General features: G+C 36.0%; 1 protein-coding gene across 1 annotated transcript; it reads left to right on the forward strand.

Moving 5' to 3' along the window:
- Positions 1 to 48160: 48160 nt before the first annotated feature.
- On the forward strand, positions 48161 to 119209 carry GPR149 (G protein-coupled receptor 149). Its single transcript, XM_073879969.1, has 4 exons — positions 48161 to 49278; positions 50219 to 50411; positions 55389 to 55846; positions 117308 to 119209. The coding sequence occupies exons 1-4, from the start codon at positions 48265 to 48267 to the stop codon at positions 117878 to 117880; spliced, it is 2238 nt and encodes a 745-aa protein (XP_073736070.1). The 5' UTR covers positions 48161 to 48264; the 3' UTR covers positions 117881 to 119209.
- The last annotated feature ends 2687 nt before the right edge of the window (positions 119210 to 121896 follow it).

The following is a 121896-nucleotide window of genomic DNA, read 5'->3' on the forward strand; positions in this document are numbered from 1 at the left end:
CCCTTCTAGAAACAGCTTGGCAAATTCCAAAAATAAAAAAAAAAAATTTAAAGTTTAAGTTTATAATCACAAGCTTTTCTAGTCCTAAGTGCTAATTTTGCCAGGCAAGATATTTTTTCTTTCTTTTTTTTTTTTTTTTAAAGATTTATCTATCTGACAGAGAGAGACACAGGGAGAGGGGGAACACAAGCAGGGGGAGCGGGAGAGGGAGAAGCAGGCTCTCCGTCGAGCAGGGAGTCCAATGCGGAGCCGGATGCGGAGCCCGATGCGGAGTCCCATGCGGAGTCCGATGTGGGGCTCGATCCCAGGACCCGGGGACCATGACCCGAGCCAAAGGCAGACACCCAACGGCTGAGCCACCCAAGCGCCCCTTATGTTTGTGACCCAAAATATCATCCCAGCAGAACTCAGTAAATAGTGATCAGTTCAGAATAGGCAATACATTTACTAAATTTGTAATTATTGGCATTAAAATTAAAGCTATTAATTTTACTCACCCACGAAAATTTTAGGTAAATCTGGAACTTAGGAATACACAAATGATATATGTAGGTAATATATTTACCTTGTTTTATTACATGGCATCATATAAACACAGGTGATGGAAGGGAGTTAATTCTGTACAGCATTAGAACATATTCAATGGAAAAAATAACTCAGAAGTTCTAGTTTTCCCATTACAAATGTACAGAGTGATCAGAGAGGCAGGAGTCTATTGCCAACATTCACTTAAGGAGAGGATTTAGTACAATGGCACCCCTAACAATGACAGAGAAAGAGCATTTTTGAGGTCTCAATAAGACCCAGGGCTACTTATTGGGGCCCTACAAAATGTCTGACCAAAGAGGTAAAGAACGCTAAAATCAATCCCGTGCTCTACTTGCCAAGCCCCATACCCTTGCTTGGGACTGCTTACCCAGTATGTGCTCTGATAGATAAGTCATGCCTCCAAGCGACAGCATCCTCAGAGGGGGATCTTTTCCTACTGCCACAAAGGTAATGTACCTCTGCCCTAGAACCACTGAATTAAAATATATAGCAATGGGGTTCTAGAGGGGAGGGGGTGGGGGATGGGTTAGCTTGGTGATGGGTATTAAAGAGGGCACGTACTGAATGGAGCACTGGGTGTTATATGCAAACAATGAATTATGGAACACTACATCAAAAACTAATGATGTAATGTATGGTGATTAACATAACATAATAAAATAAAAAAATAGATAGCAGTGGGCCCCCATCACTTTTTTTTAATTTAAAGTCAATTAGCCAACATACAGTACATCTTTAGTTTCAGATGTAGAGTTCAGTGATTCATCAGTGGCATATAACACCCAGTACTCATCATATCATGTGCCCTCCTTAATGCACGTCACCCAGTTAACCTCATGCCCTCCTTAATACCCATCACTCAGTTACCCCATCCTCCCACTCATCTCCCCTCCAGCAACCCACAGTTTGTTTCCTATAATCAAGAGTCTCTCATGGTTTGTCTCTCTCTCTGATTTCCTGAGTCTCTTCAAAAGCTCAGCTAGTAGAGCAGAGGACTGTAGGTGACTCCCCCATCACTTTTTATTTTTAAAATCTTCTGATGGGGGCACCTGGGTGTCTCAGTCACTTAAGCGACTGACTGTTAATGTCAGTTCAGGTCATGATCTCAGGGTTGTGAGATCAAGCCCCACATTGGGCTCCATGCTCAGCAAGGAGTCTGCTTGAATTTCTCTCCTTCTCCCTCTGCTCCTCCTCCCTCTCCCTCCCTCTCTCTCTCTATTTATTTATTTTATAAATAAATAAATATTAAATAAAATTTTAAAAATCTCCTAATGATTCCTAAGGACTTCCCATAGCTAAGAGAAATTTTAGAAATAGGACTACTTCTTATATCACATCTTTTCAATACATTGGAGTTAGTGCAGGGTGGAAACATAAATGAATGAATGAATATGTTCAGCTGAACCAGGAGTCTTGTATAAAGTGCTTTATTTTCATAATACATAGGTTAAATCTAGGCAGCACAAAATCAACCCAATGACAGTTTAAAAATTTAGTCACTCTACAACATGCTAGATATACATATTATTAAACAGATAAGTTGATTTTCCCTCCATGGATTACATACCAAATTGATCATTCTGACATTGTATACGAACAACTTTAATCACAACTTACAGAAATTATAACACTGAGAATAATATAATGTAAGAGAGGAAAAGGAAGACACATGAATTTTGAATACTCTTAAGCAGATGGACTTGGGGGAACATTTTATTTACATCGTCTCAAAACTGATATTGCTGGCTCGAGGAAGATAGACAAGGAAAGAAAAAAAAAATTAAGGCTCAGCTAATTTAATAAACTATGGCAAAATTAAGTAAGAGCATGAATGGATTTCTCCAGGGACCCATCAACAATGACCATAGTTAGGCTTGTGAATAAGCATATCCTACAAATGGTGGTAAAACAAGAGTCCTGAACAATAGCATGGAAAAATCAACAGTTTATAGTCAGACACTTTTTCAAAATTCCAGCTCCATCAGGTATACCTGTGTTACATTAATCTTATTAATTTCCTTCTTCAAGCTTCAGTTTACTCAACTATATGTCATAGGATTATGTGTGAAAGACACACAAAAAGTGCCTAATAGTACAGAGTACAGAACAAACACAAGGTAAATACTAACGCTAAGCAATTGTCTTACTAATTTGCAAGATTGCTACTCCATAACAGCATCAGTCTCAGGAATACTGAGAGGGAAGCCAACTTCCTCTCTTCAGGAAAATCAGAGGCAGAGAAGACAATGCATGGAGGGTTAGGCATGGAATCTTCAGAAGCAGGCAGTCAAGAAAAGAGGGCTTGATTTCAATGTCAAAATTTCAGTTGTAAGCTTACAAACCTCCCTAAAATATTCACTGCTTCTCACTCCTTTAAACTATAATTTCTGTTAGTGTATTTAAGAACATTTTTTTCATTCTCTCTCAAATCTACCTCCTCTCTCTCTAGTTTATTTACTGCAGCGTCCCTCACTCTACAAATTCATCCACCTTGTGGAAACCTCCTATCCACTGACTTTACCACTGATTATAATTCCTTTATGTTCTCACTTCTCTCTTTATCCAGCTGGGTACTGGGAATCCATCTCTGGTATCACTCTTTTATATAGGTCATTCATTTTCCTTGCTCCTCTCTCCCTTCACCCTTCTCTTCTGAAAATCCTAATTCTGTTTAATTCAACTCATGACTCCCTCTGCAGTGCTGGGAGTAAAGAGTTGGGTACTGTTTTGTTCTGTGCAGTTGAACAGAGCAGGTTAAAGACACACAATCGTGGTCTCCCTTGAAGTCTGAAAATACAAGTGGGCATTCAGCACTGCCCTGCGATCTAACTGCATTCTCTTAGTAAATTAACTTTCTTCTTCTCTTGGAAAACTAATTCACACCTTCCTTCCTATACTCAAATTTCCATTATCTCCTCCCTCCTTTACCACTTTCTCTTGATGAACTTGACATCTGTATCACTCAGAAAATTAGAAGCAATAGCACTAAGTCCTCTCCAGTGCCAAATATGCTCAACTCCCTACTTCTGTATCCATATACTCTGCCTTCCCTCCTGTTGCAATAGTATTCTTAACTGTATGTGTCCACGTATGCATGTGTTTGTGTGCCTGTGCATGCGTGTGTGCACACGTATATGCTGAGACCCTTTAGCAGTCTGGTGAAGCCTATGGATTCTTTTAAGAGTAATGTTCTCAAATGCATAAAACACAATGCTTCGGAATACAAAGGAAACAAATTACATTAAAATTCAACTATCAAAATGTTAAAAAACCTATGGTATTATAATACATGTGTTTCCTTATTAATGCATTATAAAAGATGATTTGGCAGGTACTCTAATAACTACCATATCTTAAGATAGTGAGGAGAAAAATATTGAAGATATTTCCAACAGTTTTGTGATTTGAAAATATCTATATTGGTAACCAACTCTGGCTTGTTGATTCATTATTAAAGGAAACATTACATTTCAGTTAGAGATCAATAAAAATAAAGATGTTGTTTTTTTGCCCATCTGAGCTCACAAACTTTCTGAATTCGTAACTGTGGGCTTCGTGGAAATCGGTGGATACCACATTTTAAATCCCAGACAAAGCCAACTATTCCACTTATACAAAAATTGACCATATATTGGGTGAAAAGCAAATTTCAAGGAATTAAAATCTGACCTTAGTGAAGCTAAATCATAGAAACCGATAATAAAAAGATAACTCCCAAATATCTATATATTTAGAAATTAAGAAATACTAAATAACTCTTGCGTCAAATAATGAATTAAAGTAAAAATTAGAAGAGTTTTAAATCTAAATTAAAATAAAATTATAACAAAAGATGAAATATCCAAATTTTTGTGATATAAATAAAGAAATGTTACAGGACATTTATAGCCTTTAAATTTAAATGCATAAATCAGAAAGGAAGGGTTGAAAATTAATGAACCAAGTATCCATCTCAAGAAGTAAGAAAAAAAACCCAAAATAAACTCAAAGAAAATGGAAAAATGATAAGAGCAGAAATTAATGAAATAAATAAATATACATTTAGAGGGAATCAACAAAGCCACAGACTGATTCTTTGAAAAGATTAACCCGTTGGTAAAACCCTTGGAAGAATAATGAAGAAAAACAAGAGACAACACATACCACCCAAAGAACATCACTATAGATCCTACAAACATTGAAAATATATATGAGCATGTTATAAGCAACTTTACACTGATAAAATATTGAAAATTTAAGTGGTATAACACAATTCTAATAAAGAACAATTACGAACAAAGAAGATATAAAAATGTGAATAGTCTTGTGATTATTGAGGAAATTAAGTCCATAATTAAAAACCTCTTAAAGAAAACTCCAGGCCAAGATGGCTTCCCTGGTTAATTTTTCCAAGCATTTAAGGAAGAGTTGTCCTCAATCTTACAAAAACCCTTAGAATATAAAGGGAAAAGTGAAAACTGTTTATCTTGTTTTGCTACCATAATCTTCATATCAAAATCTGACAAGGAAAGCACTAGGAAAGAAAATTAAGTCCAATCCCACCCATGTACATAGACACAAAAATCCTAAACAAGATGTTAGCTAATCATATTCAATAAATACAAAATAAATAAAATATAATAATCAAGATGATAATAATCAAGGTTGTTTTAATGCTTAAAAAATAATAATTCACATTAACAAAATGAAGAGAAAAAATGTGATCTCAGTAGATGCAGGAAAAAAGTTTCATAATATTTGACATCTATTTTAATAATTTAAAAATAGCAACTAGGAGCTTCTTTTATATGATTTTTAAAATGGACAACAAAAATATCTACAAAATATAAAATTTATCTAGGTTAATGAATATAAGATATTCATAAAAGAGCTTTTATTTTCAGAATACCAGCAAGAACAATGTAGAAAATAACCTGTACAAAATAGTATCACTCAAAATAGCATCAACACATACCAAATAGGCACCTTTGTTCCTATTTTCTGGGTGAGGGGAAGCCTAAAGTACGCAAGGAGAAATGAGTAGGAGCAGACGGAGGTGGAGTAGGGGTGGCATTTAAGGCAGGGGTGCAAGGGAGTTTGGAGGTCTTTGATAAGAAAGTGCCACAGACTGTTGAACCAAAATGAGGAGGGACAGCAGGTGCTGCAAAGATGGTGGCAGCTATGGCAGCGCTTCTATCGACATTTTATGTTACATTTCAAACACTGGAAATAAAATGGGTTCAAGTTTATGAAATCAATTTGCAGGATCAGAATTATACACAGCTGCATGTTCTACAAAATCTCCCAGATCAAAAGAAGCATTTTTTAAAATAAATGTCAGGTTTATTTAGCTACAACATAGATACGGTAAAATTGATTCCTTCCTTTGTATATGAGTTTTGACAAACATATTCAGTCATGTAACCAAGACTACAACCAAGACAGAGACTATGGCTGTCACCCTCAAATTTCTCTTGTGCCACTTTCTGGTTCAATCTCCTCCCCTTCTCCCTAGCCTTTGGCAAGGATTGGTATTTCATAGTTTTGTCTTTTACAAAGTGTCACATGCCTCTTTGCTTCCAGAAATATCTTTTAAAAGAATATAGGTACTGGGGCACCTGAGTGTCTCCATTGTTTAAGCATCCAGCTCTTGATTTCAGCTCACTTCATGATCTCAAGGTTGTGAGATCGAGTCTGGAGCCCACGCCGGGCATGGAGTCTGCTTAAGATTCTCTCTCTCTCTCCCACTCCCTCTGCCCCTCCTTCCACCCTCCCAGCTTCCACAAGTGCATGCATGGACTCTCTCTATAAATTAAAAAAAAATTTTTTTAAAGAATATAGCATTTAGGAGGGCACGTGATGTGATGAGTACTGGGTGCTATATGCAACTAATGAATCATTGAACACCACATCAAAAACTAATGATGTACTATAGGTTGGCTAATTGGATTAAAAAAAAAGAATATAGGTATTTCTAAAACACTTTGAAATTTTCTCACTACAACAGAATTTTACTATAGAAATTTCTGATAACTTCATGTTCTAAGCAAAATTTTAAGTAAAAATCCTATGTACAGTATAGTCATGTGTATTAAAACAGACAAAATATTAAATACAGATGAAAATACAGTAGTCCCCCCCTTATCTGTGGAGAATATGTTCCAAGACCCCCAGCAGATGCCTGAAACTGCAGATAGTACCAAAATATATATACTATGTTTTTTCCTATGCACAAATACCTATGACAAAGTTTAATTTATAAATTAGGCATAATGAGAGATGAACAGCAGTAACTACTGATAAAAATAGAACAATTATAACAGTATACTGTAATTAAAATTATGTGAATGTGGTCTCTCTCTCAAAATATCTTACAGTTCTGTACTCATGCTTCTTGTGATGATGCGAGCTGATAAAATGCTGATGTAATGAGATAAAGGGAGGTGAATGATGCAGGCAGTGTGATGTAGCGTTAGGTTACTATTGAACTTCCTGACTATTCAGTTCATCAGAAGGAGGATCATCTGCTTCCAGACCGTGACTGACTGCTGGTAACTGAAACTGCAGAAAACAAAACTGCAGATAAGTGGGGACTACTGTATATGAAAATAAGTTTAAGAGCATTTATATAGTCTCTTCTATGTGTCAGATACTTTCCTAAATACTTGAACACATATTAAACCATTTCATCCCCAACTACTTTTTAAAAAGATTTATTTATTTATTTTAGAGAGAGAGTGAGCAAGGGGTGGGGGAGGAGCAGAGGAAGAAGGAGAGAGAAAACCCCAAGCAGACTGCCGCTGAGCATGGAGCCTGAGGCAGGGCTCAACCTCAGGACCCTGAGATCATGACTTGAGCCAAAATCAAGAGTCAGTTGCTTAACTGACTGAACTACCCAGGTGCTCCCATCCCCAACTATTATAAGTATTTTTATACATAATAAGTCATTTAATCCAACAACGCTATAAGGAAGCTATTGTAATCCAAATTTTATGGATGAAGAAATTAGGGCTCAGACAAAGAAATTTGTCCAAGGCAAATTTACCAAATGACTGGTAAGGGGCAGAATCGCTGGCTTAGCAGACAAGTTGGTTCTATAGCTAGTTTCCAAAAACAAACAAACAAACAAACAAAAAAAACAAAACAGAAAAACCAAAAACTGAAGAAAAGAGAATATAAAGTTCAACTAAAATAGATTGGGTCATAACACCCCAGAGTTTGAAGATGACCTGGTCATGCATCTACACATATACACTAGCAAATTAGATTAATCAAATCAGCACACTGTGTATGGAAAGGAACTTGCAGCCATCACATCAAATTCCCTCATTTTATCACTGGAGAAACTGAGATCCAGAGACAAAAATTTGTCCAGTATTACTAGGCTAATTTATAGTTTATTTGGCAGTAAAATACAAGCATTCTCTACTACACTCTTTCAAAATATCCTTAAATCACTTTGAAGTAGATACTCCATGCTAGTTTCCTGTCATGTACAGAGTCCTTTTCTGAAAACCCTCAAGGGTCTTCATTCTCACAAAAACCTTCTGAATGAAGTTAGATGAGATGTGTTACACATAGGTGATTATGGCTTATTCCACATGGCCTTGCTAGTCCAGGATCTTTGCATCACCAAAGGGGCCTGTGAGGTGTTTATTACGAGAGCTGAGCCCTATAGGGTTACTCTCTACTGAAGACTGGAAAATCTCGGAGCGGGGTACTTTAAAAGAGAGAAACAGACATAGCTGACAGGTACAAATGCAGAGGCAAACAGAAAATGCAGAAGTTTGGAGGCACTAGATTCTCTTGAGTAAACCAAAGACTTGAGATCCAAATAAAAACTGGTATCAGAATAAAATGAAATAGGAATATGGAAGCAACATTGAAGGAACCAAGTCACTAGTCCTAGGCTGCCCTACAGTCAACATAGTGACTTTTATATTACTAGGCCAGGGTGCTTAAAGTGCAGACCCAGTCTAGCAGCATCAGAATCACTTGAGAACTGGTTAGAAATACATCAGGGCCCGCACAGATTTACTCAATCCAAAAAGGGGTGGGGTCCAGCAAACCGTGTTTTTAATAAGCACATCAGATGATTCTGATGTATCATAAAGTTCAAGAACCACAGCACTAGGTCAGTGACTATACCCTGAATAGTGGTCTGAATGACATTCCATTTCCTTACTTTCTTACTTCCCTAAATCCTTTAAAACAAAATCCTGTGTCCTGGAGTCACCCTGCAGTTTTTGTTCCTTGCAGCAATCTAATTAACACTCAGCTTCAAGTGTTGGAGAACTGTATATAATTAATTTTAATGAATTGTTTGAGCTTTAATTATTCAAATTATGCTACTCTTTTGCATATTAATTACTTCTTTTATTCATTAATTAATTCAGTAAATATTTATTGATTGCTTGCCATGCGGTAGACAGTACACAGCAGTGAATATACAAAAATTCCTGCCTTCATAGAACTTAGACTATGGGGAGAAGAAACAGAAAATAAACCAAATAGATCAGATAAGCTATGGAAAAAAATGAAACAGTGATAAGGAAAAGTGATAAGGAGTTTAGAGCAGGTTTTGTGATTTTAAAAATGTGGACAGAAGTTAGTAGGAAGGGATAAGTGAAGGGGGGGAAATCAGAGGGGGAGATGAACTATGAGAGACAATGAACTCAGAAACAAACTGAGGGTTCTAGAGGGGAGGGGGGTGGGGGGATGGGTTAGCCTGGGGATGGGTATTAAAGAGGGCACGTTCTGCGTGGAGCACTGGGTGTTATACGCAAACAATGAATCACGGAACACTACAAAAAAAAGAAATGTTACGGTTTTGTAATTTAAAAAAATAAAAAAATAAAAAGGGTGGACAGGAGGGCATCTCTAAGGTGACATTTGAGCAAACACCTGAGGGCTATATGGGAGTAAGCCTTGTGGGTAATTGAGGGAAGGGAGATTTTAGAGGCTTGTAGGAACAGCAAGGAGGCCAGCATGGCTGGAGCTAAAGGAGTGAAGAGAGGTGCAGCAGACAGAAAACCAGAGAGACTAACAGGCGGCTGGATGGTTTAAGAGTTTATAAGAGATTGTAAGGATTTGGGGGTCATTCATTAGTTTTATAAGGCATGGATATTTTATTTCTCTAGTCACATAAACTTTGGCGTTCTTTATTTGATAGGAATAAACTGCCTCGCTTGTTAACCAACATGTGAAGTATGTTGGTGTCATTTGGGAAGGCCAGATTGACCTACTAGCTTTACGATCATAATTCCTGGCTGGCTCTGGAGAGAGTAATACCAACAGAGGGGTCTAAACCACTCTAAAAAGGAGAATCAAAAAATAAATCTCTTCTGGTGGTCTGGAGATAGATGAATTCTGTGCAGCATTTTGAATAAAGTGACCTTTTCTGAGGTGAAAATGACTCCACAGGGAAAACAATTCTCTTTGGGATAGTTCATCTTTAGGTTGGGAGGATGCATGTGGTACTTTGTGAAACCTTTTGTTGCCAAGCACATAGAAAGTTACATGAAAATGTTCAGCTTCATATAGCTCTAAGATCTAAATCCATTTAAACAGATGTCCCTGGCGACAGGAGTGATTGTAAATAGCACATTCCTTCATTGTACATCTTCTGTATGTTGGGGGATCAGCAATGAACACAACAGACCGCACTTCTAGCCACATGGAGCTCACACTACAAGATAAGGAGGCAGAAAACAACACATAAACCGTAAGCAGGCAAATTTCGGGTAATTACAAGTGGTATGAAAAGGGAAGCAGGGCAAAGAGTGACTTGTAGAGGTTGTGGATTTCTACTTTAGATTAACTGGTCAGGGAAGCCCTTTCTGAAGAGATGACATTTAAGTTAAAGCCTAAAGGGTGAAACGGCAGCCTTGCAAAGGCTGGGGGCCAAGAACAGTTCAGATGGTTTATGACCCACAATAATCCTTAACATTGATATTGTGATCTGTGGCTCTTGCTTGTTTCACCTACACTGTTTTGATTTTTTTTATCCTCACAATATTACTGTAGACCATGTACAGTTGATATTATTTGCCCTATTTTGCAGATGAGAAACTAGGTTTCAGAGAGGTCTAAGGGCTTGCCAAAGACAGGATCAGTAGATGGGCCTTGGCAGGCATTCCTTCCTGACCCAGTTTGTTGCTACTGTGATTCCAAAGAAAATGAATATTCTCAAGTTGAGTGACACCACTGTCACATAGAGGACAGAAAACACGAACAAAATTACATTTAGGTGTCAGTTATTTGTAAAAGATAAAAGATAAGTAATTTTTTAACTATAGTTTTTAATTGCTCTTTATTTTTCATTTAAGAGTTTTAGTTTTGGTCATCTAGGTTTGAGGGGTGATAGTGTTCTCTTAAACTGCCTGAATTTGGGGGTGCCTGGGTGGCTCAGTCAGTTAAGCATCTGCCTTCAGCTCAGGTCACATTCCCAGGGTCCTGGGATCAAGCCCCATATTGGGCTTCCTGCTCAGTGGGGAGTCTGCTTCTCCCTCTCCCTCTAGGTGTGCTGTCTCTCTCTCTCTCACTCTCCTTAAATTAATAAATAAAATCTTTAAAAAAATAAATAAACTGCCTTAATTTGCATTTCCTCCTAATTTAAACAATAGATACTTGATATTATATACTGGATGCTGAAGGATTTAATAAGATTTAAAAAAACAAAGATACAACCAAACAAATTTCTGCTACATTTTGACCTTACATATTCCTTACATGCATGGATTTTCAGAATAAATCCATGTACAATTTCCAAATCTAGGGTTACCAGGGCAAGAATATATTTGACCAAAGGAGACCTTAAAGTTAAAAAGTTTTGAAAAATATAAACTATTATACTCTATTATTGATATTTGTATTAAGATCTATTCAATGGTAAGCTTTTCTTCAATTCCTAGAGGCCTGTATCACAGGGAAGACTATATTTTTCCGAAGAGTCTTTTGTTCCCTGGCATTCTGACATCAACAGTGTAAATAACAAGGAGATTTTTTTCTAGCTATTCTAGAAATGTGTAGTTCACTTTGTCATTTTACAATGATAAATTTCAGGGAATAAATTTAAGAAATATTCTTGTCATCTTTTCGTGAGATGAGAAAGCCTTTCTTTGTCTCATGGATTTTAGAGGACTACAATTGTAAGTTCAGCTACTACGCACCACAATTAAGTGAGAAGTATTTCTAAAATTCACTGAAACATAATATTTTGAAATTACAGGATAAAATGTGATCTCATTTAACATTAAAGCTGCTTTTACCACAGTGCTCTCTATCGGTACATAATAATAGACTGTTTGAAAGTTACAGCACATGGCAGGAAGACAGAGGGATAAAGACAAACATTGGTAGTACTGGAGTCAAACAGCAGATGCAAGTTGTGGTAACAGCAGTATTACAGTAAGAGAGACTATGTGCCAGCAGTAGCAGTATACCAGGTGCCAGGCTACGCACTCTACTCACTCTATCTTTTGTGATCCTAACAAACATTCTATCACATGGGGACTTACAGAATCACGGTATCAATTTTACATATGAAGAAACTGACTTGCAAAGATAAAGCAACTTGCCCAAGATCACATATTATTGACTCCCCCATGCAGGGGAGCCTGGATCTGAAGCTGTCCCCTATTGTAATTGTATAGTAATTCTGTGAAGCATATATGGCATATTTATATACTAGTGCAGCATTGGTAGTCTACAAAATACTAGTGAAAGTAAATGGTATTTCTTATTAAAAAGGTCCCATGGTCAAATGATCTTAAGAAACCCTGCATATTAAAATCTCTTCTTGCAGATTTACAATGCACATTATCAGATGGAGGCCCGAAGAATTCCTGCAGTGAATAATTCTGTTTAACCAGCATTTTCCAAATGTGTGTGAGAGCGTGTATGAGCGTGTGTGTGCGCGCGTGCACTGTAACACTTCATGGATTTCTAGTGGAATATAGTTTGGGAAACACAACACTCTTAGATTTTTTTTTTTTTGCCAATATTCCAGTACTTCAGATAGACTCAGGATAGGTATTAAAATCGAATTCGAAACTTGCCATTAAAAAAAAAAACCTATGGAAAATTTCCAACGGCTTTTCACCTATAGCTATTGTCCCTACATCCCCCACTTCCCATTCACGAGCATGCCAGACATATGAACGTATAATACTCTACAGGATGTCTGCAAAATTGGGAAACACAGGACAAACTTATTGTTAAACAATGTTAGTTTGATTTTCACATATATTTTGTTTTCAGATGTATACTTCTGAAATTAAAGATATGAGTCTAATTGTTCATCTAGTATTTACAGACTTTTGAATTCCCTATATTACTATTGTGTGTCAGATTACGCTAAACTGAGAATTACTGTTAATCAAGAAAACATGGAAAAATAGCTTTACCAAAGCAAAACTGCCGCCAGTATGTAAAATGAGTTGTTGTTTGTATTAGACAGCTACCCATTGTGGGAAGTAGTCAAAAAAAATGTTGACCCTCCTTGTTAGGCATGATATGGATATATGTACATCCTTCATCATCCCATACCTAACTTCACAGCACATCTTTGTGCCCCACTCCCTCCCTTTCCCATGCATCCACTCTGCATCTGCCAGGAGTATCTTCATAGAATATCACATTCATTATAAACTTTCAGGCTCTGTGTTACCAAATCAACATCTCTCAAAGTGAACTCCACAGAGTATAAGCTCCTCAAAATGCACTTGCTATTTTAACAAAGCAAAAGATTCCAGTCAAGAAAGAATTATCCTGGATTAAACAAAATTAAACTGGTTCCTTTACTGTAAAATCTGTGAATTATGAATCTATAAAAGGAGGACATATTGTGCAGAATTTCTGGAATTTGCCTGACCATGAAGACCAGTTATCAAAGAGCATCTCATAGTCCCAGAATTTTTTAGAAGTCATTTGAAGAACTGCTGACCTGAAATAAGAAAAGCAAGTTCTCTGGGGCACCTGGGTGGCTCAGTCATTAAGTGGCTGCCTTCGGCTCAGGGCATGGTCCCAGGGTCCTGGGATCGAGTCCCACATTGGGCTCCTTTCTCCGCGGGAAGCCTGCTTCTCCCTCTCCCACTTCCCCTGCTTGTGTTCCCTCTCTCACTGTCTCTCTCTCTCTCTCTCTCTCTCTCTCTCTCTCTCTCTCTGTGTCAAATAAATAAATAAAATCTTAAAAAGAAAAAAGAAAAGCAAGTTCTTGGGCCTGGTTTCAAGGTCATTATTATTTGGCTGCATCCTATTCTGTTCAACCTTATTTCCCAACACTCTCCTTAATAAATCCTTCATTAAGCTTCTCTCTTTACTCTATCCCAAATGTGCTACGCTTATTACTGCTTTATTCTTCACTAAATATTTATTGAACATCTATTATCTATTATGCACTATGAAATACAATCCCTGCCTTCCAGTGAGGGAGACAGACAAACAGGCAGGACTTGTGCATAAAAATGAGGGCTTTGCTGTTGGTGGCAAAGCAAACTGGTACAGCCACTCTGGAAAACAGTATGAGGTTCCTCAGAAAGTTAAAAATAGAACTACCCTATGATCTGGCAATTGTTACTACTAGGTGTTTATCCAAATGACCCAAAAGTGCTGATTTGGAGGGGCACATGCACCCCAATGTTTATAGCAGCACTATCAACAATAACCAAATTATGGAAAGAGCCCATATGTCCATCAACTGATGAATGGATAAAGAAGAAGATGTGTTGTGTAATATTACTCAGAAGCCATCAAAAAGTTTATTATAGTGTATTATGCTAAGCAAAGTAAGTCAGAGAAAGATAAATATATAATTTCGCTCATATGTGGAATTTAAGAAACAAAACAGATAAACATGGAGGGAAGGAAAAATAAAATAAGATAAAAACAGAGAGGGAAGCAAACCATAAGAGACTCTAGAGTTAAGAGAACAAACTGAGGGTTGCTGGAGGTGGGAGGGTTAGGGGGATGGGGTAATGGGTGATTAAAGAGGGCACTTGCTGGGATGAGCAGTGGGTGTTATATGTAAGTGATGAATTACCAAATTCTACTCCTGAAACCAATACTACACTATATGTTAACTAACTTGAATTTAAATTTTTTAAAAAAATGAGTGCTCTGATGGAGGGGAATACTGGATTCAAAAGCAAGCATAGGCAAACATCTAGCCCAGCCTTGAGAAAGCTTCTCAGAAGACGTATCATCAGAAATGAAGAAAGATGAGTGAGTGAGCAAGGTGGGGATAACAGGAAACATTGCAGGCAAAAAGCATATGCAGAGAAATGAGAAAGACCGTGTAGGATTGGGTACCATCATACGGCAGTAATGTACTCTAAGGGGGCGGAGTGCAGAGCACCAGGTTGGACAGATAGCCTGAAGGCAAATTTTACTAGTCCCAGCACACCTTCCTAAAGAATTTAGATTTTATCCTCCTGTATGGACAAAAGATTGGCAAAACGTTTTCTGTAAAGTATAAGAGCAAAAATTTTAGGTTTTGTGGGCCATATGTTCTCTCAACTATTTAATGCCACCATTGTAGTATAAATGCAGTCATAGACAATAGGTAAACAAATGGATGTGCCTGTGTTCCAATAAAACTTTATTAAAAAGCAGATGGTAGGCTAGATTTGGTTGATGGGCTATAGTCTGCCTCACCCCCACCCCTCTATACTGCACCTTTTTTTCTCAAAGTTTCATCTGAGATCCAGCAGCAGCAGCAGCAGCCGGAAACTTGTTAAAAATGCAGAATCTCAGACTCCACTGCACACCTACTGAATCATTTAATTGTACGTGCATGTTCAAGTTTAAGAAGCACATCTGGTAAACACTGAATGGTTTTAAGCATAAAAATGATATAATCAGCTTTGTTCCAGCTACAATGTGAATCTTTGGTTTGGTCAATGTGAATATTCTCCATCCAATATTTTCCATATCTGCAAACCCTCAATATTGTTCAAACCCCAGTGTGAATCTATCCCACCTATAAAACCATTTGCACCCAACCTGAAATGATCACTTCCTTCTCTGATATCTTAGAGCACAAAAATATGTTTTATCACTTCATTGTTTCTGTGAATTTTCATAGGTCATAATCTGTTCAAGAATAAGAACTATATCCATACATCTGTATTTCCCACAAAACCTAACAATAAAATTCATGGAGTAAAAAATGTATTCCAAAAGAATGTGCTAGTTTAGTAATTGGTGTTGATAATTTAGGGCTACAGAGCTGTTAACTGTGGCACTGGTATTGCCTTGGGGGGCATACTTTCATATTCCACAGAAACCAGCTATCACTGGGCTGGGAAATTCTCTAAAAGTATACCTCTAAGCCATGAGTACTCTTAGATGCAAGAGGGCTAGGTCAGAGGAACTGTATGATTCAGAACAAACTTATCAGAAGTTTTGGCAGGGGAAATCAACTCTGAACAAGGGCATCACCTGTGGATATTTCTTTAACTCTTAAAAGTCTGATCTTCAGAAATATCCATCAGAACTTTGTTTCACCATAGCAAGAGGCCTGTGCAATTCCAAATCAAGGCCCTAAAGTGTGGCTGTGTTCACTTGAGGCATTTATGGAATTTGTTATAATCTTGTAACCATCAATCGACGATATCCAGGATTCCAGCATTATCTCATTTTCTCCTGGTTGGTGAAGGTGTGTTGGTGGCTAAGTTGACCCTGAAGCCCTCATTCACACAACCTTGGGTCTCTCTACATAAAAATGAACATGAACTTTTAGTTCTTCAGGAAAATCTCTACACTGGAACACTCAAACTTAGGGCAATTGCTAACTCCCTATTTCTGGACAGGTAAGATTACCCTCTGGGATAATTTACCAGAACCAAGGTTCTGGGGGCCAGGACTAGGGATGGAGTAGAATAATGCTGGTCCATGGGCTGTAGAACATAGAACCCAAGAGGACAAACTAAAAGAGAGATTATCTAAAGGTAAAACCAGAATCAGAACGACTCTTCTGTCCAGTACAAAAAATCCAGATAGTTACAGAAGAATGTGGAACCATATAGCAGAGCAAACACATGACTAAGGGAAAGTGGAAGGCAGAGCCAGGAATGATTCCCAGAGGTATGAGAATATAACTATAAGACTTTATGGAGTGCCAGAAACCTTTTTTGTGAAAGAGAACTGTTACAAACAAGCAGCCTTTTGGAACAATAGGAGTTTGGTCTAAGTTGAATGTAGTTCATCTAGTTCTATAGATCAGAAGGTGGAGAAGAGGATAAAGTCACTCTACTTAACCCCATAGTTTCCTCTATATAATGAATATCACAATATTTTTTAAAACTTTTCATGAATGGTTTTGGGAAGATTTAGATTCATTAACTTTTAAAAGGAAACAGCTTTAAAATCCCTTTTCTGGCCCACTAAGACTTTCCTCATGCTCATCTAGAATGAAGATTGGCAAATAGAAAAATCCCATCAGAACTGAGATCTCACAGCCACAGTTCAATTTAATGACTAAATATTATCAGGTTTTCTTCAAAGAAATGCCATTAGGGAGACATTAGAAAAGCAATGGTTTAGCATTTCAGAAACTGTCTATAAAGATGGTACCACAAATTACAGTAATGAAATAAAAATTAACTTCGAGCACTTACAATATACTAAACCTCAGCACTCCATGCAGATGATATCATTGTTTTCTCACAGAACCCTTTTAAGTGACAATGTACTCCCCATTTTATAGATGAGGAAACTGAAGTACCAAGTGACAGGTTCACACAGAGCCAATCTGACCCTCTGCTTTTAGCCAACACATAGAATGGCACCCCACCATGCTGTGTACTCAACAGCCTATAGAATCCTGTCTTCTTAAGTGATCATTTGTTCAATGTAGAAGAACATCATCAACAGTACAAAAGATTATTTGAGACATTCCCATTTTATGAATAGTTTCACTGAAATAAAATACTTTTAGTTAAATTTACAAACTTTCCAAATATCAATGAGCTTTTTTTCTCACAAAATCAGCCTTAGTTCTGAAATTTATAAGTTGGTTTGTTTTTGTGTTTATAATGCAGATAGGCCTAAATGTTTCTCTAAATATAACATATTTTTATCAATTATCTTTAGATATCTTCCTGGAAAAAAGAAGCTAAAAGAGTCTAATAATACTGAATTTAATTAGAATGCAATGATTTACAGAACATTTCAGCATTTTAGTCCACAGTTTCTATGTGAATGTTTAAGACTGGAATATGACAAACCTCAATGAAAAATAAAAATGAATGTACTGAAAATACAGCAACTAAATGATATAGACATGGTAAATATTAACTAAAGAAGCTCATTTTGAACAAAATGAAAATGTTTTATTCCCTATAGAAATCTATAGGGAAAATGGTTGAGAAAATATTTTATTTATTATTTATTTATTTTTTAAGATTTTATTTATTTATTTGACAGAGAGAGACAGACAGCGACAGAGGGAACACAAGCAGGGGGAGTGGGAGAGGGAGAAGCAGGCTTCCCGCTGAGCAGGGAGCCTGATGTGGGGCTTGATCCCAGGACCCTGGGATCATGACCTGAGCTGAAGGCAGACGCTTAACCAACTGAGCCACCCAGGCTCCCCAAGAAAATATATTATTTATTAAAGAAAGTGACTATTTTTTTAAAGATTTTATTTATTTATTTGTGAGAGAGAGAATGAGAGAGAGCACGAGAGGGAAGAGGGTCAGAGGGAGAAGCAGACTCCCTGCCGAGCAGGGAGCCCGATGTGGGACTCGATCCCAGGACTCCAAGATCATGACCTGAGCTGAAGGCAGTCGCTTAACCAACTGAGCCACCCAGGCGCCCAAAGAAAGTGACTATTTTTAATCAATTTATTTTTTTAGACAGGGGGTGGGGTGGGCAAGAAGAAGAGAGAGAATCAAGGCAGCTCCATGCCCAACATGGAGCCTGACACAGGGTTCAATCTCACAACCCTGAAATCATGATCTGAGCCAAAATCAAGAGTCTGATGTTTAACCAACCCAGGCATCCCAGAAAGTGACTATTTTTAGCAGTATATATAAGTTTACTTAAGTTATCCTTAAGAAACATAGAAACTACAAAATTCTGTGTACCTATTCTGATTTATAGATCTTGCTTGGAATGAAAAAAAAAAACACCTACTTTAAAACAGCTCATTTTCTTATTCCTTTCAAATCACTCTCCTTAATTGTATAATCCATCTTTTACAAACTGTTTTACTTCCATAAACTCTGGATGTAAGAGAAATATGGATTACTTAATACTTTTACTGTAAGTATGTGTACAAAGACCTTGGAATATTTTGAGCTTTCAGGATGAATAACTAAGTTATTGAGTATAAATTATGTCATTGGTATTTGTTCTTTTACACACATTATCAAAAACTGTGTGATACATATTGCTATCTCCATTTTATAGATGAGAAAGCCAAGCGATTTACTCAAGGTCACACAGCTAGTAAGTAAAAGTCAAATTACCATTTGATTATTCTTCTTCATATCCCAAATATATCTGCATTCTCATTGACATCAAGAAGAAATCTTATATCAAATAGATCTAGAAGAATCTAGAGTAAAATGAGAATGAAGTCAGGAGAAACGGTAATGATTATAATTATGTTGATGCTATTTAAAAGGTTATTATATCCCAGTCATTGGGTTAAGCATTTTATATGCATCATTTCATTTAATCTTAAGAATATTATATGAAATAAGTAGTTTGACTATCTCCATTTTACAAATAACAGAGACAAAAACATTAAGAAACTTGTCTCACTCCAAAATTAAATATCTTAATCTCCCCAGAATCAGACATGAAAATGTACAGGAAGATTTGTCAAGTTAATTTTATATAGTATATTATAAACCTATTAAATTTATGGTTATGAAGCCTAATAATGGAAAATGCTTGTGATAGAGTTAAAAGTAGGGTATACATATCTAATTATACTACATTATTATAACTATATGAAAACAGACTTAATGAAGGACTAGAAGTAGAAAATATATATTGTTGGAAGAATTCTAAAATGATCTCCAATGACCCATGCCCTTGGTGAAACTATGAATACAACAGAATTTCACTCTTATGATTGTATTATGTTATATGACAAAGGGATTTTTAAAATGTAAATGTAATTGAGGTTACTAATCAGTTGAGTTCATCAAAAGGAATATTATTTGAATTTATTATAATCAGATGAGCTCTTAAAAGCGGGTCTAGAGACAGAAGAGATTCTCCTGATGGCCTGGAAAAAGCAAACATCTGTGTTGTGAACTGCCTGCGGAAGCCATGTGGCAAGAACTGTGGGCAGCCTCCAGTAGCTGAGAATGGTTTCTGGATAACAGGAATCTTCATCACAGAGCCACAGGGAACTGAATTCTGACAGCAACCCTAAAGAGCTTGGAAGAGGACCTTGAACCCAAAATTAGAATTGCAGCCTGGGACGAAAACCTTGATTATAGCCTTCTGAGACATGAACAGAGAGCAGCTAAATTGTCCCCAGACCCAAAACTGTACAGTTTTCTTCATCTGTAAATGGGGTTTAAAATAGTGTCCAACTCATAGTGTTATAAGAATTAATTAGTTGATTCATGTGAATTGCTTGAAATAATGGGTTTGAATTATATATTGTCATATAGCAAAATATACCCAAACTTAGTAGCTTAAAACAACCACTTTTTATCATCTCACAGTTTCCAGTGAGGAATCCATATGTAATTATCTAGATCCTTTAGCTCAGGGTCTGTTTAGAGACTGCAATCAAAGTGTTGGCCAGAACTGGAGTAAAGGCTTGACTAGGGAAGAATCAGCTGTCAAGTTCTTTCATGTGGTTATTGGCAAGATTCAGTTCCTCTCAGATTGTTGAACTGAAGAACTTAGTTCATTCTGGCTGTTGGCTGGAGGCTACCCATAGTTCCTTGTCACATGAGCCTTTCCACAGAGCAACTCACAACATGGCAGCTTGCTTCATCAGAGAGAAGAAGCAACAGAGTGTGAACACAATGGAAGTCACATTCTCTTTGTAACCTAATCTCAGAAGTGACAGCCAAACACATTTGCTGTATTCTATTCATTAGAAGTATGTTAAAATGTCTAACCCATAGTTAAAGAGGGGATTACACAGGACATGAATGCCAGCAGGCAGGAAACATTAAAAGGCATCTTGGAAGGCTGATGCCTGAAATAGTAGTTCTCAATAAATGGTAACTATTATTGGTATCATCAAGTGCTTTTTAAGAATAAGCTAAACACAAAATAATAATTGCAAGATAGCCTTAATGAATGTTTTTTGAGTACTGTATGATAAACACAATTTTAAAAAGTAAGATAGAAAGATGAAAGGGGCATGGACACTTTTCTTTCAGAGCTCACAGTCTAATGGGGGAGAAAAACTTCCATTTAATGTGATGGAAATAGGTATAAGATTCAGTGGGGTTACAAAGAAAAGAGTAAATGGTCATCTTAAGGAATAAAGTGATGCTTGACTTAAGTCTTGAACAATAAGTAAGTGTTGACAAAATTGGGAAAGAGCATTCTAAGCAAGACAGATATGGATAAAGACAAGAAGGGGCAAAAGAGCATGGCACATTTGGGGAAATACCAGTTGCCAATATGACTGGAGAGTACCAATAAGTAAGTCTACGAGGAAAACATAGATTTCCATATGACAATTCTTTCCAGATGAAAGAATTATGGTTTAGCTTTGAATGTGAAATATGAAGACTCAGAGGTGGGATGTCTAAGCATAGAAACTGAGGAGGCACTTACATACAGGTTTCTAGCTGAAGAGGGATATATCTGAGCTGGAGAGGTAGACTTCAGTATCATCAGAAAGTAGGTGTTAATTGAAATCCTATGAATAGATTAAGTCACCTGGAGAAAGTTTATAGCATAATTAAAGAGTAAGCCTAAGAGGAACCTTAGGAAATCAATATTTAAGATGGAGGATAAGAGCACAAGAAAGAAAAAGAGTAGTCAGAGGGGTAGAGAACAATAAGGAAAGCATGATGTCTTAGAAGTTAAGAAAGTAAATATATTCAAGAAATGGAAAGTGGTCAACAATGTCAAATGACACAGAGGGGTCAAATAAGAGTGACCAAGTAAAATGTGGATGGTCAAAAGAAATCCACTCAGTTGGCAAGAAGAAAAAGGTCAATTATCAATTCTTACACCCATCAACCCTCTATGATCACTTTTTTAAAAGACTTATTTATTTTAGAGAGAGAGCCTGTGAGTGGAGGGGAGGGGAGAGGGAAAGGAAGAAGAAGCAGACTCCCTGCTGAGCATGGAGCCTAACGCAAAGCTCTATCTCACGACCCTGAGAGCATGATCTGCCAAAATCAAGAGTCAGATGCTTAACCTACTGAGCCACCCAAGTGCCCCTATGATCACTATTTTCATCCTTAGTTTCCAAATGTATGCACTGAACTAGTAACTTGCCAAATATCACACAGCTAGTGGGTGGTGGAGCCAACACTTAATTCCACAGTTTACAGATCCCAAAGCCTGTTTTTGAACTCTAAACATAAAGTTTGGGTAAAGCTATTACAGTGGTGATGATGGCTCCCAAAATGATAGGTCTACATCCTCATCCTTGAAAACTGTGAATATTACCTTATTTGGAAAAAGCATCTTTGCAGATCTACTTAAGAATCTCAAAATGAGAACATTCTGGATTATCCAGTAGGCCTCAAATCCAATGACAACTGTTCTTAAAAGAAACACAAAGAGGAGAGAGACACAGGGAGAAGAGGCATCCATGTGAAGACAGAGGCAGAAGTTGGAGTGATGCAGTGACAAGACAAGGGATGCCTAGGGACACCGGTATCCAGAAGAGACAAGGAAAGATGCTCTCCTAGAACCTTTAGCAGGCAGCACAGTCCAGCCTACATTTTGATTTCATATTTCTAGCCTCCCGAACTATGAGAATAAATTTCTGTTGTCTTAAACCACCAAGTTTGTGGCAATTTGTTATCGCAGCCTTAGGAAACTAACATAGTTGGTATCTTAGCTTGGGCTGCTATAAAAAATACCAAAAACTAGGTGGTTTATCAAGAAGAGAAACTTACCTTCTCACAGTTCTGAAAGGTAGAAGTCTAAGATCATGGTGCCAGCATGGTCAGATTCTGGTGAGAGTCCTTTCTGAGGCAGTAGATAGCAAACCTCACCTTGTACCCTCACAGAAACAGTGTATCCTAGCAGAAACAGTAAAGAGCTCCTTTGAGGACTGTTTTACAAGGGCACTAATCCCATCAATCCAGCCTCTAATCTCATGATCTTATCACTTCCCAAGGCCCTACATCCTAATACTATCACACTTGGAGTAGGATTTCAACATATGTTTTTGTGAAGACATAAACATTCAGTTCAAAACAGTTGGTAATGGTGTTTTTTGTTTGGTTTTTGCTTCTGTGTTGTTTTGTTTTGGCCACATTTTAGAAGAAAGAATCATTCCCAGGAAAAAGAAATTCCACTAATCAAATGAACCATTTTAAAATAAAAACTTGATTATTGCTATTTAAAAGACCATTACTATGCACATTCTTTAGAGAATCAAAGGTGCTTTTATCATTTGAACTCAATATCTATCACTGGTGTAGCAAAACGTCCTAATAAATCATCAAAACAAAACAATAAGCTTTCAATTAAAGCTTTTGATTATAATAAATAACAAATGCTTCCAGAAAAGCAGAATATTTTTAAAAAATATTTTAGTACTTTACAGGAACAATCAACTGTGTCTTCTTAAATCAGATTTAATCAAAAATTTTCCAGAAAAAATATTTTATTCAACAATATTGAGATAGTCCAGCATCATGCAAAACTGACTTAGTTTGACTATTAGAAATGTTGGTGATCTAAGTTAAGAAGTAGTAAGTGGTGGTCCTCAACGAAAATTTTCCCAATGACTCAAACTCAAGATTTCTAGCATTTAATTTTTCAAGTTTATCACAACTTCTTTTTTCTGTGTCAATATATTTTCATTGATTGGGCACCAAAGATACTACATTATCTTCTCCAAAGGTATTTTAAGAGTACCTCATCAGTACTCTTTTCACCAGATTCATAAAAGATAAATGATTTTGCATTGTATATGTGGCTTCATTCCCTTTTGCTATTTGACATTATGACAGATCTTGATTTTAAATACTATAATGCACTCAACATAATTATTCCCTATTTTATAGTTTGCTACATTATATTTAAAAAGTACATTATTCACTGTAGTCTGAAAACTTTCATGGGATAAATGTGAATGTATTAATTTGGTTAACAATGCTTCAAGCAAAGTAAAGATAATATTAAAATTGATGTTTCCACTGACTGCTAGAACACACATATTATGGCAAACATAAATGAAATTAGTTATTCTGAAGTCATTACACTAATTTTATTAGTACATTATATTAACATACTATAGTATATTTGCATGTTATATTAATATACTATATTTATTAGTATATATACTAATTTTATTTAGTCATGTTATGCTAATATCCAACAAGTATGAGATAAATATCAGAAGTTAGATTTTACTTTATTGCAACATAAAGTAAAAAGGAATAGGAGATGGGGTTAGTGCATGAAAAATAAGTACATTTTTACCCTCTTAAGGCAATTTCAAAACAGTGTAGTGTAAATGGAAAGACTATGAACCTTTTATTCAAGCAACTATGATTTTCAATTTCTGTTCCATCACTTACTAGCTGAGTGATACAGCATTTGGTAATTAACCTCTGTGAGACTTTATTCTTATCTGCATAATGGGAGATTCCCTACTTTCTGGGCCACTGTGAAAATTAAATGCAGTAAATGAGTAAGGTATTAATAGTGACTGACAGATAGTAAATAATCACTACATGATTGATATTGTCATTGTTGTTGTTGAATCTACCTTTAAGATTTGAAGTGTTAAAAGCAGCAAATGCATGATTTATGAATCTTCCTAGATACGATATCATTTCGTTCCTTAACATCTCCTTTCAGATTCTGCTACCATTTCTTTGTAAATTCACCTCACTGCTTATATGTTCTACCACAGAGAATCACAACTTTGAGATATCTTATATAACTGACTGTATCATTATCATGCGGCTTCTTAATTTTTTTTTTTTGATGTAGTGTTGCATGATTCATTGTTTGCGGCTTCTTAATGTTTTTAGGCGACTAAGCTCACTGAGGAAACATGGAGTCCATAATGAATGAAGAATAACATACTTAGGAAATGCTTCCACAGATGTTTTCCTTTTACCTGATGTGAGGTAATAAGTTTTTTATACCTCCTTGTGTACAGTAAAGTATGCAAACATTGGAATACAATTCAAAGTCTCATTAGCAGAGTCTGATGTAGCACCTCTCCTTTAAAACAGATAAATAAGTTTGGAAGATTTCCTTCTATTTTCTATAGTAAAAATTATTCTTGGGATGCGGTGTCTCAGTTGGTTAAGTGTCCAACTCTTGGTTTCGGCTCATGATCTCAAGGTCGTGGGATGGAGCCCTGCATTGGGCTCTGCACTCAATGCGGAGTCTGCTTCAAATCCTCTCTCCCTCTCCCTCCTGCTCACTTTCTCTCTCTCTCTCTCTCTTAAATAAATTTTTAAAATCTTATATATATATTCTTTAAAAAAACTAATTACAAGCTTTTGGTACAAGGTAGTATCTTTCTTCTCTCACAAAAAATAACTGGCAAACTCATATAATATCATCTTTTCAGGTGCACTATCTATTGTCATATTATAAAGTTGACAAATATTCAAATTCCTCCATAAGTATAAGAGAGAACAGAAATCTACCTAGGCTGGGGTTCTGAGAGACCAGCTTAAATGAGGAATAAGGTGGGGCCAAGCCCACCTTGTGTAGCAAGGAGCCTAGGCAGAGGTGGAGGCAAGCTTCCAAGGAGGAGGGCAGCTCAAGAGCCAAATAAAATACCTACAGAGATAATCTATCCCAAAGGACCAAGGCAGAGAAATGAAAAAAAAAAAAAAAAGGTTTCAGGGTACTAGGTCTGTAGATAGAGCTAAATATATAAAGAGGACAGATAAGAAGATGAGCCTGATATATAGACCCAATAGGTAAAAAGAGGGACTTTTTTTTTTTCCAGTTATCTGTGGTCTTATCTGTTCACATGAGTGGAGCCATTAAAGGTGTCAAATCAGTCCAAAGAATACAACCAGAAATGACCATCACTCCCTCAAAAGCTCACTTCCCAAATGGTGGTTTATAAGGGGGCCTTCAGTTCTATCTTCACCAAATATTCTTTGAGCATTTGTATGGCAGGATCATCTATTAAGTGACTTTCATTAATCACTTCAAGTTGACAATAAAATTTTCCTTTACTAAAAATAATAGTAGGGGCGCCTAAGGCTCAGTCGTTAAGCGTCTGCCTTCGGCTCAGGTCATGGTCCCGGGGTCCTGGGATTGAGCCCCCATCGGGCTCCCTACTCAGCGGGAAGACTGCTTCTCCCTCTCCCACTCCCCCTGCTGGTGTTCCCTCTCTCGCTGTGTCTCTCTGTCATATAAATAAATAAAATCTTTAAAAAAATAAAAAATAAAAATAATAGTAATATTATTCATTGCTATATCTGGAGCAGAAAACATATAAATAAGCCTATAATATTACTTCTTATCCATATACCAATATGCTAGGAAACTATCAAAGACTACTGGAGTTGTGTGAAAAGGACTCAAGGGCCAACTTTAAGAGGCTCTCACTAGCCAAAGAAGAAAAATTTGAGTATCAATAAAGAAAATTATAATTGACAGAAAAAATTAAAAATTTTATATCCATAAGTTCATAATAATATTTTAAATATAATAACAACTGGTCACCTTTAGAGGATCTTAGGATATTAATTCATTATTTTGAAAATTGGTAAACAAAGGGAAAGAATCCAGAATTTTTTCTGCTGTTTTAAAACATTCTATACCCCAGGTTAACACAATAGTTGATGAGGGAGTTTCTGTTTATAATTATTACAGCTAATAAATGAAGATGAACTGACAGATTTTTGTAACCTCTAGTGAATTAATGGATCTGAGAAGTGAGCATCAGTGCTAATGGCATTACAAAAGAGACACATCCCAATACTATGCATCTCCTGGTGGAAATACACATCAGCTATGCAGTATTTAAAAAAAAAAAAAAAGGTGAACCTGAATCTTACCAAACCTCTAAATCTAACTATCAATTCACAGAGGACAGAAAAACTTGTTATTTGACAGCATATGAAGCAATCTGATATACAAATTTTAGACTATGAAGAAGATCTACAAGACAAAAGATGTGTTTCTTCAACAAATAGATTTCAAGGACAGAAAAAAAGATTGAGGGAGTATCTACCGATTAAGAGATATTTAAGAGACATAGCAACTAACCTAAATGCATAGATCTTATTTGGATCCTGATCAAACAATCTGTTAAAAAGAAAGAAAAAATGGGGAGGTGGGGAGAGAAAGTATTAGGCAATTGGAAAAATATAAATACAATCTATGTACTTGATATGATAAAATTTCTTGTTAATATTTTTTATTTTAGATGTGATAATAGTATTGGGATTATGTTTTAAAAGCAGTCTTTAGGGGCACTTGGGTGGTGCAGTCGGTTGGGCATCCGACTCTTGGTTTTGACTTGGGTCGTGATCTCAGAGTTGTGATCTCAGGGTCATGAGATCAAGCCCCGCTTTGGGGTCTGCACTCAGCTGAGTCTCCTTGAGATTCTCTCCCTCTCCCTCTGCCCCTCGCATTTGTGCTCTCTCTTACTCTTTCTCTCTCTAAAATAAACAAATAAATCTCTTTTTTTAAAAGCAGTCTTTATTCTTGAGAGTTACATATTGAAATATTTACAGTTTTGCAAATCAGAGTTGTCCAATAAATAGTGGTTATTACTATTATTTGACCAGGGAAACTTCCAAAATTAGTACTACAAAAAAGACAAAGCAGAATCTTCTTGGAAATGTGACAAATTGAGATTATACCAGAAGCATCATCACTGCACACAGTAGAGAAGTAATTCCCTCCAAAAGGAAAAATTGGGGCATTTCACCATAGGTAGGAGAACAATGCTGGGTAGCAAAAAAACAAACATCTACCATATGGAGAAAATAGGCAACTTTTGTGTTAAGCCTAGTATGTGACTATATAAAATAAGATTCAGATAGAGAAACATTGCCTTTTATAAATTTCAGTTACATCCTAAATCACAACTAAATTTCTACCCATGCCTTAGCAAAACATTAATCAGACACTCACGTACTTTGCCTTTTTATCTCCTGTATGCATATGTGTATGATTTGGTTAACAGTGTAAAATTTACCCCAAAAGGAACATTGAATCAGGTAATATCCTTTTAGCTTTGACAGTAAGCTTGTATATAAGGATTATTTATGTGTTGACAAAAATGAACATGTTGAGCTAACATTTTGATCTAAATATGATCCATGCATTTAAGAGAGAAATGTATCATTGTGTCACAAATTAACTTAAGTATTAATTTATTTAATGATCCTGAAGTATGGGAACCTAGATTTAGACTGACTCTGTGGCAGCTTAATAGCAAGAAACCAATGAATAAAGATTTTCAAAATAATGGTCTTTATAATGGCCACCATTTTGTTCTTGGCTTATTTTCTTGAGATTATTATAGTCAAAAGTGTCACTTGGTTTCACATCTTGGGAAAGGGCTTTCTTCACTCTCATTCTCCTTGAGGTATAATTCAGAGAAGAATGATAACCTATCTTTCTATATGGTTTTTATTATTATTCAACAATACAGAGGTTGCAACAAAGATCTAGTATAGTTACCTCTCTTTTAAGTGTTGAAATACTATAGAGAATAAGTCCCCCTTAGAAGTAGTTGAAAAGTTTATAATGATGAAACAAAATAATTAAAAAACCAAGAAGGAAGGAACCAAGAAAATTGGCTAGAATATGGAATTAGTAGTAGAAATACAGTGGACTACAAAAGAGTCATTGGATTTCATACTTCAAACAATTCAAACCTACACATATTTTTAGAAAGATTATTCTGGCAGCAATGAGGAAATGAATTGGAATGGGTAAGACTGAAAACAGGAACCCAGGAAGAAAGCTATTTTAAGAGGGGAGAATTAGACCACAGACAAGTGAACGGTGAGGAAAGCTGGACATGAGGATATTTAGAAAGTAGAATTCAGGAGACTTTGTGAGTGATCAGAAAGGAGGTTATGGAGTAAGAGAAGTGATTAGGCCAGTGGTTCTTAAAGCAGGGTACTTGGAACAGAAGCAAAGGCATCTCCTAGGAACTTTGTAGAAATATAAATTCTTTGACCTCACTCCAGACCTCCTAAATCAGAAACTCTGGATATGGGGCCCAGCAATCCATGTTTAACAAGCCCTCTAGGGGATTCCAATGCATGCTAAAGTTTGAAAAGCACTTGAAGCTATTGGTTCCCAAACATAACTGCATATTGGAATTGCCTGGGAAGCTTAGAAAAAGAAAATTCCCACCCCAGAGATTTTGGTTTAATTGGGCCAGACTCTCACCCACAATACACCAGGATTTTTAAAAGTTTCCCCCCAGGTGACTTCAATGAGTGCCCAGTTATATGGTAGACTCTTGGGTCTGGTTGGGGAGGCTGAGTGGATAGTGCTGATACTCACCAAGGAAAGGGGGAAGGTTTAAATGAAAATCTGATGCCATTTTCCCAGGCTGTTGTCTGTTGAATCTCAAAATAAGCACACCAGACCTTTATCTAACTAGCTTTTCTATAGTTTACTGTAGGCAAACAGACCAACATATCAAATCTTCAAAAGTTCTCATAGCACCCTCTTCATTTTCTGAATCTTTTCTTAAAACTAATTTCCAGAAACTCTAATGTCCTTCTGTTCTCCTCCCCTTTTTATTACAAAAAATGGAATTCATCAGTGCTCCCTCTTCATTTAGTCTACATCCTTAATGTAGTGGTTAAGCACACAGGCTACCTGGGTTCAAATCCTAATTTCACCACTTACTAGCTCTGTGGCCTTAGGCAATTTATTTAACTTCCCTGTGCCTGTTTCTTCATCTTTAAGTGGGAATAACCATAGAACCTACCTCTTAGGGTTGACTGAAGATTGAATGAATTATCAATTGTAAATTTCTTGGAATAGTGCCTGGCATATGGTGCTGTGTGTTCGTTAAGTATAAATTTTAAAAATTAGTATGGAACATTTGGTGTGAGCCATGAGGCATTCAAGGGCTCCCTAGAAGGAGGGAGGTAATTTGCATCAGGTGAGCCTCACCTGGGCCTCCAGGAGACACATACAACATTATAACCCCTGTAACTAGAATGCCAAGTCCTTGAAGGCATGCATCATGGATTACTCATTTTTGTAACCCTACTTCCTAGCACAATGTCTGGCCCACAGTAATTGCTCAATAAATATTTGTTGAATAAATAAACTAATGATGGATTATTCATTTCATTCATTGATTTTTACTCTATATAGAAAATAAGATCTCAAATGATATCTTCTAAGAATAATAAACAGTTTTGAGATGGCGGTTTAAGCCAAAGTGTCCCCAGCTGGAGGCAGAAGAAAAATAGGGCTGACTACATTACACATCTTACCTCATTCAGATCTAGTCAGAAAATCAGGTGGGTCTGGGCCTGCAGAAAAATTTATTAGAGATGCTGGGAGGGGCAGAGGCAGGGAAATGAAGTTGGATGGACACTAGGAATGGAAGAAGAAGAAAAAAAGACTTAGAGCACCAGACATTCATTTCTGAAGCAGTTTCAATTGGCCTAGCAGAAGAACTGGGAGATTGCATAATCTTAAAAATGCTGCCAAAGAAATTAAAGCATTATTTAATCCTTGATGGACTTAGAATCAGGGCCAGCTCTATCATTAGCTAGCTCCTGACCTTGGATGAGTCACTTGCCTCTCTGAGCCTCAGTTTCCAACTCTCCAAAATAAGGCATTGACTAATGATCCAAAAGGTCCTTTGCAGCTCTATAGTTCTTTGATTGTAACAGCAGATTGAGAATTTAAGTTCTTCCATGGAAAAATAAAATATTTTTCTTTTTAATTCATGAGGCTATTGCAGAGACCCTATACCTCTTTTCAGGGTATAATAATACTGTCTACTCTTAAAATCCATTCATTCTTTTGGGCTTTTATTTATAATGATATGGACTGACACCCAGTTTAGGATAATTACCCAAAAATAGAGCTTAATGCACTAGACCAAATTTATTTTTAACTTTGAGTCACCCATCACAACTCTGTAATAGCAAAATGCTATGAAAATCTTAAAAGTCTCTAAAGAGTCTTTGTAAAAACTAGCTTGAAAATATCATGATACCAGTTTAGTTCTTGAACAATTTAGTGGTAAAACTTAAAAGGCTGTACCCATCATCTGGGTTATAGCTGCTCTCTAGACTTACAAAAACCAATTCAACCACTAACTCTGGATAGGTAAGAAGAATGAGTCATGATTCTATGACTTTTATGCTTAGATGCAAATTGCACATAGCACATCTAGGGATTTGTGTCAAACTCAGGTTTAAATGGTGGAAACTGATTTATCTATTTACTTGGATTACAAAGTCTCAGTGCCTCTAGGCAATCAATCTTTTTGCAGAAAGACATCAGTTATTTGAGATTTTTACCACTAAACCTACTATGCCCCCAATGTGCTGTTCTGATTATTCTTAAATAAAATCTTGGTTGGCAAAAAAGTTCACCATACTAGGGATCTTGATAGCTTCAGAGAAGTACTTCATTAGATCCTAAAGCACTCAAGCCATACCTCCAAAGCACAGACAAACCTCCAGAGTCTCCTTCAGAAATTACTCACAAGCCAGCTACTACTGGGGCTATAAAACGTACAGCCTAAGAACCACAGAGTTAAGGAAGAAACCAGTTCTTTATTCTGCTAACTTCACAAGGAATATTTTCCATGTTATCAAGATCTCTAAAGCCTCATAAAATATCATGTTCCTGTCAACATCGACTTCAGATAAACACTCCAAACATGAAAGCAGTTCCCAGCAACTGAAAGTCAGTTCTTTCTTTGACACATAGCCAGGGCATGTCATTCCCAATGCAACATTCATCATGTTGAGTATTTCTAAGCTTCCAAAAGGTTCATGCCATGTATTAATTTATCAATAGTTTTGCCCAATTTGTGCATGACAAGTCTTTTGTGTAAGAGTGAGACATTTAGCTAGTGAGTAAATCTAGCTGAACACACAGCATCTCAAACTCTACAAATTTTATTGAAATCGATTTGTAATCACAGAAACATTGTTCTTTATTTAAAATGTTCTCTGAAAAAAAAAATGTTCTCTGAACGTGAAATGTTCATGATGGTGACTAACACGCAGAGAATCATTAGCTTCCCAAAAAAGAGATCATTCTTGACCAGAAAAAGAAAAAAAATCTATGAGGGAAATTATATGCCATAGTAATCTCTTATACACTGAAAATTTTGAAATGTAGCTACACATGCAAAAGGCAAAAGATAATGAACGCTTGTAAATATGTTAAATCAGCTATACTGCAGTAGGAGTAAAGATGATCACAATGTAGGTGAAATTGCTTAGTAAACTATAAATCATTTAACAAATAAAAATATTTAATGTAAAATACTAAGATGCATCATCATTTAAGGATGCTAGAGTATAATAAAAGATACAAAGTCCATTTCTGTAATCCTTCTGAGTTCTAATTATATTTTGCCTCTATGCCATTTCTGTTTCCACAAGTTCCTAAAAGGAAATTCTGTGTTTGGAAGAATTACATGAGAAACAAGAAGAGAGAAACAGAAACAGAGACTGAGCGAGGGGGAGGGAAGGAGAGAGAAAAAAATTTAAACTAAAGAGCTAGATTTATATTATTGCATGTATTTAATTGTGGGTAAGTGGAACTATAAAAAGAATATTTTATAGTCTCATAGCATGCTTGTTGTCTTTTCAATAAACTAACAGGAGTTGTATGTTGGTAATTGGCTATGTTAACAGTAGAGTAAAACTCTCTTCTGGGACTATGTTTTAGAGGCAAATGTGTTTTATTGGTTTTATTAATCAAATACTAACTAGCCTCCAATTTACTATTTTAATGTGTGTCCCAAAATCTTCTAGGATAAGTTTAAATTTGCTATAACTTCAACATTTCAGTATCAAAAGCTTGTATTTTTATTTCTAAAAATTCACTACTTACCTTGAAGAGATCCAAGAAATGGGTCCTAGAATCACAGATATTCGGAATTGGAATAGGCTTTCTAACCTTCAATTGGAATTATGAATTATTTCTAAAATGTCCCAGGCCAGTAAGGATCCAGGTGCTCTTTGGACACTTCCCATGATAGGGAATCTCACTTCTTTGGGAGATCTTCATTTCAGTTGCAAAGAGTTCTGATGGGTTCCTTTTAAAATTCATATATTCACTTTATATCTACCTCTAATTTCCACAGTGTGGTCCTAATTTCTTCAGATGGAAAATCAAAGAATAAATCTAATCTCATTTCCATATGAAAACCCTATAAAATGTTCAGTGATGGCTATCATAAGTAAAGCATTTGGAAGAGACTCTAGCATGTAACATCCATTCAGTAAATGCAAGGTATTATCACTTTTACCATCAAAACTGTTTCTTGCTCAGACTTTTCCATACCCAGTTTCTTCAAGAGCCTCTTATTTGGACTATTTTAAAGACTCCTCTCAAACTCAACTTCAAGCCATGTTCAGGACACCCAAATTTTTTTCAGAGGTTGAGAACCTGACCTAAAATGATAGGTTGCTATGACTCTACCTTCATCTTTATTTCTTCACCATTGTTTGTTTGTTTATAAAGGCAGTTTAGTTTGACTCAATAAAACAAATACTCAGTGCTTACTCTATGTGTGCCACAATACAATCTGAAATCTTCCTAGCAGGTGATTCTGAAAGAAGAGAAAATCATAATGCAGGGTTTTTTTTCTCTTTCATAATTATTATTTATATAACTGTTTGCCCATTACCAATACATATTAAAATCCATTTTTATTTATTTTTAAGATTTTATTTATTTGTCAGAGAGAGGGAGGGAGAAAGAGAGAGAGAGAGAAAGTGTGCAAGCAGGGGGAGCTGCTGGCAGGGGGAGAAACAGGCTCCCCGCTGAGCAAGGAGCCCGATGCAGGACTTGATCCCAAGAACTGAAGGCAGACACTTAACCGACTGAGCCACCCAGGCGTCCCTAAAATCCATTTTTATACTTAAGATTAATCAGTTTTCTCACCAACTGAGAGTATTCATTGGCTTTATTCAAGAAACTTGACTATAATATTTACATTAATATTATTGTAAATATTTTAAAATGCAAATGTTGGGTTTTTTAATTGGCCAAATCCCATTATAACCAAACTCTATAGAAATAAATAAATAAATAATAAATAAATAAGACATCAGGCTTCAATCTAACAATCCTCTAAGGAGATTCTAGGAATCAGAATCTTTAAGACAATAAAATTTTAGTATAAAGAGAGAATTGGAGGAGTACTGTGAAGTATTTTAAAGAATTTTTACCTTTGAACATGAGTGCAACATAGGCTCTCTGCTTTCACTTGAAGCAAATGAGTTCTTGAGTTCTATATGTTTAACTTGTGTTTCATTATCATTATTATCTTCAAATTTTACTTTAAAGTATTTATTAGGGGGATTTCCAATCAAAGATAATAGTGAAAAGGTTCTTCTACTCAACTCTCCCCTATAAAACTAACCAGCCCTCCCCCAAAAAGAGAGAATGACAAATAGAGAATAAAACTCCATCTTTAATGAAGGTGTCCAAATCAGTAAATTCCGTACTGAAGGTGGTGGGAAGAGGACAAGGCAAACACACGTTTCCATTACTAAATTAATTAAATGAGGAGGCCATTAGATGGAGGTGGCTCTAAAGCCATCATGGCCTACATAAGCAAACCAAAATCTAAACCTGTAAATAGCTCTAGGCTTGGAAATGGAAACCTAAGGACAACCAATTACAAACAGCCAGCTAGGCTTTAAGATCTAGTCAATGGATCATTTCCTTTCTTTGCTTCCACACCTTCTCCGTGTAAGTAGCTACCCTAGCTCCTCTCAGTGAAGCACTCTTAACCACTTCTGTTTTGCGGCTGCCCAACTCAAATCAATTTTTGCTAAAATAAAACTTCCTTTAAAAAAATTTATTATGCCTCAGTTTATCTTTTAACACTATAGTTCAGAGCAGTTATACAAAAGTCTATGAAATGCTGTATCTTAAAATAGAGACTATATCTTCTTTTTAAGTACCCAAGGATCTTTCATAAAAGTGAACTAAATATTATACAACCAAGAAAACCTAAATTCATTCCAAAATTAATAAATAATGTGGGTCATTTTCTCTCATCCAATATAATACTACTAGAAGTATGTACAAAACATTTTTAAAAATCCATCTGGAAATTAAAATGAAAACTCTTTCAAATAATTTTGGATCTAAATGAAAAACAGCCCAAATTGCATATAATTTGTAAAATGATGATAATGAAAGTAATATGAATCCCTACATTCTCCTTCATCTCCTCTCCTGTGTTGTTCATTCTATGCAAATCTGCTGCCCATTCTATTAGGAGGCGTTGAAGAAGACTCTAGTATTCACCACAGCCAGGGCAAAGCCCAAGGAAACAATCAAAAGCCAAAACAGAAAGCTATTCATTTTCAAGCAGCAGATAAATCTTATTGAGATTAGTAGGGTTTGTCATTGAAATTAGAATAATAAGAGTTTAATTTGGTAGTCATTCAATGAAATAAACATTTCCACAAGGTTGGAAATGAAGGAACAAGATTAATTTGAGCTCAAAAGAGAAAATGCTACTTTACTTCAGAATTATTCTTCCACAGACAGCAAAATATTCACAATTGGAAAATACCATCTGGTTCCAGCACATACAAATACTTCTGTTCTTACTCCAAATCAGAACCTATGAGATTTAGCTATAACAAAGTATAGATTTAAAAAAAATAATTTTATATATGTATATTTTTAAGCATTCACATTGCTAAGCAAAAGCACATGGAATTAACCAATTATTCAATCCAAGAAGTTAAAAAATACAAATAAAGTGACTTTAATTTAATGAGTAAAAGAAGAAAAACAGTAAATTAGTAAATAAATCCAGAAGCTGGTTCTTTAAATAAAGCAATAAAATAGATTACCCAGTACAATCTAATCAAGAAAATAAAGTGCCAAAATAAAAAATATTCAAAATGAAGCTTAGAAGGAGAAAAATAGTCAAGATATGGGAAAGTCATAAAAATCATTGGAGAATGATTTGCTCGACTCATGCAAATATATTTGAAAACCCAAATGAAATAAATTATTTTTCTTTTTGTCCTTTATCTCTATACCCCAATCCCACTTCCCTTACTCCTTAGGGATCCAATGTGTTTATTATTTACAATACTGTTAGCCATTTCGAAGAGATATCTGAACTTCCATGTTCATTGAAGCGACATTCACAACAGCCAAGATGTGGAAACAACCTAAATGTGCCTTGGTAGATGAATAAAGAAAATATGATCTAGGGCGTCTGGACGGTTCAGTCAGCTGATTGTCTGACTTTGGGTCAGATCAAGATGTCAGGGTCTTGGGATGAGCTCTGCAGCTGGCTCCTGGCTCAGTGGGGAGTCTGCTTGTCCCTCTGCCCCTCCCCTGCCCCCCCTCCCCGCTCCTGCTTTCTCTTTCTCTCTCTCTCACATAGGTAAATAAATTTAAAAAAAAATATATGATCTATCCATACAAGGGGATATTATTCAGCCTTAAAAAAAGAAGGAAATTCACCAATATGTGACAATATGAATGAAACTTAAGGACATTATGCTACATGAAATTAGCCACTTACAGATGAAGCTACTACTTTTAATAGACATTAATCATCTTTTGTTTCTCTTTGGTTTTAGCAATTATAAAAATATTCTTTCCTTTTGTAATCTCTCTACAAACCTTGTCCATGGTATTTGTTTTTTTAGCAGAAATACTTAATTCTTTTTTTAATGTAAAAAGCTTCATCAAAGTTTTCCCCTTTTGATTTGTATGTGTTCAATTTTAATTAGTAAGACCTTCACTGCTCTGGATTATAAGAGATCTTAATAGTTTGCCTTTTATATTGAACTCTTTCATTTATCCCAAGTGACCTTTAAATGTGGTACATGGTCAGGATCCTTTTTTATTTTTCTCCATAATGTAAGCCATCACTTATCTATAGCTCATCCTTCATGGGGACATATTTGTAATATATGTTGTCAGATATGCACAGGCCCACCTCTGAACTCCCTGTTCTGTTGCATTGGTAGTTCATGTGTTCTTGTACTAATATCACACCACCTTTAGAGCAATGGCTTCATTGTATGTATTATTTCTCTTTTATAACACTGACTTGGCTATTCATGGACCTCTATTCTTACAAATAAATTTTAAGTTATTTATTGAGTTCTTTAAAAAAATTCCACTACAATTTTGATTGGAAATGCATTGTACAGATAAATTTAGAAAGAATTTATATCGTTGTGATACTCTCTCACTTTACCCAGAATCGTGGGATATCTCCTCATTTATTTAAATCATCTTCTTTAGCCTGTTAAAGTTTTAAAGTTTTTCCTAAGTAGAGCTTGAGTTTTATGGTTAAATTTATTCCTCAGACATTTCATGATTTTTAGTGCTTCAAGGGCTGAAATTATGAAAATAAGTATTTTATTACATTTTCTAGTTGGTTAGTGCTACTATTCATTTTTAAAAATTGATCTTTTGCCCAACAGATGAATTTTCTTTTTGGTTGTAATAATTTGTCTGTAAGTTCTTGTGCTTGCTAGGTTTATGATATCATTTGCATATAATACTGATTTTCTTTCTTAACTTCCATCCCTTCCAAACTTGTTTGTATTCCTTTCCTCATAACATTGGTTAGGACCCCCAGAAATATGTTCAACAGTAATGGTAATAGTGAGCATACTTGTTCTGTTCTTATTGGGAGACAATTAACCATGCATATCTCATTTTTCCGAAGTCTTACAAGCAGAGAACTAACTGCCTTTCTATATTCTCTTTTCAGTGATGTTTGTATCTAAAGTAAAAGTCAGGTTTGTTTACAGCCTTGGAAGAAAAAATAGTGTCTCCCTCCAGATTGAAGGGCTTACTTACTGACTGTGATAAACTATTTGTATTTCCTAAGCTAGTTCAGGGTTTCTCCCCTGTAACACAATCTATCTCTATTGTGTGTGCACGTGGTCATTTGGCCTTCTACATGTTACTCTGTGGAAAGTTGGCCTTGGGAAGCTAATACAAGAAAATATTGATATTCTACTGCTATTGCTATATAATAAAGCTCTTTATTTCTAATCCAGGAATCCCCTGTATTTTGTCACGAAACTGTGGTAAGCTAACTTATTAGCTTGCAAGTAGGGTAAAATCTACAAGTATTTGTTTATAATAGCCCCAAACTGACAACAACACTAACGTCCATCTCTGGTGTAATTGATAAATTATGGGATATTCATAAATATGGAGTATTATACAAAAGAAAAAGAACCACTATATTAAAAAACATGGATAAATCTCACAAACATGATGTTGAGAAAATGCAGCTAGATACACAAGAGTGCATACTTTATCTTTCCAGGGAAAACTAATTTATGATTATAGATTAAAAGTCAGGACATTGGTGACTCTTGGGGTAGGGGAGAGTAGCAACTGGAAGGGACACAAGGGGGCTTCTGACATTTTGGTAATGTATTTCTTCACCTAGGTGCTATTTACACAGGTGAGCTTACTTTGTGAAAATTTATTGATTTGTACATTTTTTATTTGCATACTTTTCATATGCATGTTATACTCCAATGGAATTTATAAAAAATACTATTTCATTGGAAAGAAATCAACAGAAAATAATCTGTGAATAGAGAATTAGAGACATAATTCATATGGGAAATTATTATATCTGTGTATTAAAAGTGTTATATGGAATCAGTTGGGAAAAGATAGATTATCTGAAATTGTGTTAGAGCAACTGGATAGATACCCGTGAAATAAAAATCAAGCATAGTCCTTTTCTAAATCCTTGTACCAAATCAAATATATTCAATAAGTAAAAATATAAATGTAAAAAGTGCTTTCATAGTAGTACAAAAAAATGACAGTTATTTTATGCTTTTGATATGAAGTATTTTGCGTGACACAAATGAAAATATTAATAATTTGCCTTAAAAGTAAAAACTTCTTTAAAAAAACATAAATGGATTAACAAGTACCCTTAAGAGACTATTTCTTAGATCCTGCTTCTCCCCACTCATGAAGTCTTTGATTACCTCTAAGTTGTTCAGTGACAAAATTTATTTTGAACAAAAGGGGAGTTTGACAATGTTGAACTTTATTTGAGCCTTTTGCTCCAAGAAAACAGTAATGGTTGAGAGATTCCCACCCTTTATGTTCTGAAATAACTAAATACAATAGGCCACCATGTTCTGGCATTTTTCCAAATAAGACCACCGCCAACTTTATCAGTAGTTCCTTTGTTTACTTGCCTCTATACAACCTAGGCTCTCTTCTTTGAGTTGTTTCTCATTGATGAATGCTCTCCCAAGCTCAGTAGCCTAAATAAAATAATCTTTTTTAAAAAATAAAAATTAATCATCAATAAGATCAAAATGTAATTGAAAAATTCAGAACAAATATCTGAACATATAAACTTTTTATTTCCTTCATACACAACAGGCACTTATAAATCCGTATTTTTTAACCTAGTAGATTGACCAGAAAAAAAATTTTTTTTCATAATGCTCAGTACTGGTGAGAATGTGAGAAAAACAGGCAGTCTTAATAATATTTGGATTTATGCTACTGTTATTGGTGTAACTTCTTGGTAAGCAGATAGTCAAATCTGTCAAAATTTAAAGTGACTTCGGCCTAGAAATTCCAGTGTTATGAATTTACCTTGCATATGTACTTATAAAAAGATGCTTTGATATATGTACAAGGATGTTCATTCAATACTATTTTTAAAGCAAAACAATCAGAAAAAGAATTTATATGTTCTTTAATAAGGAACTAATTAATTATAGCTCATATAATCAAATACAAAACAGCTATGTATAGGAATGAAATGCTGGTATGACATGATCTCCAAGGTGGTTTGACCCATGACAAAAAAAAAAAGATGTAAGTATGATTACATATGTGTATAGATTCCATTTATGTGTACACATGAAACTGCTAATAGGAATTAACTTCTGAATAGTGAGAGCATAGTTTTCTTTTGTTTTATTCAGGGTTTTTCTGTCATCACTTTACAGTTATATCTAACCCATTTTCAAGCCTAACCTTGCTAGACTGGCCATATTCCTCCAACCCCAATACCTACCACCACCAGTACCACAATGTCTTGGCCCAGATACCTCAGGTCTACTCTAAACCCCATCCCCCCAACACACACTCCTTTTCTCTTCTCTTTCATTGCACATTTGAATTTGAGCATCAAAGGGGAAATGGTATAATGTGCACAGTGACTTTGTGGTTCTGATTATGAATCGGACATGGAAGGAAAGGAAGGAGATAAATGCTTCATCACAACTATTTCCCCTTCATTGTCTACCAGAGAACCCAGAGCTGGTGGTGTTTTGAAGATAACTTTCAGTTATGAAGATGAACATACCAGAAACTCATCAATATTTATTCTAAGCTCTTATGATGCTTTTCACCTGAACTTTTAAAGTTCTTCAGGATAGGTATTATTATCCTGTCTATGAAGATAGAGGAGCTGAGCCATAGACAAGATTAAGTGGCTTGTTGAAGGATTCAAAGCAAGCCTAATGAGAGTTAGAAATCACATCCAGGTTGTTGGATGTGGCCAACAGTGACCAGAGAATCAGTATCACTTTTCACCTCTTTAGGACTATTATTTCTAAGCCCATACCATGTCTCTCTTTCATTCAAGGTTTTATATGTTCTTTATAAATAAATAAACTTTCTATTCAAATACACCCAAAACATAGCTCAGAGACACCTCTGTCCTTGTGAGTAAATAACAAAAGAGGAAAAGAAAGAAGGTCGATTTTTACCTTAGTCACTGAATTATAGTATCATCTTGAATACATGATTTTGCTTGCATGCTCTAACTTCTCAGCTGTAGAGTTTGGATAAAATTTCACTACTCCTTAAGGAAGTAAGAGCTACTGAGATAATTTCTTTAAAACCCTTGGAGCTCTAGGATACTAAATGAAAAGAAACAACAGGCGGCCATCTGCATCATCCTATTTACTGAATTAGGACCTCAGAAAAGTGTGTTGCCCCAGGACATTCTCTTCTCCAGCAAACCCTCTGATCTACTGAAGCGCCCAGGATGTTTGCAAAGGCAAGAAATCTAGAGAATAGGTCAGGAAAATAAAGCACATACAGTCCTGCCTCTATAAGCGAGGGTTCTGTCTCTGGATTACCTGGATTCAAAAACTAACCCCCCTTCACTTACCAGCAGTGTGACTTTAGGTGGTTTATTTATTCTCAATGCCTCAGTTCCTTTCTTTGCCTGGAAAATGGGGCTAAAACTAATACATCATAGAATTGTGAAATTAATTAATACATGTAAATAACTTTGAAGAATGTCTAGCACATTATAAGAACTAAATAAATGTTAGCCATCATTATTGTTATTGATATTATTACTAATTACATATAATTATAAATATAAATATAATGTATAATTCATTATGTAATGTAATATATATTATTATATATCTTAGAATACATAAGATATGGATGTGCTCTCACAAATGACCCAAACATTTCACCAATTTGAGATTACTTTGCATTAAAATGCTCCTCTTTCAGATAAACCAAGGATTAACTTCTTTTTTCTGTAAAGGGCCAAATAATCCTTATTTTTGCTTTTGTGGTTTGCACAGTCTCTGTCACAATTACTCAGGGTTCAATTCTGTTGTTGTAGCTTAAGAGTAACCATAAAAAAAACTTAAATGAATGGGTGTTGTTACATTCCCTTAAAACTTTACTTATAAAGACAGACCATAGTTTGCCAACCACTAAAATAAACCAAGAAATCTTTCAAAGTCATTCACTTTACTTAATGAAGTAACCTAGGACCTCAATAAGGAAAGTACTCTTCTTGCCCGAAGATATGAGATAAAACATATTTCCCATTTCCATGCCATAGATACCATCTCAAGGCAAGACAATGACACTCCTATAGGGCGGAGTGCCCAGGTGAGAAAGTAAAGCCACAGCACCGGGGCACAGAGGAGCCAATCCTAGGGAAACAAGTGGCATTCATTTCACAAAGGACTGGAAAGAGCAACCGTCTTTGAGAACATGATCAATGAAGTTTAGGGACTTAAACCTTGAGCATTTATAGATGTAGAAACTGAAAAGTTCATCTGAAAATACTAAAAAAATCTTTACTTAAGGAAGCAATGTCCCAGCACACACTGGTGTGGAACAGGAATAATGGTGGGGAGAGAAAGGGGTTGTCACATAATAATTGAGGATCTGCATAACATTGACTAATTCAAGATGAAAAGAAATCTGAACCAGACCAGAACGAAGAACTAATCTCATAGCTACTTATGAGTTTTCATCAGCTCCCTAGTGACAAGAAACTAAAAATTAATATCAGATTCCTTTGTATATCACTTAGAGTGATAGTACTTAGCCCAGGATATTATTCCATCCTTGAAATACTAAATGTTGAAATAATTTCTTTGAAACCTTGTAGCTCAAATGGACCTTGGGAAAATAAGGTACAGGGGTCCCCCTGCATTACCCACTGCATTATCAATTTAAGGCTTGTTCAATTTGTTGTGCAGGAAGACATTCTAACTATAAGCATTAAATATTTATTGTATTGAATCTCTTGGAATGAAAGGTTAATCAGAGGGGAATTTAAGGAAAAAGATAATATGAAAAATGACTGGATCATAAGTTTCACAAGGGCAGAAAACATAACGCACACTATCTGACCTTTAGATATCAAATAGATGTTAAATGAATGAACGTTTATGTTCATATTATGTTAAGGGTAGCCAAATATTATTTGTATATATTTTTAAAGATTTATCTATTTATTTTAGAGAGAGAGTGTGCATGAATGATTGGGGGGAGGGCAGAGGGAAAGAATTTCAAGCAGACTCCTTGCTGAGTACAGAGCCCAAGGCAAGGCTGGGGCAGGGAGCCCAAATATCCCTACTCCTTATGATCCATGAGATCATGACCTGAGCCAAAACCAAGAGTTCAACGCTTAACTGACTGAGCCACCCAGGTGCCCCAGGATTTATATTTTTATGCTACAGAATGGGTTGTTATTCTCAATCCATTCAACAGCTTCACACAGTTTTACATAAAAACTCTCCTCCAAATATTATCTTTATTATATGGCTAGTGGACCTTACATAACTATCATAATCAAGGTCCTTGACTAAAATGAGTAAACACTGAGCAAGCAGCGACCCTTAATAACAAACCTTATTTCTTTCTGTAGCTAATCTACATTAGCATATTACATATAGTAACTTTCATCATTCATATACTAACATACATTAACATACATACTACCAAATTTTGTCTCATCCAGGGAATAGGTTTTAAAAAATCATGCAATTTTCCTTTTGAGAGACCTTTGAAACAATCCCCACAAATATCAAGGGGCATTTTTGGGTTGACAGTGTATTGAGCAGGTTTCTAAAGATTACATTCATGAAGTTAGTCTCTGACTTAGATCCACATTAAACTATGCCCTTACTTATAATTCTTAGATAATATTAAATATCGTAGGTTTCTGACAAGACATTGAAAAAGAAGAAAATAAATCATAGCATTTGGGCTCTCCTATGATGCCAAATTGCTAGTCACTTTTCTGGAAAACCATCAGCTAAAGCAGAATATGCATGTTTTTATAGAATTATATATACATATACACACAATAATATATATTATAAATTTATATATTTATTATATTTATAAAATTTAGATTTTATTTATATATTATATATGTGTATGCATATATATTGGGTACTTTATGAGATCTTTCATTTGAGTTTTGATGATAAGTTAGTAAGAGTTTAAAGCTGGGCCAGTCTTCTAAAATGTTTTGCCTGCATAACACTATATTTCTAGAAACAAAAATATATTATACCTTCATGATTAACTTTATGATACTTTTTTAATTTAATTAACTAAATGTTTCTATTTGGTCCTGTGGTTACTTTTTTATTCCTAAAGCCCCATGTAGTGAAGGATGTTACTCTGCCATATTCAACTAGAATTTGTTATGCTGTTTTCTACTCTTTCAGGATTTTCAGATACAAATAATGTGGACATTTAGAGAAATGAATTGCCTTCAGTGCTTTGCAAAGGTATAATTACATCAAGGACTTCATAAACTAAAAGCCTAATGAAATTATTGCCATGTAATTCTCTGTTGTTTTACAGGCTATAATGCTATATTTCGGTATATGTTTCAAAGTAATCAAAGCAGTAATGGGACTATAATAAATAAGTCTTCACTTCAACTGTTCTGGTATAATCATAATTTCTATTTAAATCAATATAAATTTACATTATTTAGTAATTTAAAGACAGAATTTAATTTACATTTAATTACATTATTAAGTAATATAAAGACATAAGGCTTTATTGTGAGACAGAGGAAGGAGGTTCACTCACAGGAACTGAGTAAATTTTTTTAAGGCACGAAGGAGCCTCTTAGAACTCTTTCTTCCTGGTCTACTAAAAGTTATACTGGTTATTTGAAAGTACTGAGTGACTTCCTAATTTTTTTTAAGCTCAAGAGAATATTGTAAAGAAAATGAGATTATGGCTAAGGGGAGGGCTTACAACTTTCAAAAAAGTCATATATATAATATATATGTATTATATGTGTAGATGCCTAACATATGCATATAAAATATATATGTATTATAAAATATAATGCCCTGGCAAAAGGTTGTTTATAAATTAACATTTTGAAAAATGAAACATTTCAAACATTCTGTAGTATATATATATACAATGGAATATTATGCAGCCATCAAAAAATGAAATCTTGCCATTTGCAACTACGTGGATGGAACTAGAGGGTATTATGCTAAGCAAAATAAGTCAGTCAGAGAAAGACAATTATCATATGATCTCACTGATAGGAGGAATTTGAAAAACAAGATAGAGGATCATAGGGGAAGGGAGGGGAAAATGAAACAAGATGTAACTAGAGAGGGAGGCAAACCATAAGAGACTCTTAATCTCAGGAAACAAACTGAGGGTTGCTGGAGTGGAGGGGGGTGGGAGGGATGGGGTGGCTGGGTGATGGACATTGGGGACGGTATGTGCTATGGTGAGCTCTGTGAATTGTGTAAGACTGATGAATCACAGACCTGTACCCCAGATACAAATAATATATTATATGTTAATTTAAAAAAATAAAAAAAAAACAACTCTATGATAATCAACATCCATTGGAAGTGTTCCCAAGCATGAGGTGCTGAAAGGGATAATTAGAAAATGTATGTCTGTTGTGATTTAGAATGCAGAGCCAGATTATGATTTTTAAATCTGGTTCCACCACTTACTGTGTGGGGGGCAATAGTATACCTAAACATATTAGGATGAGTGAGGTTACTACCCAGTAAAACTTAGCCCCCCCAAATCAGCTGACTTACACAATAACTTTTACTTCTCACTCATACAAAGCTTATATTGGTTCACTCAGATCTCCAGGGCAGACATGATCCTTCAGTTGGCCCAAATTCAAGGCTGCTGGAATCTTATACCATCTTCACATTTGTAAGGGCCTCCATCCCATCATAGCAGGGGCAGAGAAAGCATGGTAAATCCAGGCATCAGGTCTTACAGGCTTCCCTCTTTTATTTTATGACAATATTGATTATTGTGAAGTAGGCAGAAAAGAAAATTAAGATAAAGTTAACCTGATTTTAAAACTGCATCTAATTTTAGAACTTGAAAGGGTCTAAAAATACTCCCATCAAGCCCCCTTATTTTACAGATGTGGAAACATACACAGAAACAGAAGAAAAAGTATAATTTCTGCCTGAGATTTCAGAGCCAGCAATAGCAGGGTCTGAAGTTCACACTCAGAAATCCTTCCTAGCTCCCTACTGACTGCACTTCTACCACCAACCTTTGGAAGTGTGCTAACATTCTTGCCTCTTCTGTCATATCCTAGAGACCAGGGCAACAAAGTGGTTAGGTGTTTCTTTTCCAAATTTATACTGAATGGAAAACCCCAAACTGATGGTAATAATAGAGGAAATGTCTCCAGGCCTCAAATGGTATTGCAACAGCTATTATCAATTTCTACTAACTGTATTTTAACAGTGTCATCTTTATTGTCCAATTCCACTGAAAATCCAGGATTAAATAACATACTGAAAAGAATTTTTTTTTTTGCTTAGAGGAGGAAAGAATAGGTCTCAGAAAAGACACAGAAGAGCATACCACAGAACTTTGAAAATGATTTTAAAAAGAAAGTCCCGTTTATCATTTTGTGCTTTCTGAAGCAACATTATTTTAACATGAATTTATCCCCAGACTCTTCTAACCTACACTGCACTGCAAGGTCTATTACTATCAGTAGGGAGAACTGGAGTGCTGAGCTAGCTGGAACAGGTGGGTTTGGTTTCCATTTGCTGAGCAAAGGGGAAATAAAACAACATGTCAAGATAAGCAAAGTGCCTACTGTGTTTACTGATGGGTCTGGCTGGCAATGACTAATACAATCACTTTCCACATGAGCAGATTCAGGTTTAAAATGTAGCTTTAGTTACCTCTAAAATGAAAGGAATGATCAGAGTTCTATTACCACTTCCATTCACTTAGATCATTACCGTATCGATTTTCTCCTTTCCCTTCTCTGCTTTCCTTCAGACCCCAGCACAGTATGGGGAAAGGCACCCTCAGCTCATGAGGCTGAGTTGAGGATGAATGCTACCCTAAAGCATCCTGGGAAATGCCTGGCCAGAATGGAGACAGTTAGGGACCATGGGAACAAGCCCCAAGTGAAAAACATTATGCACTTGGGGCGCTTTCTGTTGGTTATTGTTACACTGTTTCTTTTACAGAGCAAAACTGGGATGCGCTCCATATACAAGCTGGATTTGAAACAGAGGACCCAGGCTCCTAAAAACACGGAAGGGCTGTTTGAGTAGCCTGCCAATATAACCAATCAGGATGAGTCTCCTCCAACCAATCAGGGAAGAGGCCCTTATTTTTATTTTTTATTTTTTCCTTTCCCTCATTAGTATATTGGTTCTGGGTGGGAACTTGAGAGGTACCTTTCTCTAAGCTGGGCCTCTCCTACGTTGGGGAGGCTAGAGTTAACTATTCTCTGTTGCGGGTGTGTCACCCCTCTGCTCAAGGCCCCAATAATGCCTTGCCTGTGCCTTTGATTTTGGGGTCTGGCCTTGCTTCTGTTGTCCGGCTCAAGTATCTGACTCTGGTAACAGAACAACTGTTGTCTGTTACTTCTTTGCTAAGTATCTCATCTTGCAAAACTGACATTTTTTTAATGAGTTCAGAGATTCAGTTATTGTATGCAACACCCCAAATACTCTGGTTAAAAATGTTTTTGTGGGGTAAGCTCCCTATAGACCCTACATAATGTCATCTGACTTTAACAACTAGGAAACATTATTTATTCAAGTGGCAGCTTGCTTACTGGACGACATTGATAGGAAATAGTTACATGCCTAAAGCTAGTATGGCTCTACTAAAAGATTCTGCAAAATTTTGTTTAGTGTAATGAAGACCATTATGACATTCTTATTAAGTACACTATATATTTAAAAAATAAACCTGGTACATCCTATTCTTTTAAAACTGGCACTGAGACTACTCTTCCTCTAAAGCATTGTGAATCAGAGAGGTCTAGATAAGAATAAAAGCAATCTCTTAATGGAATAGCTTAGACCTCTCAAAAATGGTATTGTCATTCACATCAAGTCTGAGCAAGTATCTGGGCTAGTTTATATGTTAAAGCCACAAAGGAAGGCTTAGCAAGGACATTGTTTCTTGCTTTGCATGAGGCAGGCTGAGAAGATGTACATCATTTTGCTCATACACTGAACTCCCCTCCCTTTTTGTTCCTGCTTCTCTCCTGCTTGGAGTTGACTCCTCCTTCCTGCAGCTCTGAGGATCACAGGCTGATTGAAGAATACAGCGGTTCGACGGGGAGCTGTGCTCAGTCTCTCTCTCTCTCTCTCTCTCTCTCTCTCTGTCTCTCTCTCCTTTTGGCTTGTGTGTGTCTCTCTCTGAACCCGCAAAGCTGAAACCTACCTGATAATCTTTCTGCCTTTGAATCCAGCTCTGGAACCAAATGCATCGCTTTACTGCTCTTAAAAAGTGAATAGAGTTTGATTATCTCAAGCTACAAGAAGGACATAAAAGGAGCCAGACATCATTGTTTTTCAATCTACCTGAGGAGCTTTTTTCTTTTACGCCAGAAACTTAATGGTTTCAGGAGGAAGTTTTTGGTTCGTTTTTAACTGGAATGTTGAAAAGTTTCTTATTGATGCTTTAAATGGAACCCAATTTTTAAATATGGGTTGAGTCAGATCTAAAGGAGACATGCTTGATCATTTTCTGCTGGACTGACGGGGGAACATCTAGAGGGAAACTTGGTGGGAGAGAATGAAATCTGATTTGCAACTAACAATCATGCTTTATTTTGAGAATATTTACAAACTCACTGAAAGGGAAATTAAATATTAACCAAAGACAATGCCTGGATTTTCCAGTAACTTATCAACAAATGACTCTAGCGTGTGGAAAGAAAATAATTCGACGAACCTTTTAAATCCGCCAAGAACTTCAAATATCTATCTTTTTTGCCTGACATGTTTAATGACTCTTACAGCCCTGGTGGGCAGCATTTATTCACTAGTCTCCCTGCTGAAAATGCAGAACAGAACCATTGTGTCCATGCTTGTGGCTTCCTGGTCTGGGGATGATCTCATGAGTGTCCTGTCGGTGACCATCTTCATGTTTTTGCAGTGGCCAAACGAGGACCCTGATTACTTCCAGTCTCTGTGTACCACCTCTGCCTTACTGTATTTATGCCAGGGCCTCTCAAGCAACTTGAAGGCGACTCTCCTAGTCTCCTACAACTTTTACTCGATGCACAGGGCTGTGGGGAGCCAGGCAGCCTCCAGAAGATCCGGCCAGGTGCTCGGCGTGGTGCTGACCGTGTGGGCAGTCAGTCTGCTGCTCTCCGCGCTCCCGCTGTGCGGCTGGGGCACCTTCGTGCGCACGCCTTGGGGTTGCCTGGCAGACTGCTCCAGCTCCTACGTGCTGCTCCTCTTCGTTGTGTACACTTCGGCTTTCGGACTCCTCGCTGGCCTCTCGGTTCCTCTCACTCATCAGTTATTGTGTTCGGTGGAGCCGCCGAGACTCCACGCCAACTACCAGGAAATTTCCCGCGGAGCTTCCACTCCTGGGACCCCTCCAAGCAGCGGGAGAGTGCTTTCCTTGTCCCCAGATGATGCTCCCGGCCCTGCGCTTCCGTGTTCTGGGGGATGCTCTCTGAGCTCCGACACTGTATTTGGACCGGGTCCACCAGTGAGGGCACGGCCCGAGCAGAGGCCGGAACACCAGGCTGCCGCTGTGGTTGGAGCCTGGAGGCGGGAGAACCGGGGGACTCTCTATGGCACCAGGAGCTTCACCGTGAGCGTAGCGCAGAAGCGCTTCTCTTTGATCCTAGCGCTGACAAAAGTCATCCTTTGGCTGCCCATGATGGTAAAAGTGCAGTTGCTCAAGCGCGCGGGTGTGTGTACCAGACAGTGTGAATGCGTGTTGGGACTAGCGTCCTTGGTTGGGAGAGTCCCCAAGAGACGCGCAGTTAAGTCCGTTTCCAACTGTGGCTCGCTCGGTTTTAGAGACGCACTTGGGAGGAAGGCAGCTCACGGGTAGAGCTGGCTGGCTGCGAAGCCTTTGCTACTAAGTGCTTCTCGTTTCAAAATTGGGGAGGGGGGCAGGGAGCGCTTTGGGGCGCGGAAGACGGTTTTCCTAGATCTATGGCGGCCAAGGGTGTTCTCGTCTCTTGTAGCAATATCTGGGAATATTCAGAAAAGAAGGGAGGTAGTAAAAGGGTTTCCTAACCACCCCCACCCCTCAATCCTCTGTCATCCCTTTCTCTCCACTCCATTTCTGCCGAGTAAGGTCTCCGCCTATCCTCAGCAGGGAGAGAGATTGGAGAGGCACGATCAGAAGTCGAAAGAGAAGATAGGGGGCCAAATAGGCTTTTTGTTCAAGCCTTCAAGAGGGAGGCCAGTTTTGACTTGGGAAGGTGGCGCCCTGCTGTGACAAGCAGGCTGGGGGCGGGGGGGGGGGGGTCCAGGGATGTGACAAAGGCCATCTGGAGTACCAGGTGCAGGTTTCCAGTTTGCCTGCCTGTTTTCCTGGTAGCATCCCCAGCATTGTAAATTGTGCTTCCAAAAGAGACCTGAAGTGGCAGGGGGCACAGACCAGGCACCCAGAAGTGGAAACCACCCTGTGGTCTAAATCATCAGGGCTCATCCCAAGGGATCTCAGTGGTGCACCACCAAAACAGGGCTTCTGGCTCTCAGGCATGAAGGGAGCCTGGAGAAAGTGGGGTGGGGCAGCATGCTTGGGGGAAAGCCTTCGCAAAGTGGACAATTTTATCCTGGGATAGGTCTGAAGCTCTTTGCCTTTGCAGATCCACATGATGGTTCAGTACGTGGTGGGGTTTCAGAGCCCTCCCTTCGAGACACTCAGCTTTCTACTAACCCTGCTGGCCACCACTGTAACCCCAGTGTTTGTCTTGTCCAAACGCTGGACCCACTTGCCCTGTGGCTGCATCATCAACTGTAAGCAGAACGCATATACAGTGGCATCTGATGGGGAAAAACGTAAGTCCTTGACAGTGTGGAGATTGGGAGCAATAAGCATACAGTCAAACACAGAAAAGTGGTCTGTTGCGAAGTCGTCTGAGTAGGGAATGACGAATCCAAGGACAAATATAAATGGTAAATAAAGGGAAAAAATTATAATGTGAAACAATTCTTAGCACGGTGTTGGGGTAAGTTTTAAAGGAGACAGGTTTAAAACAACTCTGTGAAGTGCTTGCACACTGAATAATTATTTTAGGGAAGAAAGGGATAGACAGAATTTATCCAACACAGCGTGAAGTCAAAAAGGCCCTTAGATGCTTAGATATCCACCTTAGTTCTTAGCCCAGAGTAGAACATCAATTCCCTTGCCAAGTCTATATAAGAAGCCTACATCTGAAGAGAGATTAACTCTTTGAAAAGTTAAAACACATTATATAATAGCCCATTATTTTTTTTATTATGTTATGTTAATCACCATACATTACATCATTCATTGTTGATGTAGTGTTCCATGATTCATTGTTTGCAAGCCCATTATAACTTAATGGAACAGAATTTTTATTATTTTCCTTCTTGTATACTTCCAGGGTTTTGGAAAGTTTTCAAAGTAGAGTGCCTGAAAATAGTTCAAAAGCAAATTTTAAGGGGGGCCTGGCTGGCTCAGTTGGTAGAGCATGTGACTCTTGATCTCAGGGTCTTGAATTTCAGCTCCACATGGGGTGTAGAGATTACTTAAAAATAAAATCTTAAAAAAAAGGACAAGAGGAAAACAAGTTTTAAGTGCATGCCTGTACTTTCAGAAAACACAAAAAACTCTCAGTTTCAGAAGGGAAAAGGTGGAGTATTTGTCCATCTATGTTCATGTATGAATATAGCCATCCTAGTTATATTAAACAGACAACAATAACAACAAAAAACTATATTCTAAAGAGTATACCTAGAATGGGAGTGGGGTCAGTTATAAAACTCTCTAGAATGTGATTGTTCCCATACTGAGACAGGAAAAGTTGAGGACCTTTGTATTTTGTATATTGACCTTTGTATTTTGACTCTGCCAGGAAGAAAAAGGATATTAGTTTGTCATTCCAGACAAAAGATAGGATGTTCTACCATTTAATGTCTAAAAAATGTATTAGTGTATGCTGAATTAACTGTTTCATTAATTGTTCTTTGCTCAGAATAAGCAAGTATATTACTCTTTAATAGAGAAAAAAAGGTAAACAAAATAGTTCATCTCAGACTATTTCAAAAGTATAGAAACTGGAGAATATGAAAGTATATTCTGCAATCAATTCTACAACAGGGTTATTTTATAAACATCAATTAATCATGAACTGGTCATTTTCCATGTATTGATGACATTTAAAATTTAATATGTCTAGGTATTTTTCAAATGACCAGGAGATTTCTTTAGTTTTAAGGATGCCATAAAGTTTTATTGTTAAAATTCATCTATTTCTTTAAAATAAAATAACCATGGAACTTATATAACAATTATGTGCTTCTGGAGATTTAATATCTAGAACAACAAGTGACACAGAAAATTAATAATAAATCCTTCGGGCCACATAGAACATATATAAAAATCATTTACAAGCCTGGAAGTTCTAACATTCTATCAAATGTTAACATTTTGCCACTGAATTAGTAAGCCAGAATTGTCTTATAGTATTTAAGATTGTGAGAGAGACAATGAAAGTCCAATGTCAGAGAAAATGAAAAGTTTCAGTGAAGTGACATAGGGCAGTCATTTTTAAGAGGTAAAGGATACCTATTATTAGAGCTGAAAACAAAGCAATGCAACAGACCTATCACTGCAAATGGTCTAGGAAGTATTCTATCTTGTACTGCACAAGATGGAAGAGCCTATGGCAGGCTGACAGAATCAATAATTACATTAATATCTCACGTTTGAAGTTAAAATCATGCCTTTCAAGTTCAAAATAATATTTTTCCTCTAAAATTACCATCGCTCTTATTTGTATTTAAAATTTCAGGGAAGAAATTCCCTGAAAAACATAGGTTTATAAAAAGAGGCATGGCTTCAAAAATCAAACATTGTGAGCACATTAGTTTAAAATGCTTGTAGTCCAAATGGCTCCATTCTCTTTTATGATCCCAGGTTCTGCCATAGGGAAATTCTGAGAACAAGAATGATGTATTTTCACTGTCTGAGAGAGAACACATCCTATATTTTCCTATTGCTAGGATGACACCAGAACAGAATTTCAAAATCCCAAAAATGTTCATCCTCAGGTAGGCAAGTGCCTGATCAAGTGCCTTGATTCTTTGGGAATATGGCTTCAGTTTTACATTTAGGCTTTTTCTCTTTAACAAACTAAGATTCCCCCTTTTACATTCTTTACAAGGGAACTCCAGAAACAAGGAAGCTTCCTAACTCATATCTGCCATAGGTTCATTTTGCAGATGTAAATATAATTCTACATCTCAGCCTTAGTGAATGGAAATGAAGAGACATGCAATCAAAAAATGCATGTCAGTAATGGGCAATAAATTGCAGATTAATAATTCTCTCCTGTTTCCAACATTAACCTGTATTACTAGTGTCTCAAAACAAAAGTATTTAAAATAAATGATTTTAACACAGAGGTCTCAGGTGGAAGACATATGGGAAGGATATGGTTTTCACACTCATTTTGTTTGCATGAGATGATGTTTTCTTTTTTAATTAAATAAACAGTTAAAATATTTTCAATAAAATCAGATACTGTTTTTATTTTAAATAAAATCAAAGTATCTGCTAAGTGACGTATTACTCTGAAGAATTATTTATTTTTATAAGCTGATATAATTACTTATGTTTAAAATTGCAATTAGTGAGATATGGTTAAAAGCAAAAGACTAAAGCTAATTCATGTTTCATCCAGGGTTTAGCTTTTCAGAACAAATACATTACATTTATTTATTTATTTTTTGCAAGTATAGTGTAGACTTCAAAAGATCCTGACTGTATTCTGACAGTCTTTAAGTTTCTGGTAAGTTATTAGTCAAACATTGTCAATTGTTATATTGTTATAACCTATTATCTCCCTTAGTTCCCTCAGTCAGAATGTACTTTTAGTTCTCTCATGGGTCTAATTATCAGTAAACCAATTTCACATACAGGTTAGCAACTCGAATTCTGGAATCAGTTGGCTTTTAAGTTCAAATCTCTTTACCAGTTAAGTAATCTTAAGTAGGTTTCCTCTACCAGTCTGTTTTCTCAACTGTAAAATAGAATCAATACAACTTTTATTATGTAGGGTTGTTGCTATGTTAAATGACATGACCTATGTGTATAACTTAGCCCTGGAGTTCTCTGCTTCTCCATGGTGTCCAACACAATTGCACTTCCTTCTCAGAGCCTACCTCAGACTACCTCTTGCACTTCATGACATGGAAGCAGATTCTCCATTGATAGTCTACACACTCCTTCGAAAACATTACTCACTTTTGCTTTACATATTTCATAATCATAATACACAGCTAATAAAATACATTGTCACAGACATCAATTTTATTGTGTTATATGATAAAATTGGGATGAGTTTTTGTTTGCTTACTGTCCTTGAATTGACAATTTGCCATTTTTTTAGTTCCTTCAGCTTCCACACCACTGAAGGAAGTTAAAAATCCCAACTTAATTTTACTGGACTATATTACTAGAAAAAGTAAATAGAACTATACATAAAAGTGTACAGAATATTAACATGTTTCTACTTTTCCAATTTCTTTGGACAGAAATTCTTGTTTGTGTTCTGGTTGGAACAATGACTATTTTGGCTCAAATAATTAATGATACCTATAAGTTCTATTTTCAGTCAGCAGAATTGCTTTGTAAATCTTCAGTTCTGGGAAAATTTCAGTAATAGAATCAGCATGTGAATGGCACTAGGATATATTGTAAAATGAATCAAATTTTATCTGTTATTCCCATAGAAATTTTATAACTTTTCATAGATTTTTCCACCAAGGATAGCTAAATGTCTGGTATAATACATAGAGCTATCCAAGAAGAAAAATACGTTGAAATGAGCCGTGTTTTGAAAGATGAAAACCAAAACATTAAATTGCATTTTGTCTATCACCTTGATGTAACTTCATTCTTAATATATAAAATAATCTAGTATTTAATGATATTCACACATAAAAATTATATCATTTTGTTTCACATTCTCACTTGTTATTCTTCTAAGACTTTGTACCATATCTACCAACTAGTAGTACTATATTAGCATTACAGTAGCATTACAGTTTGCTTGGCTTAAACCATAAAGTTTTATGCATTCCTGCTATTTTCATCTTGTAATTAATCAGATTTAGAGACATGCTGTAAAGTGCTTTAGATCAGAGAAATATAAATCTATTCACTATTTTTTACAATTAATTCCAAATTTATTTGTATCAGAAATGAAAATGTTATTTTAAGAAGTTTAAAAACTATTGCAACATTTCCTAATTTTTAATGTATGCATTTATAAACATAAATGTCAGGAGTGGCATACTTCAAATATTTAACACAGTCATAACTGTTGGTGATATTGTCAGCTGTCAGCTGAATAACTTATATAATATTAAGACCGTCTTAATAACTTCTAGCAAAATAAAATTTATAAACAATATCTTTTATCCCCAAATAAAGAAATGTACAGATAACTTGTAGACTGAAAAAGCTAAAACTAAAATGAATATATGTGAGAATTTTTGAATTTATGGTTAAATTTTTGTTCATTAAACTGCTTAAAAGACTGCAGAGTTCTTGGAATTGTATGTATTTTAAGCCCCTCATTGTACAAGTGAGAAAAGTTAGGCCCAGAGTGATAAAACACCTTGAATTGATAAGGTATAATTGCTTTGCATAATTGACAGGAAATGAAGATAGTTTTTAAATTCTTAGTAATCAGTTTGACTACACTTTCCTATTTTTATTCACCATATATATCTAATTGTTGTTTATATCTACCTTCCTAACCATGGAACTTTGTTTTTACTTAGCCAAGAGGAGAGGCTTTGAATTCAGTCTATCGTTCCAACGGAGTTATGGGATTTATAAAATAGCACGTGAAGATTACTATGATGATGATGAAAATTCTACATCCTATCACAATCTCATGAATTCTGAATGCAAAACTACAAAGGACTCTCAGAGAGACACTTGTAATATCTTCAATGCCATAAAAGTGGAAATCAGCACCGCATCCTCTCGGGACAGTTCCATACTAAAAGGGATCAACAAATACACAAATACTGATATTACAGAGACTAAGCAGGAGTGCCACAGTGAAAAGTGCGTTGATCCACTGCTTTCTGAAAAAACAGGAGATGTTATTAACTATGAAGAAACCGCCTTTTTGGAAGGGCCAGAAAGAAGACTTTCTCATGAGGAGAGTCAGAAACCAGACCTTTCAGACTGGGAATGGTGTAGAAGTAAATCTGAAAGAACCCCTCGTCAGGTACAGTAAAGGTTGTTCTTTCTGTGAAATTAAAAGTGAGACCAAATATGATAGCCATGAAAAAAATGATCAGCTGTTTATTTCATTCAATCAAATCCAAGGTTAATTTCATTGCTTTGATTTATTTCCATAATATTAAATTTTATTTCAAGGTGTTCTTTGAGGGACTTTAAAATTTTTTAAATTACACATTTTCATTCAAAATCTGTATGTTTTGGGATTGGCAGAGTTAAACAGGTTCTTTGAAAAGGCTGTAGCTTTCTAATTTAATGTCAAGTAATCTGTCTAAATTCAGACTAGACTCTCAGAAATTGTTTCAAATTAGTTAACCTGTAAGTCTTATTTTTCCCTCTCCCACCCAAAAAGTATTATTCCACACGTGCCCAAGGGAAGTTTTCTTTATAAAGGCAAATATTTATACAGCTAGTGGTGGGGAGGGTAGTCCTGCTGCAACTATACTAGACAGCTTGCCTATTAGTCTTGCTAGAACTAGTCCCTCCAGTACTTAGCAGGGAAAAAAAAGAGCTATTCCAGAATATACCCAAGTGAGCCTTTGTAAGCTCTGCTAAATGTCCTATCCTTTTAAGGATAGAAGAATGGCTTTATGTTTTATAAAACTGAAAGAATTTGCACCTTAATTTTGTCCCATTTTCTCCTAGGTTCCAGCCTGCCTAGAATGATGAGGAATACTTCTTATTTTGTTGAAACTGTAGTGTAATATTGATGTGAGATTGTTCTTTACTCCAAACTCTCATATCTGGCAATTAAAATTGCCCTTGCTTCCCACACTACTGAGTACTAGGGAGAGGAGCCTTTTTCTGCAAGATTCAATGGAAATCAAAGTCCACTTGTCAATACAAAAACATAATTCCAGAAATATGTGCAAGGAATAATACATTCATTGATCAAAACATGACCACATATCACCAAATATGAATATGGGCAGAATACTTTGTGACTTCTTTTATTCTCAGTGATAATTAAAGCTACTAGTCTTAGTCTAATATCACCATTTAAAAAGTAAGTTGGATAGGGGCACCTGGGTGGCTCAGTTGGTTAAGTGTCTGCCTTTGGCTCAGGTCATGATCTGAGGGTCCTGGGATTGAGCCTCAGCCATAATGGTATCCCAGCTAAGAGGAAAATCCCTACAGTTCCATCATCAATTTATTCCTGAATAATCTAAACCTCCTGGTTTTCTTGCACTTAAAAATTGTTAGGTAATATTCATGACAAAATGGTGTGTGTGTGTGTGTGTGTGTGTGTGTGTGTGTGTGTGTGTGTGTGTGTCTATGTATGTATGCATCCCGATAACCTGCAAATACCTTGGTGTGCTATTTCTCTGTCCCATCCCCATGCTTACCCCTTAGGAATTACAGCTATCCTGAATATTGCTCATGCTTTTTGTTTAATTGCTTTATCACAAGTGAGTGCATTTCTAACACAATATATTATTTAGCTTTGCTTATTTTGAACTTTCTAAAGATGGTGTCATACTGTACCTAATCTTCTGGGACTTGCCTTTTTCCCCACTCGACATTTTTTTAATGTATTTTGTCAAAATATTGGAAATTATCATCTAAAATATCACAACTTATAGCCCTCATTTAAAAGTTTGATTATAGTTTGGAGAGTATAATCAATTAACTACCCTAGAAACTTATGAAAGGATCAGACACTTTATACTGTATTATGAGCATAATCTATATGTAGATCTTATAAATCAAAAAAGAAAATGATATATAGAAGGCACAAAATTTTGATCAATCTAAATCAAATACCAATCTATACCTTTCAACTACAAGGATTTGCTTAAGTATTAATATTTTAATATCTGTGAAGAACAAGTAGTTCGGGAAATTGATCTAAAATGGTGCTTGTGAAAAAATGATTAGTGAAAAAATAGAGAACATTCAGGAAAGATAAAATTTCTATTTTCAGAGACTAACTGAAATTAAATGAAATACTATTATAAATGTTCAAATAGCAGTAAGAAATCCTTAAATTATAGGCTGATGTTATTGATATGACTTGCCTTTAACAAAATTGCCTCCAAACTTGAAGGTTAACATGTAACCCAAATACATTTAGGGTTGAAAAGCTTATGAAAACTCTTCCATGGCCAAAGACAGGTTTTCCTCTGTAACCTATTCTTCACCAGCAGATATTTCATGGGAGTAGATGGTGACTTAGAAAGCACTTTCATTTCATCCTTTTCTCCCAGGTACCTTTTTTGCTCTGAAAGCAATGTTAACTTATGTATCTTAAAATGATACGCTAAACTTCAGTGGACACTACAGTAAGTTTATAAAAATACTATCTCTTCTGATTTTCTATGTCAAATATTTAGGCTCTATCTATCAGTTCATATTAATTGCTCTACAATTTATAGTGTGTATTCTTTGTTCTTCGGGTTAAAAAAAAGCAGGTTTGATTTAAAATAAATATAGTGAGGCTTATTTTGACAATATACGTTGCTTAATTTTTTATTAGAGTTTATGTTAGTAAACAAATTCTCAGTGTATTTTGTTGGAAATCCTGAAAGAAGTGAAAGCATCAGATCAAGGTTAAGGTGTAAAAAAGCTGGTCATAGAATGGTTTCAGTAGGTTTAAATGTGGGATCCAATAAAATTTATCAATTGCAAGTGGTTGTAAGACTGAAATTTAGCGTTAAACTTAACCACACAATTACTTCATTTTGGATCCCTAGTAGGTAGAATCCTAAGAAGTTCACTTTTAAAATATTCATAAAAAATAGAAATGTTAGAGCTCTTCAGTTACAAAGTTTTAATATGGTAGCCGTAAGTGTGACTGTCCCTCAAATGAAATAACGATTTTCCAGAACCTAAAAGTTTTGTCATCTATGAATAAAGAAAATTGGACTTATAAAATAATTTGGCGGCTTGTGGGTGATCACTCTAATTTTCTCTTCTAATATAAAGCCCATCAATGAATTCCATTTTCTTTTCTTTTAATGTGTTATCTTAAAGCTCTAGAAACTCATTTGATATAATAAATCAGAAACAAAGATATGCTGTAACTATGCCCCTTAATCCCTTTTATAATCCTATCATCAAAGCATCTGAAAGGTGAAAGGTCCTCCACTATGCCAGTAGAATACAGAAAAACAGAGTCTGAAACAATCCTTCTCAAATGAGAGACCAAGCAGGGGAAAGTGATTACATTTGAATTAGCTACACAAACCACTTAGCATAAGGATGAATAAATAAACAAGAACTAACTTTAAAGTCACCTGAGCATCAAAGAAATTTTATTCTCATTTTAAGAAAAATGTTTTAACTATCTAAAAATAGTTTTACAAAGCAAAGTTGTGTTTGCTAACAGAGTGAAGCAGCAACATTGGTTTCTATAACTTTTAAGTATTATTATTTCTTTAAATAATTTTCATTAAAAACTGTGGAAACCAAGTCAAACTAGATTATTTTGGGTTCTTTACATTAGAGCTTCTCAAATTTTACCGTACAAATAAGTCAAATGGAGATCTTGTTAAAAGGTAGATTGTGACTGAGTAAATCTAAGGTGGGCTCCAAGATTCTGCATTTCTGACAAACTCCTAGCTAACTCTGATAAAAATAAAAAGTCCCATCCCAGATCTATAGAGTAAAAATCCCCAGTTGGTTCAAAAGCACATTAAAATTTAAGAAGTACTGCATTAGTATCTAATCCCTGGGAGATAAATACTAGTTTAAAGGGCAGGGCAAATTAATTCCTTCCATTTAATATATGCCTCATAAAGTAAAATAAGACTAGAAGAAAATACTCCAATACAATAGTCTCCCCTTATCTGTGGGGGATATGTTCCAAGACCCCCAGTGGAAGCCTGAAACTGCAGATAGCACAGACCCTACATATACTATGTTTTTTTCCCCATACAAACATACCTAGATACAGTCTAATTTATAAATGAGGCACAGTAAAAGATTAATAATAATAACTACAATGACAGTAATATACTGTAATAAAAGTTATGTGAGTGTGGTCACTCTCTCAATTTCAAAATATCTTATTGTACTATACTCCCCCTTATTGTGACAATGTGAGATGATAAAATGTTATATGATGAGATGAAATGAGGTGAGTGACATAGGCAGTGTGATGCAGCATTAGGCTACCACTAACCTTCTGATGCTATCTCAGGAGGATTATCTGCTTCTAGACCGTGGTTGACTGTGGGTAACTGAAACCACAGAAAAGTGATACCTGGATAAGTGAGGGAGCTACCTGTACATATTATCTCTTACCTCTCCTAAAAACAGTGCATCTTCTCTTCATTTTTTAAAAAAATAGACTATTAAAAATTAAATCAGGCATAAAATATTAGTGTTTCCTGTGACATTGTCAACTTAATAACTGTAAATGCTTAAACCTATTCTCTGAGTAATTTTTGACATTTTACTGAAGTGACCGTAGGAGAAAAATTCACTTATCACCTTCTATTTGTAGCCTGAAGGCAGTCATTCTAACACAAATGACTGTCTGGAGTATACATATTTTATATTTAGCTATATCTATTTGTTAGAGTGGTTAGTTCATTACTCACTGTTACACTTTCTTTTTTTTATAAACATTTATAACTTCTATTGTTTTGTGATTATAAAGTAATATAATTATTGTAGAAAATTTAGAAATTGCTGATAAGCAAAGAAAAAACACCCAATTCCAACTACCCAAAGTTAACCACTATTTACATTTTATCATATAAAACTTGTTTCTTTCTCATGCATATATTCTTTTTTTTTTAAAGATTTTATTTATTTATTTGAGAGAGAGAGAATGAGAGATAGAGAGCACGAGAGGGAAGAGGGTCAGAGGGAGAAGCAGACTCCCTGCTGAGCAGGGAGCCCAATGCGGGACTCGATCCTGGGACTCCAGGATCATGACCTAAGCCGAAGGCAGTTGCTTAACCAACTGAGCCACCCAGGCGCCCCCTCATGCATATATTCTTATTTTTGACAAAAACAGGATCACATTGCATATACTCTTTTGGAATCCGCTTTTCTTTGTATAAGAGTATAATTTCCACCTGCTTTAAATTGTTCAAGCACTTTTTGAGATTATCTGGTACAGTTTAGAATGGCTGTTTGGAGTTCAGCTGAAAACTCATCCATAAATGTAAATTTGTTCTCAAGTACTTCAAGTCTTGATAGTTGAAGCTAAGGGGGTTTCCTTGTAAACTACTTCAAATATTTCATAACAAATGTGTAATCCTCACAGCATGTATCACTTGCTTAAATGAAGTAAAACTGAGCTGTTTAATTGTTGACTTTCTACAAATTCAAGGGGATTGCCATTGGATCAAAGCTTGTGTGGAATTTTATAATTCACATTTTAAGCTAAGAATTTTGTTAACATTCTCAAAAACACCTCGTGGTTTAAGGAGACCTTAAAAGGTTATATACTGGAACTTCCCATTTATGGCTTGAATCTCTTCTACGACCTCCTTGTGGTCGTAGTGGTTGAGTGGTTATCCCTTACTTGAACTCAAATGCCTGGAAATTCACTACACTTTTCAAACTTTTTATTGTGAACTAATTTTAGACTTACAAAACAGTTTCAAAAATGGTACAGAGAGTTTTAATGTATCCTTCATTCAGCTTCCACTAATGTTAACATGTTATATGACAATAATGTAATTATCAGGAAATTAATAATTGATTTATAGGCGTTATTTCAATTTTGCCAGTTGTCCTGCTTATGTTCACTTTTTGATCCAGAATCTAATCCCAGATGCCATATTGCATCTTTTGCTATTACTCCTCAGTCTCTTCCAATCTATAGCAGTTCTTCAGTCTTTTCTTCTATGACTTTGGCACTTTTGAACTGGCTAGTTTGTTTTGTTTCTGGAATATCCTTCAATTGTGTTATGTTTTCTATTGATTCAATTGAAGTTATGCATTTTTGGCAAAAATATCACAGAAGTGATGCTTGCCCTTCCCAGCTCATCAGATCAAGAGGTACATGATGTTGATATGTCTTATGATGGTGATTTTGTAAAGTTGATGTGTTCCAGATTTCTCCATGTAAAGTTACTATTTTTTTCCTTTGTAATTTGTAAGTATCTTATGGAGAGACATTATGAAACTATGCAAATATTCTGTTTCATGTCATACTTTTGCCCACTAATTTCAGCTTTAATTGATGAATCTTGCTTGCAATGATTATATGAAGGTAATTTTCTAGTTCTATCATTTCTTCTATATTTATTATTGGAATTCTCCTGTAAGAAAAAGCTATTTCTTTTCCTTCACTTGCTTATTTATTTATATCAGTATGGGCTCAAAGATTTTGTTTTAATCTATAAGTTATAAACCATACTATCATTCTTTATTTTGTTACTCCAGTTGCTGTAGATTTGGCCATTGGAAGCTCTTTCAGGGTGATGCCTATATCCATCCAGTGGCTATCCTCATCTTTTTTAGCACTTCCTTATTTTCTAGCAGCACAAGATATTCTAGCCTCATCTTGTATTATTCCTGACCCATCCTTAGACTCAACCATTTTCCCAAGTTCTGGTTCCTTTTTTTGGAAAATGGTATTTAGAAACCAATATCGGGTGCTAGGTATGCTCATTGCTACTGGGGTGTCTTGCTTTTAGACCTTATCATTAGACAGATCTAGGAAATGGATATATGTATACTCATGTACACATCTATATTTCTGTAACAGTTTCTCTGTTTCAATAATTTAATACCATGAGTTTGCACTAATACCTCCAAGTCCAATCAAATACCATTGGATTCATTCATGCCTTTCCCTTTTCTTATTTGTTACTTATTTTTCTGGCAGTGAGACAATTGGCTCTCACTCTCCACAAATGTATTTACTTATTTGCTCAATCCTGGTATACATATAAAGTAGTTTTAGAATTGTGAACCTACACTCTTGTGGGGAAAAAAAAGTATTGACTAGAGTATAATACTTGGGTATAGTTCTTTTCATCTTTAACCTTTTGGTTTATAGTTAAAATACGATCTTCCCCATTTACTTAGGTTATTTCATTTTCATTCCCTTCATTTTATATTACATTTTGAGTTCCTCCCACTTTCTTTTTGATTTTGGTTATTTATGTTTGGGTATGTTAAACACTGCCATGATTATGAGTCAGAAATACATAAAATATATGCTTTCCTCCTTCATTCCTTCTTCCTTGTTCCCATTTTCCCATTCTTTCCACCCTCTACCTACCTATCCCTTGTGTGTAATCAGTCTCATAGTTTCTGGTTTAACGACCTTGTATTTCTTTTTGCAAAATGAGCAGATACATGCATACCTTCTTATATTTCCTTCTTCCTTACATATACTCTTTTGCCTTTACTTTTTCCACTAAACAGTATATCATAGAAGTCACTCCCTATCAGTTCATAGAGATATTTCATTTTTTATAGCTGCATAGTTATACATAGTGTGGATACACCATAGTTAATTCAATCACTCTCTTATATGGGCCTTATGATGTTTCTAGTATTTTACAATTAAAAAACATTGCAGTAAATGTTACGCATATGTATTTTCATATTGCTGGAGGTGTATCTTCAGAATATATTCCTAGAATTAGGATTTTTGTGTCAAAAATAAGTGTAGTTTTGTTAGGAATTGTCAAATTCTCTCCCAGAAGAGTCATACCAATTTGCACTCCCATTAGCAATATGTAACAGAGGACTCTTTTCCTCACAACCTCAGTAACAGTATATTATGGTGTTTTTAAAATTTTTGTCAGCCTGAGAGGACACAATCTCAGAATTGTTTTAAATTATATTTATGTAATTATAAATGAGTTTCTAATAGTTTCATATGTTTAAGAGCCCTTTTTGTCTTTTTACTTTTTGTGAATTGTCTGTTCTTATCTTTTCCTTATATTTCTATCAGGTTTTTGTCCCTTTATCCTTTGATTTTTAAGAGTTCTTTATATATTAGGTATATTAGTCCTTTGTCTGCAATGTATATTACAAAGATATTTTCCCAGTCTGTCAGTTATCTTATGTTTATGGTTCTTTTTTTTAAGAATGCATACTTTTAAATTTGTTTAAAGTAAAAATTGTCAGTCTTTTATTTAATTGGCTCTGGATTTTGAGTCATCGTTAGAAAACCAGTTCAAAATGGAATTCACCCATGTTTTCTTCTAGTACTTGTATGATTTCAATTTTTACATTTGGATCCCAGATCCATTTGGAATTTATTTTTGTATTTGGTGTAAGGTATGAATATAATTGTCTTTTTTTAAATGGTTACCTATCATTTAACAAAAAGTATAATTTATTTAAAAGTCCACCATTACTCACAGTGTTTTGAGATATCATTTTTATCTTATGCTACATTTCCATACATACTCGGGTCTATTTCTGGGTCTTCTATTCTATTCCACTATCTATTCATGCACTAGTATCTCACTGTTTAAATTGGAAGGCTATTATAGTGAGTTTTAATGTCTGGTAGGGCTGGTTCCTCTCCCCCACCCCCACTATTTTTTTCTTTTTCAGTATTTTCCATACTATTCTTGAACTTCTGCTTCATAACTAATTCACTTTCAACTCCATAAAAAAGCTTTATCAAGGTGTGTTAAATTTATAAATTAGTTCAGAGAGAACTGACATCTTTATAATGTTTTGTTGTCCTATCCAAGAACAGGAGATGTCTTTCCATTTCTTTTTTTAATATTTTTTATTGTTACGTTAATCACAATACATCATTAGTTTTTGATGTAGTGTTCCATGATTCATTGTTTGTGCATAACACCCAGTGCTCCACGCAGAATGTGCCCTCTTTAATACCCATCACCAGGCTAACCCATCCCTCCACCCTCCTCTCCTCTAGAACCCCCAGTTTGTTTTTCAGAGTCCATCGTTTCTCATGGTTCGTCTCCCCATCCGACTTAATTCCCTTCATTCTTCCCCTCCTGCTATCTTCTTTTTCTTTTTTTCTTAACATATGTTGCACTGTTTCAGAAGTACAGATCTGTGATTCAACAGTCTTGCACAATTCACAGCGCTCACCATAGCACATACCCTACCCAATGCCTATCACCCAGCCACCCCATCCCTCCCACCCCCCACCACTCCAGCAACACTCAGTTTGTTTCCTGAGATTAAGAATTCCTCATATCAGTGAGGTCATATGATACATGTCTTTCTCTGATTGACTTATTTCACTCAGCATCACACCCTCCAGTTCTATTCACGTCGTTGCAAATGGCAAGATCTCATTTCTTTTGATGGCTGCATAATATTCCATTGTGTATATATACCACATCTTCTTTATCCATTCATCTGTCGATGGACATCTTGGCTCTTTCCACAGTTTGGCTATTGTGGACATTGCTGCTATAAACATTGGGGTACACGTACCCCTTCGGATCCCTACATTTGTATCTTTGTGGTAAATACCCAGTAGTGCAATTGCTGGATCATATGGTAGCTCTATTTTCAATTGTTTGAGGAACCTCCATACTGTTTTCCAGAGTGGCTGCACCAGCTTGCATTCCCACCAACAGTGTAGGAGGGTTCCCCTTTCTACACATCCCACCAACATCTGTCGTTTCCTGACTTGTTAATTCTAGCCATTCTGACTGGTGTGAGGTGGTATCCCATTGAGGTTTTGATTTGGATTTCCCTGATGCTGAGTGATGCTGAACACTTTTTCATATGTCTGTTGGCCATTTGGATGTCTTCTTTGGAAAAATGTCTGTTCATGTCTTCTGCCCATTTCTTGATTGGATTATTTGTTCTTTGGGTGTTGAGTTTGATAAGTTCTTTATAGATTTTGGATACTAGCCCTTTATCTGATATGTCATTTGCGAATATCTCCTCCCATTCTGTCGGTTGTCTTGGTTTTGTGGACTATTTCTTTTGCTGTGCAAAAGCTTTTTATCTTGATGAAATCCCAATAGTTCATTTTTGCCCTTGCTTCCCTTGCCTTTGGCGATGTTTCTAGGAAGAAGTTGCTGCGGCTGAGGTCGAAGAGGTTGTTACCTGTGTTCTCCTTTAGGATTTTGATGGACTCCTTTCTCACGTTTAGGTCTTTCAACCATTTGGAGTCTCTTTTTGTGTGTGGTGTAAGGAAATGGTCCAGTTTCATTCTTCTGCATGCGGCTGTCCAATTTTCCCAACACCATTTGTTGAAGAGACTGTCTTTTTTCCATTGGACATTCTTTCCTGCTTTGTCAAAGATGAGTTGACCATAGAGTTGAGGGTCCATTTCTGGGCTCTCAATTCTATTCCATTGATCTATGTGTCTGTTTTTGTGCCAGTACCATACTGTCTTGATGATGACAGCTTTGTAATAGAGCTGGAAGTCCGGAATTGTGATGCCACCAGCTTTGTTTTTCTTTTTCAATATTCCTCTGGCTACTCGGGGTCTCTTCTGGTTCCATACAAATTTTAGAATTATTTGTTCCATTTCTTTGAAAAAAGTGGATGGTATTTTGATGGGGCTCGCACTGAATGTGTAGATTGCTCTAGGTAGCACTGACATCTTCACAATGTTTGTTCTTCCAACCCATGAGCATGGAACGTTTTTCCATTTCTTTGTGTCTTCTTCTTTCTTTCATGAGTATTTTATAGTTTTCTGAGTACAGATCCTTTGCCTCTTTGGTTAAATTTATTCCTAGGTATCTTATGGTTTTGGGTGCAATTGTAAATGGGATCGACTCCTTGATTTGTCTCTCTTCTGTCTTGTTGGTGGTGTATAGGAATGCCACTGATTTCTGTGCATTGACTTTATATCCTGCTACTTTACTGAATTCCTGTATGAGTTCTAGCAGTTTTGGGGTGGAGTCTTTTGGGTTTTCCACATAAAGTATCATATCATCTGCAAAGAGTGAGAGTTTGACTTCCTCTTTGCCGATTTGGATGCCTTTGATTTCTTTTTGTTGTCTGATTGCTGTGGCTAGGACTTCTAATACTATGTGGAATAGCAGTGGTGAGAGTGGACATCCCTGCCGCGTTCCTGACCTTAGGGGAAAAGCTCTCAGCTTTTCCCCACTGAGAATGATATTCGCTGTAGGTTTTTCATAGATGGCTTTTATGGTATTGAGGTATGTACCCTCTATCCCTATACTCTGAAGAGTTTTGATCAAGAAAGGATGCTGTACTTTGTCAAATGCTTTCTCTGCATCTATTGAGAGGATCATATGATTCTTGTTCTTTCTTTTGTTAATGTATTGTATCACATTGATTGATTTGCAGATGTTGAACCAGCCTTGCAGCCCAGGGATAAATCCCACTTGGTCATGGTGAATAATCCTTTTAATGTACTGTTGGATCTTATTGGCTAGTATTTTGGTGAGAATTTTTGCATCCATGTTCATCAAGGATATTGGTCTGTAATTCTCTTTTTGATGAGGTCTTTGTCTGGTTTTGGGATCAAGGTAATGGTGGCCTCATAAAATGAGTTTGGAAGTTTTCCTTCCATTTTTATTTTTTGGAACAGTTTCAGGAGAATAGGTATTAATTCTTGAAATGTCTGATAGAATTCCCCTGGGAAGCCATCTGGCCCTGGGCTTTTGTTTCTTGGGAGATTTTTGATGACTGCTTCAATTTCCTTAGTGGTTATAGGTCTGTTCAGGTTTTCTATTTCTTCCTGGTTCAATTTTGGTAGTTGATACATCTCTAGGAATGCACCCATTTCTTCCAGGTTCTCTAATTTACTGGCATAGAGTTGCTCATAATATGTTCTTATAATTATTTATATTTCTTTGGTGATGGTTGTGATCTCTCCTCTTTTAATCATGATTTTGTTGATTTGGGTCATTTCTCTTTTCTTTTTGATAAGTCTGGCCAGGGGTTTTTCAATCTTGTTAATTCTTTCAAAGAACCAGCTCCTAGTCTCGTTGATCTGTTCTACGGTTCTTTTGGTTTCTAGTTCATTGATTTCTGCCCTGATCTTTATTATTTCTCTTCTCCTGCTGGGTTTAGGCTTTATTTGCTGTTCTTTCTCCAGCTCCTTTAGGTGTAGGGTTAGGTTGTGTATTTGAGACCTTTCTTGTTTCTTGAGAAAGGCTTGTATTGCTATATACTTTCCTCTCAGGACTGCCTTTGCTGTATCCCAAAGATTTTGAACAGTTGTGTTTTCATTTTCATTGGTTTCCATGAATTTTTTAAATTCTTCTTTAATTTCCTGGTTGACCCATTCATTCTTTAGTAGGATGCTCTTTAGCCTCCATGTATTTGAGTTCTTTCCGACTTTCCTCTTGTGATTGAGTTCTAGTTTCAAAGCATTGTGGTCTGAAAATATGCAGGGAATGATCCGAATCTTTTGGTAGCAGTTGAGACCTGATTTGTGACCTAAGATGTGATCTATTCTGGAGAATGTTCCATGGGCACTAGAGAAGAATGTGTATTCCGTTGCTTTGGGATGGAATGTTCTGAATATGTCTGTGAAGTCCATTTGGTCCAGTGTGTCATTTAAAGTCTTTATTACCTTGTTGATCTTTTGCTTAGATGATCTGTCCATTTCAGTCAGGGGGGTGTTAAAGTCCCCCACTATTATTGTTTTGTTGTCAATGTGTTTCTTTGCTTTTGTTATTAATTGCCTTATATAATTGGCTGCTCCCATGTTAGGGGCATAGATATTTACAATTGTTAGATCTTCTTGTTGGATAGACCCTTTAAGTAGGATATAGTGTCCTTCCTCATCTCTTATTACAGTCTTTGGTTTAAAATCTAATTTGTCTGATATAAGGATTGCCACCCCAGCTTTCTTTTGGTGTCCATTAGCATGGTAAATGGTTTTCCACCCCGTCACTTTCAATCTGGGGGTGTCTTTGGGTCTAAAATGAGTCTCTTGCAGACAGCATATTGATGGGTCTTGTTTTTTAATCCAATCTGATAGCCTGTGTCTTTTGATTGGGGCATTGAGCCCATTTACATTCAGGGTGACTATTGAAAGCTATGAAATTAGTGCCATTGTATTGCCTGTAAGGTGACTGTTACTGTATATTGTCTATGTTCCTTTCTGATCTATGCTGCTTTTAGGCTCTCTCTTTGCTTAGAGGACCCCTTTCAATATTTCCTGGAGGGCTGGTTTCGTGTTTGCAAATTCCTTTAGTTTTTGTTTGTCCTGGAAGCTTTTTATCTCTCCTTCAATTTTCAATGAGAGCCTAGCTGGATATATTATTCTTGGCTGCATATTTTTCTCATTTAGTGCTCTGAAGATATCATGCCAGTCCTTTCTGGCCTGCCAGGTCTCTGTGGATAGGTCTGTTGCCAATCTGATGTTTCTACCATTGTAGGTTACATATCTCTTCTCCCGAGCTGCTTTCAGGATTTTCTCTTTGTCTCTGAGACTCGTAAGTTTTACTATTAGATGTCGGGGTGTTGACCTATTTTTATTGATTTTGAGAGGGGTTCTCTGTGCCTCCTGGATTTTGATGCCTGTTTCCTTCCTCACATTAGGGAAGTTCTCTGCTATTATTTGCTCCAATATACCTTCTGCCCCTCTCTCTCTTTCTTCTTCTTCTGGGATCCCAATTATTCTAATGTTGTTTCGTCTTATCGTATCGCTTATCTCTCGAATTCTGCCCTCGTGATCCTGTAGTTTTTTCTCAGCCTCTTTATTTTCCATCATTTGGTCTTCTATATCGCTGACTCTCTCTTCTGCCTCATTTAACCTAGCAGTTAGTGCCCCCATTTTTGATTGCACCTCATTAATAGCCTTTTTGATTTTGACTTGGTTAGATTTTAGTTCTTTTATTTCTCCAGAAAGGGTTTCTCTAATAACTTCCATGCTTTTTTCAAGCCCAGCTAGTATCTTTAAAGTCATGATTCTGAACTCTAGGTCCGACATCATACTAATGTCCGTATTGAGTAGGTCCCTGGCTGACGGTACTATCTCTTGTTCTTTTTGCTGAGGTGATTTTTTTCATCTTGTCATTTTGTCCAGAGGAGAATAGATGAATGAGAGAACAAAATGCTAAGAGGTTAACAACGTCCCCAGCAAATATACTCTATACAAATCAGAAAAGACCTGAAACCAGGGGAAAAGAAAGGGAAAGAAAGAGAAAAGAAAGAAAGAAAGAAAAAAAACAAAAAGAAAAAGATAAAAACAAAAACAGACAATACAAAAAAACCCGAATATGATCAAATATGATCAAGCTAGTGCATAGATCGGTGCCACACACTAGATTTTGGGCATATTTTGGTCTGTTAGAAAAAAGTGCCTCCTAAAATTTTAAAGGAAGAAAGACTTATATATGTACAAAATGAAGGGATGGAAGATGACTGTAAAGATGAAAATTATAAAAGATTTTATAAAAGGAATTGATAAGATAAGAAGTTGTTTGAAAAAAGAAAGAAGAAGATTAAAAAAAAAAAGGGAGAGAATGTGATCAGGCAGGAGACTAGAACAAAGCCATACACTAGTGATTTAGGGTATATTTTGATCTGTTAGAAGAAACTGTATCTCAAAATTTTAAAGAGAGAACAACTTATATATATATATGCCAAAAATAAGGGTAACTACTATGAAGAGATAAAATATGACTCTAAAAATGAAAAATAAAAAATTTTTTTAAAAAAAGGGATTGATAAGATGTTGGTTGAAAAAGGGAAAAAGAAAAATTAAAAAAAAGTTAAAAAAATTAACTTTGAAAAACTAATGAATCATGGTTAAAAAAAAAAGCCATGAATTCTATGTGCAATATTCCCCTAGCGCTGGAGTTCTTCCGTTCTCCTTGATTGGCAAACTTGGTCTTGGCTTGCTGGCTGTTTGTGCTGATCTTCTGGGGGAGGGGCCTGTTGCCGTGGTTCCCAAATGTCTTTGCCGGAGGCGGAATTGCCCCACCCTTGGCGGTCCCGGCTAAGCAAGCTGTTCGGGTTTGCTCTCAGGAGCTTTTGTTCCCTGCGAGCTCTGGTACAGCTTTGGAGGACCAGGGTGAAAATGGTGGCCTCCCAATCTCCACTCAGAGGAGCTGAGAACTCGGGGCCCCGCTCCTCAGTGCGCCCCCAGAGAAAAGCAGTCACTCCCGTCTCCCTGGTTTCCAGCCGCACTGCGTGCTCACCCGGCCTGTGACCGAGCGTTTCTATCTCTGGCACCCGACCCCGTGTGGAGTCTCCAAACCCAGCAGATCCCTGCAGTGCGCTCCCGCGCCACTCCTCCTGGGGGAGGAAGGGGAGTCTCCCCGGATCTGCCACTTGTTGGGTCCCTGCTGGAGGAGAAGTGGCCCGACTGTCACCGATCACAGTTTATGGCAACCCCGAGCTGAGAGCCCATGCCTCGGCTCCGTCTCTGCAGCCAGCTTCCCCGCTCCAATACACGGCAGCTCTGCTGCACTCAGGCACCCCCGGTTTTTCTGTGACCCCGAGGGTCCTGAGACCACACTGTCCCGTGAGGGTTCCACCCCCCGCTTAGCCACTGGAGCGACGTCCCTCAGCGGAGCCGGCTTCTAAAAGTTCCGATTTTGTGCTCCGTGGCTCTATCACTTGCCAGAAGTGGCCGACGGAGGCCCCCTCCCCCGCCGTCTATCCTCTCGAATATTGCCTCGGATTCACTTCTCCGCACATCCTACCTTCCAGTAAGTGGTCGCTTCTCTGTTCAGAGAGTTGTTGCTACTCTCTTCTTCAGTCTCCTGTTGAGTTCGTAGGTGTTCAGAATGGTTTGATCCCTATTCAGCTGAATTCCTGAGACCAGACGAAATCCAGGTCTTCTACTCCTCCGCCATCTTGCTCCGCCCTCCCTGTCTTTCCATTTCTTCTAGTCTACTCTTGTTATTTCTCCTGAAAGATTTTAAAGCTGTCTTCCTACAAGTTTTATACCTTTTCATTACGTTTATTCCAAAATACTCAAACTTCTTTGTTTTCATTGTAAATGAGATTCTTTTACCATTATGTTCTCTAACTGGTTCTTGTTTGTGTATTTTAAGGATACTGATTTCTGCTTGTTAATATTATTCTGCTACATTATCAAATTATTTTATTGTTTAAATAAAATCATTGATTATCTAGGGTTTTCTAGGTATACTATCATATCATCACCAAATAGCGATAGTTTTACTTTTTTATCAATTGTTATACCTGTTTTTAATTTCTCTTGTCTGGTTGCATTGGCTTATACCTCTAGAACAATTTTGAATAGTGGAAGAGACAGGGCATCCTTGCTTTATTCTTGATCTTAGTGAAATGTTTCTGATGCTTTCTCATTAAAGAAGATATTGGCTCTCACTACTTTGTAAAGCAGGTAGTTTAATATTTTGATGATGATAATATTATGATAACTAATATTTACTGAGCACTTTCTATGTACCACACACTGTTGTAAGCACTTTACATATAATTGCTCATTTAGTATTCACAAAATCTCTCTGGTAGATATTATCCAAAGTTACAGATGGAAAAACTGAAGCACAGAAAAGTCTATTGGAGCCTAGGAGCAAACTCAGGCTCTGACTCCAGGGATAGTCCACATATGCACTATCATAACTGCTTCAGAGAGATAATTTTCATAGTTAGCAAATCATTCCTTACACTAACTCCTATCCATTCTCCTCACACAGGCAGATCAGTATCACCTAGGGAAACTTTAGAGATGTCCCACCCACAGAAATTCTGATTTAATTGGTATGCAGCAGGATTTGGGTAATGTTTTTAAAAACCCTGTGTGTAGATATTTGCAAAATATATCATCAACAAAGGACTTGCATTTAGAATATATATTTTATAAAGAACACCAATAAATGAACATGAAAATGACAGATAACCCAATAGTATATGACCAGAGATTTAAAGTCATACTTCACATAAGAGGAAATAAAAATAACCATACACATATATAAAGGTATACCACATCATTAATAATCTGGAAATCTCAATTAAAATATAGCAATGAGACACCACTGCACACCCACAAGAATAGCCAAAATTAAGCCATCTAACAATGCCAAGAGTTGATGAGAAACAGTCTGGGAACATCTACAGAAGTTAAATATATACATGCCTCACACCCCAGCAATTCCACTCTTGGGCATACACCCTAGAATTGCACTGTTCAATACAATAGCCACTTCTCACATATATCTACTTAAATTTAAATTAATTAGGGGCACCTGGGTGGCTCAGTCAGTTAGGTGTCCAACTTGTATTTCAGCTCAGGTCACAATCTCATGGGTCGTGAGATAGAGCCCTGCATAGGGCTCCACACTCAGCAGGGAATCTGCTTGGGATTCTCTCTCTCCCTCTCCCGCTGCCCCTTCTCTCTCTCTCTCAAATAAATATATCTTTTTAAAAAATTAATTAATTTTTTATTTAAAATTCAGTTCCTCAGTTGCACTATTCACAGTTCTAGGGCTTAATATCCAAATATGACTAGTGGCTACTGTACTGGACAACAAAAATATAAAGCATTTCTATCACTGCAGTTCTATTGGACAGTGCTACCCTAGAACACATTCATGTTTCTGGAAGATCTTTTTGTAATAGCACCAATGCTTAGGGATAGACCAAAAGTCCATCAACATCAGAATGGATAAATAAATTGTTGAATATGTTTGCAACAGAATACCATGTGCAAAAGTGTATTTTACATGCAGCCAAATAAGCTTGCCTGATCTCTTCCAAGGCTGGGAGGGGCTTTAGCAATGTGTTCATATGGACATAGGTTTTTGTAAAATTAACAAAAACAATATTTGTGTATTCCTTTTCTTAAAGAAGACAAGTAAGCCCCTCAATATCTGGTTCAACCCCTAACCAAAAAACAATGAAATTTAAAAAACTAAAGCTACAGAAAATGTGAATGAGTTCTGCAAATATATGAAAGAAACATAACAAAAGGAGCATATATTCTATGATTGTATTTAATAAAGCATAAAAGCAGACACAACTAAATTAAATGATTTAGGGATACATTTAAAACCATAAAGAAGAATTGGGAGGTAATTATCACAGAAGTCTAAGTAGTGTTTGTTTTTAGAAAGAAAGTACACAAGAAAGTACACATGTAGTCCCTTGGGGTGCTGGAAATGTTCTATTTGTCATCTTAGGGAGTGATTATATTCTCTTACACTGCATAGTTATCCTTAATGCTGTCTTGGATGTGTGTTATGTTTCATAATTTTAAATTAGTTAAAAATAAATAGTTTGCCCAGGTGATTTCTCATGAGCATCCATTGCCCTAGGCCTCTCACTATGTCCTGCTTCTAACTCTTGGGACCAACCAGAACCATTCTCTTACCTCTGCCACTTGCTGTTAAGTTAATGGAATATGGTTATCCAATTCTTCATATTGCTCTTTTCTTTTTATTTTCTTTTTTATTTTCTTTTTTAAAGATTTTATTTATTTATTAGAGAGAGAATGAGAGATAGCACGAGAGGGAAGAGGGTCAGAGGGAGAAGCAGACTCCCTGCTGAGCAGGGAGCCCGATGTGGGACTTGATCCCGGGACTCCAGGATCATGACCTGAGCCGAAGGCAGTCACTTAACCAACTGTCTTTTCTCATCCATGCTAACTAAATGTTGTTACTTACCACAACCTTTCTCATCATAAATTCAATTACAGAGCCCATAGTCCTTTAATTATGCAAAACCCAGAATCAGAATATTCAAGTTGTCTTTTCTCCTTTATGCTATGACCTATACATTTGACCTTGAACAATGCAGGGATTAAGAGAGCCAAAGCCCACCCAGAGTTGGAAATCCACATATAACTTTTGACTCCCCAAGAACTTAACTAACAGTCTACTATTGACCAAAAACCTTACCAATACCATAAACAGTCGGTTAACACATATTTTGTGTATGTATTACATACGATATTCTTATAGTAGAGTAAGATAAAGAAAATATTATTGAGAAAATCATAAGGAAGAGAAAATACATTTACAGTGCTGTACTGTATTTTTTTAAAAAATCTGCATATAGAGGTGCCTGGGTGGCTCAGTCGTTAAGCATCTGCCTTCGGCTCAGGTCATGATCCCAGAGTCCTGGGATCGAGCCCCACATCGGGCTCCCTGCTCCGCAGGGAGTCTGCTTCTCCCTCTCCCACTCCCCCTGCTTGTGTTTTCTCTCTTGCTCTCTGTCAAATAAATAAATAAAATCTTTAAAATAAAAATCTGCATATAAGTAGACCTGTGTGATCCAAACCCATATTGTTCAAGGGTCAACTGTACTTCTCTTAATGCATCTTAAGATCACATTCACTTATTAAGGAGTCATATTGCACTGCTGGTGTATTTGATATCAGCTAACACCCTTATGCTCTTTTTGCTTATGCTGCTGCTTAGCCATTTTGTACATTTGTAGTCTACTGTTTGGACCCAATTATATCTTATCTCTGTTCAATTTCATCTTGTGCCATTTAGCCCACTCTTCCATTACTTTTGGTAGTCTTTTATAGTGCTATCATAAAATGCCTTGAGAGGATTCTAAGACCTGAATTCTATACTATCATTCCCAAATCTGAATCACCCATGGATTTAATAAGTCACCCTTCATATTTTTATTTAAACTATTAATTAAAAATGTGGAGTGAGACAGGGCCAAAGAGAGAGGTCTGCTGCACACTACCAGAAACAAGTGCCATTGTTCATTTTGGTTTATTTAGAAACACCTTTAGTGTTTAGATTTTGGAGCCTGACAGATCTCTTTCTGGATGTGTTCTTTCCCATTTTATACGGCTAAATCCTGCTTGTCCTTCAGGTCTCCATTTAAATACCTTATACTCTGGGAAGTTTTTCCTAGGTTTCCAGTTAGACATTCATAATATACCCTCTACTTATCAAATACTTATTTAACTTTTCTATGTTGGGAATTAACTTCACAATGACAGAGTGGATATTTCTTTTGTTAATTGCTTTATCTATCATCGGCACAAAGCATACTGTCTGGAACCTAGTATGCATGCAATGATTAGCTGCTGAATGAATGAATGAAAAGCAAGCAAGCAAGTAAGTAAGCAAGCAAGCAAGCAAGCAAGAAAGAAAGAAAGGAAGAAAGAATAACAGTATCAAATATGGTGTGTTTATTATGTGTTATACACTGAACTAAATATCTGATGTACATTATCTTATCTAATCTTCACAACAGCAGTTTTACTATTTCCCTATATTATAGATGAGGATACAGGGGTACAGAGGTAGAGGCAACACTGAACTCTGGCCTGCCTGTTTCTAAAGCCCATGCTCCATCTGCAACATTCCATAAAGAGACTAGTCACTACTAGAGTGAAAATACATTATAATCCATGATTAAAACAAAGGGTATTACATATCATTTTATTTAGAATAATGTTTGTTTCAAAATGAATGGTTGTCAGTGAAAGCAACTATGTTTCAAGCTGAAGTGTAGAGGTGACTGAGTTATCTTCCTGCTCTCTAGTAAAGAGAACTCAGTGTGTCAGATAACAAGGACTTCTTACTAATAGTGCCATAAAGATACCTCAGGCCATGCCTTCAAATACTTCTAACACTCTTACCTGGGCAAATGGACCATCTATCTTTTTTGGGACAGAGGAAAGCAGCCAACAAATCTGAAAACACTTATGGGAATTTTGACTCTAATATGGAGGTAAGCTGCAGGAGGGATTTGGGTTCAAGATAGGATCCAGGGTGATGAGAAAGGAGTCCAAGACTAGTCTAAGGATAAAGGTGATATATTATTATACTAAATGACTTTGTCATTTTTAAAACATTTGTGGGAATCTTAAAATAGATACTACTCTTTATTGTAAATTCCACAGTCTTCATAATTGCAACTGACAAACAGATGTAGTTCTATTATGAACATGGGCTATTATTCTCATACATTAATAAGATGAAAGTGAAACGAGAAAGACATATGTTCTCCTTTGCAGTCAATGACATGTGACTTTTATTGAATCAGTTTTCAATTTTCCGTGCTCTTCACAACATAATAGTTATATGCAAGATACACTTTTAATTTAATTTTAATTGCCATTACTTTCTTAAGTCCAGACAATTCATAAATAAAAAAAATAAAGCACTAATTTGTTGCGTTTGCTGACTTCTACAGTATAAATACTCCCCCACCATGGCTGATTTCAAGCCACCAATGTAACATCATTGAATGCAGAGTTAGGAAGAAATGTGCAGCAGCACATTATATAGTATTTCCTATATATATATATACATATATATATATATATAAGGTGAAAATAATTTCAAGAGCATATATAATAACAAAATGTAATAAAGTAAATGGGAAATGGTGAATTTTGAGTACTTGTTATCTTTCTAATATAATTTAGTTTAAGTTTATAATTTACTTTTTAACAACTGGCTCTCAAGATTGCTGACATTTTTATGGGTCAGTATAAGCCAGTTTCAGTATTCCACTGGCATACGTTATTCATCATAAAACACATGCAATAACACCCAGTGTCTGATCACATGAGCCATAGTGTCCAAGCCATCTGTCCTGTGCTCTTCCTTCCCTGTCTCTCTTTTTTTTTTTTTTTTTTTGGTATGTTTCACTCTATCTCTTCTTAGAATCTGATTCTTTCTCTGTTTTACCATTTGTGAGGCATCTCACCCCAGGACTGATTTAGGCATTTGTTCTTCCTAGCTTGACTCTCAATTTTTCCCAAACAATAGGGATTGAATTTGCATTCGTTTCAAATGCAATGTCTACATCATAAACACTTACTTCCCTACCCCCTCACCATTCCCAATGGACATACAAAACAGTGGGAAATATGCAAACACCCCAGTAACGTGGCTAGTATTGTAAGCTTAAAACTCAAGGCTATATCTTCTGGTTCAATGTTTAATGATCTTTTCAGAAACTATATTCTTTGAAATAAGAAGGAACTGACAGAAGAAATCACTCTCTCTCTCTCCCTCTCTTTTTTTTAAACTTGTCTCCTTCCCTACTGCAGACTGGTGGAAATGATTGATGAAGACTTAAAGGGTTAAAAAGACAAAGGGAAGAGAGAAAGAATCTCTATCCCCTACAAAGTCCTTACGTATATAATAAAAATCTGATCTTAATATTTATACTCCTAAAAATATTTTGTTAGTGTTAAGCTTTCTTTGAAATTGTGTTTATAAAATCATGGTATTTTATCCACCTTCAGACATAATTTAGATTTTAAACTATGTGAATATGACATCTTATCAAATTACATAATGTTCAATTTAGATGGGTAGCTCCTATACTGAGCTGCAACAAGTTTTAGATTTACGGAGCCTTTCAAGCAAAAGAGGAGTAATAAAATCAACCTATTATAGACAGAAACTTTTTTAAGCCACCCATTATAATTAAAAGTCACAAACAGAGAGAGAGAAAGAGAGAGAATATATAATTAAGAATACTGTTTTTTCTAAATATTTTATTTATTTGACAGAAAGAGAGAGCACAAGCAGAGGGAGCGGCAGGCAGAGAGAGAAGCAGACTCCCTGCTGAGCAGGGAGCCCGATGTGGGACTCGATCCCAGGACCCTGGGATCATGACCTGAGCCAAAGGCAGACGCTTAACTGACTAAGCCACTTAGGGACCCAAGAGTACCACTTCTTTAGCTATATCTTGAAAATATAAATTCCTAAATACAGAAACCAATAACATGTGATCTCTACTATGCCTTGAGAATTATTTAACTGCTTAACTTTATCTCTTAGTGTCTAAGTTAACTCACTTATAAAATGGCAATAGTTATACTGATCCCATACTAAACAAAGATTCCCAAATAAGAAATGGAGGTTAATATGTAGAAAAAATTTAATTTAATTTATAAGTTGAAACTCATCTGGGCAACATTAACAAAACAAAACAAAACTTACTTGGAATGAAATCTTCCAGTGAGATTCTTAAAAAATCCTAACCACTTTAGTACTTTTTAGATTTAGGTTCAAAACTAGACACACATTAGCACCTTTATAATTCTTGATAGCTGCTGCCCCTATCTGAGCCCAAGGAATCAGGGAAAGTATAAATAGTCAAGAAACATACCACTTTCATATATTAAATAAATATTCTGAATCCTCTGGCTATGTTTTCCTATCAAAAATTACTTTTACAGGATTTTCTAATTTCCCACATCTGGGTTTTTTGGCTGTTAAGGTTTGGAAAACATTACCTTTAACTGACAGAGTATATGACTTTTTTAGGCATTGATGGTTTTAGTCTTGGTCTAGAAATTATTGAACAACCTGATTTAAAAGATATTTTCCCAAATCTACCTCCTTACCTTTCTGTTCACATCCTAAGAATAAGAATACCTCTTAAGGGTATTATTTACTTGCTTTTTTAGGTCAGTATCTTCAGGCCTATCTAACTTCCTATTAGGTGAGTATCCCTGCACTCACTTTTCCTTCTAAAATATTCCAATTTTAAAAATTTCTTCCTCATTATAGTTTTTCATATATAAGAATTACAGACTTGCTGGACCTAAAACAATATATTTCAGACTTGTGATCTATAAGAAAGCAATTACTCTTCTTACAAAGCAAGAAGGGAGGACTCAACTTGAATGATAACTGGTAGACAGAATCTAATCATTGGGGACTTGGAATGCTAGTCAGCAGACAATTATCATAAAGCCTGTGACAGCTGACTGGTTAATGCTAGTCAATGAACTTCTGCACATCTATATAATTGGAATGTTTAAAACACTTAGATTTGGGCTTAAGCTTTATAGTACCCAAGACTTTCACCCCATTGTATTGCACTGCCCAGTAATGTAGCCACCAGCCACATATAGCTAGACTTAAATTAAAATTAAAATTAAATAAAATTTAAAAATTATTTCCTCAGTATCCCTGACCACATTTCAAATGGCTTGAAATGTGGCTAGTGGCATGTGGCTAGTGGCTACTTGATTGGAATGTGAAGTCATAGAACATTTCTATCATTGCAGAAAGTTCTGTTGGATGGAGCTGCTCTATAGCATCTATGTTCTAAAGCTTCTTTAAATAGCTGAAGTGCATTTTTTTTCTTTGCATCCATTACTGCCCAAATCAGGTTATTATCAAGAAGAAATCAGAGACACTCAGGACTCAAATTCCATCCTACCCACTCCCAATCTAAGATTAGTGCCAACCCAAACCCAGGAAGCTTTAGTCTGTACTAAAACATCTATACAACATTTGCTTTTCTATATGATGATCCCAGCAGACCCACTGTTTCCCCTGTTAGAAGGGAAGACTCATAGGAGATAAGGGCATTTCCAAAAATGATTTGGACCATTTCCCAGGTGACTTCAGTAAGTTTGGATGCACACTACCCCTACCATAAGTGATTATTTTTTCCTCTGTGCCTTTTTAAATGCATCTCTCTCTCTCTCTCTCTCTCTCTCTCTCTCTCTCCCTGTCTTTAAGTATATGTTTTTGTAATTATGTATTTGCCATCTTTACAATTGAATCTTTGTGTCTCCCAGAGTCTTGTATGGTGCCTGATGTGAACTCAGTACTCCATAATGATGAATAAAAGAATACATGATCTGGGGCTCAACCACTTTCTCCCAGATTCTCCTACAGGCCTTTCTGGGGAAAGGGGCAATGGCTATGTTTTCTGAATGTCGCTTCCAAGGTGCCAGAAAGTCATTCTTAAGTGAATCCTCAGGTAAATGCATAGTTGGAGACCCAAGTATTTAGAAACCCAGAAAATTTGAGAAATAAGAGCTTGTAGTGTGGTGGAAAACTGGGGAGAGACAGAGACAGAAGGAAGTTGTTTGGATTCTGATACACTCAGGAAAAACAAAAGGAAAATTGGACTCCAAATTAGTACTTTCCCCACAAATTACAATTCGTAAGAATACATATATTTTGGAATGTTCCTCTTTACTCAGCAATTCACAATTATTTTGTGCCACAGTTCATTTTCATAGATGAGAAAAACTAAATGTAAATGTACTTCCAATGGAAGGTAACAGAGAATCATTGGATTTTCCAAATAATTTATTAACTGAAACATAATTTTTCAAAACCATCTGAAAAACCAGTGGTATTTTTTTAATGCACTTTATTAGAAACTGTATATAGTTCACATTTCAGCATCCTTTCCTCCAACTCAAAGTGGGCAAAAAATTATTATTTCTTTATTTTAAATACTTCTGCACACCTTGAAGCAAGTTACAAAAATCAGTGGTCCTCCACAAAAACAATGCTTAGGCTTATTTTTTTTTTTTTCACATTTGTCTTTTCCTTTGCTTCATTCTTCTAGAATCATACCATGGGGGTTCACAGGATGTGTACTGTTTAATAATAGAAAACAGCACTGGCAGAATGAAAAATGTTTCCAGGTTGTTTTTTTCTTCTCAGGGTAGATTTTTCAGCACTCAGGAGAGCTTGCTTGATGTGATAATAATAATGTACTCTCTAATAAGAAACCCTTGTTCTTTAGATATGGTCTTATTTATTTTCCACCATTCCCATGTGGTAGGAGAAGGTACAGTTTTTTGAAGTTTAATAAGATGTCCAGAGATGGCAGATGATTGAACTAGGAAAATAACTTAGGCTCACTGGCTCCTCCTCTACCAAAATTAAAGGAGATGTGAGATCAGACCTATGCTTGGGTCCAGTCAGGTTTGAGTCACTGCATCTCAACCTTTAGGTAGTGTGGGGAGAATATGAGGGTACTTGACTGTGCCTATATCATTCACTCAACAAACATTCATTCATTGAGCCCAGGGCTTAGGTACTAATATAATATTCAAAGGTAATAAGATAATTTGCTCTCAAGTTATTCAGAGACCAGGAAGGGCGGGAGGGTACAGATAATGACAACATTTCAAGAAAATTGATGACTGCAGTTTGTGCAAAAGTGCTACAGATACAGCTAATTCTGCCAAAGGGAGAGCAGAAATCATCACAACTTTCAGTATGAGCCATGAAAGGAGTAAGAGTCCACCCTGCAGAAAGGGGTGGGAGGAAGAGAGCACATTCCAATACACAGAGGCATGAAAAGTCCAGGAACTTTCCACATTACATTTTGGTATAAAATTTTAGTTCAAAAATTGCAGTGATAAGTATTGTTTATATATCTATTCAGTTACACATTTTAAAATTTAACGTGGTTAGCATAATCCTGAGATTCTCCTGGATATTTCTTTTAAAGGAAAAAAGAGAAAAATACACTTCAACTCCTTCTTCTGAAAGAGAAAAGCTAAATTTATCCCAGGTGATTAGGAGGGAAATACACAGATTATTATAATATTTTAAAAATATTGACTCTTATTCAGACAACCCAACTTTATTAATTAGAAATGCCCTTGCAAGAAAAACTATAAATTAATATTTTTTAAATAACCAAATCTTAGTGTCAGCTTCATGAGGATTAAATTGGCAGTGGCCATGTTTCTTTTTTGTCCCTAGTCCTGTATTTTCTTCAGCAACATCTTCCACAGGGATATCTTGCCCATATAGAATGCACAGACTCTCTAAGGCAAGCCCCCGTTGGAATCAAAGAGTGAGGGGTGTTCTCTCCTGAGGAATGATGCACATTGCCTTAAGGAATTGGTTTATACCATAAAAGGCTCCCTGTGTAGTCAGAGAGATGAGCACAGGCTCCACTGGAACTCTAATATCTTAAAACATCTGTACAAATAGCACTTTCTTGTGACCATGGAGTTGCACCATGAGACAGCACCCTCCTCCTCCCACAGTAGAGTATTCCTTTGAGGTCAGATCTGAATAATTTTGGTGGGAATTTGTCATGCTGAGCCTATACTGTTACAAACAAAAATGGACCAGTATTCTTGGGTCTTCAGAAATGACATCTAGCTCTTTGTAGTTGTGTAGGTTGCAACTGTGGGTCTCTGGACTCAGAGCCATGTGCCTCAAAGCTGGCACTTTCTAGTTCTGATCCATAACTATTGTTCAAACTTTTTTGGACCCTCAATACCCTCAACTGGAAAGGGAGATAAAAATACTCACCTCACAAGGTATTGAGGTGAAACAAGCTAAAAGTATGAAACATCTTTCAAATATTAGGTGTTTGTTGTTAAATATGTATGTATTCATGAATTCATTCAACTAATATTTGTTATGAGCCATTAGTCATTCTGCTTATCTGAACCAGAGTCAGAAAGTTACAGAAATTTGTTACAGTTATTGCCTTGGAGATGCATACGAAGTCTTCAGATTTATGCCTCTCAACCAGTTCATAAAGGGAGAATTCTATATGTAGATTTTATGGTAAACAGACAGACAAAACAGGAGCTCCCTGCCAAATCACAGAGCTGGTAAACAGCCTAGTCAAGACTCTACCTGGAGTGTGGTAGACTCTAGGACTCATCTCTCTTCTTGCCCTACTCACTCCCCCTACTATCTGTGAGAAGACCAGGCAGTAATTCACAAAGAGGACACTGTTTGGTTTATTGAAATTTTTACAAAGAATTTCCTGCCTATGTAAGAGTTCCTCTTCTGAGTTTTAAGCTTCCTAGTACTCAGCACCGTTATAAAAAACATGAATGCTTACTCTGGATTTTCCATCTCCAAAAGTTCCCCAAGGTTAGGGTACAAAAACCAAGTGAAATAACCTTTAAATTCATCATTCTTTCCCTGTCATATAGCAGACATACTGCAAGTTTCTTTCCAGCAAATAACTTCTCTATCTAACAACATCTTAACACCAAGGCCCCAGGCCCAGAATGACCCATATATAACCCACAGCTCAGATATGTACTACACACTCATATCCTTTAAGAAATAGTATTTCTCAAAACACAAGCATGCACATGACCACACTCACAAAACAAATAATATGCATTCAAAACTGTAGTCTATTTACATGCCCATTTGGGGGAAGTTCATAGAAGCAGTTGGTAGGAGAGAAGGTGAAAAAGAGTCAGCAATGGCTTATATATCACCATTTGCTGCCTATGAGAAGCACTAAAAATTATTCCATAGTTATTCTATAGCCAAAAAGAGTCATCATCCTGATGATGGAGTTCCAATCATAGACCCTACATGACACAGAGTAATCATATATAAAGGCGCATGAGCCCAGAACCTTGGATAACTTTCTTGCTGCTGGGCAGAATTTGGACTCTAGCTCTGATTCTGTGACCGATTACATGACATTGGGCAGCCTCTTTGCCTTTTTCTCATCTGAAGAATGAGAAATTTGAGGAAGAACTCAAGACTGGAACTAGTAACCTCAGGCCTTTTCCACCCCTAAAATGCTATGGTCTATAATTCTTTCATATATTGCACAGTCCCCAGATTTCACTTTAAAAAGGTTCTCTCTCCAGAGTACTAGGGTTTTCCCTATTCCAGTTATAGAAGCCCAACTTTTGGACTTCCACGGCAACTCTGTAATTGCCTCAGTTGGTATTTCTTTTTTTTTTTTTAAGATTTTATTTATTTATTTGAGAGACAGAGAAAGTGAGAGACAGCACGAGTGGATGGGGAGGAGCAGAGGGAGAGGAAGAAGGGCAGAGGGAGAGGGAGGGGCAGAGACAAAGGACTCCATCACAGGACCCAGGGATCATGACCTGAACCCTAGGCAGATGCTTAACCAACTGAGCGCCACACAGGCACCCCTTCAGTTGGTATTTCTTACTGAAGTTGTTTATATCTACTATAAAGCTATGCACCTTCAGGCAGTATTGATGAGGCAAACAGAATTTGGTTTTGAATAATTCTTTTCTTTTTTTAATGTTGGAGGTGTTCCTAATTGTTATATAATTAGAGCCTGGAAATGTTTCCACAGGAGAAAATGGCTATGCCTTTGCTTTACTAGTAATAGTTATTTATAACTTTACTTCTTTCAAGTTGTTTACTAGAAATAAAATCACACTGAGGCTTTAGGGAAGTGCCTGGAGCTTTTTAATCTTCAAGAATTTCTAAACCTCCTTTGAATTTTCAGCCCTCTGAGTGCAGAGGACATGGTTTCAATCAAGTACCTTGCAATGTAACTTTATTTCCTCCTCAAAGGTCAAAGTCTGACTGTAGTACCTCTGTTTCTCAAGCATATGCCTATGGAATATAGGATTCTGAGTACTGGGGAATTTGCCATACAAAGCATAAATCAGAACTTTGCCATGCGAAAGCCTCAAATGACTTGACAAGAGTTTTCAAGAGTCCACGTATTATTATATCAACAAGCACTTTTTTTTAACCTACTTCAGTGTTTCCAGTACTGTGCTCCATATTCACTGCCAGGGACTGAAACAAAATAACTGCAAATACTGCTTCCTTTCAAGGAAAGAAATCTGTATAGAAGCAGGTGCTTGCAGCTTCAGCCAAATCCTACTTGCGTTCTTGCCTATCTTGGGATAACCTATGAGTTAAAGGAAGAATAAATGATAGTGTGCGGTCCAAGATGGTTTAAATGTGGCCTGCTCAGTGGAATTTCTCAGCCCCATGCCTGTTTTCTGAGCTTCCACCTTCCCCAGTTCTCTCACAGCTGGGTCAACTCATTTCATCTTCTGCAAATCCAGCCTCACTATTTATTTTCAGAGCAATTTGGGTTTTAGTAGGCTATAAATGCCTCCATTCATCCAGGCTTATTATAGTATCCCTTTTCCTGCAGGCTGGCCCCAGACACAGGGCCTGGGCACTGTGTCCTGAGTTGCCCTTGCTACATTTTAAACTAGAGCAATTTTCTACTCTTTCCAGATCTTGACACCCCCATTTCAGCCCTAACCCTACCTCCCAATTCCAGCTCACACAGAAGACAGAGCAACTCGCCAAAAGCCAATTCCCTGAAGGAGTTACTTTCTGAATAACTAATTCACTGCAATTAATAAATTTATCAGTATATCAATAATTTGTTTTAAGTTATGAATTTGGAGATATTCTTATTCAGACTATATTCAAGAATATGTTTTACTTAAATACGATCAAGAATATATTCTTCTTGAATACATTAAATTCTACTTATGAAACTATTCTTCAAGAATATACTCATAAGAAAACTTAATGACCCATATGACCCTCAGCATTTAATAGCTGAACATTGTTTAAAATACAGCTAGAGTAAAATTTAATAATTGAATATATTCAAGAGGACTATTTCTCAGGATCAGCATTTGATAACTGATAAATTTGATGAAATCATCACTTGACAAATTGATCTTTTAATAATTGACTTTCTGCAAAATGATTTTTGGCAAAGGGATATGGAGCTTCCTGGGTGCTGTGTCTGTGCTTCCATAGACAGACCTCCTATTCCAATGATCAGCCTTTCTGGATTTCAGAGTATTTTCTACACCACCTACCCCTGGCTAAGCTCTGCTACATATGGCCCCTGGTGTTGACTGGAGAATGTCACTTCCTGAAGTAGCTGGGTCTTACTCATTACTGAAATGCCACTGCTGACTATCTTATCTTACCCAAATGAAGCCATATAGTAGAGACTCAACTCTTCCTACTCTTATTCAGCCTTCTTGACAGATCTCAAAATAAAAAAGGGCCAGAGACCTGTCTTCTTTTTCTTTCTAATACCCAGTTTTTAAATGTTTCCTTATCTCTCATAATAGCAGAGTTACAAGAAAACTTGAAAACCCGCAGGGAAATATATTAGCTCCCTATGTTGAAAAAAATCTTACTAGCTTTTAGCAGAATAACTTCCATTGGAAGATTTCTTATTGTTTAGAGTATAATAGAAGTAGTTGGGCAGCAAAATGGGAAATTTTAACATCAATTTGACTATTTAGGTTGAGAATAATATTTCTCTCTTGTAAAGACAAATGCATACTCTTAATAAGTTTGGGCTAGGAAGTAATCAAAGCTTTTAAAAAAAAGTATAACTAATGGAACTCAAATAAAAACTTAAAAAATAAAAAGTCACTCTCTTACAAAAGAAAAAAAACAGTGTATATCACCAAATTCAATTTTCAATGCTATGATTTAACATATGACTTCACTGCTTTTGCATAAATAGACCTCAAGTCATTACCTTTATTTCTCCAGTTAGATATTAGTAAGTTGTTAGGTTAATTCCACACCATATAATCTTAAAGTCTGTTTTATCTTGCAGCTCCCCACTCCCACCACCACCAAATAAAATGACTTTATATTCAATATCTTAAAGCAATAGACATTTCTGGTATGTTAGGGAACATTTCAAAATAGTTATTGGTTATAAGAAAAACTAAACCCTAAGTATTTGGAGGCCAACAGAACTGAATTAACTTGAAAATATAGCAATTCAAACAGTAAAACCTTATTTTGTTGGCACTCAAGAATAATGCTAGCTGGAAAAGCTCAATTTCTCAAGTCTAAATGATATAATGACTGAAAAGTCATGTGAAAAGCAAGTACATGATAAGCAACATGAACACATCAATTTTTCAGATTATTTTCTGTTAGATCATGGCAATGTGAATGAACCAGATAAGCTCAAATGAATAGCCATAGGTATCGAAGTCCAGGAAATGCACCTTGATTCTGTAGTAACCTTCTCCCAGTGGCTTCCATGTTGTATTGAATATGTAGTAACTCATTAAAAAAAAATCTCACTTGTATCAGTCATGATATCACACTTAGCTGCCTTTTAGAGATTTTATTTAGAGCAATGGTCCTTAAACCTGACTATACATTAGAATCACCCAATGATGCTCAGTCCCCAACTAGACTAATTAAATCAAAATTTCTGAGACTGGAATCCTGGTATTTGTATTTTAAAAGTTTTCCTGAAGAGATTCTGATGAATACCTAGACTTGGAAACAACTGGCTTAGAGCATAGTATTTGCTGGACCCCAAAAATACTATAACTGTAGGAATTTTCTTCCAACTTTTCCTGTCCCAGAGCTTAGTCATTGGCTTTAATGTTCCTACTTAAAAATCCTGTATCTGATATTGACTTAGCTCAGAAGATGTTGGATTTGGGTTTGCCTGAGACTTATTTGGATACACAGCCTAATAGCAGGTGGTTAAGCTAATGGACTTAAAAAAAAAATCTATATGAATAATTTAACCCTTAAGTGCTTTTATAGAATTGGAGATCGACAATTTGGATTTAATTTACTTAGGCACAACAATTCTGAGCTTGAAATAATGAATTTATGTTAATTATTAGTTAAGAATATTAAATTTAACAATTGTTAATTTCTAAAAGAAGGATAGGAAAAAGAGAAATTGATCTAAGGAGGCAGTAGAAGGATATTTGCAGAATAAAAGAGCCTATTTGTTGAATCACATGATGAAAGAGTGACCTCTATTTTTCTCAGCCTTAGTAGGATTCTCATCAGTACAAATGTTTATTTCTATTTTTAATCTTTAATGAGCTATTATCTCCACATTTTAGTTAAAGTTCACAGAGAATCACAAAGTGCCTCAAGAAGATTCAGCAAATAGTTTTGTCTCTGTTCTTTGAACAAACCTGATAATAATGAAGACAGCTATCTAGATAATAAAATCACTACATTTATGAATTATCTTGTTATTCATGGTTTAATATTTCCATATTGTGAGAGAAGCACTATGTTCATATTTGATCTCTTAACAGTAAACTGAACATGGCATATTGTATGTACACACTGGGGTGAGAGGTAGAGGAGAGCACAATAATTAAGACAAAGAATGTATCATAATAATCTCTAAATTTTTTTTTCATGTAAAAGGGAGTTTTAATGAAGGCTTAGATGAAATAATATTGTTTTTGTTTTATTAACATACGGTGTTATATTAGTTTCAGGTGTACAATATGATTAAACAATTCTATCCATTTCTCCATGCTCATCAGTCTACTCTCTGTTTCACTCATCCTCCCACCCACGTCCCCTCTGGCAACTATCAATTTGTTCTCTGTGTTTAAGAGTATGTTTTCTCGTTTGTCTCTTTTTTTCTTGGTTTGCTCACTTGTTTCTTAAATTCGACATATAAGTGAAATCATATGGTATCTTTCTCTGACTTATTTCACTTAGCATTATGCTAGGTCCACTTAGCATATGCTAGGTCTATTATCCCTAGGTCCATCCATGTTGTTGCAAATGGGAAGATTTCACTCATTTTTATGGCTGAGTAATATTCCACTGTGTGTGTTTGTGTGTGTATGTATCTACTTTATCTATTCATCTGTGGATGGTCAACTGCGTTGCTTCCATATCTTGGTTACTGTAAATAATGTTCCAAAAACATAGAGGTGCACATTTCTTTTCAATATATGGTTTTATTAATATCAATATTAATTGTATTAATTAATATTAATGTTTTATTTCTATAAATCACATAAATAATTTAATGTAATCACATAAATTTAGGAATAAATAGTATAGAAGCAGTTCCCTTGGAAAAAGGACAACTTTCCTGTTGACTTAATTTAATTTTGTTTTGTTCCTTATTTGCATTAAATGACTATGACAACAGAGGGGTTCTGGGGGGAATGGACATCGTTCAATAGTAGAAAAATCTTTCCACCAAACAATAATTTTGCAATTAATTACTTGGGTTTCTGCAGTACAAGTAAATGCATGCAGTTAATTATCTGGAAGTAGACTGCCTGAATAAAAGTTCAGTTTCCTAGGAATTGCACACCATTGATGCTTACAGGTTTCACCAATAGTAAAACACGCACACTTTATCAGAGGTGTTAGTAAAAAAAGAACTAACTAGAGAAGGGGGGAAAATCGGAGGGGAAGACGAACCATGAGAGACTCTGGACTCTGAGAAACAAACTGAGGGTTCTAGAGGGGAGGGGGGTGGGGGGATGGGTTAGCCTGGTGATGGGTATTAAAGAGGGCACGTTCTGCGTGGAGCACTGGGTGTTATGCACAAACAATGAATCATGGAACACTACATCAAAAACTAATGATGTAATGTATGGTGATTAACATGACATAATAAAATAAAATTAAAAAAAAAACTAACTGGGGCGCCTGGGTGGCTCAGTGGCTTAAGCAGTTAAGTGTCTGCCTTTGGCTCAGGTTATGATCTTCAGGTCCTAGGATCCAGCCCTGCATTGGGCTTCCTGCTCAGCAGGGAGTCTGCCTCTCTCTCTCTCTCTCTCTCTCTCTCCCCCTCTGTCTCTCCCCACCACTGGTTCTCCATCAAAAAAATAAATAAAATCTTTTTAAAAAAGAACTAACTAATGTAAACTATATACCCAAACAAAAACATTTATATTCATTTACCACTTATGCCTAATCTTTATTTTCTAAAAAATAGAAGAGGGTTGAGGGGTGTTTTGTTTTTTGCCATTTTGTTGTTATTGTTGATCTTGTTGTTGTTGGTCAATGGGGGTAGTAAACTGTGGTAGTAAAATTTAGCTTTTAGTAAAAACTAAACAGAACACACACACACACACACACACACACACACACACACACACACACCAGGATTGATTTTGTGTTCAAATCTTATACTTTTTAGGACGCCTGGGTGGTTCAGTCGTTAAGCGTCTGCCTTCAGCTCAGGTCATGATCCCAAGGTCCTGGGATCGAGTCCCACATTGGGCTCCCTCCTCGGGGCGAAGCCTGCTTCTCCCTCTCCCACTCCCGCTGCTTGTGTTCCTGCTCTCGCTATCTCTGTCTCTGTCAGATAAATAAATAAAATCTTTAAAAAAAATCTTATACTTTTTAAAATGTAAACAGTGCTACTATAAATAGCAGCACAAAAGGAAGAACAAGTTGGAGGTCTTACACTTTCTGATTTCAAAACTTACTGTAAAGACAGAGTATTCAAGACAGTATGGTACTGACATAATGACAGACATATTGATAAATGAAACAGAATTAAGAGTCCCGGAAAAAAAGTCACATTAATGGACAACTGATTTTTGACAAGAAGGCCAAACAATTCAATAGGTAAAGGATATAGACTTTTCAAAATATGGTGCTCACAATTAGATATCAATATGCAAAAAATAAAAGAAGAAATTAGACCTTACTTGAGATCATACATAAAAGTTAACTCAAAATAACTCAAAGGTATAAATACAAGAACTTAAGCCAGAAAACTTGTAGAAGAAAACACAAGAAATAAATATTTATGCCTGTGAGTTAGGCCAAGAGTTCTTAGATATGATACCAAAACAGAATTCATAAAAGAATAAACTGATAAACTTGAACATCAAACTAAATAAATAACTTTAATTTATAAAAGTAGGTAAGTAAATAACTTTTATACTTCAAAAGATACCATTAAGAAAAATTAATAAATAAGCCACAGACTGGGAAAAATATTTGCAAATCATACATCTGATTAAGGATTTGAATCCATGATATGTAAAGAATATTTACAAACAATTATGAGAAGAAAAAACCCAATTTTTAAAATGAGAATAATATTTGAACAGATAGTTAACCAAAGAAGATACAGAATGGTTAATAAGCACATGAAAAAGATCCTCAACATCATTAGAGAAACATAAGTTAAAACCATAAGGAGATACCACAACACACCCACTAGAATAACTATAATCAAAAAGATACACAGTAGTAAGTGTTGACAAGGATATAAAGAAACCTCAACGTTCATACACTGCTAGTAGGAATGTAAAATTATATGCACACTTTGGAAAAAAGTTTGGTGGTCTCCTAAAAAGTTAAACATAAACTTATACAGCACAGCAATTCCACTCCTAGGATTACACCCAAGAGATGAAAACATGGGCTCATACACAGCCATGTACATGAATGTTTACGGCAGCACTATTCATAATAGCCAAAAACTACAAGCAATCCAAATGTCCACTGAGCAGAGGATGGATAAAAGACATGGTATACCCACACAGTGGGATTCTATTCAGCAATAAAAAAGAGTGAACTACTAATACATACTACCACATGGAAAAACTTCAGAAACATTATGCAAAGGGAGAGAAGCCAGATTCAAAAGACTACATATTGTAAAATTCCATATGGAATGTCCGTAAGATTTAAATTTATATAGACACAAAGCAGAGTAATGGTTTCCAGGGGCTGGGAGCCAGAACGGGGATTAACTAACTATAAATGGGCATGAGGAAGCTTTTTTCCAGGGGGATAATGGAAATGTTCTAAAACTGGATTGTGGCGATGGTGGCACAACTATACAAACTGACTAGAAATCATTGCACTCTATGTTTACAGTGAGTGAATTTAGCAGTATGTACATTGTACCTTAATAAAGCTGTTTGTAAAAAAAAAACAATTGCAGAGCACAGCATGAACATGTTCTAGCCTAGAGCATACTGCTCATACTGGCCTACAGATATGTTTTATAAATTTAAAACCAAAATATTCTTTACCTAAAATCTCTTTTAATACTTTAATCTTGTTCAAGGGCCCTATTATCAAATATTAATTAAGTAATGATCCAACCTATTTTCTTCCCACTTACCTTAAAGGATGTTCCACTGCCAATTCACATCTTTTTACTTTTTTTTTCTTTTTTTCAAAGGACAGAGCACTAGAGAGAGAGAGGGAACATAAGCAGGGGGAGCAGCAGGCAGAGGGAGAGGCAGAAGAAGGCTCCCTGCTGAGCAGGCAGTCCCTGGGGCTCAATCCCAGGGTCCTGGGATCATGACCTGAGCAGAAGGCAGATGCTTAACCGACTGAGCCACCCAGGCGCCCCAGATCTTTTTACTTTCTAAATACCTGTCACAGTTTAGTACCCCTATCTACCCTATGTATTTTACTTATTGTTATCTTTGTTATCTTTTTTTTTTTAAATGCAGGACTACCAATGTTTAGAGCTTAAAATAATAGTTTCTTGAAACGTACACTCTTCTGAATACATACCCATTTCTTGCTTTATTACATGTAATTCTCAAAATAACCCTATAAAACAGACATTATTGTTATCCCTATATGATGTTAAAGGAAACGGAGGCAAGGAGAAACTGCCCAAGGTCACCTATGTCCAAGGTAGTAGAGCCAAGGTATGATTTCCAAGCCCAACCTTTTAACCATTGAGCTGAACAGCTTCTCAGAAGCACTGCAAGAGAGTTTTGCATATTATCTTCCATTTTTATTACAATAGCCTTCTTGCCTTGTGTATTTTTAGATATAGTTCCTTAAAACAGGAATGCCCTGTTCAATATACTGCTCCTTCCCTCCAGCTTTCCTAAGACAAACCATGAAATATGTGCACACATTTATATGAATTTGCTATCCATTTCTCCAAAATAACATTTGTTTAGTGTTAGTAATTCGGAAAAGTTATTAAAAACATATACAAAAAATCTCAATAACACATACATACACGCACAGACATACACATACTTAAACACTGTTTATTTTACTTCCTGATAGAACTTTGAATTTTTATCCCAATAACTAATCTCTTTATACACATGGCTTCATCCTGACCTGCATAATATATTTAAGGAGGAGCAATTTGAATAGACAGAATTGATTTATAAAAGCACAAAGCTACTATAGATACATTTTTAGAAACTTTATAGCAGAGGAAATGAATCTCTAAGAAAATTGAAGCCCTCACTATACCACATCTGTATAAACAATGAGAATACCATTACGGGTTTTGTGAGCAATGCTTCTTCCAGCAACTAAAGGTTGAATTAAGGAGTAAACAATAAAAATAGAAAGGGATATGAATATACACAAAATTCATAACTCATTTTTTACAATTTTTGTTTGGATTGCCTGCCACTATATGAGCAAATATAATGTGATTCATATTAGCTTTCAGATTAAGATCTGTTCAGCATTTTAAAAACTAACATTCTGGCACATTTAGTCCTCTGGTGAAAATAATGTCCTAGTTTTAAGTTGACAAAATAGCCTAAAGGTATTTTGTACAGGAATTTATACAGATTTAATACTGACAAAGATGTCCTGGGGTGAGCTTTGAGGATGGCATTCGACAGAATTCAATGGGGAGAAAAAAACTTTCAAAAAGATGAAAGTCATTTGAAAAAATACAATATTTACACAATGTCATATTTTGGCATGGAACTATTGAGGACAAATGTTCTCAAATCATTTAATGTTTTTTCAAGGTAATGTTTCCTACTTAACACAAGAAAAATTGCATATTAAAAGAGACAGTGTACCCTTACTAGGAAAAGGAAAGGAAGCAGGCAATATTAAAAAGTGACTTGGGTGAATATTTGGATTAAAATTTCATATTGAATATTTCCTAAGGAGCATAGGATCTTAGAATTTCTAGAAATAAACCTCTATCCAAAGCTGCTCTGCAGCTAGTTCTAACTATTCATCTTCAAACTGTATCACATCATGTAGACTTGGAAGGCTAGCCAGGGAGAACAAGGCTATTAAGTGGCTCTGTAATAACATTCTGTTAGAAAGGATGGGTGCATTGTTGGAAGTGCCAGTAAGTTTGGTTGGCCCATTCGAAGAGTTTGTCTGAGGATTAAAACCTGCATCTCCAATGATGTTATCACAAAAGCAAGAGACCAGACCAACAGTCAACTGTTTTTCAATCTTTTCCTACTTCCTAATATTTTCCAAGAATAGTTTCTTTTATTAAATCATGCCCCTGAGGTATATACAATAATTCAAACAAATTTGACATGTCTGTGTTCCTCTCCTTTGATATTTGAACAGACCTGGTTTGAGTCAGGAAAACCCTCTATTTCAGAGTATTGTGAAGGACTAGAGTCCTTGCCCCCACACTTGCCATTTGGGGACTCTTGGAGAGTGTTAAGGCTTGTGTGAGCCACTTTAGATATGCGGTCAAGCTCTCAAAGAGTTCATATATTTTTGGAGGGGGGTGCATAATTTTTTAAAACTGATCAGGTAAAAACTCTAATTAGTATATTTTCTGTAGGTTTTTTCTCCCCTCCCCCCACTGTTCTATTAAACATAAATATTAAAATTGCTTTCTCTCTTTACTTTTCATTCATTCATTTGATAAATATTTACTTAGGGCTTACTAAGTGCCAGGCATTGTTTTAGGCACTGAGAATGTAGCAATGGATAGACATCTACCTCTTTTCATGGCATATTATTGTTACTTAAAATCCCACACATCATACTGGTGCGGAAGAGTTAAAGTTAGATGCCTGAAAAAAGGAGTCCTGAGGGAAGCAGGAAAGGATATGGAATTGTGGAACCAAGCTATGTATGTTCTCTTTAGGCCTTTGGTATACAAGAAGGTGGAAGGCAGGATGAACTGTATCTCTTGTTCACATCATCTCTATTCCTAAAACATACAGTGAACATATTTCCGTGAACAGCAACAACAACAACAAAAATCTGATTACCACTTCTGACAAAAATAAACATGCATGGCAAGAAAGGCTTTTTCAAACTAAAACTGCCAGATAAAACCCAGCTATTTGATCAAAGCATTTGGCAATCAGTGTTGAAGGCTCATGGGCTTCTTTTAAAATTTTCCAGGGGCTTTTCACTGTGGCTTTCATCAGCCACTGTCCATGTATTGGGCCCTGAGAGGAGAAAGCATATATGTGCATCTTTGCATTGATTCCATTTGTGATGGCTTGATTCTCTGTCTTATATTCCCTCCCTCTCCAGGCATCAATGAACTTTTCAGTCCTTAGCCTACCTGACATCTCAGTAACATGTGACACTGTTGTATCTTTCTTCTACTCTTTCCTTGGTTTCCATTACATTTTACATTTCTGATTATTCTCCTACCACTTTGGCTCACTCCCTGGACTCCTTTATTATCTCCCCTATCTCTGCCCATTCCTTAAATGTTCATGTTCCTCAGGATCTCTTCTCATTTCACACACTCTCCCGATTCAATTTCATCTCAAATATATACCCAAACATATACCCAAATACATATTCCAAGTCAAATCTCTCCTGAGCCCTATGCCCCAATACCGAACCTCCTGCCGAATTTCTCTAGTTGGACACATCACAGGCACCTCAATTTTAGCTTTCTAACACTGAACTCCTGATCTTCTCCTGATCCCCCAATCCCATTCCTCCAAACTTGCTTCTCTTCTGGGTTCCCTCTCTCTGGAAATAACACCATCACTCAACCACCTGCCCAAGTCAGATACTTGGTCAACATACCTGACTCCCTTTTTCTGTCACAACTCATATCAAATCAGTCACCAAATCCTATATCCTAAATATGTCTTGCTATTCCCATGTCTCACCATAGCCACTGTCTTTCCCAATTAAAATCACTATTCTCTCTTAATGGCCTCTTTACTGGTCCTCCTGCCTCTGGGTTTGAACCCTTCCAATCTATTTTACTGACTATAGTTTAGAATAAATTTGCAAAAATGCAATTATCATATCAGACCCCTGTTTAGAACACTTTGGTGGCTTCTTTTTCACTCAAATCAGGGATGAAAATCCTTAATGCGGCCTAAGTGGTTGGTTCTTGTGGCTTCATTTCTCCTCAACCTCCTCTTAAAATCTTTGCTCCAGTCTTCCAGGTATTAACAATTTTACTTCCTTAATGATGCCATGCCTTTTTTCCGCACCAGAACTTTGAACCCTCTATTCAAGTCCCTCTTAGAGGATTCTTCAAAGATTATCCAGTACTGTGTATTATTAAGTGATCTCATGTCTAATGCTTCTCCAGTGGAATTTCTCTAAATAAGCCTGATATTCCTGCTGTGATTTCTTAATACTGACTGACCCTTGAGACAGGCATTCATACAGGTTATGTGGGACTTAAATATTATATCTTTTGGAGGACACATCTTTTTTTTTAAAAAGTTACAAATCATGAATATAAAATTAGGTATGAAAATGAATATATATTTAGAGCAAGAAAAGAAATCACAACAAATGTACTGGTGCCTTGGAGACTGAGTGTCTTTCTTTTGAGATCTCTTTAGGCCACTTCCCAGATACACTTACCTAGAAATGCTTTCTGATTGCAGCTTGGCTTCCTCACCCCTCCAGAAACCTACAGCTTCCAACAATAATCAGCACTCAGGTTAGCCCATGCTTGTAGGTGGCTCTGGAATTTTAGCTTCATGATAAATCTGTGTCTTCCTGTCTCCTGTTTTAGTATTTTTAAGTAGTCTTTAGGTGTTCCACTTAGTACAAATTCCCATTTGACTTTTTTAGTTATAATTGGGAAATCAGAGAATATATGCATGTAACAAGATATTTCTTAATGTCCTTTTTTTAAGATTTTGTCTATTTATTTGATAGAGTGAGAGAGAGAGAGAGAGCACAAGCAGGGGGAGTGGCAGGCAGAGGGAGAGGGAGAAGCAGGCTCCCTGCTGAGCAAGGAGCCCGATGCAGGACTCGATCCCAGAACCCTGGCATTATGACCTGAGCCGAAGGCAGCCACTTAACTGAATGAGCCACCCAGGTGCCCTCTTAATGTCCTTTTCTTAATGTCTATAAATTAACCAGGGAAATTATTTACTCTGTGTGACATCACAGCTCTATATTTACTTTCTATTATCTTCTCAAATCAATGGTTCCCAAATCTGGTTCTATATAAGCATCATCTGGAGAATCCTTTGCAAATATAAATTCTTGGTTCCAGTTCTAAACCTACTCAATTAGAATCTCCCATGGAGAGACCAAAAATCTGTACCTTTAACAAGTTCTGCTGGTGATTCTTATGTAGTCAGTTCAGCACCAATCTCTGAGTGGCATTTGAGAACAGCTAGTCCCAAATAACTGAACAAGCCAGATTGTAGGCCTGATTCATTAAAGTGCCAGTAGTCTCAATCCATGGATTTAATTTTCTTCAAACACTTTTAGGATACAAAGAATCATTGGATCTAAGAATCTGGATGGCCTATTGCAGATTCCTAGAACTGCCACATTAGGACAACCAACTTGTTCTGAAAAATTAGTAATTACTGATAGACTGATAGGGAAGAGGAAGAAAAACACTATTTACTGCCCAAAATTAAAAAAAAAAAAAAGGCTGGAGCATCACCAGTTTTCATCCCGTGAAGTTAAAACATGTATTTGTGCATATGGTTGTCCCATCCACTACACAAATAACTAATGTGAATTAAAACCAAAATCCAGAAAAAATTAAATGTAAATATCATAGTAATTCCATCAATTAAAAAACACTATCTTGCATGTTACAAACATGTCAATCTTATTAGGACAAAGACTTTTACCTATTCCTGATATTGTTATATATATGTATATTACCCTCTCCCCAGGAACAAGAAAGACTAGCCAGATATACTATTCTTACTTTCACCGTAGTTATTTCCTCTGAAGGCAAGGGGTTAATTTCCAGAGTGTGCATATGGGTGATATTCCATGAATAAATGCATCATTAACATTCTCCTTTCTGGAGATCCAATGATACCACTAAGATTTTTAGTTAATTTTTTCTAAAGAACCTTTGTAATAATGTTTTTAAAAAGAATTGCTTTAGTATTTGCTGTGTGGGATGGGAAGATTTTGGAGACCCTGCCTTCTAAATCAGTCTTAGAAAACAATTTCCATATGTCATGTTCTATTGCTTTGTAAGTAGTGAGAAGAAAGAAAATTTAAGTGTGAGAAGAAAGAATAGAGCAGTCTTTTTATACTCCTTTGAGTTTAAGATTTGAAATTTTACTTTGTATTTCTTCAAAAGAGCAATGAGTTGCATTAGGTTTTGTCTTAAGAATAATGACTTTATTGTTTTTATAAAAATAACATGCTCACTATTTTTCAAATTCAAGCAAGTACAGAAAAGAAGAGAGAGGCAATTAACTTATAATCATACTACCCAGAAAGAACCATAGCTCTCTAGGCATATATACAGAGAGAAGTATGATGGATGGATGGAGGGAGGGATGGATGGGAGGAAGGAAGGAAGGAAGGAAGGAAGGAAGGAAGGAAGGAAGGAAGGTCATTTTATATCCCCACTCCCTGGAATAGTGTCTGGATCATATTGGGTACTCAATAAAAAATACAGTGAATGAATGGATTATATAACTTTTTCTAGAACTACACTGGCCAGATTAGAATCTCATTTCTACCATTTAGTATCTGTTTGACCTTAAAATAAGTACTGAGGGGCACCTGGGTGACTCAGTTCGTTGAGCGTCCAACTCTTAATTTTGGCACAGGTCATGATCTCAGGGTTGTGAGATCAAGCCCCAAGTTGGTCTCTGCTATGCATGGAGTCTGCTTGAGATTCTCTCTCTCCCTCTGCTCTTCCCCTGCTTGCACAAGCACAAGCTCTCTCTCCCTCTCTCTAAAGCAAATATTTTAAAAAAAGAAAAAGGTACTTCAGTCAACTCATCTATAAAGTCAGGATAATAACAATACTAACCTTTGCCAAGGACATTAAATAAAACTGGACTTTGTGTGTGTGTGTGTGTGGGTGTATGCACACAATGTCTAGTAGAATTTGATGCCACTGCCTTGATTCACGTTAAAGTGCCAGCAGTTTTATCATTGCTTTTGCACCATCAGTGAACATGTCAAAACAGTGAAAATGTCAAACAAAGCTTTAGTATTAGCATTACAATGAAAAATGCTTTGACTATACAGAATCCCTCACTTTGAGAACCTCTGCTTCAAACCACCTCTTGCCAAAATGGAGTCTATAGCCAGAATTCTCAGGATATTTTCAAGTCGTTTTCTTCCTGTACAGCTGCTTATAGAAGTGTGTCATCATGTGTTTCTTTTTGTGATCACTACCTTCAGAAGCTTACACGTGAGGCTGAGTCTTTTATTTGGTTGCTGCTTGAATCTGTGGCTCTTTTTTTTTTCTTCATTTTATTATTAGATGAGATTCTGTGATTGGACTACATGCATTCTACCACCTTTATCCATAAGTATAGTTGGGTTTTTAAATTAATTAAAAACCACTGTTTTTGTTTGTTGTTTTGTTTTATTATTAAGCTTGAGATTTCTCTTCCATTGAATAGGGCTTTGCATCAGTCAGGATTTAGTCAGGGGAGCAGAAGCACTACGAGTGTTACGGAGTAAGAGACTTTAATTTAGAGTTGTGGGAAATGCTGGGGAAGTAAAGGTCTGGAAGAGAAGTTGGAAAGTCAGAGATGGAGTCACCAATCAGTCATAGTTTGAGAAGCCAAGTATGTCTAGCCACCAATGTAGGAACATGAAGGGGGAATCTGTGTAGAGGTCTATGAAAAACTCCTGCCTATAAATAAACCATGACCTCAATGAGTCCACAACCAAGCACCTGGGGGTGAATCTGTGGCCACTGTTGGTCAACAATGCTAGTAGTCAGGAAGAAAAGCTAGATGTGGAACAGGAGAGGGAAATGACAAGCTGATAGCTGCTAGGCACCTCTTCTGCTCATCTCTCTGCCTGTCAAAAGAGCTCCAGATGGTTATGGCCACTGCCTTGTTTCTACCTTCCAAATACTGAGCAAGTTCCTATCTTGGCCAATTCTAACCTGGAAGCATACAAGGAAGGGGATTTTGGAAAATGTAATTCTCAGCTTATTACACTCACAGAGCACAAACCACCAGGGTCTAATGGCATGTATTATGTTTTTTTAAGGTATAAATATTAGCCTTACCAAATGATCTTCCACATAAGAAATATAAAAACTTTCTATAGAATTTTCCCCTATTTTGCAAAAAAATAATATTGCAAAAATTAGAAGAAAATCCCTTTAATTTAGATAACTCATAATATCCATACAGGCTATATAGAGTTGAATGATTCTTTTTTCAAAAGGATTAAAATTCTTAAAATTATAGTCACCTGGAAGTCATCCTTAATTTGCTGTAACCTGGGGACTGTTTGGTGCATATTCTTGATGTAATTTCAATTATAAAAATAAGCTATAAAGTATTTTTATCATCAGAAAAAAACTGTAAGTTATTATACACACATATAATACACACATACACAAACCCATATATTTATGTACATATAAACACACACTCACCTATGCAAAATTCTATGTGGTCTCTTACCTATATTTAGTGTTTCAATAAATGTTTCCCATGATTGGGGATTTAAATCAGAACTATATAAGCATTGTTAAATCCTCCTTACAGGTTTCTTTCTAAACATTGGTTTATAAACTGCTTCACTTTCTTTCTTGTTATTTTATCTTCCTACAACAGACATTTTTATTGTACAGAGTGCACTGTGGCTTGAATTTCATATATTCTGAAAGCAAAGAAAATGTTCCATCAGCAACAGTGCTTGATTAATTTAAAAAAGAGGGTCTTTAAGGGTCTTGGATCTATCATTTCTTTTGGCAAATTTTCAAAGTAAATTTTGTGATCTTAATTTCTTTCAGAAGGGCATCCCTAATTAGATATTTTTCAAGGAACAAAAGTGCTTTCTTTGAGGCTAACTTTGCCAAAATAGAGTCACAGAATATATAGAGAGTAGAGGACCACAAGGGAAGGGAGGGAAAACTGAATGGGAAGAAATCAGAGAGGGAGACAAACCATGAGAGACTCTGGACTCTGGGAAACAAACTGAGGGTTACAGAAGGGAGGGGGTGGGGGGATGGTGTGACCGGTGATGGGTATTAAGGAGGGCACGTGATGGGTATTAAGGAGGGCACGTGTTGGGATGAGCACTGGGTGTTATATGCAACTAAACTACATCAAAAACTTATGATGTACTATATGTTGACTAACTGAACATAATGAAAAAGAAAAAAAGAATATTGAAATGTAAAGAGACAAAAGATACTCATGTTCATCTGCCCAACTACCCCTTTATATAGATAATGAAACAAAGGCCTACAGTGAGTACACTATTTGTCTAGGGTCACACAGCTATTTATTTAGTGGCAGAACAACTGCTGTATTTCATGGTGTCCTGAATATCAGTCAGATGCTCTTTAAAAAAAAAAAAAACCTTTACTGAGGGATATTTTACATATCATATCATTCTTCCATTTCAGGTATACAATTGAATGATCTCTAGTAAATTTACCAAGTTGTACAATCACCATAAATCATTTTAGAATATTTTCCATCACATCAGTTAGATTTCACATGCCCATTTACGCACAATCTATCACCACACCCTGTGCCAGGATACCACTAATCTATGTCTACACAGATTTGTTTTTTGTTTGTTTGATCTTTTTACTGTATTATGCTGTCTGATAAATGCATTTTTGTCTTTTATACTTTTATGAATACCATCAACATGGATTTTAACACCTTTTCTAGAGTATAGTAATCTCACAAAAAACACTGTATTTATCCTTTGAAACTGTCTTTAAAATGAAAACATGTATCTTCTTTCCTGACCTAATTCTGATCAATGAGGTATAAGAAAATTTTTTCATGAAACCATTTTTAGTAGGATTTCTAACTGATACAGCACCCAATTGAACAAATGCATATTATTAAGATAACTATTTTATTTCTTAAGATTCATTTATTCCTGACAAAATTTTATTTCTTTTCTAAATAGAATCAACGGGTGCTTCCTTTCAAGCTACAGTTTATTCTTTAAACAGGAAGAATTGGAAACATGGAAATAAATTTGGACATATCACATCTGAGTTGAAATGCCATCATTAGAGATAAGAGATTTAATTTCTGTTAGACCAGTGAATAGAAAAACCTATCCACTAATCTCAATAGCAACAACACATTTAAATTCAAAATTCTCACACGATTTCTTTTTTTTTTAAAGATTTTTATTTATTTGAGAGAGAATGAGAGAGAGAGAGAGAGAGAGCGTGAGAGGGGGGAGGGTCAGAGGGAGAAGCAGACCCCTGCCGAGCAGGGAGCCCGATGCGGGACTCGATCCTAGGACTCCAGGATCATGACCTGAGCTGAAGGCAGTCGCTTAACCAACTGAGCCACCCAGGTGTCCCTCTCACACGATTTCTTATAGCCTGTGATGGTTGTGCTCATGGGCTCAGATAAAGCCAAAAAGTATAAACTGAAAATATGAGAATACCAATTTCCATAAATAAAAAATAAAATAATTTAAATGCAATGATATATTCATTTCAGAACCTTACATTATGGCTGTAAGATTAATGTAAAATGAAGACTGATGATGAAACTTAATCATTTTAAGTGCCCTTTGAATAAGGCATTAGAATATTTTAAAAGTATTCAAAAAGATAAAATTTTGTTTTTCGTTCTGCTCATCTATGAAGTTGGCTTTGGGGGTTTCTGTTATTTCTTTAACTGAAATTGAATTTTCTCCTCTAATTCTCTAAATTGCTAACATGATAACAAAATCTATTTACTCATGAAATCATGTATTTTTAGAATTGTAAGGAGACTTTTACATATTTTTCAAAATTTTTTATTTAAATTCAATTAATTAACATATAATAATTATTGGTTTCAGAGGTAGAGGTCAGTGATTCATCAGTCTTATATAACAACCAGTGCTCCTTACATCACATGCCTTCCTTAATGTCCATCACCCCATCCCCCATACCTTTCCCCTCCAGCAATCCTGTTTGTTTCAAAGATTAAGATTCTCATGGTTTGTCTCACTCTCTGATTTTGTCTTGCTTCATTGTAAGAAGCCTTACAGATTGTATGTCCTTTGCTACTCAAAAAGTGTAGTCCATGGACCAGCAGCCTCAGCATCATCTAAGAGCTTTTACTAAGTGCAGAAACCACAGACCTACTGAATCTGAACCTGCATTTGCACAGAAGTTTTTAACTTTGATGAAGTCTAATTTATCAATTTTCCTTTTATGGATCATGTTTTTGGTATCAAGTCTAAGAACTCTTTGCTTAGCCTTAGATCTCAAAGATTTTCTCCTATGTTTTTAGTAAAAGTTTGTTTTACATTTAAGACTGTGATCCATTTTGAGGTAATTTTTCAATAAAATATGAAACTTAGTTCTAGGTTTTTTGTTTGCCTATAGATGTCCAATTGCTCTAACACCATTTGTTCAAAAGGCTATCTTCTTCTATTGAATTGTTTTTGCACATTTGTCTAAAAGCAGTTGGGCATATTTGTGTGGGTCTTCTATTCTAGGTTCTGTCATTGATCTCTCCACCAACAGCATAGTCTTGATTATCATAGCTATATTGAAGTTAGGTAGACTGATTACTCTCACTATATTCATTTTTTCAAAATAAGTTTACTAGTATTCTAGTTCATTTCCCTTTTCATACAAATTTTTGAATAATCATGTCTATATCTGCAAAAAAAATCTTGATGGGATTTTAATAGGAATTACATTAAACCTATATATCAATTTAGAAAGAACTGACATCTTCACTATATTGAGTCTTCTAGTCCACGTACATAATAGGTCTCTCCATTTATTTAGATCTTTGGTTTTTTCATAGATTTTAGTTTATATATCCTATACAGGTCTTGTTAGACTAACACCTAAGTATTTCACTTTTCTGAGCAATTGTAAATGGTACTGTATTTTTTTATTTTGATGTCCATATGTTCATTGCTACTATATAGAAATACAATCTTTAACTTGCAGGTAAACTTGATTAGTTCATTTGTTAGTTCTAGGAATTTTTGTATTCTTTGAAAATTTCTAAATAGGCCAAACATGTCACCTGCAGTTTTAGTTCTTCCTTTCTGATCTACTTTTGATTTCCTTTTTTTGACTATTGCACTGACTAGAAGTTCCAGCAGCATTTTTTTTTTTTTTTTAAGATTTTATTTGACACAGAGAGAGAGAACACAAGCAGGGGGAGCTGCAGGCAGAGGGAGAGGGGGGTAAGGCTTCCCGCTGAGCTGAGCAGGGAGCCTCATGTGGGGCTTTATCCCAGGACCGAGATCATGACCTGAGCCGAAGGCAGATGCTTAACTGACTGAAAAGGCCAGGTGCCCCACAGCAATATGTTGAAAAGGAGTGGTAAGAACTGACATCCTAACCTTGTTCCTGATCTTAAGGGAAAGCAATCTCTCACCATTAAGTATAACATTAGTTGGAGGGTTTTTAGAGATGCTCTTCATCAAAATGAGACATTTACTCTCTGTTGCTACTTTTATCATGAAAGGATGTTGAATTTTGTCAAGTCATCTTCCTATATCAATGGATATAATCATGTGATTTTTCTTCTTTAGCCTATTAATATGGTGGCTCATATCAGCTTATTTCTGAATATTGAAATTAGCATTGCAGTTCTGGAATAACCCCCACTTAATCATGGAATACAATTCTTTTAATTGACGGCTGAATTCCCTTTGCTAATGTTTGTTAAGGATATTTGCATCTAGGGGCGCTTGGGTGGCTCAGTCAGTTAAGTGTCTGCCTTCGGCTCAGGTCATGATCCCAGGGTCCTGGGACTGAGCTCCATGTCGGGCTCCCTGCTCAGCTCAGCGGGAAGCCTGCTTCTCCCTCTGCCTGCCACTCTCCCTGCTTGTGTTCTCTCTTTCTCTGTCAAATAAATATTTTTTTAAAAAAGGATATTTGCATCTATATTAATAAGTAATATAGATCTGTAGTTTTTTGTTTTTGCCTTTATTTTTGTTTGTACTGTCTGTCTAGTTTTAGTAACAAGGCAAAACTACCTTCATTTGAGAAGTGTTGCATCTTTTATTTTCAGTAAGAGACTGTGTAGAATTTATATTAATTCTCCTTTAAATGTTTGGCAGATTTCTCCAGTGAAACCATCTGGGCCTGGTGATTTCTTTTTGAGAATTTTAAAATTATGAGTTCAATTACCCTAATAGTTATAGGGCTATTCAAATTATTTATTTCATATTGGGTATATTGTTATATACCCTATATACCAGTTTGTGTTTTATAAGGAATTGGTCCATTTCTTCTAAGTTGTCAAATTTAAATGTGTAAAGTTCTTTGTAGTATTCCCTTATCTTCTGCACAGACTGTGGTGATACCCCATTTCATTCCCAATACTGGTAATTTCTGCCTTCTTTTTTTCTTTGTCACTGTTGCTAAAGGTTTGCCAATTTTATTAATCTGTTAAAAAAAAAACAGTTCTTTGCTTCACTATTTTTTCTCTTTTGTTTTGTTTTCAGTTCCATTGATTTCTGTTCTCATCCTGAGGATTTCTTCCCTTATTCTTGCTTGTATTTTATTTTGCTCTTATTTTTCTAGATTATTGAAGCAGGAGCTTACATTATTGACTTGAGACTATTCCTCTTTTCTAATGTGTGCACTTAGTGCCTTAAATTTCCCTTTCAGCACTGCTTTAGATGCATCTCACAAATTTTGATATGTTGTATTTTAATTTTCATTCAGTTCAGTGTATTTTTTTTCCCTTAAGACTTTCTGACTCATGGATTATTTAGAAGTGTCTTTACTTTCCAGAGGTTTGGAGATTTTCCTGTTATCTATTATTTATTTCTATCTTGAATCCACTGTGGCTAGAGAACACATTCTGTATAATTTTAATTCTTTTAAATTTATTGAGATTTATTTCATGTCCCAGATTTGATCTATCTTGCTATATGTTCCATGGAAATAATCTGTATTCTGCTCTTGTTGGATGGTTTTCTATAAATAAAAGTATTTCTTTCTATAAAATTTTCTGTAAATGTTGATTCGGTCATGTTAGTTGATGGTATTTTCCTATATCCTTGCTGAATTTCTGTTTAACTGTTCTATTAATTATTAAGAGAAGGGTAGTAAAGTCTCTAGCTGTAATTGTGAACTTGACTATCTCTCCTTTCAGTTCTATCAGTTTGCTTTACGTATTTTGCAACTCTGTTGTTTGGTGTATACACAGTTAGGATTGCTGTATCTTCTTGGTAGACTGATCTTCTTATCATTATTAAAATAATCCTCCCTGTCTCTTGTAATAGTCTTTGCTCTGAAGTCTATTTTATCTGATATTAATATAGCCAGTTCTGCTTCCCTTTGATTGATATTTGCATGCTATATCTTTTTCAATCTTTCAACTTTCAGCCTGCCTACAGCATTATATTTGGAGTGAGTTTCTCATAGACAGTATGTAGTTGTCATGTTTTTAATCCATTCTGGTAATCTCTGGCTTTTATTTAGCATATTTACACCATTAGGATAAAGTACTGCAGAGGAATATACTGCCTGATTAGGAGATGAAGACTGCAAAAGTAGCATTACATTATATACATCCTCCTAAACTCTTTATCTCAATTACTGGTACTAGATCCTAGCACTAGAAATCTCAAAGACATCACGGATTTCTCTCTCTTACTCACCTCCTAATAATACCTAATGGCTAATACTTAAGGAGCACTTTGTGTGAAACACTGAGGTAATCATTTTACATCCATTAACTCATTTATTCTTTTAATTTTAGAAATGAGAAACTGAGACTTAGAGAGGTAAGGATTATAGCAATAGTGACTCAACTGAGCTCTACAGCAGGTGTATGTGATTCAACAGCAATATTTTATCATGACCCTCCCCAGTCTCAAATTTTGCCTTTGCAACTCCCCTAGAGTCCATCCCACATTTGTCATTTCTATTACCGGTATTGATACTCAGATTCCCTTTCCTTTTGCACACAATGATTTTAAAAACCTGCTAACAGGTCTCCCTGACACCATGGTCCCCTTCCTCCAATCCATCTTTCACAGGGTCCCCCATTATCTTCTTAGACTTTCTAAGTGGGATAGTGGAAAACATGGGGAATCTGAGCTGAGTTAAGACCACAGTTCAAAACTTAACTTTGTTTGTAACCTAAGCAAGTTGGTTTACCTCTCCACACCTCAATCTGCTTATCTGTAAAATGGAAATAATTTTATCTCCTTATAGATTATTGTATTAAATTAGATTTCACATGTAAAGTGCCAAGTGCACTGCCTGCACATAGAAGACTTCCATATATCTTAATTTCTTTCCTTCCCATAAATGTGAAAACAAAAATCATTTCACCCTTGCCTATGGAATAGAATCAAAACTCATTACCCTGGTGTACAGGGTTCTTCACCCCAGGCCCACCTCTATGTCTAGTCTCATTTCCTTGTACTATGTCATTCCCCTCAAATTCCATTTGCCTTTGCTCTTACTATTCCCTCATTCTGGAATACATTTTTCTTCCTTTCTGCCTACTGAAATTATCTTTTAGGACCCTATTTAGAAACCATTTTCTCAAGTATCTTCTCAAATTACTCCTTTCACTTCCTAGTGTGAATGAATTAATCCCACCTCTCCCTTGTTCCCACAGGATATAGTGGGTTCTAACTGGATTAGGAGAATGAGGTATTATTCATATTGTATCACAAACATCATGACTTGAAGTAGCAGAACGGCTAAGAGCAGAGGGTTTGAGACAGATAATCCTGGATTTGGATTTGACTATGCCATTACCTACTTATATTTATATCCTCATGACTCAATTATGTTATCTATAAAATTGGAATAATGAGTATCTCTATTTTATGAGGTTGATATGAAAATCAAGTAAGAAAATATATATAAAGTGCTTAGTAAGAAGTCTGATATATGGCTTGTGTTTAGTAGAATCAGTAAATATTTGTTATGATGAATATCAATCCTAAATTTGTTACTCAGTTGTGAAACTTTTCATCATTTAAAAAAAAGCTTAATTTACAGTTTGAAGATTTGTGAGGATTTAATGGGACATGTGTTAAAACACCTAGCACTTTCTATGATACATGGTGCCCTTTTATAAAGGCCCTTATTTTCTTGCCCTTACTCTCTTTTCCTTGAGTAATTCATGTGTCCTCCTTATTCTAGTGTACTAAACATTTAAATAAAGGTGGCAAGATGACACAGGAATATTTTAGATGTTGAATATATGAAAATATTGCAGTCTCATGGTTTTAAATAAAATTCCAAAAATATTATTAAAACTATACTTTATTGTTTTTCTCACACAGTTCTCATTCTCCCTGCTATTTTTGTTTTAGTGTCTTTATCTTCTCTTCTCCCCTAAACCATCTTAGATGGTCTCTTTGACTTAATTTCTCAATGTCTGTACTTTTAGATGCCTAAAAGTCACCTAAATAACCTAAAGATCATCTATATGACTTTTAGATTAAAATTGTCAGTCACTTGGGTTATTCATTAGTTAGTGATAGAATTCTAGTTTCCAGGGCAGAAAACCCATGATCTGGATGGGTTATCCAGATAACCCATCTGGATGGGTTAGCATCCAGGATGCTGGATAAAGCAGATTTATTTTAAAGTTACAACATGGTATATTGGAAAAGAGCACTTAACTGGGCATTGAGACACCTGTCCTACTACCATTACTTAAGTGACCCCAGGAAAGTGGCTTCACCTTTCTGGCTGTCAATTCTCCCTTTATAAAATGAGAAATCAGAACTCTGTGGTTTCTGGTTAAGTGCTATGATTTTACATGTTATAATATGTCTTTCTTAAGTTGAGTGATTCAGATAACACAATACCTCACCTTGTTAGGAGAGAAATTTGGAGCAACTCTTTTATATTATAATTTCACCCTGAATTCACCTAGAGGCTTATAGTGAGGAAATAAAAAGTTCAAAATGCCCAAGGTCAGTAAGTCTGAATCAATTATCAGAGCGGATTATTTGTGCTAATGTGTTTACATGGCATGCTCCTCTCTTCCTGAAACATTTGTGAGGTTTAGAGACTACTTTTCATTTTCAAATAAAAAAGCTCCCAGCCACCTATGCTCAGGAGTACAGCAATAATGGATTTTCACTATTCCTGACAGCATATGCTAATTCACAGACTTTTAAATGGAAAGAAAGCAGAGACTATGAAATGACTAGTTTTATACTCTCTGAATCTTATCGTTTCTTTTTATCATGCAGTAAAAGTTCACATACAATTCGGTCCCATAATATTCTATTTTATTTTTATAAAAAGGGTATGTTCTAATATGACTTTCGGATGCATTTGTAATTATCATTTATTATATAGGGCTGTTAAATATAAAAAATTAATATTAAATAGCAATACTTTTGAAAGATGATCTTATTTTTTCTGCTTTAGGAAATTAAAATATGGAATCTAAAAAATCTACGAGGTCAGTGTTGCATATTCATTCATTTATGCACACATTTATTTATTCAACAAGTATTTTTTGAGGGCCTACCATGTGTCAGGCACTGGTATAGATTGTAGAGAAAATAAAGACCCCCAAGAAAATGTTCCTTTCCCTGGAAATTATATTCTATGTGGATTTGACAAAAATGCCATGCAGTTCCGGTCTCCAGAAGAAAACGGGCAGTTGCAGAACTTTGCAAATGTTTCATTACGTGTTTGCACAAAACACTGTATTAATTTCGTAGGGCTTCTGTAACAAATTACTGCAAACTTAAGATAGTTTAAAACAACAGAAATCTATCGTCCCACATTTCTGGAAGACAGAAGTTCAAAGTCAAGGTGTCAGCAGGGCTATGCTTTCTTGGTTTACAACAGAATAACTCTAAGTGCCATCTCTTTCTTCACATGGCCATCTTCCATCTATGTGAGTCTGTATCCAAATTTCTCTTTTCTTAAAAGGATACCAGTCACTGGATTAGGGCCCACCCATATCCACTATGACCTCATATTAGTTTATGGGTCTTGAAAAGACCCTATTTCCAAATAACATCATATTCATAAGGTACAGGTAGATACAAATTTTGGAGGGGACACACTAGTCAACCCAGTACAAAGATGAAGATAAATTAAATCAATAATAATGGGGTTTTTTTTTGTTTTACCTCCTCACAATTAATATTAACTTTCCCTTAAGATTTAATGCCTTTACTTTTAGTCTCATTTTGAAATTATTCTTCAACTTTTTGAATGGCTTTCAAATCTGTGGATTACATTGTAGTTTGTAACTCAAATTACATAATATTTTTTTCTGAAGTGGGATTCTTTATTGGAACTTAATGTTTACCTTGACAGATTGTTGGACTCAAATGTCTATAATAGTTTTTGCAGTAAAATTAGTGAGGAGAATCTGGCTCATTACAGACCCTGGTCACTTTATTTTGTCTGTTTAGGACTAGATGATCCTTTTCCTTTCTGATAATTTAAAATATTTATTTTTCTTGTCAAAAGTGCCATTTGCTACTCTTTAAAAAATTCGAACAGAAAATAAACTATACCCCAGTTGGGACTCTTATTCTAAACAATCAAACTATAAGGGCAAAATTTTGAGACAGTACCCTGCACCTACCTTGTTTCCTCACTTCTAACCTAAAAATAGCACAAACCCAAAATGCAGTGTTGATTCACAAACCCCAAATGCAGCACAAACTCCAAAGTGACTACCAAACTGAACTCTGAGCTATCATCATAGGCAACCCCACACCCTGGAAGCCCTTCTAGTAATATTTTGCACTCTGCCTCCTCTATTACCTGATAAAACTTCCACAAGCAAAATCATCATCATCATTGAACAACTTAGATATATAAAACATAAATGTTGAAGTCCTCCCCCCATCCACTTTCAGATGAAATAACTGTTTGGAATGTAGCCTTTCAGATCTTTTCTGTGCCTAGAATATATATGTGTGCTGTGTGTTTATATATCTTTTATTCCTACACATGTATAATTTGCTGAAACATGTTCTGGGAGATCTTTTTCTACAAGAAAGTTGGATCATACTTTACATATTGTTTTGTAACTTGCTATTATCACTCAAAGTGTATTGAAATTATTTTACCCGGGCAGAACTTACAGCTTTACTTCATTCTTTCAAGACAGTTTTCCAGTACATTTAGGTTATTTCTATTTGGGGACTTACAACAGTGCTGAAATAAACAATAGTATGTGTTGACATTTGGTGGTGGAACTGACTCAGAAATAGGATTGCTGGTAAGTATATGTAGTTTTATTTTATAATCAATCAAAATGTACTCTAAAGTTGGTATCTATCATTTTATTTCTTCATTTCTCTCTCTTTTTTGTGGAGGGCAATCTGAGGTGCTAAAAATGACCCATTGGTTTTACTTACATATTTTTGATTATTGGTGAAATTGAGCTTGTTTCCATGTGTTTATTCTCCACTTGTAGTTCTTTATTTATGTATGTATTTATTTATTTAAAGATTTTATTTTTTTATTTGGCAGAGAGAGAGAGAGCACAAGCAGGGGGACTGGCAGGCAGAGGAAGAGGGAGAAGCAGGCTCCCCACTGAGCAGGGAGCCTGACGTGGGGCTGGATCCCAGAACCCTGTGATCATGACCGGAGCCAAAGGCAGATGCTTAACCGACTGAGCCACCCAGGCACCCCATGTAGTTCTCCCTCTAATTGCTTTGCCCACTTCCTTTTTTTCTCCAGGGATGTTTATCTCATTGATTTGGAGAAACTCTCTATAACTATTAAACTTTGCCCTTTGTATGCTGCAAATATTTTCTCCTCAGATGCCATTTGTTTTTTACCTTTGCTTTCAACATATATTTCTATAGAGACATTTTCAATTTTTCGCAATCAAATCTGTCCCTCTTTTAACATTTCTGATTTTCATTCCAGATTTGTAAAGGTCTTTTTCACACAGCATTTTAAAACCATTATTAAGACTCAAGAAATTATTTTTTCATATAACATGAAAAGGAATCTAATTTAATTTTGTAATGGAAAGCCATTTGATTCCTTTCTTATTTTGAAATGACATCTTTGTGATATACTATATTTTGTTTCTTGACTGCTTAATTGTCTTTCCATTAACAACCTGTATTAATTACTGTAGCTTCATATTATGTTTATAAATCTACCTTATTAGTCTGTTTCCAAAATTTCTTGGTTATACATAAGCATTTATTCTTGCAGATAAATCTTAGGAGGAACTTTTCATGTTCTAAAGTAAAATTCCATTGGTATTCTATTAAGTTTTTTATTAAAATTGTATTAAATCAATAAAATAAAATAAAATTGCCAGATTTACAATAGAGTTTTTCCATGTGGAAACACTGTTTCTTTTGTCTATTTATTCAGGGTTTCTTTCATTATAGTGTTTTTTTTATATTGTTCTTACATATTTCTATAATTTTGTTACATTTTGAGTGGGACCTTTTTAAAATATATTTTTTAATTGGTAACTGCTATTGATGTCTTAACATTTACCTACAATTTAGCAATCTTGCACAACTCCCAAATTAGTTCTTTTTTAGAGTCCCTTCTTTAGAATTTCTAAGTAGACAACATTTTCACATGAAAATGATAATTTTATTTCTTCCTGCTCAATATTTTTTTTTTTAAGATTTTATTTATTTATTTGACAGAGAGAGACACAGCGAGAGAGGGAACACAGCAGGGGGAGTGGGAGAGGGAGAAGCAGGCTTCCCACTGAGCAGGGAGCCTGATGTGGGGCTCGATCCCAGGACCCTGGGATCATGACCTGAGCCGAAGGCAAATGCTTAATGACTGAGCCACCCAGGCGCCCCCTGCTCAATATTTCTTGACTATTATTGTCTAGCTAGGATCTCTAGAACAATGCTAAATAATAGCACTGATATCAAGCATTTCTTTTCATCTATAAAAATTGAACCTTGCCCAGGTCTCCTTTTCCCTCACTCCACCTAGGTTAAGTGCTTTTATTCCATATTCTTAAAACTCTCCAGCCTGGATCTATTGTAGCACAAGTCACATGGAAATGTAATTGTTTATGAGGTTGGTATTTGTGTATTCTATGAACTCAAGATATGACAGCCTCTTCGTTCCATTGCTATAGACCTACCAGCTAACCCAGTCCTAATACACAATAGTGGTTCAGTTAGTCTGTTCTCTTCTCATCTCTCTCCATTTTAGTCTGCCCTCCATATCCTAAAAGAGGTGGAAATTCTGTTGATTTTACACAAATTGTTAGATGTCTCCCTGAATCTCTATCCCTTTACTTCTCCCTTCATTCAAGCTCTTGTTTTCCCTCACCTGGAGGAATGTTTCTTTAACTTAAATAATAGGTCTCTCTGAAAGGAAAAAAAAATCTATGAATCTTACTGTTGAATCAAATTTTTATGATTTTGCTTAAAGATATGCAAACAATATTTGGTAAAACTTACATTTATAGTTTCTTATACAAATCTAAAACCAAAACAAATTTATACATTAAATACTTTCATAACCAGTAACATTAAAATTGCAATTTAGGCTTAAAGTGACAGTACCATTTTGCTGAAATTAACATGTCAATTTTGAATAGTGCAAAGATGCATGCTCAGATCTGCTTCTATATAATCTGTCTCTGTGTTTTTACTTCTGTGACTGTCAAATGGAGACTATCCCTTTGAATAAGAATGTTACACAGTGTAATTTTTTAAAAAGATTTATTTATTTATTTGAGGGAGAGAGCGAGCACAGACCCAGGTGCATGCGAGTGGGGGGAGGAGCAGAGGGAGGAAATCTTTAAGCAGACACCGTGCTGAGCATGGAGCCCAATGTGAGACTCTAGGGCTTGATCTCACAACGCATGAGATCATGACCTGAGCCAAAACTGAGTCTGACATTTAACCGACTGAGCCACGCAGGTGTCCCTCACCGTGTAATTTTGATAACTCAAGACTTTGTGTAGTATTTCAGAATAACATACTTCATATTTAGCTAAACTCTGGCACTGTGCAATTCTTAATGAGATGTCATTTGATAACTCAGTAAAGCTTGTTTGTACATTTAAGTTAGCATGAGAGAGTTATTGAAATCTGCATTATGTGGATGTATAATATCAGATGGAAAAATTCTTTATCACATTTTTTAAAAGATATTATTTATTTATTTCACAGAGAGAGACACAGCGAGAGAGGGAACACAAGCAGGGGGGCATGGGAGAGGGAGAAGCAGGCTCCCCGCTGAGCAGGGAGCCCGATGGGGGGGCTCGATCCCAGGACGCTGAGATCATTGACCTGAGCCCAAGGCAGATGCTTAACGACTGAGCCAACCAGGCGCCCTATCACATTTGCTTTTATATTAGCTCCTCACCAGTGATGCGAGTTGGTACAGATAAAGACATGGTTATACTGTTGATGCTCTAGTGAAGGTTCTTTTAAGATATACATGCCAATACCGCTGAGTACTATCTGATGACTCAGTTTTCTCATCCCTTTTTTCTTTTTTAAACTAGTATACTCCATCGGACTTTGTTTACACAGTATACTACGTCAAAGAGAAAATAATTTTTTTAAGTACTGAGATGGGTTGTTTTTTCTTCTTATAATAAAGTATAACGTAAGGAAGTCCAGCTTTTATATTACTAGTTCTCAGAATGAAGGAGGTTGTGTCTATAATTCACATTATTAAATGACAATTTTTCTGACTAAATAGTATTTCAGTCCAATTTTATTTAAAAAAACAGAAATTTCTGTCTTTGATAAAATTTTTCTCAAGATGGGAAGTTTTTAATTTGGCTCTTCCACTCATGATTTACCACTCAGAAAGCAACGCTTTTAATACTGTAAATCTTTTCTTAAGATCAATTTCAAATGCCACCCCTGTATGAAATCTCTTTACCAAAAGTGGTCATTCCTGGACTCCATAGAGCTTGGTTCCTATCTCTACCAAAATAGTTGGAACTAAAATTTTATTTTCTTTCTTTTTTTTTAAATTTTTATTTATTTATTTTTTAAAATGTTTAAAAGATTTTATTTATTTATTTGAGAGAGAGAATGAGATAGAGAGCATGAGAGGGGGGAGGGTCCGAGGGAGAAGCAGACTCCCTACTGAGCAGGGAGTCTGATCCCAGGACTCCAGGATCATGACCTGAGCCGAAGGCAGTCACTTAACCAACTGAGCCACTCAGGCGCCCTAAAATTTTATTTTCTTTCTTACATGCTTTTGTCACCCAATTATACAAACATACCTATGATAAAGTTTAATTTATAAATGAGGCACAGTAAGAGATGAACAGAAATAACTAATAAAATGGAACAATTATAACAGTACATAAAACCTGTGTGAATGTAATCTGTCTCTCTCAAAACATCTTATTGTACTATATTCATTCCCTTCTTCTTGTGATGATAAAATACCTACATGATGAGACGAAGTGAGGTGAAGGACGTAAGCACTGTGACACAGTGTTAGGTTACTACTGACCTTCTAACCATAGGGCAGAAGGAGGATCCTGTTTTTAGACCAAACTTGATTGTGGGTAAATGAAATTGTGAAAAGTGAAAATGTGGATAGGGAGGACTACTGTAATACTCAGCAAATGTTTATGAATGGATAAATAAAAAATAAATGAAGGCCCTTTCCCCTTTGCCAAAAAGTTGCTACCACTCAAACAATGCTTTGGTACAATAATGAGCCTTAGTATTGTTCCTCTGTTTCTCCTGCTTCAGTTGCACATGTGAAGTTGGTGAAGTTTTTTGCTTCAGCAGAAGAGTAAACTGAACTTTATAGTGTAAGTTTTCAAAATTTTCAGCCCTTTAGGGTAAAAGGCCCTACAGTTAGGTTCCCAGGACCCTTTATGGATAAAGAGGATTCAAGACTTCTCCGTAGCAAATAACTAGAAAAGACTGGTAACATGTCTCACACACCCTAAGACTATATTTTTCATTGTCCCTAAATTCAAAGAATTGGGCATGAAGGCACCCGAATGAATCTCATGATAAATCCTCCCTTAAAATTTTCTCTTAGTAGAAGAGAATCCAAATTGTAGTCCTAGGTTTCCTCCAGCCACACTTAGGTCCAGATACAAAATACCCAAGGCAAATAGGGTGACCAGCTATCCTGGTTTTTCTGAAACTGAGAGGTTTCCTGAGATGCAAGAATTTCAGTGCTAAAGCTGGCATAGTTATAGGCAAACAGGAAGGTTGATCATCCTAAATTGGCAAAATACCATGAACCCTCATGCCAATTCCCCTGTAAAGACACATTTAAGGTAATCCAGTTAGTAACTCAGCTTTTTAGGTAATCGGCACACGTATAAAAAGTGTCTGTTAACCATTTTCCTTCCCCTTCTTTTTCTGGACTACGATATTTCTTTAGTTAGGGATTGCAAACCTTATAATGCAACAGAATCACTTGGAGGGCTTGCTCAAATAGATTGCCCCAAAGTTTCTAATTCAGTAGGTCTGGAATAGGGCTCAAAAATCTGCATTTCTTACAAGTTATCAAGTAATGCTGATGACACTAGTCTGGGGACCTAGCTCTGAGAGCATTGCTCCAGAAGTTTGGTATCTTCTGAGACTAACATGTAATCAAAAAAGAAAACAAGTCAACTGAAAGTATGAAGATATGAATAATATAAAATGCAGGCTATAATAAGATTTAGTCTGTTTTCTTTCATTTCTTAAGCACTTATCAGTGGTGAGTACAGATTTTAAAAAATCTTAACATACGAAGTTTTAAATAAAATATAAAAGGTTCTAACCTTCAAGAAAGTTTTTGCAGAGATGTGGGGGAGTTCTCTATTATTGGGTTTACTTTAATGACTGTGATTTCTCTGTTGAAAAGTAAGCACAGTGTAGCACCATTCTGGGGACATTTGGTTCCTCTTCTGAATGCTCAAACCTAACAGCTGAAATATACTTTATACTTAATCTGAATCATAGTTTCACAATTCATTCTCTGTGACATACTAAACAGGAAAAAAGTGCATTTTGATGACACAGTCTGCATTTCTTTCAACCTATGCAAACTTTTTAATGTAACAAAACTATAAAAGCAATTCCAGATTATAAAAATGCATTTGATTTTATGCCCATATTCTGCCTTTGGAAGCATCTACTGCTGCCCCCATCAGTATACAAATTTTGCCTTAAACTATGGGAATATGTCCTCTTTCTTCAAAGAAAGGTTCCTGATTGTCCTCATTTAGATGTTATATTTGACCTGGGAGAAACTGAGCTCTAGTGCTTTGATGGCAGAATTTAAATCCCATTGATAAAGGTTTCTAGGGAAATGGGCCTGAAATAGAAAAAACTCTACCATACTGATGAGTAAAGTGAATTTCTAAAATGTCCTAATTTCAGAAACTAGTTTTCAATAATAACAATTTTGTTTTCGTCCCCAGCGTTCTGGTGGTGCCCTTGCCATTCCCTTGTGTGCATTCCAGGGGACCGTGTCTCTCCAAGCACCTACGGGGAAAACCCTATCTCTTTCTACCTATGAGGTAAGTGCAGAAGGACAAAAAATAACCCCAGCCTCTAAGAAAATAGAAGTCTATCGATCCAAAAGTGTTGGCCATGAACCGAACTCAGAAGATTCTCCCTCTACATTTGCGGACACCAGTGTGAAAATACACTTGGAAGTTCTCGAAATTTGTGATAATGAAGAAGCCTTGGACACTGTGTCAATCATTAGCAACATCAGCCAGTCCTCTACACAGGTCAGATCTCCATCCCTACGCTACTCACGGAAAGAAAACAGATTTGTTTCTTGTGATTTAGGGGAAACAGCCTCATACTCTCTCTTTTTACCCACGAGTAATCCCGATGGTGATATCAACATCTCCATTCCGGACACTGTTGAAGCACACAGGCAGAACAGTAAAAGGCAGCATCAAGAAAAGGACGGCTACCAGGAGGAAATCCAGCTGTTAAACAAAGCTTACAGAAAAAGAGAGGAAGAAAGCAAGGGTAACTAGTGATCATTTGGTCTAATAAGGCAAGAATGGGTCTACAAGTTCAAACTGCTAAACTAACAATTTGGTTCTGAGGCTATTTGATTTCCTTTATTACTTGTTGGTTTACATAAGCATTACAGATTTAGTAGTTAACGGTTTTTAGGGCAAGCAGCTGGAACTAGCATAAACACTTAAGTGCTTTTGATGTATTACCTGTAGATCACACACTGTGGTAATTAAAAGATTCATTTCTTATCTGATTCCTAAAGCTGTTTTCTAGATTAAATATCAGCCTCATTTACTAATGTTTTTGCCGGTTGGTCACCCTCATAAATTCAATGAATATATTGTTCACATCTCATGTTTCAACACATAATGCTGGCCTTTATCATAAGGGGCAAGAAGATATTTTGGGAATGGAAGAAATGTAGAAAAACTCTAAGTTGTATTTAAAGAGACTTGCCTACATGTGCCTAGCAAGACAAGCTTATTACAGTTACTGCTTTAGATTTACAACCATGTCTAGGAAATATATTTTCATGTAAAATGGCAAACTAGCTAGCTTCCAACTTTGAAACATGCATGCCCATACTCTGTAAATAGTTGTTTCCTTCATTTCTGTAAAGTTCAAATTGCTTACTAAATGTTCTTCTTCCTTTCTCTCTTAAATGTAAGTATTCTCCTTTCATCTTTTCATTATGTCAAGACTTCCCTTGAAACAAAATATTGTGTTACAAGTGGAATTAGTAATCCATAACTCAAACATTATTGTAAATGTTTTAAATGTACACATTATCATTTCTAGAATTGTTTTATTTGAATGGAAATTGGGGAAAAGCACTTCCAGATTAAGTTCTGTGAGGTATGCTCAATTAGATTAACAAAGTTTTGGGTAAAGCAGAGGAAAATCCACTAAGTAAAAAAATAAAAGTATGTTTCTAAAGCTGCAGATTTGGCAAACTTTTTTCTTTTTTTTTAAGATTTTATTTATTTACTTAACAGAGAGAGAGAAAGAGTGAGAGTAGGAACACAAGCACGGGAGTGGGAGAGGGAGAAGCAGGCTTCCTGCCAAGCAGGGATCCTGTTTCGGGGCTTGATCCCAGGATCCTGGGATCATGACCTGAGCCAAAGGCAGATGCTTAACGACTGAGCCACCCAGGCGTCCCTTGGCAAACTTTCTTAGGCATTCTTGAAGTATAGAAAATTTTAGTAAAACTATTGTTCTAATTTTAGGTGCTTTTTAGTTTTTTTCTCAAAGGCATGTATAGCTCAAGCAAATTCATATATTTTATTAAATGAGTGTAAGGTATACATTTCAACACTAATTTTAAAATGTGTTACATTGTAAAAATGCAGGAATCACCTTGTCAGAATATTAGTAATGTATATTTCAAAAATTATAAAGTGATTTCACTTCAAAATGCTTTATTCTGATCTTTCTTTAAACATACATTAAATGTATTACTTAAATGTTTATTTTCCAAAGTTATTGAGTTGACATTTTACGTGGTATTTGACTTTGTGCACCGCCACACCTCACTCACATATCTTATTTACTATTTACAGACTGAGTGAATAATTTTTCTAAATGATTTATTTTGGTTTCTATTTTATTATACTGAATCAGAATTCTAAATTACTTGATATGGGGTTTTCAGACTGTTTCATCTTCAGATCTTTTTTTTTTTTTGCCATCAAGAACTCATTTTCAAAGTAATTAGCTCAATGGACTTTATCTCTCATTTAATCTCTCAATATCTCCTCTTCTAAGCTTGGGAAGCAAAGGTAATGCCATTAGTAAAGTTTGTAAAGCAAGCCTCAAATAATGCATAACATATAAATTCAAATTCAAATATGCTATCATTAAAAATATATTTTATTTAAAAAGACTTTTTATATCCCTAAAATTGAGGGCTATTTTGTTTCTTTAAAAGATTTATTAATTTTAGAAAGAGAGAGAGAGTGGGGGGATGGGTAGAGGGAGAGAGAGAATCCTGAAGGAGACTCCCCACTGAGCGCAGAGCCCAATACTCTGCTATAAGCTGGGCTCAATCCCAAGACCCTAAGATCATGACCTGAGCTGATAACAGACTGAGCCACCCAGGTGCCCCAAAATGGAAGGCTATTTTAACATAATGACAAATGGCCTGATCAAATACTATAAATTAATGGCATTGAATGCCTGTTATAAAAGCAAAAGTTGAATATTCTAATAATGCTTTGTAAAAGGTAAGCTGTGATATATTAAATTTAGATGTATAATTTTATGAAAGAGAAAGGTGATTTTGTTGCTTTAAAGTATAATTTTTGGCAGCTAGGAAATTAGAAACAGAAACATAATAAAATTGAAGAAAATAATAAAGATTTCAATAGAAATAAATCCTTTATAACTGGCACAGCTCTTTAGTGCATGGAGAAGATGATGTAAATCAAGAATTAAAGAGCACAAGAACTGGATTGGAAGACAGTAATATTCCTTTTTCCCTCTTGTGTACTATTTTCTTTTCACTGGACTTGGGCCTGTGCTGGGAGAACTGGAAAAATAAAAAACAAAACAAAACAAAAAAAGTAGGATATTTCCATTTAATTTCTCTTGGCTATTGAATCAACTATACACTGGATCCACTTAAAAGTTCTGCTATATTAGGGACGCCTGGGTGGCTCAGTCAGTTAAGCATCTGCCTTCCGCTCAGGTCAGGGTCCTGGGATCGAGCCCCACATTGTTGTTGTATCATCGTTGTCATCCAAGCCAATTGCAGTTGAAGCTATAAGAAAAATCTATAGGGGCTATGACTAAGCATTGAATGGCTCCTCCCAATCCTCATTTAGAAACAGTAAAGGTAAGTAAGCTACATCAGTATAAAGTGTACTTACTCTTTATACTGATTATGATTATAAAAATGTGTTTCTGGTATAGGAAATACCCTTATAGAAATCTTGTGCTATATTTAAATAGCTTACCCTGTTATATTTTATTAGTAGTAAGTACTATATTTCATATAGTTGATTTCTCTATAAACTGATGAATCTGAAGACAAAAACTACTTATTATCTAATAAAAATATCACCATCTGGTGGTGACTCCTACAAACTGAAAAGACATAATATCTATGACTCCCAGTTAATATAAACACATGTATAATCCCAAAGAGTTGTGACTGACCAAGGTAACCATTTTGAAGACCACAGCATTTTTCAGAATATAATAAAAATCATTTGGTTATACATTACTTGGAAGCTTTTCTCAATATGGTTCTTTAGTATTGGATTTCATTAGATTTTCTCTTAGTTTCTTATTCTATTCAGCTACTTTCATTAATTTATTCATTATAACATTTAATGAATGCCTACTATATGCTAGAAATTATTCTAGGTACTTAGGATCATGACTGTGAACAAAATCAAAACACATACACACACATAAATGAGTTTGAGCAAACTGCAAATTTAGAGAACACAGTCCACACAAGACTTCCCTCACTCTGACACCAACTGCAAGTTTAGGATATCTCCCAAACCACTACCAGTTTCCATAATTCCCTAGAAGGACCCACAGGACTTACAGAAAGCTATATTGTCACAGTTATAGTGCATTACAGGTAAAGGATATAGATTAAAATCAGCCAAGAAGAGAAGCACATACAACAGAATCCAGACAAAGTCTAAATGTGGAGCCTTGTTGTCTGCTCCCCATGGAGTCATGGACAGCATTACTTTCCCAGACATCAATGTAAGACAACATACAAGGAGTATTGCCAAGAAGGAAAGCTCATTTGAATCTTGGTGTTCGGAGTCTTTGTTGGGACTCCATCATGGTAGGAGTAGGGGTAAGCAAGGTTCACTGCTCACATGACTGATTTCCAGCTGCTAAAGAAGTCAAGTTGATAAAGAATGACACAAAGCCCCTACCCTAAATCACACTGTTACTATTTGGCTGATTTATGGCCCCAGACTCTTATAAAGCGACATGTTTCAGGGGCTTAGAGGCAACCTCCTCCAAAGGGGAGAGGCCTCTTTCTGGATGGGTTAAGGTCCAC

Source organism: Callorhinus ursinus, unplaced genomic scaffold (genome assembly GCF_003265705.2).
Source record: "Callorhinus ursinus isolate GAN/ISIS: 27379988/994484 unplaced genomic scaffold, GSC_fseal_2.0 scaffold1, whole genome shotgun sequence".
Lineage (NCBI taxonomy): Eukaryota > Metazoa > Chordata > Mammalia > Carnivora > Otariidae > Callorhinus > Callorhinus ursinus.

Excerpts from the sequence above, each read along its gene's own strand:
- GPR149 (XM_073879969.1), top strand. The coding sequence starts at position 48,265 with ATGCCTGGATTTTCCAGTAACTTATCAACAAATGACTCTAGCGTGTGG. Across the intron at positions 49,279-50,218 it reads TCCTTTGGCTGCCCATGATG|ATCCACATGATGGTTCAGTA; the intron begins GTAAAAGTGCAG and ends TTGCCTTTGCAG. Across the intron at positions 50,412-55,388 it reads GGCATCTGATGGGGAAAAAC|CCAAGAGGAGAGGCTTTGAA; the intron begins GTAAGTCCTTGA and ends GTTTTTACTTAG.